Source organism: Hemiscyllium ocellatum, chromosome 15 (genome assembly GCF_020745735.1).
Source record: "Hemiscyllium ocellatum isolate sHemOce1 chromosome 15, sHemOce1.pat.X.cur, whole genome shotgun sequence".
Taxonomy (NCBI): domain Eukaryota; kingdom Metazoa; phylum Chordata; class Chondrichthyes; order Orectolobiformes; family Hemiscylliidae; genus Hemiscyllium; species Hemiscyllium ocellatum.
In genome coordinates, this window is record NC_083415.1 from 68,873,489 (window position 1) to 69,015,804 (window position 142,316).

The 142,316-nt window shown below is 43.5% G+C and overlaps 1 protein-coding gene across 1 annotated transcript; it reads right to left on the reverse strand.

Annotated features, from left to right (window-relative positions):
- Positions 1–11,878: 11,878 nt before the first annotated feature.
- Positions 11,879–111,944, reverse strand: LOC132823042 (short transient receptor potential channel 4-associated protein-like). Its single transcript, XM_060836603.1, has 19 exons — positions 111,798–111,944; positions 101,888–102,019; positions 95,462–95,578; positions 89,818–89,875; positions 82,675–82,730; positions 77,353–77,481; positions 75,958–76,159; positions 73,525–73,716; positions 70,310–70,452; positions 59,950–60,078; positions 58,190–58,248; positions 47,019–47,120; positions 45,601–45,684; positions 44,683–44,773; positions 41,922–42,062; positions 34,441–34,552; positions 33,624–33,736; positions 16,691–16,897; positions 11,879–13,536 (listed from the first exon to the last, which is right to left on the reverse strand). Exons 1-19 carry the CDS (start codon positions 111,921–111,923, stop codon positions 13,399–13,401), a joined length of 2,331 nt encoding a protein of 776 aa, XP_060692586.1. The 5' UTR covers positions 111,924–111,944; the 3' UTR covers positions 11,879–13,398.
- Positions 111,945–142,316: the final 30,372 nt, after the last annotated feature.

The window sequence follows — 142,316 nt, forward strand, 5'->3', positions numbered from 1 at the left end:
CCTCAGCTATATAGTGTTTTCTAAATCAGAGACCCTACCCTTGTAGGGCCGCCCACCCATCCACCTTATCTAACCTTAAACACCAGGGACACATTTAATAAGCTTTTTTAAAAAACTTTCTGATAAGGGGACTAGCAGGGATGGCAGTGCAGAGAGAGGAATGTTCCTCCTGCATGATGTTTGAGGTGAGGGACACTGTTAGTGTCCCATCCAAGTATATCTGCAGGAGGTGCACCCAACTCTTGCTCCTCTAAGACGGCATTAGGGAAGTGGAGTGGGAGCTGGATGAACTTCGGATCATTCAGGATGCAGAGTCTGTGATAGAAAGGAGTTAGAGGCAAGTAGTTATTCCTAGGCATGAAGAAAGCTGGGTAGCTGTTATGAGAAAAAAAACAAGTCAGTGCAGGGATCGCCTGTGGTCATTCCCCAGAAAAACAAGTATACCATTTTGGATACCGTTGAGGGATATGACTTAGCAGGGGCATGTATTGGGGTGCAGGTGTCTGGCACAGAGTCTATCCCTGTTGCACAGAAGGGAAGGGGGAAAAGGAGGAGAGTGTTAGTCATTGGGGACTCAATAGAGGGTCAGATAGAAGCTTGGGTGGGAACAAAAGAGACATTCGGTTGGTGTGCTGCCTCCCAGGTGCCAGTGTCGGTGATGTCTCTGATAGTATCTTCGGGGTCCTGAAGGGAGAGGGTGACCAGGCCCAAGTAGTAGTCCACTTCGGTACAATGGCATTGGTAGAAAGAAAGATAGGGATGTAAGGCAGGATTTCAGGGAGCTCGGGTGGAAGCTGAGAGTTTGAACAAACAGAGTTGTCATCTCTAGTTTGTTACCTGTGCCACCTGATAGTGAGGCAAGGAATAGGGAGAGATATCAGCTGAACACGTGGTTACAGGGATGGTGCAGGAGGGAGGATTTCAGGTGCTTGGATAATTGGGGCTCATTCTGGGGAAGGTGGGACTTGTACAAACAGGACAGTCTTCACTTGAACCAGAGGGGTACTAATATCCTGGGTGGGAAATTTGCTGGTGTTATTCGGGTGGGTAGAAACTAGCTTAGCTGGGAGATGGGAACCTGTGGTGTAGTTCCAGTGCACAGAAACTCAGGAATTCACGGTCACAAGAGTGCACTGACAGGCAACAAGCTGGTTTGAAGTGTGTCTACTTCAAAGTCAGAAGTATCTGAAATAAGGTGGGTGAGCTTGCAGCATGGTAAGTACCTGGGACTTCGATGTTGCGGCCATTTCGGAGACATGGATAGAGCAGGGTCAGGAATAGATGTTGCAGGTTCCAGGGTTTAGATTTTTCATTAAGATCAAGGAAGGCGGTAAAAGCGGGGGAGGTGTGACTTTGTTAGTCAAGAACAGTATAATGGGGGCTGAAAGAACTTTTGATGAGGACTCTTCTACTGAGGTGGATGGGCTGAGGTTAGAAACAGGAGAGCAGAGGTCATACCTCTGGAAGTTTTTTTTAAAAAATAGGCCTCTGCAGAGTTCCAGGGAGGTGGATGCGAGGATTGGCAAAATGAGCCTGGGTAGGATTGAAAGGAACAGGCTGGTCATTATGGGGGGACTTCAACTTCCCCAACACTGACTGGAAATGCTATAACTCTAGTACATTGGATGGATACGTTTTTGTCCAATTTGTGCAGGAAGGTTTCCTGACACAATATGTCGAAGGGCTGATGAGAGGAAGTCACACTGGATCTGGTACTTGGTTACAAACCAGGCCAATTGTTTGATTTAGTGGTAGGTGAGCACTTTGGATTGAGTGACCATAATTCAGTTACGTTTAGTTTAGCGATGGAAAGGGATAGGTACATGCCACAGGGCAGTTATAGATAGGGGAAGAGCAATTACAATATGATTAGGCAAGACTTAGGAAGGGGACAATCGAAATGTCGAGCTGGTTTAAGGAACAAATATTGCGTGCCCTTGATAGGTATGGTCCCATCAGGCAGGGAGAAAATGTTAAGGTAAAGGAACCATGATTTACTGAAGAAATTTTATCTCATTAAGCGGAAGAGGGAGGCTTATGAGACATTGAGATAAGATAGTTCAGATAAAGCAAGAGTGTGTTACAGATTAGCTAGGAAGGATTTGAAGAGAGAATTAAGAGGAGCAAGGAGGGGACGTGACTTGTCTTTAGCAGGTAGAATTAAGGAGAACCCTAAACCTTCCTATAGGTATGTGAGGAATAAAAGGATGACTAGGGTAGGGACAGAGCCAAAGACAGAAGTGGGAAATTGTATGTAGACCCTGTGGAGATCAGAGAGGTGCTAAATGAATATTTCTCATCTGCTTTCGCTCAGGAAAAGGAGAACATTATAGAGAAGACTGAGATACCTGCTGTTAGACTCAAAAGGATTGGAGGTTAGCAAGGTAGTGGTGTTATCAATTCTAGAAGGTGTGAAAGTAGATAAGTCCCCTGGGTGGATGGGATTTTTCACAGGATTCTCTGGAAAGCTAGACAGGAGATGGTGGGAGCCTTTGGCTTTGATCTTTGAGCTGGAAGGTTCATTTTCAGACGTTTCATCACCATACTAGGTAACATCTTCAGTGAGTCTCCGGACGAAGCACTGTTCATGTTTCCTGCTTTCTATTTAAGAGACACGCATGAGAATTCCTAGAAGCATGGCATTCCAACCAGAATTCTATCAACAAACATATTGACGTAGACCCCATTTACCACCCCTTGAGAAAAAGAACAGGAAATTACATCACCAAACCAATGAACCCCAAACAATAAAATAGAGTGTGGTGACGAAACATCTGAAAATAAACCTTCCCACTCAGCGAGCAAACCTACATCCAGAACCTCAACCAGAGCTACAAATCTTCTCAAAACGTGCGAAAGCAATTTCTGAGAGATAGCATTCATGCCTAGGAGTGAGAGTTAATCATCATGGGGAACTTATTGGACAGATTAGAACAGTTGCAGCTGTTCTAAGAGGTCATAAGAGGTCCAAGTAAATAGGAAATTCACTTAGATGCGCAGGAACGTACGAAGACTTGGCAAGAAGTCAGTTTTTTGACTAAAGGGGTGGCAGATTTAAAACAGATGAGGAGGAATTAATTACTCCAGAATGCCACTGACTCCAGGAATATACAAATTAGAGGAGACAGATTTTTAATTAGAAGCTGCTTAAAAGGGTTATGGGCTGCAAGCACAAAAGTAGAATTGCAGCCTAGAACAGATCACCATTAATGCTTTAAACAGCAGTGCGACTCAAGGGGCTGAATTGCCCATTCCTGCTGCTATTTTGTATGCAGTCCCACATATAATCACGATTTCAGCAAAGACCAGTAAAACAGATACCTTTGGTCAAATCCATAACACCTTGCTTACCTCAGTTGCAGGAGGATAAGAAAAAAGCATGAAAGATCTATAGTGTTTGAAGTTTCCAGGGGTTTAAGAAAAGATGTTTCTGCAGCCAGATTGGAATCCAGAGGTTTACCTCTTGGTACGAGGTTACTGTACGTGGCAGAAGAGCCTCAAATGGAGTATTTGTTGGTGAAATTGGAACTGCCTTCCATGAAAAGAAGATCAAAAGGAGATCTGACAAAAGGGCTTAAAAATAGTGAGCACTCTGTACAAAGCAGATAAGGAGAAATTGCTGGAGGGTTAGAAGGTGGAGACAAAAGTGCGTAGATCTGATGCAATTCACAACATCACATGAAATGGAGGCGGCCATTTGGTCCGTCAAGCCTGCTCCACCAGTCTAAGATCTGGCTGATCTGATTGTGCTCTTAACACCACTTTCTTGCCTGTCTAATCAACATCTGTAATCAAAAGTCTGTTCAACTCATCCTTGGGTATTTTTAGTGATGCAGTTCTACTATTGCCTGTGGTAAAGAGTAATGACCTTAGAGAAAAGAAATTCTTGAAGTCTTCATTTTAGCAGAGTTACTTTTAAACTGGTCCTTCTAGTTCTGGATTCCTTGAGAGCTCTCAGCAGCGATGCTGTCAAATGGGCTTAGAATCTTAAAGCTGATAATTGGCAAAAGCAGCAAGAGCAACAGGATTAAAAAAGCTTTTCTATTCTAAGAGTGATTAAGATCTGGCATGTTATCTAAGCCTCAGAGGATTTTGTCAATTTCTACAAGAAGTGCAGTTGATGCTGGATAATTAAGGAAAACAACTGAAACTGATACTTCTGTAACTGGGCCAATTAGGTCATTCAAAAGTCAGGCAAGAAGGTTATTGTGCTGCACGTTGGCATCCCTACTTCTGGATGGGGAGGCTTGGGTTCAAATCGCATCTGCTCCAAATATCTACAAAGCCAGCCATCTCAGTACAACTTAGCAAAGGCACAACGTTGAATGAGGTTAGCGAGTTGAGAAGATTTTAGCTCAGGTTGAAGTTCTGAGCTGGAAGGTTAGTTTTCAGACACCTCATCACCATACTAGTAACTCAGCCTCCGGATGAAGCACTGGTGGTATGGCTCACTTTCTATTTATGTTTCGGTTTCCTTGGGTTGGTGATGTCATGTCCTGTTTTTCTCAAGGGGTGGTAAATGGAATCCAAGTCAATGTGTTGGTTGAGTGTGTTCCGGCTGGAATGCCATGCTTCTAGGAATTCTTGTGCGTATCTGTTTGGCTTGTCCTAGGATAGTGTGTTGTCCCAGTCGAATTGATGTCCCTCATCTTTATGTTAGGATACTAGTGAGTGGGTCATGTCCCTTTATGGCTAGTTGGTGTTCGTGTATCCTGGTGGCTAGTTTTCTGCCTGTTTGTCCAATGTAGTGTTTGTTACAGTCCTTGCACGGTATTTTGTAAATGACATTAGTTTTGCTTGTCGTCTGTACAGGGTCGTTCAAGTTCATTAGCTGCTGTTTTAGTGCGTTGGTGGATTTTGTGAGCTACCATGATGCCAAGGGGTCCGAGTAGTCTGGCATTATTTCTGAGACGTCTTTGATATAGGGGAGTGTGGCTAGGGTTTCTGGACATGTTTCGTCTGCTTGCTTGGGTTTGTTGCTGAGAAAAATCAGTGGACTATGTTCATTGGGTTGAGTGTGTTGCTGGAAAAGCGCAGGTCCGCCACATCGGAGGAGCAGGAAAATCTACGTTTCAGGCCGGAGCCCTTCATCAGGAATGTTCATTGGGTACCTGATCTTTTTGAGTGCACTGTATAGGCGATTTTCCTCTGCTCTACGCAGTTCTTCTGTACTACAGTTTGGGATGACTCATTGAAATAGTGTTCTAATGCAGCTTAGTTTGTGGGTGTTGCGATGATTGCTTCTGTAGTTCAGTTTTTGGTCCATATGTGTATTGTTTTCCTGTAAGTGCTGGTTTGAAGTGCCCCATGAGCTGCTTGCTCTACTGTGATACCTGGAATGGCAGTTTGTCGTTGCTTTCCTCTTAAGTGAATTTTATGCTAGTAAGGGTATTATTAGTCTTGAAGGTTTCCTCTAATTTGTTTCGTTTAGTGATGACAAAGGTGTCATCCACGTAGCAGACCCAAAGTTTGGGTTTGATGGTTGGCAGAGCTGTTTGTTCGATTCTCTGCATTAATGCCTCTGCTAAAAACCCTGACATCGGAGATTCCATGGGTGTTCCGCTGGTTTGTCTGTAGGTTTTGTTGTTGAAGGTGAAGTGGGTGGTAAGGCATAGGTCCACTAACTTAACTATATTGCCTTTGCTGATGAAATTGGTGGTGTTTGGTGTATGTGTCTTTGGGTCTTCTAATAATGCAGTCAGTGCTTCCTTGGCCAGGCTTATGTTGCTGGATGTGAACAAGGCTGTTACATCAAAAGAAACCATTAGTTCATCCGCTTCTATCTTGGTGTCTTTGATGGTCTTCAGGAATTCTTGGGCAGAGTGATGGAATGGCGTGAGTCTTCGACTAAGTGTGTTGGGGTAGCTCCTTGGCCAATTTAAGTTAGCATTACAAAATACCTCGCAAGGACCGTAACAAACACTACACTGGACAAACAGGCAGAAAACTAGATACCAGGATACATGAACATCAACTGGCCACAAAAAGACATGATCCACTCTCACTAATATCCTTACATACAGATGAGGAAGGACACCATTCCAACTGGGATAACACAGCCATCCTAAAGGCAAGCCAACTACAGACATGCACCTAGAAGCATGGCATTCCATCCAGAACGCTCTCAACAAACACACAGACTTGGATCCCATTTACCACCCCCTGAGAAAAACAGGAAATGACATCACCAACCCAAGGCAACCTAAAATACAAAACGCAGGCCACACCACCAGTTCTACATTGGAGGCTCACTGATGATGTTGCCTAATATTGTGATGAAATGTCTTCCAGCTCAGTGAGCAAACCTATATCTATTGAATGAAATGCGAGGAGTTTGGTGATTTGGGGAGTTGGTGAAGGAAATGCTTCTTTGCTTTTGCTATCATTCAGAATTGTTTTTGACTAGCTGTCTGGTCAGTATTTGGGAACTGATTTAGGTCTATTGTATTCCCCATGTTTAGGGCAGTAGTAGGTACCAGTGGTAAGGCTATTAAAATGTTCAAAAAAGACAATATTGAATAAAATACATAGTTAACACAAATGCATTAAGGATTTCAGAACAGGTGATACTTCAAACTGTAGCGTATGGATTTCCCCAGTTGCCAATTTGATCCCACAGTAAATACATCCCTACTATGTGTTTGCAGCTTGAGAAACAGTAGTTAAGCTGGAGGCCAAGTTGCAGACATTGATACACCAGGTTGGGCTAAAGGTATCTGGGTACCTCATACCAGGAGACAGTCACCACCTTTGGCTGGTTGGTCTGGGTTAAATAAAGTCTGACTGCAAATGAGGCAGGTATGGAGGCCCAGAAGCGTGCAGGCAAGGTACACCATGGAAAATAACTTTGTGAAATGCCAAAGCAATTCAATCACTCAAGTCAGGAGCATGCTGGAATATTCGCCACTTACCTGGATGGATGCAACTCCAACAACACTCAAGGAGCTTGACACCATCCAGGACAAAGTAGTCCACTTCATTCATGCCACTTCCACAAACATCCACTCATGTGTAGTAGTGGTGTACCATCTACAAGATGTAATACAGAAATTCAAATATCCTTAGACAGCACCTACCACAGCCACAAACACTCCCATCTCGAAGGACCACGGCAGCAGATACATATAACCACCACGGCCCCCAGGTTCTCCTCCAAGTCACTCATTATTCTGATTTGGAAATATCTCACCGTTCCTTCATTATTGCTGGATCAAAGTCCTGGAATTCCCTCCCTAAGAGCATGTGGGTCTGCCTACAGCACATCGACTAGAAGGCAATTCACCACAACGTTCTCAGTGGCATCTAGAGACAGACATAAATGTTGGCCATCCAGCAGTGCCCCATCCCACAAGTGAATTTTAAAAAAAGGGCCTTTGCATTTGTTCTTTCAACTTGCTGGGATGAGTGATAGGGCTTCAGGGTAGATGAGAAGTGCTAATGACATGGTGGTGCAGAAAGCAGTTCATGGTGAGAGATCAGAAAAGAGTGCAGTGGTAGTATGGAACAATATAGTGAGGGAGGGAAATGGATACTGTTCTCAGCACAAAGGAAAAGTCGATCAGGCGGTGTATCTGCTTGGTGCCAGGGTTCAGGTAATCAGTTCAGGACTGGTGAGAATTCTGTAGTGGGAGAGGGAAGATCCATTTGGGAGAGACCTACTTAGACAGGCATGATAAGGAAAAAAGATTCAGTGTGAATGGTTATGATCAAGATTGAAAAAACAAAATAGTCTTAGCATAAAATAGCAGGGAACATTAAAAACTGACCGAAAAGTGCTAATCTTTTCTATGCACGTCTATAAGAAATGACAAATGTAGGTCCCTTTTGTCAGAAAGGGAGGAATATATAATAGGGCAAAGAAATGGCAGAGCCATTGAACACATACATTGGCTCTGCCATCACAAAAGGATGGATAAATAACCAAATGTTAGGGAACCAAGGATCTACTGAGTGTGGAATTAAAAGACATCAGCATCAGCAAACAAATCGTGCTTAGGAAATTAATGAGGTTAAAGGCAATCAAATCACCAGAGCTTGATAACCTACACATGGTGGCCCTGGAAATATTAAATGCATTGGCAGTCATCTTATTAAATTCTATAGATTCTGGAACAGTTCCTACAGATTGGTGGTTGGCAATTGAGAGAGGTCGTGTATTATTTAAATGGTATATTGGGAAATGTGAATATATTAAGGATCTGGGTGTCCTTGTACACCTATGAAAATAGACAGGAAGGTACTGCAAACAATTAGGAAGACAAATGGTATATTAGTCTTCATTGCAAGTGGGCTTGAGTTCAGAAGTAGGAACATCATGCTGCAGTTATACAGAGCTTTGGTGAGATGACACATGGAGTGCTGTATGCTGTTTTGGGGTCTCTACCTAAGGAAGGATATACTTGTCGTAGAGGGAGTGCAGCAAAGGTTCACGAGGCTGGTACCGGGGCTGGCAGGAGAGGTTAGTTCAACTGGGCCTGCATTCACTTGCATTTAAAAGGATGAGAGGGGATCAGACCGAAACAAAATGTTAACAGACTGGACATCGAGAGGATGTTCAGGACTGAGATGAGGAGACATTTCTTCACTGGAAGGGTCATGAACCCATGGAATTCCCTACTGCAGAACTGAGGAAGCCAAGACACTTAACCTATTTAAGAAAAAGGCATACATTTACAGATTTGAAATCATTGGGGAAAAGCAGGAATAATCGCATTGAGATGTGGGAATCAACCATGATCATACTGAATGGCATAACAAACTCAAAAGAGTCGAATGGACCACTGCTGTTTCTACTTTATGGTAAATTGAAAGCAGAATCTCCAAACACAAGGTATACAGGGTAATAACTTTTGGATTAAACCTGAGCCACGTGCAAAATAGCACAGATCCAATAAGATTAAAGAAATAACTGCATGGCTCAAAACTAGTTTAGGAAAAGTGAGCTCCAGTTTGTGAGCACTGCCCCAGTATTGGAGAAGTGGTATCTGTACTGTTGGGACAATCTACACTTGAAATGTGCTGGGACAAGTGTTCATGACAGCCACATAACTGGGCAAGGAGGGAGGGCTTTAAACTAAATAGATGGGGCGGGCAATCAAACTTCAAAAGAGGTGGCGACATGAAGAGTAGAGTCAAAACAAGAGTCAAGGGAAGGGACAGAGTACATATCTTAAAATAAATCAACAGATAATGGCTAAAGGTTACACAAATAATACAAATGGACAAAACTAAATATTTTGTATTTATAGCATACAGCAACTGGAACAAAATGAAATATCATAAGTAGAATTAAGATGGATCTGACACTTATTACAGAAACAAAAAAGAAATTGCTGGTGGAAAAGCTCAGCAGGTCTGACAGCATCTGTGGAGAGAAATCAGAGTTAACCTTTCGGGTTGAGTGACCCTTCCTCAGAACCAAGGAAGGGTTACTCGACCCTGGAACATTAACTCTGATTTATCTTCACAGATCTGCTGAGCTTTTCCAGCAATTTTTAATTTTGTCTGATTTAACAGCACCTGCAGTTCTTTTGGTTTTTACCTATTACAGAAACAAGGCTTCAAAATGAGAGATTGGCACTAGAATATTTAAGGGTAGAGAATATTTAGGAAACACAGGAAGCTACGAAAAGGTGGAGCACTGTTTATTAATGAAAATATAGTAAAGGAAGAAAAGTTTAGAAAACTAGAATATAGCAGCAGCTTGAGTCAAGATGAATGATGATAAAGACAAGTAGTCAATTGTACGAATGGTGTCTTGGCCTCCTAACAGTAACCACCAGTAGGATGAAGCCAAATAATTAATGGGAGCTTATCAGAAAGCTATAAAAAGTTAAACATGGGACACTTTAATCTACATTGTGTTCCTGCCTAACGTGTCTGGTGTCTGCTACACTGCTCTAGTGAGGAACAGCACAAGCTGGGGGAACTGCATCTAGTTTTCCACTTGGGAACCTTGCAGACCGAAGGGGTAACTTTTTCACGCAAGGGTGGTACATGTATGGAGTGAGCTGCCAGAGGAAGTGGAGGAGACTGGTACAATTACAACATTTAAGAGGCATTTGGATGAGTATATGAATAAGGAGAGTTTGGAGGGATATGGGCCAGGTGCTGGCAGGTGGGACTAGATTGGGTTAGGATATCTGGTCAACATGGGCGAGTTGGACTGAAGGGTCTGTTTCCATGCTGTACATCTCTAAGACTCAATACTGAGTTCAATAATTTGACAGCCTGATACACTTCCTTCCACGTCTTTTACCCATCTCCACACCCCAGCACAACCAATCTGTTTTCACCCACTCATATTCCCCATCACTTATGAAGATTTCCTTCCCTGACTTGCAACAAATAGTCCCGTCTACCTTTTCCCCCTCTCTCTGCCCTTCCCCCTCCACCTATCCAGTCAACCTACATTCCCACCGTCTCCACCATATAACACTGCCATCAATACTTTGAGAGGCTATTAGTTCTGAAGGAGGGTCACTAGACACGAAATGCTGACTCTGCTTTCTTTCCACAGATGCTGAGTTTCCAGCATCTATAGTTCTTAGTCTTATTTAAAATTAAGGGCACTTGAAATAGTAAATGCACAAAGGTTGTTTCCACTTGTGAGAGCGTGTAGGACAGGAGGGCACAATCTTGGAGTAAAAAGAGTTACTCATTTAAGATGAGTAGGAATTTTGTTTTTATCTCTGAGGTCAGTGAATCTGTGGAACCAGCATAGATCTCATTGAATGGCACGGCAGATTCAAAATGGGGCAAATAGCCTAACTCTGCTCCTATGTCTTATGGTCAAGGCACAGACAATTCTGGTCATTCAGGTGAGGCACTAGAAATGATCCGAAACTCTGCAACTAAGAATGCAACAGTGTCTTCTGAAAAAGGCAGAATGGTACATCATCAATGACTAGGCAGTTTGATTCCAGTTTCAATTTGCACCTTTCCCCATAAATTCATGGTTGTAACAGTAAGAGAACAAGGAGAACCCAAATATAAGAAGAAACAAACAGAGTACATTAAAGGAGAAAGTGAGGTCTGCAGATGCTCGAGATCAGAGCTGAAAATGTATTGCTGGAAAAGCGCAGCAGGTCAGGCAGCATCCAAAGAACAGGAGATTCGACTATTCGGGCATAAGCCCTTCTTAAAGGCCTGGCCACTTTCATTTCTTGGGGTAACTCTAAAAAGGACAAAATGTCCAAGAAATAGTCACCTCAGCCTGTGGTGTTTGTAAAATACATTCCAACTATATTATTGCCTTTTGCAATTTCCTGAATAAATGCTGACTATGACCCATGGAGGAATATTTGAATACCCTTAAAACCTTGCAAGAAATTGACAACCTCACTATTTCAAAACAAAATACTTAGTCAATCCTCAAATGTTCAGATAGAAAAGGAGGAGAAGATTGGGTTTCCACAAGTTTAAAACGTACAAAGAAAACTCAAGTGTAAGCAGCTCAACTGTATAATGCAAGAGCTGCTACAAGTCAAAGGTGAATTGTTCCCTGATGAACTGTATCCAAATTGACCAGATGTTTTAAGATAGAAAAGAATTATTTTGCAGTATTTTTTCCCTGGAAGATGACACTACCGACCTGGTTTTCTAATGTTCTTTTGAAAAGCAAATCTGCTGTCCTTAGCTGGTGTGGACGATGCATGACTCCAGACCCACATCAATGCAGCTCTCAACTATCCTTTGAAATAGCCACTTAGTACCAGGGCAAACAAGGATTGACAATAAATGTTGGCCTTGTCAATAACACCACATCCCACGAATGAATAAAAAAATGTGACTTCAGTCCCACATCACAATATGCTGGTAGTAAAATACTACATGGAGAATTAGACTTCATCCAATACACCAACATTGTGCACCCACCTCATGTGAATAATTGTTTTTATTTATCAACTTGAACTCCTCCATTACCATTGTTGGACCTGCCATCAACAGTACTTTGTCCTCATGTTCATACGTTACAACACTCACCCCAGATACAAGATATTTGAAGAGATGAAATCTGTACTGATTTCCACAGTGCACGTGGACACAGCATAAACATTTCACATCCTATACACTTGTCTGAAACAGTGACGCAGAATCTTGTGATTTGATGTCTCATGGATAGATTTTTTTTTGAAAACTTCCACCATTCTTCCACAAGAATTATAAACTGCACTAGCTCAGGCACATTAATCATTATTTTACACATATATACAGCCCACTCATCTAGAGAAGTTATTGTTTTTACACACTATATGCACAAATTAGCATTCAATTAAAAACCACTCTCCTAATGGCTCAAAGTTTAAAGCTGAGCCACACAGACCAGGAAGACACTTCCATCAGCAACTGATTAAACCATTGTGGCCAAACAGCATCACAGGTTAGAGGGAGAAAAAAAAAGAGTTTACACAATCCAATCAATGTTTACAGCTGCAAGTTCAGGAACAGAACTTGGCTCAACTTTGATGTGCCTCGCTCCAGTCCAACAAACTGCAGACAATTACTGTAAAAGTATTACTTTGTGCAAGATACTCAAGGGTGACCAGCACCTACAGAACTGCACCCAGTAAAGAGTCACTGTCTTCAGGAAAACAGGCAAAAGAGAAAACTAAAATAAACAGATGAAGAGACAGGCTAATAACCATGCACTACATCCCCTTACAGATTTGCTTTACAAAAAAAAGGTCATAGAAACACTTAATAGATTGTACAAGTCAAATTCTGGGAGTTATTAGTACACAGTATATATTATAAACTCAGTATTTAATAAGCTGTACATGTTCAATAAATTTTAGGCTTGATGCTTGAAAGCAGATTCCAGAAGAGAAACAGCTCATTGAAACCCTGATGCACAAATGAGTTTCACCAATGTACTTAAAATAAACAATGCTGTGAACGAAATATTACTTTTAAACTCTCAATATACTTTGCCACTGTGATTACACTGAAAGTTGCCGTTAGCCAATAGCTTCTTCCCATAACGAAGACTTTTAGATGGGAAGATGCAAAGTGACACATTTCAAAGTCAATATTTAAAATACCAAATTAGAACGGGATATTCAAAAAACGATTTTAAAAGTGCTCCACAGTATGTTTGGCCCAAAGCAGTGTTGGCTCTCAAGCAGCTTTTACTCTTGCACCCAATGATGGAATATCTTTCTTCCTCCCCAAGTCAGTAACATACAGGTTCCAACAACCCAAAAGGATGTTAATAAAGACAAAAGGCATCAATTCATGGTTATAATAAAAACAACTGCAAAAATCACTAGCCAGCTCTTCCACTTCCAAGTGCAGGTGTGGAAAAACATCAGACAATAAGGTCTGAATATCCATAGTCTTGGGCTCACTCTGCAGCTGTTTGTGAAGCATTAGTCCAGTTAGTCCACAAGCTGCATATCAATCTTCAGTGAAGTCTTTGTCAATGTTCATGTACACTTCATCAATGTAGCTAATGATTGCACAAGGAGATGTCTGGTCAGGACATAGGAGCAGCGATACCGTTTCTTTCCAGTAACTGAAGCTAATGCAAGAGCTCTGTGGGAGGAAGAGGATCAGGTTAAAATCTGAACTTATAACATAAGAATGTTAGCAGATGCTCTCCTGTCCAAGTCCTAAAATGAAGCAAGTGATGTTGAGATGGAGCTCCTGCATTCCAGGAGTCAAGAGTCCATACCCAACTGACCACTCAATGTATACACAGTATTTTTTATTGTAAGTTACTGTGGAGAAGAACAAGGAAGATATAGAATGTGGGGAAATACATGACATCTTGAAAAATATCCATATTACAGAGGTGGCGCTAGATGTCTTGAAACTCAGAAAAGTGCATAAATCCCCAGGACCTGATCAGGTGTATTCTAGAACTCTGTGGGAAGCTAGGGAAGTGAATGCTGGGCACTTTGCTGAGATATTTGTATCATTGATAGTCACAGGTGAGCTGAAAGACAACTGGTGGTTGGCTAATGTGGTGTCACTATTTAAGAAAGGTGGTAAAGAAAACCCAGGGAATTATAGACCGGTGAGCCTGACATCAGTGGTGCGCAAGTTGTTGGATGGAATCCTGAAGGACAGGATTTACATGTATTTAGAAAGGCAAGGACTACTTAGGGATAGTCAACGTGGCTTTGTGCACCATGTCTCACAGACATGACTGAGTTTTTTGAAGTAACAGAGGATTGATGAGGGCAGAGCGGTAGATGTGATCCATATAGACTTCAGTAAGGTGTATGACACGGTTCCTCATGGGAGGCTGGTAGACAAGGTTAGATCTCATGAATACAGGGAGAACTAGCCATTTGGATACAGAACTGGCTTGAAGGTAGAAGACAGAGGGTGGTGGTGGAGGGTTTCTTTTCAGACTGGAGGCCTGTGACCAGTGGAGTGCCATAAGAATTGGTGATGGGTCCACTGCTTTTCATCATTTATATAAATAATTTGGATATGAACACAGGAGGTATAGTTAGTAAATTTACAGATGATACCAAAATTGGAGGTGTAGTGGAAACAAAGAAGGTTTCCTCAGATTACAATAGGATCTTGATCAGATGGGCCAATGGGCTGAGGAGTGGCAGATGGAGTTTAATTTAGATAAATGCGAGGAGCTGCATTTTGGAAAAGTAAATCAGAGTAGGACTTTTCCACTTAACAGGAAGGCCCTGGGGAGTGTTGCTGAACAAAGAAACCTTGGAGTGCACGTTCATAGTTCCTTGAAAGTAGAGTCACAGGTAGATAGGATAGTGAAGACAGCGTTTGGTATGTTTGCCTTTCTTGTCAGAATATTGAGTACAGGAGTTGGGAGGTCATGTTGCACTATGCAGGACATTAGCTAGGCCACTTTCGGAATACTGCGTGCAATTCTAGTCTCCTTCCTAATGGAAGGATGTTGTGAAACTCAAAAGGGTTCAGAAAAAATTTACAAGGAGAGTACATTTGGAGGGCCGAAGGACCTGTTCCTGGGCTGTAAATTTTCTTTGTTCTCTTTGATGTTGCCAGGGTTGGAGGATGAGCTTTGGGAGAGGATTAATAGGTAGTGACGGTTTTCCCTGGAGTGTCGGAGGCTGAGGGGTGATCTTATAGAGGTTTATAAAATCACAAGGGGCATGGATAGGACAAATAGACACTGTCTTTTCCCTGGGGTGGAGTCATCCAGAACTAGAGGGCATAGGTTCAGGGTGAGGGGGGGATATTTAAAAAGGGACCCAAGAGGCAATCTTTTCACAGTGGGTGGTGCGTATATGGAATGAGCTGCTACAGGAAGTAGTGAATGGTGGTACAATTACACCATTTAAGGCGGCATCTGGATATGTATATGAATAGGAAGGGTTTAGAGGGATATGGACCAAGTGTGGACAAATGGGACCAGATTAGGTTACGGTATCTGGTCAGCATGGACAAGTTGGACTGAAGTGTCTGTTTCCATGCTGTACATCTCTCTGACATGGTAACTGAACAATTTTATGTAAAGCTTTCCAGAAAGATGGCTAGAAAATTAGTATAGCCGATGCACAAAAGGAACAAGATGTAGATAACACTAAATGAGAAATATATAGAAATCAGTGACTGTGAATCAGTATTTGAAGCAAAGACCATGTTAATATTCTGATTAGAGTGGTAATTGAAGAAAAATCACAATAAAAGGGAATCTGGGACAGAGAGGCATGGGTGAGTGAATTAGGAGACTACACATGATGGAACAACATCTCATTAGTTTAGGACAAACTGCCTGTTGACAGATTGTAATCGCTTGAAAACCTTACAAGTTCAGACAGTAAAAATAAAAACCAAGATATTATCCATGCAAGTCAAATCAAGTCTTGGCACAAGTACACAAGTGTTTTCGAGCCCCACTTCAAAGTTTCACAGAATTGGACAATGAGTTATGATTCTAGACACAATTCACCTGAGGTCAAGTTTAGCACAGTGAATGAACTTTAACCTTCAGTTTTCAGGGTTGATCATAAATGCACTATTAAATAAATCTTTCCATAATTTCTTAGACAAAAGTCAACATCCCCACTGCACAGCAACCATCTAGACATACAGCTCAAGATAAAGGATAGCCATCTGGTCAATCATCAGGATGCTAGCCTGATTACATATTTAAAGATGGTAAATTAACATTATAAAATTTAAATCCTACAGGCATGAATCCTAAGAAAGAACATATTCAACTTGTGTTTAAGGATTTGAAAACTTTAAGATTCATGTCTCAGCTTTACACACTCACATTGTTGTGGTTCTGTTCGCCGAGCTGGGAGTATGTGTTGCAAACATTTCGTCCCCTTCCTAGGTGACATCCTCAGTGCTTGGTGCCTCCTGTGAAGTGCTTCTGTGGTGTTTCCTCCTGCATTTATAGTGGCTTGTCTCTGCCGCATCCGGTTGTCAGTTCTTGCTGTCCGCTGCAGTGGCCGGTATATCGGGTCCAGGTCGATGTGTTTGTTGATATCAACAAACCGATATACCGGCCACTGCAGCAGACAGCAAGAACTGACAACCGGAAGCGGCAGAGACAAGCCACTATAAATGCAGGAGGAAACACCACAGAAGCACTTCACAGGAGGCACCAAGCACTGAGGATGTCACCTAGAAAGGGGGCGAAACGTTTGTAACACATGCTCCCACTCGGCGAACAGAACCACAACCACAAGCACCCGAGCTACAAATCTTCTCCCAAACTTTGAACACTCACATTCTCCAGGCATGTGCTGTCCTTATCTTTGTTGAGGTAATGCTCTTGCCAGAAGCGCAACAAGCTGTGGAAATTATTGAGGAGGAAGCCTGGATATTTCTCACAGTGTTCCTTTTCCCGTAAAGCATTCAGATAGAATGGCAGTTTGCCCTTGCGTCTCGCTAACATCAAGATCACCAGGCTCGTGTTCAGACAGCTAACATTTTCCTTGAATAGGAGAAATTAGTGATTAGCAGAAGAACCTCTTTTCACAACAATCCATTTGAGTAAGTACAAGACTCATGATGATACAGTACGAACAGTTTTGCTGATGCATCAGGAGTGATCAGCCCAACTAAAGAGAAACAGTTTTTCAATCTTTAAAAATTGGTTTTCAGAAGGTTTGAAAAATAATATTTTGCCTACATTGAAGGTATGTCATAGATAAGACCTCATGCTTCAATTTATTAACTTTGTTATTAAATTTCCACATTTCATTCAACAATGTGCAACTTTTACATGGACTTTTACAGCAGGGCTAACAGCATTAAAGAGTCTGGCAATTCACTAGTTGGGTCTGAATCCTCAGCAAATCTTTCTGGCAAAGTGTAAAATGAGTGATATGATTCTGAAGAAAATGTGTCACCTGACAAAGCAGAGTTATAATACACCAAGATTGTTTTGTTTCATCGTAGAATCGTACAGTTCTGAGGAGGCCCTTTAGTCCATCGACTCTGTACCATCAAAACTATGCTAAATCTACCCTGGTTCCACTAACACTAGGGCCATAATCTTGAATATTATGGCATTTCAAATGCTCATCCTTTTTGAAGGCTTGAGGTTTTCTGCTTCAACTAAACAGGTATTGCACCACTCTGGCTGAAACATTTCTTCCTCAAATCCCCTCTAAGCTTACCGCCTCCCATCTTAGAAGTACACCTCCTTGTTACTGATTCTTCAATAAAGGAAGGACAGCTACTTTCTATCCACGTTTCCCCCCACCCCCCTCGCTAAAATACATTTGTCAGGTAAAACCCACCCTTCTATTTTCCAAAGGAAACAACCTGAGCTCATCTAGTATCACTTCCTCACTAAAAAGTGTTCCATCACAGGAAACATCCTAGTGAATCTCTCCTACTATAACCACTTCCTTCCTACAGTGCAGTGACTGAAACTGCACAAAGTGCTTCAACTGTAGCCTAACCAAAGTTCTGCAATTTTGTAGAAGATTTGTAGTTCAGGTTGAGGTTCAGGTTTAAGTTTGCTCACTGAGCTGGTAGATTTGTTCTCAGACGTTTCAACATCATGCTAGGTAACATCAGTGAGCCTCTGATGAAGCACTGGTTCTGTCCCATTTGCTGTGGGTGTGTCTTGGGTGTCTTACTATTTATGGGTCTGTTGTGGTTGGTGATATCACTTCCAGTGCTTTTTCCGAGGGGTTGGTAAATGGGGTCCAAATTAATGTTTTTGTTAATGGAGTTTTTTAGAATGCCAAGCCTCTAGGAATTCCTGTGCACGATTAGACTATAAGACCTAGGAGTGGAAGTAAGGCCATTCGGCTCATCAGGTCCACTCCGCCATTCAATCATGGCTGATGGGCATTTCAACTCCACTTACCCGCATTCTCCACGTAGCCCTTAATTCCTTGTGACATCAAGAATCTATCAATCTCTGCCTTGAAGACATTTAGTGTCCTGGCCTCCACTGCACTCTGCAGCAATGAATTCCACAGGCCCACCCTCTCTGGCTGACGAAATGTCTCCACATTTCTGTTCTGAATCAAACCCCTCTAATTTTAAGGCTGTGTCCACGGGTCCTAGTCTCCTCGCCTAACGGAAAAAATTTCCTAACGTCCACCCTTTCCAAGCCATGCATTATCTTGCAAGTTGCTATTAAGTTTCCCCTTAATCTTCTAAACTCCAATGAATACAATCCCAGGATCCTCAGCCGTTCCTCGTATGTTAGACCAACCATGCCAGGGATCTTCTGTGTGAATCTCCGCTGGACACGGTCCAGTGCCAGTATGTCCTTCCTGTGGTGTGGGGACCAAAACTGGACACAGTACTCCAAATGGGGCCTAACCAGAGCTTTATAAAGTCTCAGTAGCACATCGCTGCTTTTATATTCCAACCCTCTTGAGATAAGTGACAACATTGCATTCGCTTTCTTAATCACAGACTCAACCTGCATGTTTACCTTTAGAGAATCTTCGACTAGCACTCCCAGATCCCTTTGTACTTTGGCTTTATGAATTTTCGCACTGTTTAGAAAGTAGTCTATGCTTTTATTCTTTTTTCCAAAGTGCAAGACCTCGCATTTGCTCACGTTGAATTCCATCATCCATTTCCTGGACCACTCTCCCAAACTGTCGAGACCCTTCTGCAGCCTCCCCATTTCCTCAGTACTACCTGCCTGTCCACCTAACTACGTATCATCGGCAAACTTCACTAGAATGCCCCAGTCCCTTCATCCAGATCATTAATATATAAGGTGAACAGCTGTGGCCCCAACACTGAACCCTGCAGGACACCGCTTGTCACCGGCTGCCATTCTGAAAAAGAACCTTTTATCCCAACACGCTGCCTTCTGTCAGACAGCCAATCCTCAATCCATCCCAGTAGCTCACCTCGAACACCATGGGCCTTCACCTTGCTCAGCAGCCTCCCGTGTGGCACCTTATCAAAGGCCTTTTAGAAGTCTAGATAGACCACAGCCACTGGGTTTCCCTGGTCTATCCTACTTGTCATCTCTTCAAAGAATTCTAACAGGTTTGTCAGGCACGACCTCCCCTTATTAAATCCATGTTGACTTGTTCTAATCAGACTCTGCTCTTCCAAGAATTTAGAAACCTCATCCTTAACGATGGATTCTAGAATTTTACCAACAACCGAGGTTAGGCTAATTGGCCTATAATTTTCCATCTTTTGTCTTGATCCTTTCTTGAACAATGGGGTTACAACAGCCATCTTCCAATCATCCGGGACTTTCCCCGACTCCAGTGACTCTTGAAAGATCTCAATCAATGCCTCCGCTATTTCCTTAGCCACCACCCTCAGAACTCTAGGATGTATCCCATCGGGGCCAGGAGATTTATCAATTTTAAGACCTTTTAGCTTTTCTAGCACTTTCTCTTTTGTAACAGCAACCATACTCAACTCAGCCCCCTGACTCCATTTAATTGTTGGGATATTACTCATGTCTTCCACTGTGAAGACTGACGCAAAGTACTTGTTAAGTTCTTCTGCTATTTCTTGATCTCCCATCACTAGGTTTCCAGCATCAGTTTGAAGTGGCCCAATGTCTACTTTTGCCTGTCGTTTGTTTCTTATGAATTGAAATAAACTTTTACTATCATTTCTAATATTACTGGCTAGCCTACCTTCATATTTGATCCTCTCCTTCCTCATTTCTCTGTTATCCTCGGTTTGTTTTTGTAGCCTTCCCAATCTTCTGATTTCCCACTGCTCTTGGCCACTTTATAGGATCTCTCTTTTTCTTTGATACGTTTCGTGACTTCCTTTGTCAGCCATGGCTGTCTAATCCCTCCCCAGATAATCTTTCTTTTCTTGGGGATGGACCTCTGTACAGCGTCCTCAATTATACCCACAAACTTCTGCCATTTTTGCTCTATCTTCCCCGCTAGGCTCTGCTTCCAGTCGATTTTTGTCAGTTCCCCTCTCATGCCCTCATAATTACCTTTATTTAACTGTAACACCATTACATCTGATTTAGCATTCACTCTCAAACTGCAGACTGAACTCTACGATATTATGATCGCTGCTTCCTAAGGGTTCCCTTACTTTAAGATCTTTTATAAAGTCTGGTTCATTACATGGCACTAAGTCCAAAATAGCCTGCTCCCTTGTGGGCTCCATGACAAGCTGTTCCAAAAAGCCATCCTGTAAGCATCCCATGAATTCCCTTTCTTTGGATCCACTGGCAACATTTACCCAGTCCATCTGCATATTGAAGTCTCCCATGATCACTGTGACCTTGCCTTTCTGACATGCCTTCTCTATTTTCCAGTACATGTTGCGCCCCTGGTCCTGACCACTGTTAGGAGGTCTGTACACAATTCCAATTATGGTTTTTTTGCCTTTGTGGTTCCTCAATTCCACCCACACAGACTCCACATCATCCGACGCTATGTCATTCAGTGCCATAGATTTAATTTTGTTCTTAACTAACAAGGCAACCCCACACCCTCTGCCCACTTCCCTGTCTTTTCGATATGTTGAAAATCCTTGGAGGTTTAACTGCCAGTCCTGACCCCCCCTGTAACCATGTCTCTGTGATGCCTACCACATCATAATCATTCGCTATGATCTGTGCCATTAGTTCATCTGCTTTGTTACGAATGCTACGAGCATTCAGGTAAAGTGTCTTAATGCTAACTTTATCATTAGAGATATTGGAAGTCATAAGATGTCCTAAGTTATCCTTCCTTTTTGCTGCATTCCCAGTCTCCCTCAAGTTTAGATCCGCTTGCACACTAGATTCCCTACAGTGTGGAAACAGGCCCTTCGGCCCAACAAGTCCACATTGACCCTCTGAACAGTAACCCACCCAGTCCCATTTCCCTCTGACTAATGCACCTAACACTACGGGCAATTTAGCATGTCCAATTCACCTGACCTGCACATCTTTGGACTGTGGGAGGAAACCCACGCAGACACGGGGAGAATGTGCAAACTCCACACAGACGGTCGCCAGAGACTGGAATTGAGCCTGGGACCCTGGTGCTGTGAGGCAGCAGTGCTAACCACTGCGCCAACATGCCCCATGTCACTGTTTAGCCTGTCCCAGGATGGCTGTATTGTCCCAGACAAACTGGTGTCCCTCTTCGTCTGTGTATGGATGCTAGTGATAGTTGGTCATGTGTTGTGATAGCTAGTTTCCTGCCTGTCTGTCCAGGGTAATGTTTATTGCAGTCCTTGCAAGATATTTTGTATCCGATGTTTGTTCTGCTGGTTGTTGGTACAGGGTCCTTTAAATTCATCAGGAGCTGTTTCAGTGTGGTGGAGATTTGTGGGTGACCATGATACGTAGGGGCTAGAGAAATCTGGTTGTCATCTGAGATATCTTTAACGTATGGCAGGGTGGCTCAAGTCTCTGGGCATGTTGTGTCTTCCTGTTTACGTCTGTTGTGACAGAATTAGCTGACTGCGATTGAGTACCCATTAATCCTGAATATGTTGTATAGCTGTTTTCCCTCGGCTTCTTGTAGTTCCTGGGTGCTGCAGAGAGTTGTGGCTCATTTAAATAATGTTCAGATGGAGCTGTTTGAGAGTGTTGGATTGATTGTTCCTGTAGTCGAGTATCTAGTCAGTGCATGTGGCTTTCCTGTAGACACTGGTCTGCAGCTCTCCGTTGGCTTTTCCTATATAATGTATTCTGGATCAACAGGTACCTGATAAGCTCAGTCTGTTAATTCTGTGCAGTTCATATAAAAATCATATACAATAAATAAAAACACCAGTATTGATCTTATATTTGAAATATTTGAGAGAAAAACAGGCTAAACACAAACTGAAGACATTTCCTTTTCATTTAAAGACTAGAAATATTCACCAATCAGCTGCTTTCCCTACAGTCCTATCACACTGTGGTTGAAGACACTCCACCGCTGACATCTCTGCAGGTAGGGCACTCGATCCATGCGTTTAATTCCCCCATGCCACCCAGCTCACCTCTTGCACTGGAACCTATTTCTCACAATAAACCTTAAAGCCCTTTAGCATGAAGTTCCAACTTTGAACCAAATTATCAGCTACAGGTACTGTGTTACACTTGAACACAGACCTTCTGGCCCAGGGGCAGGGACACTACTATTGTCACAAGAGCCTTCCACCCTTTCTCACATAACAATTCTCAGTTACGGTAATCAGCACCTGAGTTAGTCAAAGGATTCAAGTGCCACTATCATGTCATGCCTCTCAGACTAGTTTACCTTAAAGACTTCTGTCTGAATTTGACAATCTCTAAAACTAAGCTTGGAAAACCTAACATTTACTTGGCCTCTGATCAAGTTGACTATGCTGTTTAATCTACCAAACAATGCAGAAATCGCCAGGTATGTTCTATCCATTAAAGCAGGATAAATACAACCCAGCTAATTATTGCGGTTGCTGGAATCTGAAACCAAAAGAGAAAATGCTGCAAAATCTCAGCAGGTCTGGCAGCATCTGTAAGGAGAGAAAAGCGCAGACGGAGTCTAATTGACCCTTTTGTCAAAGCTTTGACAAAGGGTCAGTTAGACTCGAAACATCAGCTCTTTTCTCTCCTTACAGATGCTGCCAGACCTGCTGAGATTTTGCAGCTAATTATTGCACCATTTTATTCTCAATCACCAGTAAAGAAATGCAGGAGTCATTGACAGCACTACTGGTATGAAGCAGAGGTCAAAACCCACCTCTGATAACTAAAACTAGAGAGGCTCGCCTCACCTCAATCTGTTAAGTGTGAAAAGTGGTATAACCTACCTCTCGCATCCCAATTTGTTATAAAGGACTCGTTAAATGAAATCCCTTCACTCCGTGTAATCAACAAGTAACAATTTATCTAACTCCAGTGAACAAATTAATAGAACACTAACAAACTGAACAATTCCCCTCTAACCACCAACTATTCCCAAATAAACAAAATTCTAATGGCATACTGTTCCAATAACTAGAAGTCCCACTTACAAAATACAATTAAAAATTTAGAACTCAGTTCTATCGAAACTACAGCCAGGATATGTCTTCCAGAATACTCCGCACCCTCTCCGCTGATCATCTTTCAAGAACGCTTCCTCCTTCGATTTTGCGCTTTAGGAATATTAGCTAAGAATGCCACTGTACCTTTAGTCAGATGGTTACTCAGAGCTGAGTGCGCTAATCTCAGATGGCAGTTTGTTCTCTGCCAATTTTCAGATGCCCTTTTCTTTTATTCCCTTGATGTCTTGTTAAACTTCTTTACAAATCAGATTGATTTTCAGTTGTCAAAACCACCAGATTTAAGTTTAATTGGTCCTTAGTCTCCACCTACCTATTTTAAATTAATTGGCAAAATTTAAAAATGTATTGTCCTGGTAAAAATGCTGCTTTGCCTGCTAACAGTATAATCTTTGATACAAATGTTTCAATAGGAGCACCTGACAACTGCCATGCTGTTAACCCCAGACACTCTTACAACTCTAAGCATAGAAATAAAATCTAAAGGAACCACAAACTCTCCTCCTTCCCATCATTTTACAAACGTTGAATTTAAACATCCTGCCTTCTCATTCACAAATACTGTACCCAACATTGCAATACTACCAAGTGACATTCGCCTAAAGGAATAATGTGCTCACCAATGTGCAGTTTGGGCTCTAGCAAGGCTACTCAGTTCCTGACCTAATCATAGCTTTGGTCAAAATATGGACTAAAGAGAGCTGAACTCCAGAGGTGTGATGAAAATTATCGACCTTGATATCAAGGTAGCATTCAATTAAGTTTAGCATCAAGGAGCCCGAGCAAAACCACAGTCAATGGAAATCAGGATGAAAACACTCCACTGGTTGAATCTGTACCCAAAACAATGAAAGATTTTTGTAGTTGTTGGAGATCAGTTAACTCAGCACCAAAAGAACAAAGAGTTCCTTGGTATGTAGTGTTCTAGGCCTAATCATCTTCAGTTGCTTCATCTGACCTTCCCTCTGTCATAAGGCTGGAAGTGGAGATATTCACAGATTGCACAATGTTCAACACCACTTGTGACTCCTCAGATACTGAAGCAGTCCGTGCTCAAATGGAGCAAGACCTGGACAATATCCAGGTTTGCGCAGACAAGTGGCGAGTAACACTCGAGCCACCAAATACCAGGCAAAGATAATCTGACAGGACATTAAATAGTGTTACTGTTGTCCAATCATCCACTATCATTCTGAGTGTTACAATCAATCAGAAACTAAATTGGACAATCCATACAAATATGTGGCTAAAAACAGTAGGTCAGAGGATAGGAATTCCACAATAAGAAACTCACGTACTAACTTTCCAAAGACCGTCCACCATTTTCAAGTCGCAAGTCAGGACTGTGATAAAATACTTTCCACTTGCCTGGACAAACAGTTGCAACAATGCAATAAGCTTGACATCATCCAGGACAAAGCAGCCCATTGATCAACACCGTATTTAGCAACTTTAACATTCACTCCATTCAGTACTAATGCACAGTGACAATATGGTGTACCAACCAAAATACGAAGTCCGGTAACAATTGCTCCTTTAACAGTACCTTTGATTCCTGCGACAATAAGCCACCAAGGGCATCAGGTGCATGGGAACACCACCGCTGTAGGTTCTCTTCCAAGTTACTCAACATTGCAATCCAGAACTATAATTGGCATTCCTACATTGTTGTTGGGTCAAAATCCTCAAGCTCCCTTTCTAATGGCACAGTGGATGTACCAACATCCCAAAGACAGCAGTCTTTCAAAAAGACAGCCTGCTAGTATTTTCTCAAGGGATGGACAATAAATACTAGTCTAACCAGTGACCTCCCCCATCTCACCCCAACATTCTATGAATTAATTTTTAAAAAGTCCCCCAAACATTGACACCACAGCCCCAAATTAAACTTTACAAATGCCTAATAGAACATAGCACAGAACGGGCCCTTGGCCCACAATGTTGGGTAGAGGATTATTCCTAATCTAAAATAAAACTTAACCTACGAACCCCTCAACTCACTGCTGTCCATGTGCATGTCCAGCAGTTACTTAAATGTCCCTAATGACTCTGCTTCCATCACCACCGCTGGCAACAAATTCCATGCATTCACAACTCTGCGTAAAGAACCTACTTCTGACATCTCCTCTATACCGTCCCCCTAACACTTTAAAACTATGATCTCTCGTGCCAGTCAATCCTGCCCTGGGAAAAGTCTCTGGCTAATGACTCTATCCATGCCCCTCATTACCTTGTATGCCTCGATCAGGTCACCTCTCTTCCTCCTTCTCTCCGGAGAGAAAAGTCTGAGCTAAGTCAACCTCTTTGTAAGACGAGTCCTCCAGTCCAGTCAGCATCCTGGTAAACCTTCTTTGCACCTGTCCAAAGCCTCTGTATCTTTTCTATAATACGGCGACCAGAACTGGACATAATATCCCAAGTGTGGTCTCACCAGGGTCTTGGAGAGCTGCAGCAAAACCTTACAGTTCAAACTCGATCCCCCTGTTAATGAAAGCCATATGCTTTCTTAACTACCCTACACAAAGCATGGCAACTTTGAGGGATCTATGCACTTGCACACCAAGATCCCTCTATTCCTCCACACTGCAAGATTCTTGTCTTTAACCCTTTATTCAGCATTCAAGTCTGACCTTCTAAAATGCATCACTTCACATTTATCCAGGTCAAACTCCATCTGTCTGTTCTCAGCCCAGCTCTGCATCCTATGTTGCGCTGCAGCCTGCAACAGCTCTTGATATCACCTGTACCTCCATCCTTTGTGTCATCAGCAAATTTACTCACCCACCCCTCAACCTCCTCATCCAAGTCATTTATAAAAACTACAAAGAGCAGACACCCAAGAACAGAGCCCTGCGGGACACTGCTCACCACTGACCTCTATGAAGAATACTTTCTATCTAGAACCATCTTTGCCTGGTCAGCTGACCAATTCTGAATCCAGATAGTCGAATCTCCTTGTATGCCTCCTGACTTTATGAGCCGACCATGGGGAACCTTATCAAATGCCTCACTGAAGTCCACATACACCACATCCACTGCTCAAACTTTGCCAATCTGTCTTGTCACCTCCTCAAAAGAACTAAGATTTGTGAGGAATGACCTGCCCCTCACAAAGTCATGCTGACTGCCTTTAATCAAGCTATGCTTTTCCAAAAAGTCATAAATCCTATTCCTCAATTCTTTCCAAAACCTTGCTGACTACAGATGCAAGATTTACTGGTCTGTAATTGCCAGAGATTTCTCTATGTCCCTTCTTGAAAAGAAGGGCAACATTCTCCTCTATCTGTGGAGAGTGAGGAAGCAACGATTTTTGCCAGCGGCTTAACAACCTCCTTTCTTGCTTCCCAGAGCAATCTCTGATAAATCAGGTCTACCCCTGGGGACATATCAATTTTAATGTTTGCCGAAATTTCCAGCACATCAATTTCAATGTTGATCTGTTCAAACCTGTTTCCCAGTTCCTCTAAGTTCTCATTCCTTTCCTTACGTCCCTTTCCTTAGTGAAAACCGAAGCAATAACCTCATTTAGGGATTCCACTATTTGCTTAGGCTCCACGCACAAGTTCCCTACGCTATCCCCGACTGGTCCTACTTTCTCCCTCATCATTCTCTTATTTCTCACATGTCAGATTACAACAGGATCTTGACCAGATGGGCCAATAGGCTGAGGAGTGGTAGATGGAGTTTAATTCGGATAAATGAGAGGTGCTGCATTTTGGGAAAGCAAATCTTAGCAGGTTTTATACACTTAATGGTAAGGTCCATGGGAGTGTTGCTGAACAAAGAGACCTTGGAATGCAGGTTCATAGCTCCTTGAAAGTAGAGTCACAGGTAGACAGGACAGTGAAGGCGGCATTTGGTATGTTTTCCTTTATTGGTCAGAGTATTGAATACAGGAGTTGGGAGGTCATATTGTGGCTGTACAGGACATTGGTTAGACCACTGTTGGAATATTGCGCACAATTCTCGTCTCCTTCCTAACAGAAAAATGTTGTGAAACTTGAAAGGGTTCAAAAAAGATTTACAAGGTTGTTGCCAGAAATAGACAATAGGTGCAGGAGTAGGCCATTATGCCCTTCGAGCCTGCATCACCATTCATGATGATCATGGCTGATCATCCTTAATCAATATCCTGTTCCTGCTTTATCTCCGTAACCCTTGATTCCTATCCTTGAGAGCTCTATCCAACTCTTTAAGAAACAAATTCGGAAGTTGAAGGATTTGAGCTATAGGGAGAGGCTGAACAGGCTGAGGCTGTTCTCCCTGGAGTGTCGGAGGCTGAGGGGTGACCTTGTAGAGGTTTACAAAATTATGAGGGGCATGGATGGGGTAGATAGGCAAAGTCTTTTCCCTGGGATCAGGGAGTCCAGAACTAGAGGGCACAGGTTTAGCGTGAGAGGGGAAGATACAAAAGAGACCTACGGGGCAAATGTTTCACAGAGGGTGGTATGTGTATGGAATGAGCTGAGGAAGTTGTGGAGGCTTTTACAATTGCAACATTTAAGAGGCATTTGGATGGGTATATGAATAGGAAGGGTTTGGAAGGATATGGGCTGGGTGCTGGCAGGTGGGACTAGATTGGGTTGGGATATCTGGTCGGCATGGACGGGTTGGACCGAAGGGTCTGTTTCCATGCTGTACATCTTTATGACTATGAGTAAAATGCCTTCGGTTCTCCCTAATCTTTCCTACCAAGTCTTTCTTGTGACACCCCCCCCCCCCCCCCGCTCTCCTCAGTCTATTTCTGAGCTCCTTTCTAGTAAGCCTAACCATATCTCCCCTTTAATGTACAAAAGCTACAGATCATTTTTAACATTACACATCTGCAGGCACCTGAAGCTGCTCTGTTTCAGAGAAATAATGATAAGTCTCATTGTCCTCACCACTACAAAATGTGAGCCATTACATGTTAACCATGCTTTTAAGTGCAAGCAGCAGCGGAGGTAGGATGAACTCAGAAGACTGCAGATAAGGCAAGGCAGTTTTTATTAAAATTACTTACCTGTAGCGGGCAGCGGTGCTTTTCTCTTTCACAGAAGGAGCGGGAGCAGCGGAGGAAGTGACGGGGACCAGAGGGGCACCCGGGAAGGAAAGCAGTGAGTATTAATACTCACCCTTCGACGCCAATGGCCATTTTAAGTGCGAGCAGCAGCGGAGCAGGAGCAGCAGAGGAAGTGATGTGGACCAGAGGGGCAGCCGGGAAGGAAAGCAGTGACCATATATATCAGCAAGGCGGCTAAACCCGAGACTCTACAACTGTAGTGCCTCCCACCCGCCACTCTCCTCTAACCTAGATAATAAGTAGGAAGAGTGGGAGCGACGACCAGGGGACTGCCGTTAGTATATCTGGGCAGTCCCTTAAGCCGAGACACTACACGTGTTGTGTCTCCCACCACCACCCCCTCCCCCCTCCTCTAACCAAAAATAGGACTCCGGTTTGTTAAGGTAAGGATTTTCTATTTCTTTATCGGTGAATGGTTAAAATTTTACTTTTTCTGGTTTATCTACAAATTGGTTTTTTAGAAAAAGACTATAGCAGAGAGGTATCAAAAAGTATTTTAACTCCAACCTATACTATAGGCATAGGCGATGTGATGGTGATGTGCTGTAGTTGTATGATGTGGGAGCTGGCTGATCCCATTGTGAATGGCAGTGACCACATCTGCAGCAAGTGTTGGTTGCTGGAAGAACTCCGGATCAGAGTTGATGATCTGGAATCTGAGCTTCAAACACTGCGGCACATCCGGGAAGGGGAGAGTTACCTGGATGCTTTGTTTCAGGAGGCAGTCACACCTGGGAGATTAAGTAATTCACATTCAGTTAGTTGTCAGAGACATTAGTGTGTGACTAGGTGAGGCAGGCAGGGGGAACTTGAGTTCAGGAGTCTCAGCCCTTGACCTTGTCCAACAGGTATGAAATTCCTGCTCCCTATACAGGTGAGGAAAAGGGCTCTGGACAGGATGAGCCAGCTGACCATGGCACCATGGTGCAGAAGGCCATTCAAGAGGGGGGAGCAAAAAGGCAAGTTGTTGTTATAGGGGGATTCTATAATTAGGGGGACAGATAGTATCCTGCGCAAACCAGATCGGGACTCTCGCATGGTGTGTTGCCTGCCCGGTGCCAGGGTGCAGGACATCTCTGACTGGCTTGAAAGGATATTGGAGTGGGAGGGGGAAGGATCCAGTTGTTGTGGTCCACATTGGGACTAACAACATAGCCAAAACTAGGATGGAGGACCTGTTTAGGGATTATCAAGCACGAGGAAGGAAATTGAAGTACAGGTTTTCAAGGGTCATAATCTCCGGATTACTGCCCAAGCCACGTGCCAATTGGCATAGGGATAAGCAAATTAGGGAAGTAAACATGTGGGTGTAGGAAAGAGGGATTCCATTTCATGGGGCATTGGCATCAGTTTTGGAACCGGGGGGATCTGTACCGTTGGGACGGTCTCCACCTGAACTGATCTGGTACCAATGTTCTAGCGAAGAGGATAAATAGGGTGGTCAGTAGGACTTTAAACTTCTGAGTTGGTTGGTTGGTGGGGGGTGGGGGAGTGAAAGCGACAGGAGTATGGAGTTAAATGGAAAGATAAGCAGGAGGATAGCATGTTTGCAGGTGGATTCAACCTTGAGGCAGATTAGGAATGCAACAAAAAGGAAGGATAACTTAGGACATCTTATGACTTCCAATATCTCTAATGATAAGAATGTTAGCATTAAGGCACTTTACCTGAATGCTCATAACATTTGTAATATAGTAGATGAACTAACAGCACAGATCATCGTGAATGATTATGATGTGGTAGGCATCACAGAGACATGGTTGCAGGGGGTTCAGGACTGGCAGTTAAACATCCAAAGATTTACAACTTATCGAAAAGACAGGGAGATGGGCAGAGGGGGCGGGGTGGCCTTGTTAGTTAAGAACAAAATTAAATCTATGGCACTGAATGACATAGGGTCAGATGATGTAGAGTCTGTGTGGGTGGAATTGAGGAACCACAAAGGCAAAAAAACCATAATGGGAGTTATGTACAGACCTAACAGTGGTCAGGACCAGGGGCGCAACATGTACCGGGAAATAGAGAAGGCATGTCAGAAAGGCAAGGTCACGGTGATCATGGGAGACTTCAATATGCAGGTGGACTGGGTAAATAATGTTGCCAGTGGATCCAAAGAAAGGGAATTCTTGGAATGCTTACAGGTGGTCTTTTTGGAACAGCTCGTCATGGAGCCCACAAGGGAGCAGGCTATTTTGGACTTAGTGCCATGTAGTGAACCAGACTTTATAAAAGATCTTAAAGTAAGGGAACACTTAGGAAGCAGCAATCATAATATCGTAGAGTTCAGTCTGCAGTTTGAAAGAGAGAAGGCAAAATTGGATGTAATGGTGTTACAGTTAAACAAAGGTAATTACGAGGGCATGCGAGGGGAACTGACGAAAATCGACTGGAAGCAGAGCCGAGCAGGGAAGATAGTAGAGCTAAAATGGCAGGAGTTTGTGGGTATAATTGAGGACAGAGGTTCATCCCCAAGAAAAGAAAGATTATCCGGGGAGGGATTAGACAGCCATGGCTGACAAAGGAAGTCACGAAACGTATCAAAGAAAAAGAGAGATCCTATAAAGTGGCCAAGAGCAGTGGGAAATCAGAAGATTGGGAAGGCTACAAAAACAAACCGAGGATAACAGAGAAATGAGGAAGGAGAGGATCAAATATGAAGGTAGGCTAGCCAGTAATATTAGAAATGATAGTAAAAGTTTCTTTCAATACATAAGAAACAAATGACAGGCAAAAGTAGACATTGGGCCACTTCAAACCGATACTGGAAGGCTAGTGATGGGAGATAAGGAAATAGCAGGAGAACTTTAGTACTTTGTGTCAGTCTTCACAGTGGAAGACATGAGTAATATCCCAATTAAAGAGAGTCAGGGGGCTGAGTTGAGTATGGTTGCCATTACAAAAGAGATATTGCTGGAAAAGCTAAAAAGTCTTAAAATTGACAAATCTCCTGGCCCTAACGGGATACATCCTAGAGTTCTGAGGGTAGTGGCTGAGGAAATAGTGGAGGCGTTGGTTGAGATCTTTCAAAAGTCACTGGAGTCAGGGAAAGTCCAGGATGATTGGAAGATGGCTGTTGTAACCCCATTGTTCAAGAAAGGATCAAGACAAAAGATGGAAAATTATAGGCCAATTAGCCTAACCTCGGTTGTTGGTAAAATTCTAGAATCTATCGTTAAGGATGAGGTTTCTAAATTCTTGGAAGAGCAGGGTCGGATTAGAACAAGTCAACATGGATTTAGTAAGGGGAGGTTGTGCCTGACAAACCTGTTGGAATTCTTTGAAGAGGTGACAAGTAGACTAGACCAGGGAAACCCAGTGGATGTGGTCTATCGAGACTTCCAAAAAGCCTTTGCTAAGGTGCCACACGGGAGGCTGCTGAGTAAGGTGAGGGCCCATGGCGTTCGAGGTGAGCTACTGGGATGGATTGAGGATTGGCTGTTTGACAGAAGGCAGAGAGTTGGGATAAGAGGTTCTTTTTCAGAATGGCAGCCAGTGACAAGCGGTGTCCCACAGGGTTCAGTGTTGGGGCCGCAGCTGTTCATGTTATATATTAATGATCTGGATGAAGGCACTGGGGGCATTCTAGCGAAGTTTGCCGATGATACGAAGGAAAGGCAGGTAGTACTGAGGAAGTGGGGAGGATGCAGAAGGATCTAGACAGTTTGGGAGAGTGGTCCAGGAAATGGCTGATAAAGTTTAATGTGAGCAAATGCAAGGTCTTGCACTTTGGAAAAAAGAATAAAAGCATAGACTCCTTTCTAAACAGTGAGAAAATTCATAAAGCCAAAGTACAAAGGGATCTGGGAGTGCTAGTCGAAGATTCTCTAAAGGTAAACATGCAGGTTGAGTCTGTGATTAAGAAAGCAAATGCAATGTTGTAATTTACCTCAAGGGGGTTGGAATATAAAAGCAGCGATGTGCTACTGAGACTTTATAAAGCTCTGGTTAGGCCCCATTTGGAGTACTGTGTCCAGTTTTGGTCCCCACACCTCAGGATGGACATACTGGCACTGGACCGTGTCCAGCGGAGATTCACACGGATGATCCCTGGAATGGGAGGTCTAACATACGAGGAACGGCTGAGGATCCTGGGAATTTAAAGGCTAAGGGAAGATCTAATAGAAACTTACAAGATAATACATGGCTTGGAAACGGTGGACGCTAAGAAATTGTTTCCGTTAAGCGAGGAGACCAGGACCCGTGGGCACAGCCTTAGAATTAGAGGGAGTCAATTCAGAACAGAAATGCAGAGACATTTCTTCAGCCAGATAGTGGTGGGCCTGTGGAATTCATTGCTGCGGAGTGCAGTGGAGGCTGGGACGCTAAATGTCTTCAAGGCAGAGACTGATAAATTCTTGATGTCACAAGGAATTAAGGGCTACGGGGAGAATGTGGGTAAGTGGAGTTGAAATGCCCATCAACTATGATTAAATGGCGCAGTGGACTCGATGGGCCGAATGGCCTTACTTCCACTCCTAGGTCTTATGGTCTAACCACTATTGTGTAGTTTAGAGAATCCAATGAACTCACCTGTAACATCACAAATGAGACCAGTTTGTATTCAAAGACTGGGATATAACAGACATTTTTGCCCCTGCCCTCACCATTAAGAATGTTCTTTCTTGAGGCAAGGGTATTTTCCCTTCCTAACAATTTTGTCAAATAATTTTCATTGTGGATTGGTTGCTCTGTGACTCAGTCCTAAACCATGATTTTAAATGCAGTTACAGGCTTGCTGTATCTCTCAAGGCAATTGCTCCAGCACTGGTACGTATGCATATGGCACCTATCAAACTTAGATTTAAAATAATTCATCACTTTGAAGTTGGCCCCTATGAGAAATCTTCAACGCAACAGAAAAACTTAGACTGCATTCAGAATGTAACTTTAAAAAGAAAGGAACATTACATCATTTAAAATGGAATGCAGTCACATGCCCTCAACATTCAGGAAGCACAACTTGTGGATTTCTGAACTGACAGCAGGTAACTAGAGAGGGGGTTATCTTGGAAGATGGGTTAAATCGGAGGTTAGACTCAATATTATACCTTGGTTTACTTCAAAAGGCAAGTACAATCATTTGTAAACAACTTGGTTTCAACATGTGGGAAAATTAGTTGAAGCAAAAGTGAACTTAGACAAAAAGTAAACAATTTCCTAAAATAATTAAGCTTACCTGGGTGAGCGTCTGTACTTGAATAATATTAATTAGCCGGAAAAGAAATGAGAGTCTGTTTTCCACACGTGAGATGTAGGATAGCAGGCAGCACTGGGAAATGACTTCTGCAACTAAGTAGAAAACAGTGTACAGAATGATCAAAGGATAACCACATTCCCTCATCTATCCCACAAAATCAAGAGAAATTGCAAACCAGTCAATGTCACAAACATTAGTTCATACTAATCCAGTAAAAGTAATTTTTTGAGTAACATACATGATTGTAATCCCACCAGATCTCAATGAAAACAGCTAAACTGCTAGACACGACACCAAAGTTCACAGAAATCAAAGCCACTCAAAGGTTTAGTAATCACGCAAGATCCACCTTTTTGTCACTTGCATTAAAGTCAAGAATTTTAGGTTTTTACATAATAAGATTTTTCCAGTTTTGAGGTAGCCAGTTCATGGACCCCACCAGGAAAATCTTAAGGATCAGTATAGGAGCAGATGAAGTGGTAAAAGCTGTTTTGGGCTCTATTATCCAACAGTCATGAATTGTGTGCAGTGTCACAAATGAGGGGTTGCTGCTGGATTCCCATTCACAAATTTGATTTGGCTCTTTGAAGATTCAAGGGCACTTATCACTCAAAAAGTTTTCTGCACGCTACATCTGAGATTGTGATAAAATGAACAAACTCCATGCCTGCAGATTTGTCATTGATAAATTTATGCTGTCATGTTAATTTGGTTTGTTCCCTCAAAATAATCTCCTCCAATGCATATATACTTCCACTTCTCCATTGCTTACGAAAGGACCTTATTTGCGTTATACCTTTTACAGCATCTGTTTGACTCTCAAATCGGTCCAAGGACAACACAATACAGCGAACCAGCATGTTAGAATCCACTAAAGAACTGTTGATCTGATTCAAAAATATCTGAAACTGAATAAAAAAGACAGAATTGTGAATTGCTGTACTTTGTGGCAAGAGTCAGAGTCATAGAAGTGTACAGCACGGAAACAGACCTTCAGTCCAACTTATCCATGCCGACCAGATATCCTAATCCAATCTAGTCCCACCTGCCAGCACCCGGCCTCATATCCTTCCAAACCCTTCTTATTCATATACCCATCCAAATGCCTCTTAAATGTTGCAATTGTACCAGCCTCCACCACATCCTCTGGCAGCTCATTCCGTGTATGCACCATCCTCTGCATGAAAAGTGGCTCCTTAGGTCTCTTATATCTTTCCCCTCTCACCCTAAACCTGTGGCCTCTAGTTCTGGATTTCCCAACCACAGGGAAAAAACTTTGCCCACTTACCCTATCCATGCCCCTCAATTTTATAAGTTTTGAAATGGACCATCCGGAAATAGATTAACAGTCATACAGGTGGTAAAACACAGGCCTCTGCTTTACTATGGATATTCAATCCCTCAACACCTCCATCAGCCACCTGGATGACTCAAACATCTGTTTCTTCCTAAACAAGAGGTCCAAACAATCACTAGTAACCACCATAATCTCCACTTGGAAGAAAGTGAGGACTGCAGATGCTGGAGATCAGAGTTGAGTGTGTGGTGCTGGAAAGGCACAGCTGGTCAGGCAGCATCCAAGGAGCAGGAGAGTCAATGTTTCAGGCATAAGCCCTTCATCAGGAATGAGGCTTGCAGGCCAAGGGGGCGGAGAGCGAAATGGGATTGGGAGGGGGGGCTGCATAGTCACTGTGAATGCAATAGGTAGACGGAGGATGGGTCCACTCCAAGCTCACCGACTCCCACAGCTATCTGGACAACACCTCCTCCCACTCTGCCTCCTGTAAAATGCTATCCTTACTCCCAAATCCTCTGCTGTATCTGCTCCTAGGAGGACCAATTCCACAATAGAATATCCCAGATGGCCTCCTCCTTCAAAGACTGCAATTTCCCCTCTCACATGGTTGATGATGCCCTCCAGTGCATCTCCTCCACTTTCTGTACCTTTGCTCTTGAACACCACCCCTCCAACCACAAGGGCAGAAACCCCACTGGTCCTCACCTTCCACCCTACCAACCTCCGGATACACTGCACTATCCTCTGCCATTTCCGCCACCTACAAACATACCCTACCAGACATATATATTTCTCTCACCACTCCATCTGCGTTTCGAAGAGACCATTCCTTTTGTGACTCCCTTGTTAGGTCCACGTGCCCCACCAAACCACCCTCCCACCCCAACACTTACCCCTACCATCGCAGGAAGTGGAAAACCTGTGCTCACACCTCCTCCCTCACTTCCATTCAAGGCCCCAAAGAATCCTTCCACATCCAACAGCAATTTACCAGTACTTCCACACATATCATCTACTTTATCTGTTGCACCTGATGTGGTCTCCTGTACATTGGGGAGACAGGACACCAACTTGCAGATCATTTCAGAGAACATCTCTGGGACACCCACACCAATCAACCCCACCGCCCTGTAGCAGAACGCTAACTCCCCCTCTCTCTCCGCCAAAGACATGCAGGTCCTGGGCCGCCTCCATCGCTAAACCCTAGCCACCCAACGCCTGGAGGAAGAATGCCTCATCTTCCATCTTGGGTCACTGTGGATTTCACCAGTTTCCCCATTTCCCCTCCCCAACCTTATCCCAGTCTCAACCTCCCAATTCAGCAATGCCCTCTTGAGTAGTCCTACCTGGCCAGCTTCCTTCCCACCTATCTACGCCACCCATTTCTCCAACCTATCCCTTTCACCCCCATCTTCATCTACCTACCTCATTCCCAGCTACCTTTTCCACAGCTCCACCCCCTCCCATTTATCTTAGTCCCCTTGAATAAAGAAACAAATTTACAGCCCAGGATTAGGCCCTACGGCCCTCCAAGCCTGTGCTGAGCCAAATCCACTGTCTAAAGCTATTGCCAAATTCCTAAGGATCTTTATCCCTTTGATCCCCACCTACTCAAGCATCTGTCCAGGTGCACCTTAAATGAATCTACCAGGCCTGCCTCTACTACCTCTACTGGCAACACGCACCAGGCACCTACCACCCTTTGTGTAAACTACTTGCCACTTGTATCCCCTTTAAACTTTTCTCCTCTCACCTTGAACACATGACCTCATTATTGAATCCCTCACCCTGGGAAAAAGCTTATCTCTATCCATGATTTGGAGATGCCGGTGTTGGATTGGGGTGTACAAAGTTAAAAATTACAACACCAGGTTATAGTCCAACAGGTTTAATTGGAAGCACACTAGCTTTCGGAGCATCACTCCTTCATCAGGTGATAGTGGAGGGCTCGATAATAACAATTTATAACAAACATTTATAGTGTGATGTAACTGAAATAATACATTGAAAAACTGATTGTCTGTTAAGCCTTTCATGTTTTTAGAATACCATGACAGTTTCACTTCTTTCATCTGTAAATCACAAACCTTTTTTATATAAATAGTTGCATTCTCAGGTTAGTTGTTGATAATGGTGATAGCCCCCTGTGTTCTCTGTCTATACCATGATGATTAGATTGATTCTAATCTAAAAAGTGAGATAACGGAGTTTTACATGAATTCATGCAGTTTTTGAGCAAAGTACAATGTAACCCTGCAAGCACAAACTCACCCCACAAAATGTGTGCACGCATGTGGGTCTTTGTCTGTCTCTGTCTGGGTCGGGGGTTGAGATTGAGAAAGTGCGTGCGGTGAGTGCAGAGTGTCTTAAGTCTGTGAGGGGGTGCAGGTGAGTGTGTGTCTCTGTCAGGGTGTGTGGGGGTGTCTGTGTATATGTGTGCCTGTGTGTGTGTATACAGGAGTGCCTGCGTGTGCGTGAGTGAGAGTGTGTGTGTGTGTGTGTGTGTGTGTGTGTGTGTGTGTGTGTGTGTGTGTGTGTGTGTGTGTGTGTGTGTAGGGGTATCTGTGTGTGTGTGTATAGTGCAGTGGTGGTCACCTGTAACGTGACATGAACCCAAGGTCCCGGTTGAGGCCCTCCCTATGGGTACCGAACTTAGCTATCAGCCTCTGCTTGGCCACCTTTCGCTGCTGCCTGTCCCGAAGTCCGCCTTGGAGGATGGTCACCTGAAGATCTGAGGTCGAATGTCTTGGACCACTGAAGTGTTCCCCAACTGGGGAGGGAATACTCCAGTTCGGTAGCCATAGGGAGGGCCTCAACTGGGACCTCGGGTTCATGTCACATTACAAGTTGCTACCAGTGCACTATACACACACACTCCTGTACACACATATACACTGACATCCCCACACACCCCCACATGCACACATGCATCCCCTCACAGACTTAAGACACTCTGCACTCACCACACACACACACTCACCACACACACTTTCTCACAGTCTCAACCCCCAACCCAGACAGAGAGACACACGCAGACAGACAAAGACCCACATGCGCGCACACATTGTGTGGGGTGAGTTTGTGCTTGCAGGGTTACATTGTACTTTGCTGAATTCATGTAAAGCTCCATTATCTCACTCTTTAGATTAGAATCAATCTAAACATCATGGCATAGACAGAGAACACAGGGGGCTAACACCTTCAACATATTGTCTAGCTATCACCATTGTTAACAGCTAACCTGAGAATGTAACTTTTAAAATAAAAAAGGTTTTGTGACTTACACATGAAAGAAGCGAAACTGTCATGGTATTCTAAAAGATGAAAGGCTTAACAGGCAATCAATTTTTCAATGTATTATTTCAGTTATATCACACTGTAAATGTTTGCTATAAATTCTGTGTGTTAGGATTGTGCCCTCCACTATCACCTGATGAAGGAGTGATGCTCCAAAAGCTAGTGTGCTTCCAATTAAACCTGTTGGACTATAACCTGGTTTTGTGATTTTTATCTCTATCCACCCTTCATGATTTTGTAGACCTCAATCAGGTTCCCCCCTCAATCTCTTTTTTTTCTAATGAAAATAATCTTAACCTACTCAACCTCTCTTCATAGCTAGCACCTTCCATACCAGGCACCTTCCATACCAGGCAACATCCTCAAATCTTCTCTGCTCTCTCTCCAAAGCATCCACATCCTTTTGTTAGTGTGGCAACAAGAACTGTACATCTTGACCCACACACCTAATTCCTGGTGAAGGGCTTCTGCCTAAAACGTCAACTCTACTGCTCCTTGGATGTTGCCTGACCGGCTGTGCTTTTCTAGCACCACACTCTGACATCATCTCCACGGGGCTGAGCTTGTTGCCCCAATGAACAATTTCTCTTTCAACTTATCCTGTTTTCTCCAAACAAATGGTGTGGTCATACAGACCTCCATGGGACCTAGCTATATTTATCTGTCTTTTTGACAACTTTATCGAACATTACTTGTTCCACTCTTATAGAACCACAGAAAATTAAAGACACAAAAAAAGACTTTTAGCTCATCGCATGTATGCAGCCAAAATAAAGCTTGTAATTTGAGGTGGCATAGTGGCTCATTGGTTAGCACTGCTGTCTCACAGCACCTGGGACCTGGGTTCAATTCTGCCTGCATGTGTGTGTGTGTGTGTGTGTGTGTGTGTTTCCTCAGTCCAAAGATGTGCAGTGCAGGTGGATTGGCCATGCCAAATTGCCCATAGTGTTCAGGGCTGCGTTGGTTAGCCATGGGAAATGCAGGGATGAGATAGGGATGTGAGTATGGATGGGATACTCTTTGGAGAGTTAGTGTTAATGTGTTGGACCGAATGTCCTGTTTCCACACTGCAGGGATTCTATATATAGATATCCATTCTAATCTCACCTCCCAGTACCCAGTCCAGGGCCTTGCAGGTTACTGCACTTCAGTTGCAGATTCAGGTTATTTTTATATGAGAAGAGGGTTTCAGCCTCCACTACCAAACTAGGCAGAAAATTCTAGATAGGAAAATTCTTTCCTGAAGAAGGGCTTATGCCCGAAACGTCGAATCTCTTGTTCCTTGGTTGCTGTCTGACCTGCTGCGCTTTTCCAGCAACACATTTTCAGAAAATTCTAGATACCAATGCAGTGAAAAAGTATTGCCTCAATCCTTTACTACCACATTAAAAACTGAACTCTGGCACATTACTTCTCATTTGGAAAGACCCTGATTCCCTATCTCCTCTATTTAAGAGATAGAAGCAGAAAAACAGGACGCATAGTCTACTCGGCCCTTCAAGCCTACTTTGCCCTTAAACACGATCTGGTTTACCATCCAATTCGGTACCCTCTTCCTCATCGTTCTTGAAGCTAAAGGGATCAAAGCCTATATCTAACTCCTCTTTGAAACTTCAATATTATGACCCAAGCTGCTTTCATTGATAGAGAATTCCACAGGCTCACCACACACTTCGGGTGAAGTAATTTCTTCTCATCTCAGTTCTACATGGCCGACCCTGTGACAATTGGTTTTGGACACCCCATAGAGAATATCTTGCCTGCATTTACCCTAGGAGAAAGCAAGGATGCAGATGCTGGAGATCAGAGTTGAAGAGTGTGATGCTGGAAAAGGACAGCCGGTCAGGCAGCATCTGTGGAGCAGGACAGTCAATGTTTCAGGCATAAGCCCTTCATCAGGAATGAGGCTTGTGGGTCAAGGGGGCTGAAAGAAAAATGGGCAGGGCGAGGGGGGGGGGGGGGGGGGTAGCTGGGAATGCAATAGGTAAATGAGGTGGGGATTGATGGTGATGGGTTGAAGTGGAACGGATAGACAGGAAGAAAGACAGATAGATTGGACAGCTCAAGCGGGCAGTGCAGTTTGGAGGGTTGGATCTGGGATAAGGTGGGGGAAGGGGAGGTCAGGAAACTGGTGAAATCAACACCGATCTCATGTGGTTGCAAGGTCCCAAAGCGGAAGATGAGGCATTCTTCCTCCAGGCGGCTAGAACTCTGTGGAGGCGGTGACCCAGGACTTGCATGTTCTTGGCAGAGGAATGGAGAGTAAGGCACCATGTTTTACAGGGGTGTGGGTGGGAGGTGTAATCCAGGTAGTTGTGGGAGTCGGTGGATTTGAAGTAGACATCAATGTTGAGTCGGTCAATTATAGACAAATTTTGCCCTGGTCGGCGAGGCCCCCATGCCATGAACAAATACAACAAATACTGTACAGGTATCACTGATCTTGTTGGAAGAATTAAATCAATTTGGCAACCAATTCCTAACCTTCTCTCATCTTTATCTAGTCTACCTTCCTTCCCTTCTGTGACTTCTCCAGCTCTAGTCATGACTCCCTCAATTATCCCCATTGCACTTCCTCACACCCTGCTTAATTAAGGACTTAACTCCATCTGCAGTTTCTATCTCTCCATTAGATCAGTTCTGATAACACCCTCTTCAAAAATGGTATCTGATATTTCTTACTTTTCCCTCAACTGAGAATCCCATCCACCACAAACCTCTGCTCTCATCTCTTCCCTTCCCTTCTGGAACAATGACAGGGTTCCTATTGGCCTGCATATTGATCATCCTTCGCCAGTTTCACTAAACATCTCTTTCACTCAACATTGCTGCAATAGCAATTTCCTAAGCAGACGCAGGTGTCACACGCCATTTCACCTATAAGCTCAAACCCCTTTTAAGTGATGCAGCATTTTAATTTACTTCTTTTAAAGTTGTCAACTGTATTCACTGCTCTCAATACGGTCTCCTTTTCATCAATGAGACTAAATGCAGACTAGATGACTGCTCTGTGGAACACCTTCACTCAGTCTGCAAGAGTGATCCTGACCTTGGGGTCACTTGCCAGTTCATTCACAGTCTTCGTCTTCTGCTCACACCTCTACCCTTCAGTCTGATATATTGTTCCAGTGAAGCCCAATGCAGACTGGAAGGACAGCATCTCATTTCCCTTTTAGACACTTAAAAAGCCTTCTGGATTCAGACTTCAGACCATGACCTCTGCCTTTCACTTTGTTTTCCCCACCTTCAGACTTTCATCTAGTCACTTTTGCACCCAAACCCCTCCCCCCCCCCGCCTTATTGCTGATTCTGGGGTTCTTTCTTGCACCCATCAAAAAAGCTGAAATCAGTTGTGTTGGGCCTTCAAATGTCAAAAGCAATTAAACAACCCAAAAAAGGCAAGTTATCTTCTGTTCTTTGTGGTTTGTGCCTAGTGATACCTGGGAGACTGACAGCACTGGCTTATTTGAACACATTCCCTGAATCCAGCAGAATTAGGACAAATGGTACGCACCACCTTCAGCTGGGGTTTCATTTATCATTCCAGCTTCATGAACATTTTTACTGATGGGTGATATACAAGCACTTTCCAAAATCCTTAAAGTAAATACTTGCTAGACTAGTAAATTAGACAGATGTTCATTTACAGATTAAGCTGTGCAGCTCACTGTACCACAACTCACCTTCTCTTCTGTGTTTACATATTTATTAAACCTCTTGAAGGCATCAATGTTGAATTTCATCAGCTCACCCAAAAGATCAAAATAACTTTGCAATACATCCCTGGATTTACACTCACTGTCGATAATGCAGAAAAGAATGTGCTGTAAAAGCAAACATACAAGATTTTAACTTCTTTGCAAGGCACTGACCTTCAGTGGCCTTAATGACAATTACACTTTCGTTCTGAAGCTGAGTTCTGAACTTTTACCTCGAACATTCAAGCATATTACCCAAAGTTTTATTTTGCTTTCCAAGGAATTTGTTTTTAAATTTCAATAAAAACTAACGGATATTGGATTCTCTGGTTAGAAATCACCCTTTCATCTTTGGAATAGTTCTGATCAGTTCAAGTTGATAGAATGGTTTCCTCCCAGTTTATTCATTGTTTGGGCATACCGTGTGGGAACCATGGATAATAGTTTTAATTCTGCTCCACTCAAAATGCATTGCACAACTCAGCAGCTCACTACTGAGGCTACAGGGATGGGTAGCAAGAGCAGAATACTATCTCCTGGCCTGACAAACTTGAATGCAAGGGAATAAAGCACCAAGCTAGAAGCTTCACTGTATACTTAAGTTTGCAATTCTCAATCCAAGAGTGGCCAACACTGGTATAACTTGTCAAATAACCAAACTATTCTTTTCCACACCACATTAAGTACATCAAGTAAATTTAACTAGAAGTGAGGACTGCAGATGCTGGAGATCAGCGCTGAAAAATGTGTTGCTGGAAAAGCGCAGCAGGTCAGGCAGCATCCAAGGAGCAGGAGAATCAACTTTTCGGGCATAAGCCCTTCGTCAGGAATGAGGAAGGTGTGCCAAGCAGGCTAAGATAAAAGGTAGGGAGGAGGGATTTGGGGGAGGAGCGTTGGGAATGCAATAGATGGAAGGAGGTTAAGGTGAGGGAGATAGGCTGGAGAGGGGGTGGGGGCGGAGAGGTCGGGAAGATGATTGCAGGTCAAGAAGGCGGTGCTGAGTCTGAAGGTTGGACTGAGATAAGGTGGGGGGGTGGGGGGTGGGGAAATGAGGAAGCTGGAGAAATGAATGCAGATTTCTCCAGCTTCCTCATTTCCCCTCCCCCCACCTTATCTCATTCCCAACCCTCTAACTCAGCACTGCCTTCTTGACCTGCAATCTTCTTCCCAACCTCTCCGAACCCACCTCCTCTCCGACCTATCACCCTCACCTTAACCTCCTTTCACCTATCGCATTCCCAACGCCCCTCCACCCTACCTTTTATCTTAGCCTGCTTGGCACACCTTCCTCATTCCTGATGTAGGGCTTACGGTCGAAACGTCGATTCTCCTGCTTCTTGGATGCTGCCTGACCTGCTGCGCTTTTCCAGCAACACATTTTTCAGTTCATCAAGTAAACTGAAGCGAACATAAGTGTTGACAATTTAAAAGAATTTGAAATGATATTCATCCTCTGATTCGCTTCAGGTTTTTCTCTGGCTTATAAGCAGCAGACTTTTTCACATCTAGCAGAGCTGTTTGACCACCATTTGGCCACACTTCTATAGGACAGGAGTGAGGACTTCATTCTCTTTTGCCAGATGGTGTACAGGGACACATCAACCAATGAGAGGAGGATGTTAGGAAATTACAGGGTGACCTGGGCAGGTTAGGTGAGTGGTCAGATGCATGGCAGATGCAGTTTAATGTGGATAAATGTATGGTTATTCACTTTGGTGGCAAGAACAGGAAGGCAGATTACTACCTCAATGGAATCAATTTAGGTAAAGGGGCAGTATAAAGAGATGTGGGTGTTCTTGTACACCAGTCAATGAAGGCAAGCATACAGGTACAGCAGGTAGTGAACAAGGCTAATAGCATGCTGGCCTTCATAACAAAAGGAATTGAGTATAGAGCGAAGAGGTTCTTCTGCAGCCGTACAGGGCCCTGGTGAGACCACACCTGGAATATTGTGTGCAGTTCTGGTCTCCAAATTTGAGGAAAGACATTCTGGCTATTGAGGGAGTGCAGCGTAGGTTCACGAGATCAATTCCTTGAATGGCGGGACTACCTTACGCTGAAAGACTGGAGCGACTGGGTTTGTATACCCTTGAGTTTAGAAGACTGAGGGGGGATCTGATTGAGACATAAGATTATTAAAGGATTGGACACTCTGGAGGCAGGAAACATGTTTCCACTGATGGGTGAGTCCCGAACCAGAGGACACAGCTTAAAAGTACGGGGTAGACCATTTAGGACAGAGATGAAGAGAAACTTCTTCACCCAGAGATTGGTGGCTGTGTGGAATGCTCTCCCCAGACGGCAATGGAGGCCCAGACTCTGGATTCATTTAAGAAAGAGTTGGATAGAGCTCTCAAGGATAGTGGAATCAAGGGTTATGGAACAGGATACTGATTAAGGATGATCAGCCATGATCATATAGAATGGTGGCGCAGGCTCGAAGGGCGGAATTGCCTACTCCTGCCCCTAATGTCTATTGTCAATGGCCACACCAATCCCTCTGCCCTGCCGAATACCACCCCCACGACATGACAACAAAGCCCTCCTACCCCATGCACATCCAGTGACACCACACCCTACTCAGCAACAAAAATAAAAACAAACTCCATTCCGCACATGAGCAAAAGCAGCAAAGTTAAACACATTTGAATGGTTAATTTGGTCTAATTGTGCAAACTGAAATATGCAAGAAATTCTTCTCACCATCCAGCAGCTTGACCATTTTGCATCTTAAAGTTTGACTTACCTCCAGCAGGCCGCGTTTCAAAAGAAACATCTGGTCAGCATAAGAAGTCACTCCTCGTAGAAAACTCTCAACTGCTCTTGCCTGCCAGAACCTGCCGGGAATGAGTAACAAGTAAAGCAATTCAACTGGTTTAATTCCTTAGCAATTGTCTACTTGACTATTCTGAAAGTGGATCACCTACTGAGTCTAGTTACACAGGCAACACACATTCTGCTAAGCACTGGCCATCAATCAAGCGTGCACTTTACCATCAGTTCAATTTACTAGAGTAAAACCTTGCAATTATAATACATTGTTGCCTCAGCCATAATAAAATAACTCCAGAAATGGAGAATTGAGGTCGTCATGTTCACAGTCTGAGGTGATAGAGGTCATAAACTCTTAACCTTTACCAAGCTTCAGGACCTGTTTTCAATAAACATTCTACATAGATACAACAGGAATTAAACATTCAATACAAATCCACCCTAAACTACATGCTTGGCATGAATGGGAATTGGCATCAGAGATTGATACTTATTACTTATAGCAGTTAGGTCCATTTTCAGCCACTTATTTTCCATCAGTCTGCAGTCCTATAGCCAATGGTTATGTTCAGATGTAAACCACCTGCTTTTAAATAATTACTAATTTAACGTCATCCTGGAGAAACAGAAAAGTTCAAAATTGAAGAGCTCTAGTTCTGGACATCCATCCAAGGGTGATAAAAATAATGGAACCCCCTTGACCATTATTAATTAGAGAGTCCCTTAAAAATAATTTCAAAATCAAACAAGACCAGAGATGTAATTGTAGACCCATCAGTCCAGTATCTGTTGCTGGTAACACGAGAGAAGAGATTCCAAGAGATGTTCTTTATGAACACATGGAAAGGGAAGGAGTCATAATAAATTCACCATCAGTTTCTGCGAAAGCTACCTGAAAGAGGATTCTGCAGGTTCTTTCTTCATCACTTGTAATAACCTTGTCAGAAGTCCTTTCTTCCCATCACAAATCAGAGTTCTGTGAAAACAAATGTGATTCAAAACTTTTGGCTCACTTATAATTTCAGTTTAAAAATCAGAGCACACTGCTTCACACAGTTAGTATTACAGTAGCTTTAAAAGGATGAGTTTCCCACTTCCAAGTTGGCCATAATCTTCACGTATACAAGTAACATTCAATTTATCTGCTGGATGTTGTCTGGGTTGTGCAGCTATGATAATGAGTAAATTGGGCAGTCATCCTGGGAAAACAGTTTTGATACTTTGCTGATTTAATTTATTCATTCACTGGACATGGCCTACTATTTATTGCCTCCAGATGATCAAATAGTTAACCCAGATCAGTTAACTTCAGAAACGGGCTTTCTGCTATTACGTCAAAATGCTGTAAATATTTTCATTAAACCAACTCATTGCGACAATCTGGAGCAGGTGGGTCTTTAACATGGGCATTCTTCCTCAAAAAGGTGGGATCAATACAATAAAAGAGCCCTTCAAAGTTAAAAATGCGAAGTTACCATTCCTGCATCCAGAGTTCAGTTTCCATCTGCATCTTACATTTTTTAAAAAAATTACTTCACAGAATGTCAGAAAACAACAAGTTTATTAAGAATTAGACCACTCCAAGTTGAGAGAAACCAGGCTGAAAACCAGGGGAATGCAGACTTTTTTCATAGCTAACTCAATAACTGATCATGTCATTCAATGGCAAATATATACAAGTGACCAAGACCAAATTCTCAATTGCTTCCACACCATCTTGATACATTTCCTCCATTTCCATCAACTCCCCAATACCAGCCAAAACTGTTCTCTCCAATGACATGTAGTCCAAGTAGCCTATGGTCATAAATAAAGTCCAGTCTGGTTTGTCTGCAGGAGGTACCATTTTTACCAGACACAGAAGTAATGACTACCTTAAAAATCTTCATTCGCATGGCTTGTTGCAACCATCCTTTGCCAAACCATGAAAATCCATATCGGGGAGACAGAATACTTTAAGCAGATGCCAAAATGAACTAACCATACTAACATCACAGCTACCAGAACAAGGCCAGTATTTTGACAAGTGGCTCACCACCTTCTCCAGATCATCGCCACTGCTTTCACAAGATTCAACTGAGGAGTTTAAAAATTCCTGCCACTTGCCTAGACAATGCTGTCACTGTACTCAGTAACCTGGATACTCACCCGAATAGGGTGGCTTGCTTAATTGTAAGTCAAACTGTATCTTAATTTAAAATGAGAGCATATTTCTTGACAGAATCCAGATTAGGACAGAATCAATGGATGCATTTTTCTACTTTAAGCATTGTAAAGGCCCATCTTCACAAGCATAACAAGTCAACTTACCTGTCAGTGTTAACAACTGCTTCTACCTCAGGAATGTTAGCTTTGAGTGAGATTGCACCAAGTTCATTCAACTCCTGGCTGTTCAATAATAGATACCTATTCCTGAAAACCCAAAACAACAGTGGTCACACGAAATGAGAAAACGTCAGGAGTCAATTCCACTTTTAAGTTTTACTGTGTAATTTGTTGGAGGACTTGAAAGGTGTCAGGGGTTGGACACTGCTCTAAAGGCTATTAAGTCAGAAACATGCACTCATCCAAGGGACTGGTGCTTTTACATCACAACCAAACTCAAATTTTACAGTGAAAGTAATATTCAGACAGGAGAAGTCAAAAGCATTCAGCACAAGGTCAGCACAAGGCCAGCACAGAGCAGAGGGAGTTGATAAGTTGGTAACTTCAGAGGTGTTAACGGGAAAGTCGATTTCATATTTTCATGGTGTGTAAGTGTTAAAATATAACTAAAACAGAAGCGGGGATAAACATATGACAACCTCCGGAGCACCATTAGTATTTGAAGAATATACAATAATTTGAACCGGTTTGTAAACATTATTTTCTACCTACCTATACACTGATAAAGCCCTGGTTATGAAAAGCCTGTAGCTTTACAAGCAATGAATTTTCACACCAAGCTACTGGGATTTCCTGAAACAAGTCTGTTAGTAAAGAAATTACTGGTTCTTAGGGATGATAAACTAACATTTTGAGATGTAGATTCCTGTAGGTTTTCTTAGAACAAAGAACATTACAGTGCAGAACTGGCCCTTTGGCCCTCGAATTTGCACCAACCTGTGGAACCAATCTGAAGCCCATCTATCTTGCACTATTCCATTTTCATCCATATGTTTATGCAATGACCAGTTAAATGCCCTTAAAGTTGATGACTCCAGGCAGTACGCTCCACGCCCGAGTAAAGAAACTACTTTTGATATTTGTCCTCTATTACCCCTCAATTTAAAGCTATGTCCCCTCATACTAGCCATCACCAAAGGTAAAAGGTTCTCACTGTCCACCCTATTTAACTCTTCAATTATCTTATATGTCTCTATTAAGTCACCTCTCAACCTTCTTCTAACGAAAACAGCCTCAAGCCCCTCAGCTTTTCCTCAAAAACTTCCCTCCATATCAGGCAACATCCTAGTAAATCTCCTTTGAACTTTTTCCAAAGCTTCCACATCCTCCCTATAATTCAGTGACCAGAACGGTACGCAATACTCCAAATGTGCTGCACTAGAGTTTTGTACAGATGCAGCATGACCTCATGGCTCTGAAACTCAATCCCTCTACCAATAACAGCTAAAACACCACATGCCTTCTTAACAACCATATTAACTTGGGTGGCAACTTTCAGGATCTATGTACATGGACATCGAGAGCTCTCTGCTCATCCACACTACCAAGAATCTTACCAGTAGCCCAATACTCTGCATTCCTGCTGCTTTTTCCAAAGTGAATAACCTTACTCTTTTCCGCATTAAGCTCCATTTGACACCTCTCAGCTCTGCAGCTTATCTATGTCCCTCTGTAACTTGCAACATCTTTCGGCACTGTCCATAATTCCACTGACGTTAGTGTCTTCCGCAAATTTACTAACCCATTCTTCCAAGCCCTCATCCAGGTCATTTAAAAAAAATTACCAACAGCAGTGGCCCCAAAGCAGATCCTTGCAGTATGCCATGAGTAACTGAACTCCAGGATGAGCATTTCCCAACTACCCTCTGTCTTCTTACACCTAGCCAATTTCTGATCCAAACCACTAAATCACCCTCAACCCCCAACTCCATATTTTGTGCAACAGACTACTGTGGGGAACCTTATCAAATGCCTTACTGAAATCCATATACACCACATCAACTGCTTTCCCCTCTTCCACCTGTTTTGTCACCTTCTCAAAGAACTCTATAAGGTTTGTGAGGTGTGACCTACCCTTCACAGAACCATGTTGACTGTCCCTAATCCAATTATTTCCATCTCTTATAACCTTTCCCAACATTTCACCTACAAACGAAGTAAGGCTCACTGGTCTATAATTACTAGGGTTGTCTCTACTCCCCTTCTTGAACAAAGGGACAACATTTGCTAGCCTCCATAGACAATGACAATAAAGATCAAAGCCAAAGGCTCTGCAACCTCCTCGCAGGCTTCCCAGAGAATCCCAGGATAAATCCCATCCGGCCCTGGGGACTTATCTATTTCAAACTTTCCAGAATTGCTAACACCTCCTCATGAGCCTCAATCCCATCTAGTCTAGTAACCTGTATTGTGGTATTCTCTTCGATAACATTGTCTTTTTTTAGGTGTGAATACTGACAAAAAATATTTAGTTTGCGCTTTTCCTAGCTCCTCGGGCTCCACACAAAACTTCCCACTACTGCCCTGGATTGGCCCTAATCTTTCTCTAGTCATTCTCTTTTATTCCTGATATTCCTATAGAAAGCTTTCAGGTTTTTCCTGATCCTATCTTCCAATGACTTCTCATGTACCCTCCTGGCTCTCCTTAGATCTCTCTTTAGGTCTTTCCTGACTAACTTCTAATTCTCAAGTGTCCTAACTGAGCCTTCATGATTAGATTAGATCACTTACAGTAGTGGAAACAGGCCCTTCGGCCCAACAAGTCCACATGTCTCGTCCTAACAAGCTTTCTTCTGCTTAAGAAGAGATACAACTTCTTTCATAAACCACAGTCCCGCACTCGACCACTACCTCCCTGCCTGACATATAAATACGTGTAACAAGGACACGCAGTAGCTGTTCTTTGAATAAGTTCCACATTTCAATTGTGCCAACCTCCTGCAGTTTCCTTCCCTATCCTTTCTCAATCCACTTGGCTGGTTTCAAAAGTGGGGCCAAATTTCCCCACCTTCCATAGCGGTATTAGATTTTCAAAGCTACCAGAGATTCAAATGGTGATAAAGAAGAAAGTGTGCTGCCTGAACAGCTGTGCTTTTCCAGCACCACTAATCCAGAATCTGGTTTCCAGCATCTGCAGTCATTGTTTTTACCTGCTTATGACCAATGCCAGGTAGAAAATACAACCAATAACCAGGCTGGACATACGCGGCTTTGAAAAGAGATATAAAGAGGGAGTATGATAAAGACTGAGAGCCAACATAAAACTAAAAAGGAGATTCACACATGGAAGCAGGGGTATAGCCTCATTGTTTAGTTAGTGCTTTGCATCTGTCCTTGCCAGGGAAGATGCTGCACAGACCATGGAGCAAGTTAATTTGAGTCACTGGGAGAATTTTCAATGATAACGAGGCATTGGATAGGATGTCTGCTCCTAAAATCGATAAAGCACTGGGACTGGAGGAGGTGCAGTCTCATAGACAGAGACATTGCTGTCATTCAGTAGTAAGAACTTGAATACTGCAGAAAAGACATTTTCTCAAATTTTTTCATCTTGCACTTATCAGGATAATTCAGAAGAATACCAATTCAAGGAGAAAACCAACATTTGTACTGTATGAAAGGAGTGCTGATTGGTTGTTAAGTGGATTCTGATAGAGGCTTTGTCATGAAGAATGCACCAATTAATGATTATTGGCAGTTAACAGCTAGACTTTGTTTACATTTGAAACTAGGCAGCTTGACTGATTTCTCAAGACAATGCTCTGACCAATGAACGGCTGTTTTAAAATGCTTTATCTTTCCAGGAATAGTCAGCACTTTTCAAGACTATCTTACAGGCAAATGTGTTGCTGGTCAAAGCACAGCAGGTTAGGCAGCATCTCAGGAATAGAGAATTCGACGTTTCGAGCATAAGCCCTTCATCAGGAATAAGAGAGAGAGAGCCAAGCAGGCTGAGATAAAAGGTAGGGAGGAGGGACTAGGGGGAGGGGCGATGGAGGTGGGATAGGTGGAAGGAGGTCAAGGTGAGGGTGATAGGCCGGAGTGGGGTGGGGGCGGAGAGGTCAGGAAGAGGATTGCAGGTTAGGAGGGCGGTGCTGAGTTGAGGGAACCGACTGAGACAAGGTGGGGGGAGGGGAAATGAGGAAGCTGGAGAAATCTGAATTCATACCTTGTGGTTGGAGGGTTCCCAGGCGGAAGATGAGGCGCTCCTCCTCCAGCCGTCGTGTAGTTGTGTTCTGCCGGTGGAGGAGTCCAAGGACTTGCATGTCCTCGGTGGAGTGGGAGGGGGAGTTAAAGTGTTGAGCCACGGGGTGATTGGGTTGGTTGGTTCGGGCGGCCCAGAGGTGTTCTCTGAAGCGTTCCGCAAGTAAGCGGCCTGTCTCACCAATATAGAGGCCACATCGGGTGCAGCGGATGCAATAGATGATGTGTGTGGAGGTACAGGTGAACTTGTGGCGGATATGGAAGGATCCCTTGGGGCCTTGGAGGGAAGTGAGTGTGGAGGTGTGGGTGCAAGTTTTACATTTCCTGCGGTTGCAGGGGAAGGTGCCGGGGGTGGAGGTTGGGTTGGTGGGGGGTGTGGATCTGACAAGGGAGTCACGAAGGGAGTGGTCCTTGCGGAACGCTGATAGGGGAGGGGAGGGAAATATATCCTTGGTGGTGGGGTCCGTTTGGAGGTGGCGGAAATGACGGCGGATGATACATTGTATGTGCAGGTTGGTGGGGTGGTAGGTGAGAACCAGTGGGGTTCTGTCTTGGTGGCGGTTGGAGTAGCGGGGCTCAAGGGCGGAGGAGCGGGAAGTGGAGGAGATGCGGTGGAGGGCATCGTCGATCACGTCTGGGGGGAATCTGCGGTCCTTGAAGAAGGAGGCCATCTGGGCTGTGCGGTGTTGGAATTGGTCCTCCTGGGAGCAGATGCGGCGGAGACGAAGGAATTGGGAATATGGGTGGCGTTTTTACAGGGGGCAGGGTGGGAGGAGGTGTAGTCCAGGTAGCTGTGGGAGTCAGTCGGTTTATAATAGATGTCTGTGTTGAGTCGGTCGCCCGAGATAGAAATGGAAAGGTCTAGGAAGGGGAGGGAGGAGTCTGAGACAGTCCAGGTGAATTTCAGGTCGGGATGGAAGGTGTTAGTAAAGTTGATGAACTGTTCAACCTCCTCGTGGGAGCACGAGGCAGCGCCGATACAGTCATCGATGTAGCGGAGGAAAAGGTGGGGGGTGGTGCCAGTGTAGTTGCGGAAGATGGACTGTTCCACATATCCTACGAAGAGGCAGGCATAGCTGGGGCCCATGCGGGTGCCCATGGCAACTCCTTTAGTTTGGAGGAAGTGGGAGGATTGAAAAGAGAAGTTATTCAGGGTGAGGACCAGTTCAGTCAGTCGAAGGAGGGTGTCAGTGGAAGGGTACTGGTTGGTGCGGCGGGAAAGGAAGAAGCGGAGGGCTTTGAGTCCTTCGTGATGGGGGATGGAGGTGTACAGGGACTGGATGTCCATAGTGAAAATAAGGCGTTGGGGACCGGGGAAGCGAAAATCCTGGAGGAGGTGGAGGGCGTGGGTGGTGTCCCGAACGTAGGTGGGGAGTTCTTGGACTAAAGGGGACAGGACCGTGTCGAGGTATTGGGAGATGAGTTCGGTGGGGCAGGAGCAGGCTGAGACAATGGGTCGGCCGGGGCAGGCAGGTTTGTGGATTTTGGGCAGGAGGTAGAAACGGGCGGTGCGGGGTTGTGGGACTATGAGGTTGGAGGCGGTGGATGGGAGATCCCCTGAGGTGATGAGGTCCTGGATGGTCTGGGAGATGATGGTTTGGTGGTGGGAGGTGGGGTCGTGGTCAAGGGGGCGATAAGAGGAGGCGTCCGCGAGCTGGCGTTTGGCTTCAGCGGTGTACAGGACAGTGCGCCAAACTACCACCGCGCCTCCCTTGTCTGCGGGTTTGATGGTGAGGTTGGGATTGGAGCGGAGGGAGTGGAGGGCTGCACGTTCTGAGGGTGAGAGGTTGGAGTGGGTGAGAGGGGTGGACAGGTTGAGTCGGTTGATGTCACGGCGGCAGTTGGCTATAAAGAGGTCGAGGGCGGGTAGGAGGCCAGCACGGGGTGTCCAGGTGGATGGGGTGTGTTGGAGGCGGGAGAAGGGGTCGTCAGAGGGTGGACGGGAGTCTTGGTTGTGAAAGTAGGCACGGAGGCGAAGGCGGCGGAAGAATTGTTCAATATCTCGCCGCGTGTTGAACTCATTAATCCGAGGGCGTAGGGGAATGAAGGTGAGGCCCCTGCTGAGGACTGATCTTTCATCCTCAGAGAGGGGGAGATCTGGAGGGATGGTGAAAATCCGGCAAGGCTGGGAGCTAGGACCTGGTGTGGGACTGGAGCTGGAGCTGGAGCTGGAGGCGGGGTTAGGGGCGGGGACAGAGATCGAAGTAGGGGCGGAGTTAGACGTGGTGACGTTGCTCGACGTGGGGGCGGGGTCATGCGTCGTGACGGAAATAAGCGTGGGGGCGGGGTTACGTGAAGCGACGGGAGACGGCGTGGGGGCGGGGTTATGGGCGGGGTTATGCGTAGTGACGAAAGACGGCGTGGGGGCGGGGAAACCTGAGGATTTGTGCTCCTGCAGGTTAGTGATGTCAGTGGGGGCGGAACTGGCTGCGCCGACGGCAACTGGAGGGGCGGAAATGGTTGCGGCGACGGAGGAGTGGTGGTCATTCCCGGTGGCCGCGTGGGTCGCGGGTCCGTCGGCGATCGTGGAAGCGGTTGTGTGTGGTGGTCACCGGGGCAGTTGTTGGGGCGGCGATCGCGGGGGCTCCGAGGTCGGTGGGGGCGGAAGTGACGTCACGGTCGGCGGCGGCCTTTGGTGCCGCGGGCGCTGTGGAGGCCACATGTGTAATGGCGTCCGACAGGCCTGTGGAAGATTCTGGAATAGTTGAGGGGCCACGAGTGTGGGGGTAAGTACATGAAAGTTTTTGGTACTTACTGTCTTTAATCTCTGATAGGGCTAGGAAGAACCCCACTGGTTCTCACCTACCACCCCACCAACCTGCACATACAACGTATCATCCGCCATCATTTCCGCCACCTCCAAACGGACCCCACCACCAAGGATATATTTCCCTCCCCTCCCCTATCAGCGTTCCGCAAGGACCACTCCCTTCGTGACTCCCTTGTCAGATCCACACCCCCCACCAACCCAACCTCCACCCCCGGCACCTTCCCCTGCAACCGCAGGAAATGTAAAACTTGCACCCACACCTCCACACTCACTTCCCTCCAAGGCCCCAAGGGATCCTTCCATATCCGCCACAAGTTCACCTGTACCTCCACACACATCATCTATTGCATCCGCTGCACCCGATGTGGCCTCCTCTATATTGGTGAGACAGGCCGCTTACTTGCGGAACGCTTCAGAGAACACCTCTGGGCCGCCCGAACCAACCAACCCAATCACCCCGTGGCTCAACACTTTAACTCCCTCTCCCACTCCACCGAGGACATGCAAGTCCTTGGACTCCTCCACCGGCAGAACACAACTACACGACGGCTGGAGGAGGAGCGCCTCATCTTCCGCCTGGGAACCCTCCAACCACAAGGTATGAATTCAGATTTCTCCAGCTTCCTCATGTCCCCTCCCCCCACCTTGTCTCAGTCGGTTCCCTCAACTCAGCACCGCCCTCCTAACCTGCAATCCTCTTCCTGACCTCTCCGCCCCCACCCCACTCCGGCCTATCACCCTCACCTTGACCTCCTTCCACCTATCCCACCTCCATCGCCCCTCCCCCTAGTCCCTCCTCCCTACCTTTTATCTCAGCCTGCTTGGCTCTCTCTCTCTTATTCCTGATGAAGGGCTTATGCTCGAAACGTCGAATTCTCTATTCCTGAGATGCTGCCTAACCTGCTGTGCTTTGACCAGCAACACATTTGCAGCTGTGATCTCCAGCATCTGCAGACCTCATTTTTTACTCGAATATCTTACAGGCACTCAATTTTGCATCACATGCAGCAAAAAAATAATGTGATCAGGCTATCCACCATCATGCAGGATAGCTTTGACACATCAGGTTGCACAATGATAAAATGTCTTGGGCCCTATAAGGCCAATTTTATACAACATGGAACTGTCAGAACCCCAACGTGTTTTGCGACCAATGAAGATAGGTTTGCTGTAGTCAACCATAGAGAACCTTGAAAAAGAAATTGGGAACAAAGTGATTCTGCATTATAATTATATAATGATCAGATCACTTCTCAGTCACCCTTAGCCCTGCAATGTTTTCCCAACGGCAAGGCCACTGCCAAATCAGCACTCCCCACTCATGCAGCACATATGGTAGTTTTTCCTTTGAGTTGGTATTCTATAAATCAAGTGCAGAATGAACAAGGAGGGAAATGAGAATGGAAATTGCAGGGTCTAACAAAATTTCAGTCCTCCCTAGATTGGGGTGGTGCCAGAAGATGGGAGAATTGCAACAAATTACAGCTTTGTTCAAAAAGAAAAAATCAGTCAGGCCAATTGGTTTTACATTGGTGATGGGGAAACATATAGAAACTACAAGTTGGGACAAATTAATATTTGCATCCAAACAGGTGGATGAGGATTAAGCGGTCAACGTGGTGTATACGGTTAATTAAAGAAAGTCAGCATGTATTTTGCAAGGTAAAACTTTGCACAATTTTTTAAAGAGTTAAAGCAATGCTGTTGATATACATGAACGTCCAAAAGGCATATGCATGTTACTGTACAACAGACTGGGAGTTAAGGTTGATGATACAAAAGCAACAGCATGAAACATAGATACAGAGTTGGCTGATTGACAGGACACAGTGGTTAATACATGCTGCTCTGACTGAGGAAGGTTTGTAGTGGAGTTGGGCGTGGTTATTATTGGCATCCTTGCTTTTCCTGACATACATGAATGATCTAGACCTAGGTATCTAGGATATAACTCCAGAATATGCAATTATTATTAAACTGAGGAGGACAGAACTTCAAAGAAGACAAGGTGGTGGAAATGGCAGATGAGTGACAGATATAGTTCAATATGCAGAAATGAGGGGATTAATTTTGAAGGACACAGACAATATAAAGACTATACAGCTCCAGAGGGTGCACAAAGGGGCCTGGATGTATATATGCATAAGTCATTAAAGGTGTTCAAGCAAATTGAGAGAACAGTTAATAAATCAGAGTATCCCAGACTATGAACAGGAGCATACAGTATAAGAGTTTGGAGTTTATGCTGCTATGTTATATATAATACAAGTTTGACATCAGCTCAGGTATTCTGTACAGTTCTGGGTTCACACTTTAGGAAGGATGTGAACAAATTGGAAAGATGTATACAAGAATGTCTCTTCATGTCTGGAACCAAAGATAAAGTGGAGAAATTATGACTGTTTTCCTTGGGGGAAAATAAGGGGCAGAGATTAGATCAGAGAGGCATTCAAAAATTAGGAGGGTTCTGGACAAAGATAGGAAAGACTGTTCCCACTTATAGTAGGATCAATAACAAGGAGGTGGAGATTGAAAATAATTGGTAAACGAACCAAAACGTATTATCTTAAACACTTCGGCAATTTTTGTTTGGAATACAGTACCACAGAGCATGGTTGATGCACGTTTAATTGATGTATTCAAAAGAGAGTTGGCATGTTACTTGCTAGGTTACAAGATGGCAGGTCTAATTAAAATGCTTTGGAGAGCAGGTGCAGAAATGATAAACTGAATGGCCACCTACTGTGCTGTAATAATCAGAGTCCCACAGCACGCCAAAAAAAAGAGGCCCTTTGACCCATTGAGTCTATCCAGTCAAAAATAGCCACTAACTATTCTAATCCCATTTTCCAGCACTTGGCCCATTGCCTTGTATGCTTTGGCTCACAAGCGCACATCCAAATACTTAAATGATGGGGATTTCAGTCTGTATCAAACTTATAATCAGCGAGTTCCAGACTTCCACCAACTGCTAGGTGAGAAAAACTTTCCTCATACTCCATCTAAACTTGCTGCTCCTTATCTTAAATCTCTGTCCCCGGATCATTGATCCCTTCAAAGGAAAGATCCCTTCCCGTCTACCCTATCTATACCCTTCAATTTAATACAGGCAGTCTCTGGAATGGATACCATTCAAGTTTATTGGTGTGCAAGTCGAAACATAATGCAGGACAATATAAATTAGACATTTGTATGTACAAGAAGTTTGTATGGCAGATCTTTAAAATGACATTCTTAATGGGATTGAATTTGTCAGTTGGGGCCCTCCGTTCACCCCAATCATATCACTCCTCAGCTTCCTCTGCTCCAAGGAAAACAACCTCAGATCTATTTAATCTCTCTTCATAGAAGTCTCCAGCCCACGAAATATTGAAGTAAACGTTATCTGTACCCTCTCCAGACCAATCATATCCCCCCTCTTTTAAATGTCTATTCCATAACAATACTTTAGCTGTAGCCTAATCTACTTTGTATCCTTTCACGTGTTCCCTAGTGTTATTTGTCTTGCCAAAGTGAATCACCTCCCACTTACTCAGACTGAATTCCATTTGCCACTGATTAACCCATCTGACCAGCTTGTCCATTTCCTCCCATAATCTAAGGTTATCCTCCTCACTATTTACCATCTCACCAATTTTTGTATCAACCATTAACTTACTGATCAACCTTCCTACATTTGAATCTAGATTACTTATACACACCACAAACAAACCGCATGAGCCCCAATACTGATTCCTGAAAAACCCTAACAGATCACAAAAACACCTCTCAACCATAAACCCTCTGCTTTCTGCCACTCAGCCAGTTCTGGATCCAATGTGCCAAAATTTCCTTGCATCCAATCTGTTCTTAACTGAGCTTTACCAGATTCCCATGCTGGACCTTGTCAAAAGCCTTTCCCTCATCTACACACATGGTCACCTCTATAAAAAAAATTCAAAGAACTTGGTCAGATATCACCACCCTTTGCTCCTTTTCGCTTTTTACATTCTACCTATCTGGCTTCATTTGAGGAGCCTAAGATATCATCCCTCAACTGCTGTAATTGATTTCCCAATCAATATTGCAACAACCTTGCCTCCTTCCCTGTCAAACCTGAAGGCACATATTCCTGGAAGATTGAGCTACCAATTGGCCCCCTCTCAACCATGACCGAGTGACAGCAATGACATTATACCTGCATGGTTCTTGTGTCCTCAACTCATCTGTCTCAATTGTCAGACTGCCTGCATTTAAATCAATACCATCCAACTCAGATTTAATTTTCAAAGTTTAGACACAACAAGATTTAACACAATTACACACAAAGCAATACTGGAAATGGGTGTTTCTAAATACTCACTCATGGTGATCACTGAAACTCTGAAGCAATCTCAGGAATTGGATTTTCAGAGAAATCTCCTGTAGTGGAACAGCAAAAGTTTAGGTAGATGACTATGGAAACAAAAACTTTCAAGAATAGATGATTCAGCAATTCACATTTGGGTCAAAGTGTATCCAGGTCTTAAAGAAAACATAAAAAGGTGTGACTGGGTGTACAGCAGTCATTGAATAACTAATACTCTAGTGACAGAGGTTACTTAGTGAAACACCTTTGCTTTGCCATAATGAAAAATATTTGTGGAAAACAAATTTACAAAAAAAAAGTCTTCAAATTAGTTGCAAACATTCTGCCCTAAAGTACCAATAAGAACAGTTTGTTTAAAATATAAGATGTAAGCACAGTTTACTTAATATTGAAGTGACTAGCCGCCGTCTTGAATTTTTTGCAGCCCATTGAAGGCAAGTATACACACTGTGCAAATACAAAAACTTCAAATATTAGAAAAATTGCATTTACAAAAAAAACTTTGCTGTGATCAAATATATCTGGCCATAGCTCCAAACCAACTTTTTTCACAACAGATTCCAACTTCATGCTTTGAAGCTAATGAGAAACAGTGAGCAAACTTCTAGAACACACCTGCAGAAAATAAACTACACAGAAGCAAAACATCACAAATTTTGGAAATGTGAAATAAAAGCTGGAAATACTCAGGCAGCATCTGTGAAGAGCAAAACAGATAATGACTCAGATCTGAGAGTTCTAAGCAGATAGTCAGAACTGGGCTAAAGCAGTTTCTGCTAAGACATCAACTTAAAAATGTTACTGTGCATATCTTACCACAAACGTCACATCTGCAGAACATTTGCATTATTAATTTCACATACGTGAATAATTTTCTTTCAAGATAATAATTGAAAGAAATCTGGGCCCAGAGCAAAAGACCTTGTTTTGCAACTTCTTTTTAAATGGGAGATTATGGCAGAATTAAAAGCCCAATGATGATATTCTAAGTCAGAGGTTCAAATCCCACCATGTCAGATGGTGGAATTTGAAATAAATATAAATTTCTATTGAAAAGATTATTGATGACCATGATACCATTCTCAATTTTTGTAAAATCCCTTCTGGTTCACTAACATCCTTTGAGGAAGGAAATCTCTTGTCATACCTTTGCTGGCCTATTTGTCACTCCAGATCCACAACAAAAATGGTTGACTCTTCACTGCCCTATAAAATGGTCTAACAAGGAATTCAGTTGTATCAAACTTCCACAGCATCTCAAACAAAGGAATAAAGCACAATAGGTCATCTGGCATCAACCTAAGCACCAGAGATAACAATCACAGAGCCCTGTCATCCCTGCAAAGTGCTCTTACTAACATTTGGGTTGTGAGTGCCAAAATGGAGAACAGTCTCACAGCCTAGTCAAGCAACACTCAGTCATACTCATGGAATCATATCTTGTAGACAATTCCCAGACAACACCACCACAATCCCCGAGTCTGGCAAGCAGAACTGGACATACAAGTGCCAGCGATCTTTACCAATCCACCATGACAGCACATCCATAGATTGAACCTGGTGAACCCATTGATCAGTGATCATTGGGGCAAGTGATTAAGCACTCAACAATCCAACACATCTAATACTTTTCAGTAATATCATGAGCGCATTGAAAATTTGCATATTAAAAGTATTAGTGGCAGTGAGAATAGCAGTTTATGAGTGACAAATCACTCCTGCATTGTCACTTTTGTTACTAGTTTCATACTTACTGGACTGCAGTCACAGATTTGATTCTGACCATGCAATACATGATTAGTGGAATGTTTCCTCCATATCAGTTTGTCAAATAGGTTATTAAGTCCAGGAATAAGTCTAAATTCTGCTAACATCTTGTGAACCTGAAACAGAAAGGAAATTATTCAACTACTGGTCTTGGTCACACAACGACATGCTGTTAACTGAGCCAGAGATAGTGCAAGAGTCTTGTGATCAGTTACCACTCACTTATCCTTACTACACAAAAACCAAATGCATACAACAAAAATATGGTTCTGAACTTTATAATTTCCCATTGTACTGAAAAGTAGCATTTAGATTGAGGCAACTTAAGGGGACTTGCTCAACCAACTTTAGAGTCATAGACATAATGGGTTGTCATATGTTCTTAAAGTTGGGGCTTCTGATTTAGCATTATTTCATGTTTTATAGTCAGAGATATACAGCACGGAAACAGACCCTTCGATCCAATTCGTCCATACCGACTAGATTTCCCACCCCAAACTCGTCCCACCTGCCAACACCCAGCCCATATCTCTCTAAACCTTTCCTATTCATATACCCATCCAAAATGCTTTTTAAATGTTGCAATCATACTAGCCTCCACCACTTCTTCTGGCAGCTCATTCCATACACGTACCACCCTCTTTGAGCGAAAAAGTTGCCCCTTAGCTCCCTTTTATATCTTTCCCCTCTCACCCTAAACCTATACCTTCTAGTTCTGGACTCCCCGATCCCAAGGATGAAACTTTGTCTATTTATCCTATCCATGCCCCTCAATTTTAAGTTCACCCCTCAGCTTCCCACGCTCAAGGGAAAACAGCCCTAGCCTATTCAACCTCTCCCAATATCTCAAATCCTCCAACCCTGGCAACATCCTTGTAAATCTTTTCTGAACCCTTTCAAGTCTCTGGCACATGAACGTCCAAAAGGCATATGCATGTTACTGTACAACAGACTGGGAGTTAAGGTTGATGATACAAAAGCGGCACGGTGGCACAGTGGTTAGCACTGCTGCCTCACAGCGCCTGTAGATCCGGGTTCAATTCCCGACTCAGGCGACTGACTGTGTGGAGTTTGCACGTTCTCCCCGTGTCTGCGTGGGTTTCCTCCGGGTGCTCCGGTTTCCTCCCACAGTCACAAAGATGTGCGGGTCAGGTGAATTGGCCATGCTAAATTGCCCGTAGCGTTAGGTAAGGGGTGGGTTGCGCTTCGGCGGGTCGGTGTGGACTTGTTGGGCCGAAGGGCCTGTTTCCACACTGTAAGTAATCTAATCTAATCTGTGGCTCAGAAGGGAAGGGAGGAACAATAAAAAAGCACTAGTGGTAGATATTTAATTGGGGACTCAATAGTTAGATAGATTGACAGGAGATTTTGTGGTTAGGAACAGGACTCCCAGAAGGTATGTTGCCGATTGGATTTACACAATTCTGAAAGGGGGGGATGAGCAGCCAGTAATCGTGGTACATATTGGCACCAATTATATGGCCTGGAAGGAATTGAGGATCTGAAAATTGAGCTAGATTAGAAGCTACAGAGCAGCACGAGTAGTGATCTCAGGTTTGCTACCCGTGAACGAGATAGTGAGGTGAGGACTGGTCAGCGAGTGCAGCTTAACACGTGGCTGTAAGGATGGTGCAGGAGGGAGGGCTTCAGATATTTAGACCATTGGGATGCCTTCTGGGGAAGGTGGGACCTGTACAAGAAGGACAGGTTGCACTTGAACTGGAGGACACACATGCCCTGGGTGGGAGATTTGCTCATGTGGTCCAGGAGGGTTTAATTTAGTTTGGCAGGCAGGGGTGGGACCAGAGCTACATATCGAAGGGTTAGTTGCATATGGGGCTGTGATAGGATGTAGTGAATCTGTCAGGAAGGTTTTTCATGTTATGAAACAAAGGAATCTGTTAAAATGTGCCTGCTTTAACGCAAAGAGTGGTAGATATAAGAGTGATGAACTTAGAGCATGGATCAGTACTTGGGACTATGATGTTGTGGTCGTAACGGAGACGCGGGTTTCACAGGGGCAGGAATGGTTGCTAGATGTTCCAGGGTTTAGAACATTTAAAAAGATCAGGTAGGGTGGAAAGAAGAGGGGACGTAGCATTGCTAATTCGAGAGTGCATCACAGCTATAGAAACAAAGGTTGTCAAGGAAGGTTTGTCTACTGAGTCAGTATGGGTGGAAGCTAGGAACAGCAAAAGAGGGTTTTCTATAGACCCCCTAATAGCAGTAAGGAGATTGAAGTCATAGGGTGGCAGATTTTGGAAAAAGTGCAGATGAAGCAGGGTTGTTCTTAGGTAACTTTAACTTTCCCAATATTGACTGGAACCTCCTTAGTGCAGATGGTTAGGATGGAGCCTTGTCAGGTGTGGTCTGGAGGGTTTCCTTACACAGTATGTAAACAGGCCGACGAGGGGAGAGGCCATTTTGGATTTGTTACTTGGCAATGAGCCATGACAGATGACAGATGTCAGATCTCGTGGTGGGAGAATATTTTGGTGACAGGGACCATAACTGTCTCATTTACCATAGCCATGGAGAGGGAAAGGAGCAGTTACCATGGGAAGATATTTAATTGGGGAAAAGGAAATTATGACGCTATCAGACAAGTAGTACAGATTGGGAGCAAGGGCACAACAAATATGTGCAGACTGTATAAGGAGCAGTTGTTGCATGTGATGCATAAGTTTGTTCTTCTGAGACAGGCAAGAAGGGGTAAGATTAAGGAGCTTTGGATGACGAGAACAGAGTAACTGTGTCAAAAGGAAGGCGGCAGCATGCGTAAGATGGAGGAAGCAAGAGTCTAGCTCAGCTTTAGAGGATTACAGGCTTACTAGAAAGGAGCTCAGGAATGGACTGAAGAGAGCCAGGAGGGGGCACGAGAAAAGCTTGGTAGGAAGGATTAGGGAGAACCCAAAGGCATTTCACTCATACGTGAGGAATAAGAGAATGATCAGGGAGAAAGTAGGGCCAGTCAGGGATAGCGTAGGGAACTTGTGCGTGGAGTCTGAGCAGACAGGGGAAGCCCTAAATGAAATTTTTGCTTCAGTTTTCACTAGACAGGGGAACCTTGTTGTGAATGAGAACTTTGAGGAGCTGGGAAATAGGCTTGAACAGATTAAGACTGATCAAGTTAATGTGCTGGAAACTTTGGCAAACATGAAGATTGATCAGTCCCAGGGCCAGACCAGATTTATCATAGGCTGCTCTGGGAAACGAGAAAAGAGTTGCTAAGCCCCGAAGATCTTTGCTTCCTCACTCTCCATGAGAGTCATCCCGGAGAATTGGAGGGAGGAGAATGTTGTTATTCTTTTCAAGAAGGGTAAAAGGGAAATCCCTGGCAATTACAGACCAGTCAGTCTTACACCTGCGGTAAGGAAGGTTTTGGAAAGATTTCTGAGGCATAGGATTTGACTATTTGGCAAAGGCAGTCAGCATGACTTGGCGAGGGGCATGTCATGCTTCACAAATCTTATTGAGTTCTTTGAGGAGGTGACAAGACAGGTCGATGAAGGTCGAGCAGTGGATGTGGTGTATATGGACTTCAGCAAGGTATTTGATAAGGTTCCCCATGGTAGGCTCATTGATAAAGTCAGGAAGTATGGGATACAGGGAGATTTGGCTATCTGGATTCAGAATTGGCTGGCTGACAAAAGACAAAGATGGAAAGTATTCTGCCTGAAGGTCAGTGGTGAGTGGTGTCCGCAAGGCTCTGTTCTTGGGTGTCTGCTGTTTGTAGTTTTTAATAAATGACTTGGATGAGGTGGTTAAGGGGTGGGTTAGTAAATTTGCCAATGACACAAAGGATGGAGATATAGTTGATATCGAGGGCTGTTGCAGGCTGCAGCACAACATCGACAGGATGCAGAGCTGGGCTGAGAAATGGCAGATGGGGTTCAATCTGGATACATGCGAAGTGATGCATTTTGGAAGGTCGAACTCGAATGCTGAATATAGGATTAAAGACAGGATTCTTGGCAGTGTGGAGGAACAGAGGGATCTTGGTATTCAACTGCATAGATCCCTCAAAGTTGCCACAAAAGTGGATAAGGTTGTTAAGAAAGCATATGGTGTTTTGGCTTTCGTTAATAGGGTGATCGAGTTTAAGAGCTGTGAGGTTTTGCTGCAGCTCTATAAAATCCTGGTTAGACCACACTTGGAATATTGTGTCCAGTTCTGGTTGCCGTACTATACAAAAGATACAGAGACTTTGGACAGGCCCGTCTTCTGAACAGAGGTTGACTGAACTCAGACTTTTTTCTCTGGTGAGGTGGTGGTGGTGGTGGTGGTGGAGGGAGGAGGAGGAGGGAGGAGGAGGAGGAAGACTGGTGACCTGATCAAGGTATACAAAGGTAACGAGAGGCATGGATATGGTCAATACCCAGAGAATTTTCCCCAGGGCAGGACTGACTGGCACTAGGGCTCATAGTTTTAAGGTGTTAGGAGGAAGGTATAGAGGAGACGTCAGAGGTAGGCTCTTTACGCAGAGAGCTGTGAATGCATTGAATGAGCTCCCAGTGGCGGTGATGGAAGCAGAATCATTAGGGGCATTAGAGACGACTGCTGGACATGCACATGGATCGCAGGAATTGAGAGGTCCATGGTTAGGTTATTTTATTTTAGATTAAGAATAATCCTCGGCATAACATTGTGGGCCAAATGGCCTGTTCTGTGCTGTACTTGTCTATACTCTATGTTCTATTATAATCTGGTTAGAGATGGTTAACATTTTGTTTGAAGTTGACAAAGTTTGAAATTCCAGTTCCTAAATAAAGAATGGACAAAGGCTGATAGAAGCAAGAGAAAGGGAGCAACGTTGAAAATAATTAGAATGCTAGCTGTGAAACTGACAAGAGTTACATCATGATTAGCTGAAAATCTAGTTTAAATCTAGCAAATGTTGGGCACTGAAATAGTCTTTTTTGAAAGGAAAGCTCGAGAAGATTCGGATAAAGAATCCAAATAGCTGTTTCGTTAAGTTCCAAAAGCTGAACTCTGCCACTTGGCAAAAAGTTTATTTCTTTCAATACTAGCCATTGCCTGTCTACAATCTTAGCTTTTCAGGTATTTTCACAGTCCACAGTTGATTTACCCTCCAACCTTCAGTAGAAATACAATATTAAGCAAAGCAATTTAGTATTGTGACCATTGACTTTACTGAGTTAACCTGGATGAGTATGACAGCACCCTCAGGCTAGCAGCAAGCTTAACAGACTGGGTCCCAGCCAGCTACTGGCACTGAAAACTACTTCAATGATAGAGCATGCAAGACCAATTGGAACTTCTGGCTGCTGACAATGAGCAAATGCTAAAACTTGTTCATTTAGATGGGTCACTCAGATTTCCTGTTCCATGACCAAAAATGCAGTAGATTCTCTCAACATGCAAAAAGCTTCAATATTGATATTACAATTATTTGCAAAATACAATAACCTTACAAAATCTCCAAATCTAGTACTAGATTTCAATATACCTTCAACACAGGAAGCCTGTAGTTTAATAATTGCTGGTGTACCACCACCATACAAAACACTGTCTGTAATGTTGCTACAGTGGTATCAGATGGAATGCAGCATTATTACAGGCTACAATCATAAAATATATTAAAACAACAGCACCTGCTGAAAGAATGTGGGACTCAGCAGCTAGGTTTGTGCGAGCTTGTTCCTCATAAGATAGAGAAACAGAATTAGGTCATCTGGCCCATCGAATCTGCTCCTAACAGCCAAGTGAACATTCATATTAACCAAAGAGAATACTGAACTAGGAGCCTTAAGTCCCTTTGTGCATCAGATTTCCAAAGAAGTTCATGTTTAAAGTGGACTATGCCTCTATTCTTCCCACCAGAGTACATAACTTCTCACTCTGCCATGTCTTTGCCCACTCTCCTTGCCTGTCCAAACCCTTTTGCAGCATTCCTGCTTCCTCAACACTACCTGTCCCTCAACCTTCATGTCATCTGCAAACTTCACAATCCCTGTGTTCCTTTATCCATATCTTTAATGCATAAGATGAGAAGTTGTACTCCCAGCCTGGATTCCAATGGAAGTTGACAAATCACAAGCTTCCATTCTGAAAATGATCCCTTTATCCATTTTCTGCTTTCTGCCAGTCAGCAAATCCTCTACCCATGACACCAACACCATTGGCTCTTACTTCTGATGAGTTGCCTGTCTGGCATTTTATTAGAGGCCTTCTGAAATCCATCAGATCACATCCACTGACTCTTTTGTCGAACTTGCTCATCTCCTCAAAGAATGAGGGCATCACTGATTCAGTGGTTAGCAGTGCTGCCTCAGTGCCAGGGACCTGGGTTCGAATTCAACTTTGGCTAACTGTCTGTGTAGAGTTTGCACACATTTCCTCTGATGGCCCAAAGATGTGCAGGTTAGACATATCAACCATGGAAAATTGCACCATAGTGCTCAGGGAATGTGCAGACTACATGGGTTAGCCATGATAAATATGGTGTTACAGGGATAGAGTTGAGTCTGGTTCTGAATGGGATGTTCTTCTGGGGATCAGTGCAGACTCAACAGGCTGAATGACCTCCTTCTGCACTGTAGGATTTCAATGAAACAATCATAACAGATCTGTCAGGCATGACCTCCACTCGACACTATATTGATTCAGCCCAACTTTACTGCAGACTTTCACATATTCTAAATCTCGTCCTTAACAATGGAGTCAAAATCTTAGCAATAACAGAGATTAAGAAGTTAACTGGCCTACAGTTTTGTCTTCTGTCTCCCTTCCCCTTAAGCATCGGCATAACATTAGCCATTTTCCAGTCGTCTGGCACCCTCCCTGACTCCAGTGATTCTTCAAATATCACCAATGCCTCTACAGCCTCCTCAGCGGTCTCCTTTAGAACACTGTGGTGTATCCAACTGGCTCAGCCAATTTATCAACCTCCAGACCTTTCAGCTTTCTCAGAACCTGCTTCTTAGTGATGGCCACTACACTACAGGATGGTTTTGAAGGTAATAATCCACTCGCTGAGTAAGAAGCCAGGAAATTCAGACCCCAACCATGATTTCCATCCTTCCCATGTGACGGTCTTCCTTAAAATCTCCAAAAGCACCATAGCTCCAGGCCTCAGGCTGAGTTAAACTGCAAACATTGTGCTGCTTACAGCTGTGCTGAGGCAGGATATTCCCAGAAATACATCCAGGTAAGTTACTTGGGTGGAACGGAGAAATAAGAAAGGGATGATAACTTATTGGGATTGTATTATAGACCTCCTAATAGTCAGAGGGAAATTGAGAAACAAACTTGTAAGGAGATCTCAGCTATCTGTAATAGGTTGGTTATGGTAGGAAATTTTAAACTTTCCAAACATAGACTGGGACTGTAATAGTGTTAAGGATTTAGATGGAGAGGAATTTGTTAAGTGCGCACAAGACAATTTTCAGATTCAGTATGTGGATGAACCGACTAGAGAAGGTGCAAAACTTGAAATACTCTTGGGAAATAAGGCAGGGCAAGTGACTGAGGTGTCAGTGCGGGGGGAATTTGGGCCAGCGACCATAATTCTATTAGATTTAAAATAGTGATGGAAAAGTATAGATCAGATCTAAAAATTGAACTTCTAAATTGGAGAAAGGCCAATTTTGACGGAATTAGACAAGAACTTCCAAAAGCTGATTGGGGGCAGATGTTTGCAGGTAGAGAGACCATAGAAAATGGGAAGCCTTCAGAAATGAGATAACGAGAATCCAGAAAAAAGTACATTCCAGTCAGGGTGAAAGGAAAAGCCGGTAGGTATAGGGAATGCTGGATGACTAAAGACTTTGAGGGTTTGGTTAAGAAAAAGGAGGAAACATATGTAGGGTATAGACAGGATAGATCGAGTGAATCCTGAAAAGAGTGCAAAGGAAATAGGAGTATACTTAAGAGGGAAATCAGGAGGGCAAAAAGGGGACATGAGATAGCTTTGGCAAACAGAATTAAGGGGAATCAAAGGGTTTTAGAAATACATTAAGTACAAAAGGGTAACTATGGAGAGAATAGGGCCCCTATTTTGCATCAGTATTTACTGTGGAACAGAATATGGAAGATATAGATTGTAGGGAAATAGATGGTGACATCTTGCAAAATGTCCAGAGTACAGAGGAGGAAGCACTGGATGCCTTGAAACGGGTAAAGGTGGATAAACTCCCAGGTGTACCCGAGAACTCTGTGGGAAGCTAGAGAAGTGATTCTTGGGCCTCTTGCTGAGATATTTGTATCACTGATAGTCACAGGTGAGGTCCGGAAGACTGGAGGCTGGCAAACATGGTGCCACTGTTTAAGAAGGGTGGTAAGGACAAGCCAGGGAACTATAGACCAGTGAGCCTGACCATGGTGGTGGGCAAGTTGTTGGAGGGAATCCTGAGGGACAGGATGTACATGTATTTGGAAAGACAAGGACTAACTAGGGATAGTCAACATGGCTTTGTGCGTGAGAAATCATGTCTTTCAAACTTGATTGAGTTTTTTGAAGTAACAAAGAGGATTCATGAGGGCAGAGCGGTGGATATGATCTATATGGACTTCAGTAAGGCGTTCAACAAGGTTCCCCATGGGAGACTGCTTAGCAAGATTAGATCATGAAATACAGGGAGAACTAGCCATTTGGATACAGAACTGGCTCAACGATAGAAGACAGTGGTGGTGGAGGGTTGTTTTTCAGACTGGAGGCATGTGATCAGTGGAGTGCCACAAGGATCGGTGCTGGGTCCTCTACTTTTGTCATTTACATCAATGATTTGGATGCGAGCATAAGAGGTATAGTTAATAAGCTTGCAGATGACACCAAAATTGGAGGTGTAGTGGACAGCGAAGAGAGTTACCTCAGATTACAACAAGATCTGAACTAGATGGGCCAATGCGCTGAGCAGTGGCAGATGGAGTTTAATTCAGATAAATGTGAGGTGCTGCATTTTGGGAAAGCAAATCTTAGCAGGACTTATACACTTAATGGTAAGGTCCATGGGAGTGTTGCTGAACAAAGAGACATTGGAGTGCAGGTTCATAGCTCCTTGAAAGTGGAGTCACAGATAGATAGGATAGCGAAGGCGGCGTTTGGTATGCTTTCCTTTATTGGTCAGAGTATTGAGTACAGGAGTTGGGAGGTCATGTTGCAGCTGTACAGGACATTGGTTAGGCCACTGTTGGAATATTGCATGCAACTCTGGTCTCCTTCCTATCGGAAAGATGTTGTGAAACTTGAAAGGGTTCAGAAAAGAATTATAAGGATGTTGCCAGGGTTGGAAGATTTAGGCTATAGGGAGAGGCTGAACAGGCTGGGGCTGTTTTCCCTACAGCATTGGAGGTGGAGGGGTGACCTTATAGAAGTTTACAAAATTATGAGGGGCATGGTTAGGGTAAATAGACAGTCTTTTCCCTGGGTTGGGGAGTCCAGAACTAGAGGGCATAGGTTTAGGGCGAGAGGGGAAAGATATAAAAGAGACCTAAGGGGCAACTTTTTCACACAAGGGATGGTACATGTATGGAATGAGCTGCCAGAGGAAGTGGAGGCTGGTACAATTGCAACATTTAAGAGGCATTTGGATGGGTATATGAATAGGAAGAGTTTGGAGGGATATGGGCCGGGTGCTAGCAGGTGGGACTAGATTGGGTTGGGATGTCTGGTCGGCATGGACGTGTCGGACCGAAGGGTCTGTTTCCAAGCTGTACATCTCTAAGCTTAGTATTTTCCGATCTCAGACAGGTTTAGTCAACTAAAGGTACAGAACTGCCCATGATTGGAGAAGCAACATCTTTCAAAATATTCCAATATACTTGTCTGTACTTTGAACCAGCTCAGATCACTTACTGGAAAAGCTGGTTTGAGGTAATGCTATTGAAGGAGCCCTGGTGAGTTGGTGCAGTGAATCACTGAACCAGTGAGTAAAGGAACTGAATGTTGAAGGCAGTGGATGGGGTTCTGGTCAAGCAGACTTCTTGGCCATAGCTGATGTCAAACGTCTTCAATGCCACTGCAGCTGCATGTATTCATACAATTGAACAGTACTCAATCACACTCCTGCTTACGCCTTATACGTTATGGACATGCACTGGAGAGACAGGTGGCAAGTTATTTGCTGTAGAATTCACAGCCTCCAACTTATTTTTATGACCATAACATTTAAATCTATTGTCCAGTACAATTTCTTATCAAGAGTAACTCCCCAAATGTTGATCATAGAGAATTAAGTGATGGCAATCCCTCTGAACATGGAGAAATATTTAGATTCTTCAATGGGGATGGACATTGCCTAGCATTGTGGAGTGTGCAGTGCTCTCAAAAGGAAAAAAAAACTTAAACACAGAAGCTTGAGGAAATTTGTGCCAGAGGTTACCAACCTGATTTCGCTGCCTTCCCATTAGTAGTACACACAACACATACAGGACTTCCACTTTGTACATTATCTCATGCATGATCTTCATGGACTGTGGGAGCCGACTCCTCAACTGGCTGGCGGCCAGTACACTCTCATCTGCAGACTCTAAACATAGAAAATGTAGTTTAAATTAAGCCTCAATTTTCCTTTCAGTTCCTCCAAAATCCAAGTACATTGCTTTCTCAACACTCCTCCTTACATCCCTAAACACGTCCAAACACTTGCATACCACCTGTATAATAGGACATAATTTTATCCTCAATGCACTAGTATTTTTCCAAAAACACAATGCGCTATAACTTGACCATTACGAGAGGGAACTTGCCTTCTCATGTATTCTTTGACCTTAATGCTGCTGTTATAGACTTTTATTCTTCATCTTGATTTTCCAAGATGCCCAGTTTAAAAAACACTGCAATTTAGTTTGATTAATTAATGCAGACAATGAATGGACACACCTCAGGATACATAGAATCTTACAACACACTAAGACACAATTCTGACCAGAGCCGGTGCCCTTTTTAGTTCCATACCAATTCAGTCCCTGTGAGCAGCTGATGTACCTACACCACATGAAACGATTTAAGTTGGTGATTCACTGCTCTGTTCTTAATACAGTTAGGTATGAAGTATAAATACTGGCTTTGACAATAATACTAACACCCAATGAAAATGTTTCTTCCCCATAATTCAATCCATTTGACCTCCAATTGCCTGAAATTTGCTACTGAATCTGATTCAATTATCTTTTATAGCAGTGCATATTTGACCTTAACCACCCTCTGGATGAAAAAAATTTCTCATTTCCCCTTTAGCTCTTGTGCCAATATTTAAAATTTCTATCCTCTTGTTACTGTCACACGAGCCAGTAGAAAGCTTCTCCCTTCTCAAAGGTCAATTTTGAAATACTTGTTTTAGGATGTAGGTTTGCCTGCTGAGCTGGAAGGTTTGTTTTCAGACATTTCAGGTAACATCTTCAGTGAGCCTCCAGATGAAACACTGGTGTAGCCCACTTTCTACATATGTGTTTGGGTTTCCTTGGGTTGGTGATGTCATTGCCTGTGATGTCATTTCCTGCACATTTGGATCCAACTGGAATTCTAACAAACATTGACTTGGATCTCATTTACCACCCTTCGAGAAAAAGAACAGGAAATGACATACTCTCTCCTAGGCTAATATATTCTTGAGTTGTGTTCACAATACTCTAAATGGACCTAATCAAGGTTTTGTTTGGCTGCAGCATAACTTCAACATCCTTAAACTCAAATCTTCAAGATATAAAGGCTAGTATTTCATTAGCTTTCCTTCCTACTTTTTACACCTGATTGCGGCATTTCAAAAACCCACATACCTGAAGCACCTTCAAAATCCCTTTGGATGTGCACTGCATTAAACTTCATACCATCTAGAAAGTACCCTGATCTATCCTTCCTCTGTCCAAATTGGATAACCTCACACCTGGTTACACTGAACTCCACCTGCCAGTTATGTCCATTCACTCAGTCTATCAATACCCCTCTAATGTTATGCTATAATTGATACTCTCGATAATGCTGCCTATCATTTGGATTTATGACTTTCTATGCCATTATCCCAGTCCTTAATAAAAGAGGATAATTGAGATCCTAGCAAATCCTTTTGGGACACCAATTGAATGCCTACCCAATATCCCTTCTTTGTCATCTGTTATTTAACCAACTTCCTAGCCATGACCTTTGCAGCAGCTTAATACCTCAGTTAAAACAGAGAAAACGTGCACAGAACCACCATTCAGTCCTTTAATCCTGTTCGGTCATTCATTATGATCATGGCCAATTATCGAATTCAGTATCCTATTTCCACTTTCGCCCCATACCCTTCGATCCTTTTAGCTCCAAGAATATCATCTAATACATTCCTAAAAATACTCAATGTTTTAGCCTCTTTTGCTTTTTGTGGGAGAAATTCCATAGGCCACATACACTGAAGAAATTTCTTAGTCCTAATTGGCCTAGCTCTCATCCTTAGACTGAACTCCTTGCTCTGGACCCTCCGGTCATTGCGAACATCCTTCCTGCATTTACCATCTGCTTCTGCTAAATATTTATAGAACATAGAACATAGAAAGATACAGCGCAGTACAGGCCCTTCGGCCCTCGATGTTGCGCCGACCGAATCCTACCTAACCTACACTAGCCCAATAACTTCCAAATGCCTATCCAATGCCCGCTTAAATGACCATAAAGAAGGAGAGTTCACCACTGCTACTGGCAGGGCATTCCATGAACTCACAACCCGCTGTGTAAAGAATCTACCCCTAACATCTGTCCTATACCTACCACTCCTTAATTTAAAGCTGTGTCCCCTAGTAACACCTGACTCCATTAGCGGTAAAAGGTTCTCAGTGTCGACCCTATCTAAACCCCTAATCATCTTATACACCTCTATCAAATCTCCCCTAAACCTTCTCTTCTCCAATGAGAACAGCCCCAAGTGCCTCAGCCTTTCCTCATACGATTTTCCTACCATTCCAGGCAACATCCTGGTAAACCTCCTCTGCACTCGTTCCAATGCCTCCACATCCTTCCTATAGTATGGCGACCAAAACTGCACACAATACTCCAGATGAGGCCGCACCAGAGTCTTATACAGTTGCAACATGAATTTTTTATAGATTTTTTTTATATAAGATCGCCCTCACCCTCCTAAACACCAGTGAATATTGCTCTGACCAAACTAGTCTCTCTTCATATACGCAAGTCCTGCCAACCAAGTAATGAACCGGGTAAATGTTCACAGCCCACCCTCTATAGTCAGAAGATCATTCCTCTGATAAGGAGGTCAAATCTGCACAATACTCCATTGGCGTGGTCTCACCAATGCCCTGCACAACTGCAGCAAGATATTTCTGTTCCTGTACCCTAATCCTCTCACTATAAGTGAAACACCATTTCCATGCATATTGACTTTCATCATGTCTTCTGCCTCCAGGTTCAATTCACCTAATCCTTGTTTTACTATTTATTTGCCTTTCAAAACTTTGGAATGCCATCTTTAGTGGCTCACAGTCTCTTTTCATGCACCCTCCTGGTCTCTCATATTTGAGCCAAAAGCCATTGCATTGCTGGTCCCTTCACTCGTCAGTATCAGATGTATTAGAAATTGGGTGCAATCGCGACGAGCTGTGCAAATTACCTGTGCTACTGCTTTGGTCAGGTTCCTCAGTGGCCATGTGCATTAATGCATCAAGTACCAACGCATTGTCCAGCCACGCATACCATTCCTCTAGCTCCTGTAAGAAGTTTGAAGTACCAGTCGTCTCAGAGACCTTCCGTGTTGCCAATTTACACAATCGCTCAATGAATCCAGGAATATTCAACAAGGTAACTAGGTTGGGATGAAAAGAGGTCATATTTTATTGCACGAGTTACAATTCCCTTAGGTGCAGAGTGTACTTCAAACATACTTTATTCTTGTATGAATAAGAAAAAATAAACTGACAATTGCACAGGTTCCAGTTCTGATAATTATAAGTTCACTCTTTCAAAATGACACCATCACATAAGCTAGGCAAAGACTACCTCCAACAAGAGAAAATCTCAACATTCAAAAAGGCACAACCATCACTGAATGCCCCACTACCAATATCCTGGAGTTATTATTGTTCAGAAACTTAACTGGACCAATCATATAAATACTGTATTTAAAAGAATAGATGAAAGAATCGGAATTCTGAGACATGTCTCACCATTGTCATAAAGGCTGTCTACTATCAACAAAGCAAAGTTCAGGAGTAAGATGAAAGATTTTCTTGTTACATTAATATTGCAAGATAAAGTAGCCCTCATGATCTGCCCTCCATCCATCAACTGCAACATGCACTCCCTCCACCACTGATGTTCAGTAGCGGCAGTGTACACCACCTACAAGATGCACTACATCATTTCACCAAGGCTCCCTAAACAGCACCTTCCAGACCATCAACTTATGCTACCTGGAAAAACAAAGGCCTGAGGTACTTGGGAACAGTTTCAAGTTGCAAGTTTCCCTCCAAATCACACCATCCTGACTTGGAACTCCATCACTGTTCCTTCAGCATCACAGGGTCAAAATTCTGGAACACTGTCCATAACACTGTAGGTGCCCTATATCACAACAGCTGGTTCAAGAGATGGTGACTCACTAACAAGTTCTCAAGGGGTGAGCAGATGCTGAATGTGCCATGAATCCTCACATTCAAAGAATGAAAAGCATTAGTGGAAAACACAAACTGATTCCACAACAAAGTTAAGTAAGCCAAACTCCTTCAGAGGTCTTCCATTTTGCTTCATTTCAGTTTGAGCAGTGAAGAGTGGGGCATTTTTGTTTTTTTTCTTCTTTGATTTTACATTGATATAGGCATTACTGGCTCAGCCAGCATTTATTTGTCAACTCCTATTTGCCCAGAGGACAGTTAAGCGTCAACTTGGACTCTCATTGTCACAAGAAATACAAACAGGTGGTTTGGCCCCTCAAGCTTGCCCCTTCATTCAACAGCATCATGGCAGATCCAACATTCTTCTTGTCCACTTTCCTGCCTTTCCTTGTAGCCCTAGTTTTCCCTACTGTTCAAGAATCTATTAGGAGAAAGTGAGAACCGCAGATGTTGGAAATCAATGTAGAGTGTAAGGTGCTAGAAAAACACAGGCAGCATCAGAGCAGGAGAATCGACATTTCAAGTATAAGCCCTTGATGAAGGGCTTATACTCGAAACGTCGATTCTCCCGCTCCTCAGATGTTCAAGAATCAATGTCAGGCTTCACTATACACAAGGACTCTGTACCCACAACACTGAAATTGACACATCCCTTTATTGAGACTATACCCTCTGATCCTACTCTTTCAAGGAGGTAGAAAACATACTCGCATTTACCCTGTTAAGCCCCTTATAAACCCTATGTTTTAACAAAATAACTTCCTGTTCTAAATTCTAATGAGTATAGTACCAACCTGTTAAGCCTTTGTTTGTGTTAGACAATCCCTCCTTTACCAGCTATCATCCTAGTGAACTTTCTCTGATCTGCCTCCAATGAAATAAATCTTTCCTTCAATAAGGGCCCAAAACTGTTCAACACTCCAGATGTAGCTTCACCAGCACCTTTTACAGCTACACTAAGACTTCCCTACTCTTGTACTCCAACCCTTTGAATTAAGGGCTAACATTCCATTGCTTTCCTGATTACTTGTAGGGCAGACCAGGCAAGGATGGCAGATTTCCTCTTTAAAGCAGATAGGTTTCTAAAATAAGTGATAATGATTACATGGTTGCTATTATGTTAGTTATTTTACTCCAGATGTTTATAGAATTCAAAATTTCACCATCTGACATGATGGGATTCAAACCCACGTCCCCAGAACATCAGCCTGGGTTGCTAGATTACGAGTCCAGTGACATTTTCACCTCATCACTGTCTCCAACATTTGGGAAGCAGTTAAAAATGAGAAAGACAGATAAAGAGCAAAAACATATTAATCATTAACTAGGCCAAATAGGACCAAAGGTTATGCAATTTTTTGACGCATTGCATCATTCAAGAGATACTATGCACATGAGAGTGGAGGGTAGCACCAGAAAGCCTGTTTCCTTACCTTGGTTGATTTCAGCTCGTGACGGGCCTGCAGATTTCTTCTGCTGTGCATTTTTGGCAAGTAGTGTATGCTTGTCATCATTTCCTGTGTCCAGCTCAGAGATAGTGACTGACAGAATTCGGCAGAAATTCGCAAGTTGCTGTTGATCAAAACTGGCCACTAGGTTTGCAAGATTTGGGATATCTTCCAGTTGTATCATCTCCTTGAAGGAACAAGGTGATGCCAAAGTTAACAGCTAGTACTCCTGTACCCAAAATGTTAGGTTATAAGACACAAAGATTCCCTGAAGGGGAAAAAAAGAACTCTGCAATTTATTTTACATGTCCAATCACAACAACATTAAATTAAACATATCAGCTAAAAATAAAGCATTTGCATCAGACTATCTTTCATAATTGGAAAAGTGAAAGGAAAGTGAACAAAAGGAAACCAAAGAGGATGCAAGACCATGAGGAAACAGCAGGAACAAAAACAAATTGCTGTAGAAACTCAGCAGGTCTGGCAGCATTTGAGAGAGAAACAGTTAACATTGAGTCCAGTGCCTCACCAAAATCCTGTTGATACTGGACTCAAAACATTAACTCTGCTTTCTCCCCACAGATGCTGCCAGACCTGCTGACATTCTCTAGCAATTTTTTTTAATCCTAATCTCCAACACTCTCTGTTCTTTGTTTTACTGAACAAAGTGGAGGGCCTGGGAAAGGTTTTGCAAAGCTTGTGAAAATATCTAGCACAGGCTTAATGTGCTTAGTAGCCTCTTTCTAAACTGCAAGGTGATAAATTGGCCTCAATATATTTTCTTAATTTATCACCTTGCAGTTTAGAAAGAGGCTACTAAGCACATTCAGCCTGTGCTAGATATTTTCACAAATGAATGATGGACTCTCTTTTTTCTGCAATCTGTCTCCCCAGAATTCCTAATGTAGACAGGTTCAAAAGTATCAGACTGTTCTCAGTTTATCACGGAATTGGCCACAGAAAAGGAAAAGTGCCACAATGCTACATTAGGCTTACTGACAAGAAATGCTGAAAGGATAGGTGAGCTCAACTTTCCAACTTACAGAGCTTGTACCCTGCATTGGGTGCCATTCATTAAGTCTTTAAGTAGAAAATATCCAAATTCCATCAGAAGCATCAGGAAAAAACTTGGAAGCAAGTCAGAAGGGTAGATATTGCATAGGGTGACTAAAACTTTGATGAAAAAGAGTGGTCTAAAAATAGAATCTTAAAAAGAGACGGATAGAAATGTTTTAGGAGTAAATTCTACAGTATGGTGTGATAGAGAAATGAAAATGTTAGAATGGAGGAAGGAAGAGCAGCATAGTGACAAGAGGGAAGATTATGGAAGTACTATCGCGCTCTTCAAATACAAGCCTCTGAGCAGGACAAACTGACCTTTTTCACTCCCAGGATATCTTCTATAAGTGTAGCAGTTTGCAAAAAGGTCTTTTTATTTGTCATAAGTGTGAAGAGGAACAGCACAAAGTCATTCCGTTCTGAGAGGCGCTTTGTTACTCCATCCGTCTGAAAATAAAAAAGGTTGCTACATCATCCCTTGCCATCAAATACCTTCCCAAATCACGCACTCCTCAGTCCAAAATGATACACGGTAGTTGACCTTAAAGCCTGAGGTTGTTTTTTTGACTACCTGCACATCACACCATACCATTTGATAAAACCTGTTTTTCAATCTTTGTGAACTCAACTACCTTCCTCTACTCTCAAAATCAAATGACAGCTCATGGAGAATCTGCCACTGGCTCCACAATAGCTTTAAATTGTGATTCTGTATTTGATGTGTTATGAGACAGACTTGATTAGGGTGTTGAAAGCGAGGAATCCCTAAGGAACAACAATCACAAAATACTGGAAATTCACCCTGAAGTTTGAGGGGTAGAAGCTTGAATCAGTCAGGGGGGCACAGGTGAGTGTAATGCTAGGGAAGCTGAAAGTTCTGAAGGTGGATACATCACCCAGACGAAATGGATTGCGCTCCAGGTTTCTGAAGATGGCTGAGGAGATTGTAGAGGCATTGATGATCTTTCAATGATCAATGGAGTCAGTGAAGGTCCCAGATGATTGGAAAATGGCTAATGGCTAAAACCCCCATTTTAAAAAGGGAGAGAGTGTGGGTTGTAGTAGTGGGTGAATTCAAATTTCACCAATATTCACAAACTCCCTTAGTGTGAGGGGCAGAATGAGGAGAGATTCTTGAAACATTGATCACCTGGCTGGGCTAATTCCTCAAAGTTTCAATGGAGGAGCATTTTGGGAACGGTGATCATAAACCATTAGCTTAAGATAGTTATGGATAAGGATAAGACTAGTTCTCAGGTAAAAGCTAATCACAATAGTACTGGGCAGGAATTGGACAAATTGGACTGGGGGGGGGGTCAACTGCTTGAAGGTCAACCCAGGTCGGACATGTTGGGATTCTTAAAGACAAAACAGCTGATTGGAATTCAGGACCAGATGCTCTTATGAGCATGAAAGAGAAGAATGCAAAGATTGTGGAACACTGGATAACGAGAGATATTGTAAATTTAGTTAAAAAGAAAAAGTGTATACAAGGCTTAGTTCACAAATCAAACATGGCTCTTAAGGAGTCTAAAGAAAGCAAAAAAGAAATTAAAAAGAGGAGGGCTTGAACAGGCCATGAAATGTCCTTGGCAAGTACGATTAAGGACAATCCAAAAGGTATTTTATATATATATTACAAGCATGAGGGTAACCAGGGAAAGGTGAGACCCATTTAAGGAGCCAGAAGAAATGGGAGAGACCCTTAAATGAGGCTTCATTCAATATTCACCAAGGAAAAAGACATGAGCTTGTGGTATGTTCAGAGGCGTTTGCTGATATTCTGGGCATGTTAATATTAAGGTGGTGACGGAGTTGGCGTCTTGAAAGACAAGCCCCCAAGGCCCCGAGCAATATATCTTAGGATACTGAAGGAGGCAAGGGATAGGCCTTGACAGAGATCTTCGTAACCTCTTTTGCCACAGATGAGGTCCCAGAAGTCTAGAGACTAGACAAGGTTGCTCCTTTGTTCAAGGAGGGTAACAGGGATAATCAGGATGGTGCGCCTTACATCAGTGACAGGAAAATTATTAGGCATAGGTTTAAAGTGAGAAGTTTAAAGAAAATCCATGAGGAAAGCGGTTTTTCAAAAAAAAAGGGCAGTAGGTGCCAGACACGCACTGCAAGTAGAGACGATTGAAGCAGATACGATAGTAATGTTTAAGTGGACTTATGATGGAGGAGTCAGAGTTGGACTGGGGTGAACAAAGTTAAAAATCACAACACCAGGTTATAAATTCAACAGCTTTATATGGGAGCATTAGCTTTCGGAGCACTGCTCCTTCTTCGGGTGGTTGTAGCGTAGGACCATAACAATTTATAGCTATAAATGCTGTGTCTTATGATCCTATTCCACAACCACCTGAAGGAGCAGTGCTCCGAAAGCTACTGCTTCCAAATAAACCTGTTGGATTATAACCTAGCATTGAGAGATTTTAAGTGGATCTAGACAGAGACATGAACAGGCAGAGATTACAGGGATGCAGACCACATGAAGGCAGATGGGATTAGCTTAGAATGGCATCATGGTAGGCAAGGACATGGTGAGTCGAAGGGCCTGTTCCTGTGCTGTGCTGCTGTATATTCCATGAGAGAGGAGATAGGAAAATATAAGCCAGTCAGCCTGATCTCAGTCATTGCGAAGATTCGAGAGTCTATTAAGGCAGAGATTAGGGAGTACTTGGAAGAGCTCAGTAAATTGAGCTGAGTCAGCACAGCTTTGTCAAGGGGAGGTTATGTCTGACAATTCTCAAGAGTTTTTCAAGTGGTAATGAGTAAGTATGGCAAAAAAAGCAGAGCCAGTAGACATGATCTATTTGGATTTCCAGAAGGCCTTTGACAAGATGCTGCACAGCAGACTGCTCAATAAGAGCCCATGGTTTTATAGGCAAGTTGTGGAGCACAGACAGAAGATTAGCTGACTGACAGAAAGCAGGTAATGGGGTTAAAAAAAGGGGTCTTTTTTCAGGATGGCAGCCAGTGACTAGTGGCAGTCCACCGGGGTCAGTCTTGGGACCACAGCTATTCACGTTATACATTAACAATCTGAATGAACAGGAGACATTATAAACTGAGCAAAGATCATGGAGGGTCAGGTAGCGTTCAGGAGGCAGTGTGGCTACAGAAGGAATTGGAAAGGGTAAGAAAGTGGGATAGTAGCAGCAGATGGAACAGAATGAGAGAAACTGAGAGGTTATGCACTTTGGTCAGAAGAGAGTCACAGACTATAACATTAGCAAATTTGCTGATGATACAAAGCTGGGTGGCAGGGTGAAATGTGATGAGGATGTTAGGAGATGACAGGGTGACCTGGACAAGTTAGGTGAGTGGGCAGATGCATGGCAGATGCAGTTTAATGTGGATAAATGTATGGTTATTCACTTTGATGGCAAGAACAGGAAGGCAGATTACTACCTCAATGGAATTAATTTAGGTAAAGGGGCAGTACAGAGAGATCTGGGTGTTCTTGTACACCAGTCAATGAAGGCAAGCATGCAGGTACAGCAGGTAGTGAAGGCGGCTAATAGCATGCTGGCCTTCATATGAGGAATTGGCATAGAAGCAAAGGGGTGCTTCTACAGCTGTACAGAGGCATGGTGAGACCACACCTGGAGTACTGGGTTCAGTTCTGCTCTCCAAATTTGAGGAAAGACATTCTGGCTATTGAGGGAGTGCAGCGTAGGTTCACGAGGTCAATTCCTGGAATGGAGGGATTACCTTACACTGAAAGACTGAAGCGACTGGGCTTGTATACCCTTGAGTTTAGAAGACTGAGGGGGGATCGGATTGAGACATATAAGATTATGAAAGGATTGGACACTCTGGAAGCAGGAAACATGTTTCCGCTGATGGGTGAGTGCCGAACCAGAGGACACAGCTTAAAAATACGGGGTAGACCATTTAGGACAGAGATGAGGAGAAACCTCTTCACCCAGAGAGTGGTGGCTGTGTGGAATGCTCTGCCGCAGAGGGCAGTGGAGGCCCAGTCTCTGGATTCATTTAAGAAAGAGTTGGATAGAGCTCTCAAAGATAGTGGAATCAAAGGTTATGGAGATAAGGCAGGAAGCGGATACTGATTAGGAATGATCAGCCATGATCACATTGAATGGCAGTGCAGGCTCGAAGGGCTGAATGGCCTACTCCTGCACCTTTTGTCTATTGTCTACTATATTCTAAATGGGGAAAGACTTCAGAAATGTCCTAGATTACCATTCTCCTAATGTTAGCATGCAGGTTCAATTGGCAGTTAGAAAGGCAAATGCAATGTTAGCATTCATTTCAGGAGGGGTAGAATACAAGAGCAGAGATATACTACTAAGGTAGTATAAGGTTCTGGTCAGACTGCAATTGGAATATTGAGAGCACTTTTCGAAGGAAGGATGCGATGTTGGCAGGGTCCCAGAGCAGATTACAAGAATGATCCCCTTGAATGAAGGGCTTGTCATGAGTTGTCATTGAGGACGCTGGGTCTCTACTCAATGGCTTTTAGAAGGATGAGGGGGATCTCAAAGAAGCTTACAGAATACTGAGAGGCCTGGATGGAGTGGAAGTGAAAAAGATATTTCCATTAGTAGGAGAGATGAGGACCCAAGGGCACAGCGTGAAAGTGAAGGAACCACACTTGAGAACTGAGATGTGGAGGAATTTCTTTAGCAAGATGTGGTGAATCGGTAGAACATTGTCACAGAAGGCTGCGGAAACCAAGTCATTAAGTGCATTTAAGACAGAGGTAGATTAGTATTTGGTCAATAAGGGGATCAAGGGAGAATGGATTGAGAAACAGATCAGCCATTATCAAATGGTGGAGCAGACTTGATGCGTCAAATGTCCTAATTCTGCTTCTGGATCTTATGGTTTTATATCGCCTGTTGATAGCTGTTATTAGATCTTAGGTGTCTGTACCACATCTTCAAAAGTACCCCAAACAAAAACAAACTGCTGGCAAAACTCAGGTCTGGCAGCATCTGTGGGAAGAAAGCAGAGTTAATACTGAGTCCAATGACTCTTCATTAGAGCACCAATGTGGTACTTCATCAAAACTACCACACTGGCTATGTAACAGTTTGGGGAACACATTATGAAAGGGATGATATAATTAGTTAATAAATAGTGTTAAGTAATTGCTAAATGATCCAGATGTGACATGAAGAAAAGTTTTCATGCAATGGTTGGCTAGGAACTGGAGCTCATAATTGAGTGGTAGCATTCAAAATAGAATGCAATAAATACTGGAAGGTGTAAGTAGTGCATCTCTATTTCTGTGTACTTTTGATGGTGGATTAATGCGACTGATTCAACACCAATAACTGAAAGAAACTGTCATTGGTGGGTTCAGCTAACAGTTGGCTGGATGGCTGTTTTGCAATGCAGAATGAGACCATTGTGGTAACTGGCTGACTTTATCACAAAGGACCCTCCTTCTCAACAGTTCCCCTCATCTGAGACTTAATAGCTCCCAGGTTAAACTACTCTCTCTCTAATGACCGCACAGCCCTATGGTCCAATAGGGCTATGGTAACTTTACCTTAACGTCAGACTGCGGCACTAAACAATTTATGTGTCAATTCTGTGATGTCAAAGAACCCAGAATGACTGAATTCAGAGAAGAATATTCCAAAATCTGACCAAATTCTCACTTACACAAATACACGTGTTGTATAATATGCTTAGGCAATCCTTTATCAAGTCTTCATTCACTGCAAGACAAAAATTACACCAGTACATTTAGCAAACCCAATTTCTGTTTAACTTTTAACATTTGACAATTTTAAAATGCTTTAGTTTACAAAATCAAAAAGTTGGAAAACATTTAACTTTTTTGTTACTGAAGGCTGTGCCTTTTTAAACAGCTCGAACCAGTCATTCAATTGCAACACATTATAGCTACTCCATTAAAATAGTAATAAAAGGAGGGAAGGGAAAGCAACAATCCTTAACCCAATTCCGCATTCACAAAGAAATAAAAGTCAAAATATTATAAATTTTAAAAACCTAGAACTAAAGATCAGACTTCATGCCTGCGTTGTCATTTAATTAGATGAGTAATGAGTGCTAATGAGTACCTCAACACTATTTACCTGGCTATCCTCTAAATTCCTAACAACCATACCCAACACCCCTCAACATTTACAATTGCCCCCATCAGCCACAATTGTAAGGGGAAGGATTTGCAAAAATAAAAAGTTTCTTAATGTCAGTACCGAACAGTGCAGCTCTAATGTTATGCTCTTGTGCTCCACTAAGGAAAGTTTTTCCTTTATCAACTTGCATCCCTTTACTGCTTTAAACACTGATTGAGAAACTCATCAGCCTGCTCTGCCAGCGAGATCATGACTGAGCTGATGACCTTCAACTCCATTTCTTGCCATTTGAAGACCAGGTTTTTCCCTTCTGCTTCAGAGACTGATACAAAAGAAAAGTGCCAAATAACATTTATATGATGTAAATGTTAGGCAATGACTGCATCCAACAAATGAGACTCCAACCATTGGCGCTTCACATTGAACTCCATTACCATCATCAAATCCTCCACCGTCAACAAGGGGTGATCAAAAAACTAACTAAAAAAAGCAACTCACTACCTGACTGAAGCCTGCTGAACAAGGACAGAGCACAAGCCACGGATGTAATGGAATACTCTTCACTTGCCTGGATGAGTGCAGATCTTATAGTACAAGACATTCAAAAGCATCCATGACAACGCAGCCCATTTGTTGGGACCCCATTTAATACCTTCAATATGTGCACTGTGTCAGCATCTACAGAATGCATTGCAACAATTCCCCAATGCTCCTCTGATATCACCTTTGAAACCTAAAAAGGACAACAGCAGCTAATACATGGGAATATCACCACTTGCAAGTTCATCTCCTACCTCACACAACCTTGACTTTGAAATATATCATTCGTTCATTGTGTTGCTGGTCAAAATTCTAATAGGGGTGGACCTACATCATGATTACAAAAGTAGTTCAAGGGCAACAATCCAAAGTTCTAAGGGAGACAGCTGAAGAGATATTGGACGAGTTAGTGGTGATCTTTCAGGAATAACTAGAATCAGGGAGGGTCCCAGAGGACTGGAAATTTGCTAACATGATACTCCCTTTTAAAACAGGAGTCCATTGTAAAGGATGAGATTTCGGAATACTTGGAAGTGTATGATAAAATAGGGTAACGTCAGCAAGGGGAGATCATGCCTGACAAAGCTGCTAGAATTCATTGTAGTAGTAACATGTAGGTTAGACCAAGGGGAGCTAGTGGATGTTATCTACCTAAACTTCAAGAAGGTCTTTAACAAGGTGTCGCACAGGAGATTACTGAGTAAGATAAGGGCCCATGGTGCTCAGAGAGTGGGAATAAAATGGTCCTTCTCAGGATGGCAGCCGACTGTCTTCATTGGGTACCCATTCTTTTTGAATGCACAGTATAGGTGATTTTTCTCTGCTCTGTGTACTTTCTCTGATTATCAGGGTTCTGAGCAGAGGCAGTAGTGCAGAGACTTGAACAAACAGCTCTGCCAACTATCCAACCCAAACTTTGGGTCTGCTACGTGGATGACACCTTTGTCATCACTAAACGAAACAAGTCAGAGGAAACCTTCCAGACCATCAATAATACCCTTAACTGGCATAAAATTCACTAAAGGAAGAGGAAAACAACAACAAACTGCCATTCCTAGATATCACAGTAGAGCGAACAGCCAATGGGGAACTTCAAACCAGCGTCTACAGGAAAACACTACATACGGACCAAATATTGGACTACAGAAGCAATCGTCCCAACACCCATGAACAAAGCTGCATCAGAACATTATTTCAATGAGCCAACACTGTAGTATAAAGGAACGACGCAGAGCAGAGAAAAATCATCTATACTGTGTATTCAAAAAGAATGGGTACCCAATGAACACGGTCATAGAACACAGAACACTACAACACAGTACAGGCCCTTTGGCCCTCGATGTTGCACCGACCTGTCATACCAATCTGAAGCCCATCTAACCTACACTATTCTATGTACATCCATGTGCTTGTCCAATGACGACTTAAATGCACTTGAAGTTGGCGAATCCACTACCGTTGCAGGCAAAGCATTCCATACCCTTACTACTACTACTGAGTAAAGAAACTACCTCTGACATCGGTCCTACCCCTCGATTTAAAGCTATGCCCCTTTGTGCTCGCTGTCACCATTCTTGGAAAAAGGCTCTCCTTGTCCATCCTATCTAACCCTCTGATTACCTTATATGTCTCTATTAAGTCACCTCTCAACCTTCTTCTCTCTAACGATAACAGCCTCAAGTCCCTCAGCCTTTCCTCGTAAGATCTTCCCTCCATACCAGTAAATCTCCTCTGCACTCTTTCCAAAGCTTCCACATCCTTCTTATGCGGTGACCAGAAATGTACACAATACTCCAAGTGTGGCCGTACCAGAGCTTTGTACAGCTGCAGCATAACCTCCTGGTTCCGGAACTCGATCCCTCTATTAATAAAGGCTAAAACGCTGTATGCCTTCTTAACAACCCTGTCAACCTGGGTGGCAACTGTCAAGGATCTGTGTACCTGGACACCAAGATCTCTCTGCTCATCTACACTACCAAGAATCTTACCGTTAGCCCAGTACTTTGCATTCCAGTTACTCCGACCAAAGTGAATCACCTCTCACTTGTCCGCATTAAACTCCATTTGCCACTTCTCAGCCCAGCTCTGCAGCTTATCTGTGTCCCTCTGTAACCGACAACATCTTTTGCCACTATCCACAACTTCACTGACCTTAGTGTCATCTGAAAATTTACTAACCCACCCTTCTACGCCCTTATCCAGGTAGTTTATAAAAATGATGAACACCACTGGTAACTGGACTCCAGGATGAACATTTCCCATCAAGCACCACCCTCTGTCTTCTTTCAGCAAGCCAATTACTGATTCAAACTGCTATATCTCCCACAATCCCATTCCTCCACATTTTGTAAAGTAGCCTATTGTGGGGAACCTTATCAAACGTCTTGCTGGAATCCATATACACCACATCAACTGGTTTACTCTCATCTATGTGTTTGGTCACCTTGTCAAAGAACTCAAAGGTTTGAGAGGCACAAACTACCCTTCACAAAACCATGCTGACTATCTCTAATCAAATTATTCTTTTCTACATGATTATAAATCCTATCTCTTATAACCTTTTCCAACAACTGAAGGAAGGTTCACTGGTCTATAATTACCTGGGGTGTCTCTACTCCCCTTCTTGAACAGGGGAACCAGTCTTCTGGCACTATTCCTGTAGACAATGACGATTTAAAGATCAATGCCAAAGGCTCGGCAATCTCCTCCCTGGCTTCCCAGAGGATCCTAGATAAATCCCATTTGGCCCAGGGGACTTATCTATTTTCACACACTGCAGGATTTTTAATACCTCTTCCTTGCGAACCTCAATCACACCTAGTCTAGTAGCTTGTATCTCAGTATTCTCCTCGACAACATTGTCGTTTTTTAGAGTGAATACTGTTGAAAAATATTCATTTAGTGCTTCCCCATGTCCTCTGACTCCACACACAACTTCCCACTACTATCCTTGATTGGCCCTAATCTTACACTCGTCATCCTTTTATTCCTTAAATACCAACAGAAAGCCTTAGGGTTTACCCTGATCCTATCTGCCAACAACTTCTCATGTCTCCTCCTAGCTCTTCTGAGCTCTCTCTTTAGGTCTTTCCTGGCTACCTTGTAACCCTCAAGCACCCTATCTGAGCCTTCATATCTCATCCTAACATAAGCCTTCTTCTTCCTCTTGACCAGATTCCACTTCCTTCGTAAACCACGGGTCCCGCGCTCCACAGCTTCCTCCCTACCTGACAGGTGCATACTTATCTTGGGCACACAGTAGCTTTTCCTTGAATAAGCTCCACACTTCTAATGTGCCCATCCCCTGCAGTTTCCTTCCCCATCCTATGCTTCCTAAATCTTGCCTAATTGCATCGTAATTGCCTTTCCCCAGCTGTAACTCTTGCCCAGTGGTGTACACCTATCCCTTTCTATCACTATAGTAAACATAACAGAATTGTGATCGCTATCAAAGTGTTCACCTACTTCCAAGTCTAACACTTGGCCGGGCTCATTATCCTGTACCAAATCTAATGTGGCTTCGCCCCTTATTGGTCTGTCTACATATTGTGTTAGGAAGCCCTCCTGCACACACTGGATAAAAACTGACTCATCTATAGTGTTCCCTTTCAATATTTGGAAAGGTGAAGTCCCCCACGAGAACTACCTTGTGTCTCTCACTCCTATCGAGAATCATCTTTGCTATCCTTTCCTCTACATCTCCGGAACTATTCGGAGGCCTATAGAAACTTTCAACAGGGTGACTTCTCCTTTCCTCTTTCTAACTTCAGCCCATACTACCTCAGTTGACGAGTCTGCAACTGTAATACTGTCCTTGATCAACAATGCCATACCTCCTCCTCTTTCACCATCTTCTCTGTTCTTACTGAGCAACAAACCCAAACAAGACGACAAAACACCTCCAGAAACCCTAGCCACTCTCCCCTACATCAAAGACATCTCGGAAATGACTGCCAGAGTACTCGGCATCAGGTAGCCCACAAACCCACCAACACACTAAAACACCAGTTAATGAACTTGAAAGACCCTATACAGCCAACAAGCAAAACTAATGTCATTTATAAATACCATGCAAGGACTGCAACAAACACTACATTGGACAAACAGGCAGAAAACTAGCCACCAGGATACATGAACACCAACTAGCTTCTCTCACTAGTATCCTCACATACGGATGAGGAAGGACACCACTTCGACTGGGACAACACATCCATCCTAGGACAAGCCAAACAAAGAAACGCACAAGAATTCCTAGAAGCATGGCATTCCAACTGGAACTCTCAACAATACACGTTGAGTTAGACTCCATCTACCACCTTCTAAGAAAAGGAACAGGAAGTGACTTCACCACAGAAAATGCCATCACCAACCCAAAGAAACCCAAACGTATAAATAGAAAGCAGGAATTTTCAGCATTGTTTCACCTGAGGCGCACTGAAGATGTTACTAGTAGGGTAACAAGATGTCTGGAAATTAACTTTGCAGCTCAGCAAACAAATCTACATCCAGCAAGCAAGAGTCGTAGGGGCAAGTATTCAACATTTAAGCAGCATCTGGATGAGCATTTAAAATGCCAAGGCACAGCAGGCTATGGACTAGATAAATGGGATTAGTGCAACTTGTTGGCCAAAAGGCCTGTTTCTATGCGGTATGACTTGTGTACTAACATCAGAATCCTACTAAGTTGGCACTAGGCTGAGCTCTTCACATAAATAAGAGAATATTAGTAACTAGAATGCAAAGTATCTGATCTTTACACCTGACCAAAACCTCTAAAGAATCTAAAAGGACAATACAGAGTAAATGCCGGAAAGATGTTCCCTGAAATCCTGAAGCAGGGGTTACAATTTAAGGATAAGAGCTTGGCCATTTTGGAGAATTAGGAGAAACTTCTCCCAGAGAATGGTGAGCATATGGATTTCTCTGCCGCAGGAAGTGGTTGAAGTCAAAACATTGACTGGTTTCAAGGAATTATATATGGTTCTTAGGACTAAAGGGATCAAGAGGCATGGGGCAGTAAACAGTACTGAATTAGATGATCTTTCATAATAATATTGAATGGTAGAATGGGCTTGAAGGATCAGAAGGCCCACTTCTGCTCCTACTTTATATGCAAGTCACACCTTGCACAAAGTAGGTCAGTCATCTCAGCGCCAAGAATCTCTGCACGAATCCCTTATGGCAGTATCCTTGCCCCAACATCTTCAGCTGCTTCAAAGACCTTTCATGATGAGAAGGACAAAAATACGGAGGTTCAGTGATGACTGCACAATGTTCAGGCATTTGCGATTCCTCAGTGTAAAGCAATCCATGCCCAAATGCAGCAAGACCTGGACATTATCCCAACTTAGATGAAAGCAGCAAGGAATATTCATGCCACACAAATACCAGACAAAGATCAAGGGAGAATCAAACCATCTCCACTTGACATTCAATTGCAACACCATCACTGAATCTCTCACTACCACCTTATCATTGACAAGAAACTAACTGGATGAGTTCTACAAGTACTGTGGCTACAAAAGCAGGTCACAGGTTCGGAACCTTGCCGTGACTAACTTGTCTCCTGACTCCCCGAAGCCTGCCCACCATCTACAAGGCACAACTCAGGCGCGTGATGGAACACTCACCAGGATGGGTGCAGCTCCAACAATACTCAAACAGCTGGATACCAACCACAAAGTACTCCTCTTGCTTGGAACTACAAGCATAATTCTTAATCCACCACTATTCAATAGCAGCAATCTAGCTGCATAACAGACTTTCATCAAGGATCTTAAGACAGCACCTTCCAAACCCACGACCCGCTACATTCTAGAAGGAAAATTGCAGTGAATATATGGGAACACCACCTCCAAATTCCACCATTAAGCCACTGAGCATCCAGACTTGGAAATTATATATGACTCATTCAGTGTTGCTGAATCAAAACTCTTGAACTTCTTCCCTATTATATTTTGAGAGTATCTACACCAAATGGGCTGCAGAGGCAGATCACCACCTTCTCAAGGACAACTAGGGATGGACTAGAAATTCTGGTCCAGCCAGCAGCACCCACATCCTGAGTTAGGGAGTCATCAACAACAGCTGCTTATTCAAATAGTTTTCAAAGTTCAGGTGTGAAGCACATGTTACACATGAAATGTCTTAATATTGTACTCACTTTTCTGCTTCTTTTTCTGTGGTGCAAGTGTTGGCCGCATAAGGATTTCAACTAAAAGCTGTAAAGCAGTTTAAAAAAAAGGACATATCAAAATGTAGATACTTAAAAATTACTCACTGGTTAAGAAGGAAACACATACTTAGCAAATATAGGCTAAGGCAGACTTGGTTATATTCATTACTTGTGCAGAATCTTGTGTTGCTTAGCTAAAACCGCGATATAAAAGCCAACTCAGAAGCTGCTGCATTCAATTAGCGCCCACGCCTCCAACTGTTGGCAACAATGCACACCCATAGAGAAAGCTAGACACCTGAATTTCACCCCCACCCAAGCCCCTGGCATGAAGTAAGCCCTAGTCAATACAGCAGAAGTTAAAATCACCTGCCTCGACAACCCTTTGAGGAGGGAAATGTTTTGTCGCTGGAGATCTATGAACAATGGTGCTCCACAGGGATCAGCACTGGGTGTCCTGTTGTTTAAGCACAGCAGGTCAGGCAGCATCTTAGGAGCAGGAAAATCAAAGTTTCGGGCAGGAGCCCTTCATTGGGAATGACAGTCTCAATGACCTCCAGCATCTGCAATCCTCACTTTCGTCCTGTTGTTTATAATATATAAATTACTTGGAGGAGACTTAGATGGCCTGATTAATAAGGTGTTGGACAATTCAAAGATTGGGGGGAGCTGAAGTGAGAAAGATTTCCAGAGGATACAGCAGTATATAGTTTGGCTGGAGACTTGGGCGGAGAAATGGCAGATGGAGTTTAATCCAGACATATGCCAGGTGAAGCATTTTGGAAGATTGGAAGCAGGAGGGAAGCATGGTGAATGACAGAATCCTTAGTAACAACCACAGACACAGGAATCTAGACATACAGGTCTAAGTTCCCTGGAAATGGCCACAAATAGATATGGTGGTGCACTGTAGGACGTAGTTCATCAGTCAGGGTATAGAGTACAAGTAGCGATAAATCACGTTGCAGTTGTGGACAATTTCAGTTCGGCTATATTTGGAATATTACTCAGCTATACAGATCCTTCAATCCAACTCGTCTGTGCCAACCAGATATCCTAAGTTAATCTACTCCCATTTGGCAGACATCCCTTCAGCCCTCCTATTCATATACCCATCCAGATGCCTTTTAAATGTTGTAATTGTGCCAGCCACCACCAGTTCCTCTGGCTCATTCCACACATGGACCATCCTCTGTGTGAAAAAGTTGCTCCTGAGGTCCCTTTTAAATCTTTCCTCTCTCACCTTGAACCTATGCCTTCTAGTTTTGGACTGCTATCCCAGGGAAAAGACCTTGTATATTCACCCTATCCATGCACCTCATGGATTCCATAAACTATATAAGGGCACTCTTTGGCCTGCAATATTCCAGAGAAAATAGCCCTAACCTATTTAGTCTCTCCCTATAGCTCAAAGCCTCCAAACCTGGTAACATCTTTGTAAATCTTTTCTGAACCCTTTCAAGTTTCAGAATATTCCTCCTACAGCAGAGGAACCAGAATTGTACTCAGTGTTCCAAAGTGGCCTAACCAATGTTCTGTACAGCCTCAACATGACCTAATCCTATACTCAATGCACTGACCAATAAAGACGGGCATACCAAATTGCCTTCTTCACTATCCTGTCTTCCTGAAACTCCACTTTCAAAGAACTATGAACCTGCACTCCAAGGTCTCTGTTCAGCAACACTCCCCAAGACCTTACCATTAAGTGTACAAGTCCTACCCCTGATTTGCTTTTCCAAAATGCAGCAACTCACATTTATCTAAATTAAACTCCATGTGCCACTCCTCAGCCCATCTGATCAATGTCTTGTTGTACTGGGGTGACCTTCTTGGCTGTCCACTACAGCACCAATTTTAATGTCACCCATAAATTTACTAACCATACCTCCTATGTTTACATCCAAATCATTTATATACATGACAAAAAACACTGATCCTGTGATGCACTGCTGGTCACAGGCCTCCAGTCATGAAAATCTGTCTCCCTCCACCACCCTCAGTATTCTACCTTAAAGCCAGTTCTGTATCCAAATGGCTAATTCTCCTGTTATACCATGTGATCTAACCTAGTCTACCTATATGGAACGCTGAACACCTTACTGAAATCCATATATATCGCATCCATCACTATGACTTCACCAATCCTCTTCATTCATTCTTCAAAAAAATCAAATGATGAGACAATTTCCCCCACACAAAGCCATGTTGTCTATCCCTAATCAGTCTTTGCCTTTCCAAAAGAGTGTAGATTCTGTCCATCATGATCCCTTCCAACGAACTGCCCACCACTGATGTCAGGCTCAATCTATACTTCCTTGGGTGTGAACAGTTCTGGTCGCCACAGGATAAGAAGAATGTGGAGGCTTTGAATAGGCTACAGAAATGGGATCAGAATGTTTCTCAAGATGTTTCCTGGTTTGGAGGGTATTAGCTATGAGTAAAGATTGAATAAACATGGTTTGCTTTCACTTGAACATCAAAGGCTAAGGGGGAAAACTTGATAGAAGTTTATAAAATTTGAAGAGGCATGGATAGAAGGGATAGTCTACCTTTTTCCCAGGGTAGAAATGTTAATTACTGGGACATAAATGTTTAAGGTAAAAGGGGCAAAGCTTAAAAGGAGATCTGAGAGGCAAGCTTTCTTTTAAATGGAAGGTGGTAAAGTTCTGCAATGCACTGCCAGTAGTAGTAGTGGAGGCAGATACAATAGCAACAAAACGCATTTTAACAGAAAAAAATGCATAGGCAGGGAATACAGGGATACAGAACCCATAGAGGCAAAAGGTTTTTTTTAAAAAGTTTAGAAAGGCATATATTGGTACAGCCGTGGTGGACTAAAGGCCCTTTTCTTATGTTGTACTCTTCTTTGTTGACCTGTCCTACCCCAAATCCCTCGATTAGTTTAGATATTTTTGAATAAAATAGTTTTGATTTTTGTTAACTGATTCAGCACCAATTAGCATTAGTAGAAGTGAGTTCCAAAGCTCCAAGCTTTTTGAGAACATTCCAAATTTCAATGAACTTGTCTCTAAAAAAAACAAAATTAGAGACAAGTTCTGATTCTAAACTTCCTAATTTGTAGAAACAGGTTTTCACCATCCAACAGGTATGCTCACCTCCAGATTTTGAAAATATCACTGGAAAGGAATTTTAAGAAAGGAGACATCCAAGGTGCACACATTTGCTTTGTTTGGACCATTGTGCAACTAAAGTTCAACTTGCTAAGATAGCTTTCACATAAAATGAAAACTTTGGATAAATGCAAGTGCAGAAGCAGATGATAGTGGTAGGGTCAGCATAGATTCACTAGCTAATTAGTACAATAGCTTCTCCACTTTGACCGTTTATGATTCGGTTTTCAGGAAGGGAAATTCTTATTCTTAGTAAAAATGGAAAAACTGTAGATGCTGTAAATCAGAAACAAAAACCTCCCCCCACCTCAGTATCCAAGGATTCAAACACACCTAGTAAAAGCAGCATCTCACATAACCTAGCCTCCTCTACATTGGGGAAACAAAATGTAGACTGGCTGACCACTTTGCAGAACACCCATGTTCTGTCTGCAAAAAAAAGAGCTTTCAATTGCCTCCCTCTTCAACACACCTTGTTCCCTGACCAACATCTCTTTCTCAGGCTTGCTGCAGTACTCCAGCGAAGTCCAGCACACCTGGAAGAACTGCACCTCATTTTCCGCTCAGGGACCTCGCGGTCTTTCGGACTCGATATCAAGCTCAACTTTAGGCCTTGAGATCTCCCACGTCCTTAACCCAACCTGACACACCAGGCCTTGTATCACAGTCTACTGTTACACACAACCCATTGTTAGTCACTAACAGTCGGCATTAACAGCCATTCACCTTCAAGCGAGATAATTATCTATTCCTATGTTCAACTGTTCTCTCTTTGAGCTCTATTCTCCACAATTGCTTACTCCTTACCCCCTCCCCCAATCCTATCCTCTGTACATAAACCGATATTTTCCTAACAACCATCAGTTCGGAGAACAGGTCACTGGGTCCAAAACATTAAATCTCCTTACTCTCCACAGACTTGCTGAGCTTTTTCAGCAATTCCTGCTTTTATTTCAAATTCCTATTCTTGGCCAGCAGTCCACTGTTCATTATTCAGTAAAAACTTTATTTCCAGCTGACAGTATATAGGAAATAAACGTTTATAATTTTACACTGTGCCACCCAGTAAAGGTTTCACAGTATCATCTGTCTATCACATCTGCACTCACCTTTCAAATGATCATGACTTTGCCCTTCGCCCCATATTCCTGCACATTTGAATAGAAACAAATGAGCCAATTCACTCTCTAATACCTAATCTGAACCTGGCTTCACCACACTTCCAGGCAGTGCATTTTAGTGCTCCACTATGTGCATTATTCCTCACTTCGAATATACTTATTCTCCAAATCTTTAAATCTGCGTTCTCTGTCTAACTTTGAGGAGGAACAGGTTCCTGCGCACCCCCGCCCCCATTGTAGACTGTCCAGATCCCTCATGATTTTTGAGAACTTCAATAAATCATCTTTATCTCATTCTGAGGAAAACAATCCTAACTATCATTGGACAAAATGGATCATAACATCGGGTTGATAACTGCCCCCTGCATGATGGCTGCAGTCATTGTGACATCTTGATCTGGTACCAGGGAGGTACCTACTATGCTGGGATCACTTACAGCTGTAGAAAAGCTGGTCTGTTCCCCTAAATGAACCTTCTACATTACTACTCTTCCAATCACTTTCCTTCCCTTTAATATGACTGAGCCACGTTCAGTGCCATAAGCTTGGCTCTTCCTGCAGTCTTGAGGAGCCACTATTACCCTCTGAAGTATCCAGAATGGAAAACCAATTAGTGAGCAAGAACGTACTGGGGACTTCCTGTCAAGTTTGCTTGGTGTGGAGGTGCTGGTGTAGTACGGAGGTGGACAAAGTCAAAAGTCAAACACTAGGTCTATTCGAAATCGCAAGCTTTCTGAGTGCAGCCCCTTCATCAGGTGAAGTGACCTGATGAAGGGGCGGTGCTCTGAAAGTTTGCAATTTCAAATTAACTATAACCTGTTGTGAGACTTCTGACTTCGTTCTCTTGGGACTGTCTAGCTGTCACCCATTCCTCAGATGCCTGCATACTCCTGACTTGCAATATGACCACCTTGACAATTACACTATCCACTTGGTCCTCTGTTTTGTGGGTGCAGCACAGCAGCTCCAAACATCGTGCAAGTTCCAAAGAAAACTGAGCTCAAGTTTCGGCAGAGAATGAAATTTGTGTACGAAATGTCCATGACTCATGCCATAGGATGGGGATTCTGCAGTTAATACCTTTGGCTTAGTTTTGGACAATTTGGTACAAATGCCAGTTTAGAAATTATTTACTCTTACTCACCAATCAGCTCTCTCTGTGCCTATAAATAGGACTAAGAACCAATTCTTTAAAAAAAAGGGAAAAAAATTCCCAGCACACTGTTCAAATTACATTTAGGCTCATGAGACATTCTTTTAGTCTGATTGGTTTCATCTACCCCCTCGTTCCCCCCCTCTCAAAGGATTCCAGAAAGTATTTTTTCCACATTCAAAATAACCTCTCACACAACTTCAAGTATTTAATGTAATACTTACATCTACTCCACCAAACAGATCAAATACATGTGTATTGGGAAATTTGGACTCCTGGGCACCTTTCCCATCCTCAGTCACAAATGCCATTGCTTCCATTGAAAGAAGTGGAGCAATCTCCTATACACAAGAGGAATGAAAAAAGAACTAATCAAAACTCAACACACCAAATCTCAAGCAGCACAATCCCTTAATTTCAATCTGGTTGAGTAGTCATCAGCTCTCTGCTTAGTTTGGAGGCTAATGTTTTTCTTTCAAATTGTGATTGATCCATGAACACTTCTGCTTTAATTGAGTCCCAAACCTTTGTTTTTCTAATTTGAACAATAATCTATATGTGCAGGGTGTGAAATAAATCATATTCAATCTGCTTCAGTGCTGGATCCAAGCATTTTTGTGCATAAATCACAAAAACCTAGTATGCAAATAGAGTAGTCACTTGGAGGGAAAATAGAATTTTAGCATTTATTGCTAAAGGAATGGAGCATAAAAGTAGGGAAATGCTGTAGCTGTGCAAGGTATTGGTGAAACCGTATCTGCGGCTCTGTCTACAGTCTTGTGCCCTGATGGTATGAGACACGCATTGGTTAAGATAAGCTGGCCAAGGAACATGGAGGTAAAGGGATAAACGATCAGTGAAGACAGAGCCCAGATGCAGAGAAAGACAGTTACGCAGACAAGAAAAGCTGCTAATTTGCCCTAAAAACAACCCATGTGATGACTGAGCCTGGTATGTAGGAGATGGAAAAAAGGTGTTCAGGCCCTAAAATTATTGACCTCCATACAGAGGAACCTCGATGATCCGAATATCGGATTATCCGGCAAGAGCGCAAGGTCCCAATCCTTGGATAAACTATGTTACCTGGCATTTGATTATCCAGAATTCGATTAAACAAACAAAATACTCCCCCCATCTGAGTCATAGAACAATACAGCACAAAACAGGCCCTTCAGCCCTAGATGTTGCATCGACCTATGAACTAATCTAAGCTCATCACCCTACATTATCCCATCATTCATGTGCTTATCCAAGGATTGTTTAAATCTCCATAATGTGGCTGAGTTAACTACATTAGCAGGCAGAGCATTCCACGCCCTTACCAATGAGTGAAAAAAAGGGAAAAAAGTGAGGACTGCAGATGCTGGAGATCAGAGCTGAAAAATGTGTTGCTGGAAAAGCGCAGCAGGTCAGGCAGCATCCAAGGAGCAGGAGAATCGACGTTTCAGGTATAAGCCCTTCTTCAGGAATCCTGAAGAAGAGCTCATGCCCGAAGCGTCGATTCGCCTGCTCCTTGGATGCTGCCTGACCTGCTGCACTTTTCCAGCAACACATTTTTCAGCACTGAGTAAAAAAACCTGCCTCTGACATCTGCCTTAAATCTATCATCCCTCAATTTGTAGTTATGCCCCCTCGTACAAGCTGACGTCATCATCCTAAGAAAATGAAAGACTCTTACTGTCCACCCTATCTAATCTTCTGATCATCTTGTATGTCTCTATCAAATCCCCTCTTAGACCCAAGTCTCGCAGCCTTCCGCATAAGAGCTTCCCTCCAGACCAGGCAACATCCTGGTAAATTCCTCTGCACCTTTTCCAAAGCTTCCACATCCTTCCAGCAATGGGGCGACCAGAACTGTACACAATATTCCAAGTGCGGCCACACTGGCTTTTGTATAGTTACAGCATGACATTACAGCTCCAGACCTCAATCCCTCTACCGATAAAACTTAACACACTATATGTCTTCAAAGTTTTGAGAAGATTTGCAGCTCGGGTGCTCTTTGTTGTGGTTCTGTTCGCCGAGCGGGGAGTTTTTGTTGCAAACGTTTCGTCCCCTTTCTAGGTGACATCCTTAGTGCTTGGGAGCCTCCTGTGAAGCGCTTCTGTGCTGATTCCTCCGGCATTTATAGTGGTTTGTCTCTGCTGCTTCCGGTTGTCAGTTGCTGTCCGCTGCAGTGGCCGGTATATTGGGTCTAGGTCGATGTGTTTGTTGATAGAATTTGTGGATGAGTGCCATGCCTCTAGGAATTCCCTGGCTGTTCTCTGTTTGGCTTGCCCTATAATAGTGGTGTTGTCCCAATCGAATTCATGTTGTTTGTCATCTGAGTGTGTGGCTACTAAGGATAGCTGGTCGTGTCGTTTCGTGGCTAGTTTGTGTTCATGGATGCGGGTTGTTAGTCAAGGACTGCATAAAACACTACATAGGATAAGCAGGAAGACAGAATTTGAAGTGGTGGTGTTCCCATCTATCTGCTGCCCTTTTCCTTCTAGATGGAAGTGTTCGTGGGTTTACTATCTAAAGATCTTTGGTGAATTTCTGCAGTGCATCTTGCAGATGGGACACTGCTACTACAGAGCATTGGTTGTGGAGGGAGTGGATGCTTGTGGATGTGGTGCCAATCAAGCAGACTGGATGGTGTCAAGCTTAAGTGCTGCACTCACCCAGGCAACTGGGGAGTATTCCATCACAGTTCTCACTTGTGCCTTGGAAATGATGGACAGGCTTTGGGGAATCAGGAGGGGACTGACTTGTCACAGCATTCTTCGCCTCTGATTTGCTATTGCAGCCACCGTGTTTGCGTGGTGAAGCCAGTTGAGTTTCTGATCACTAACTCCCAGGAATTTGGAATGGGGGATTCAGTAATGGTAACACTATCGAATGTCATGGGGCAATGATTAGATTGTGTATTATTGATGGTCTAGTGTGGCATTTGTGCAGCACAAGCTTGGGTATTGCGCAGATCTTGTTGCATTTGGACATGGTCTGCTTCAGTATTGAGGAGTCACGCATGATGCTGAATGTTGCGCAATCATTGGCGACCATCTCCACTTCAGACCCTACGAGGAGGAACGGTCATCGATGAAGCAGGTAAAGACGGCTGGACCTAGGACACTACCCTGAAGAATTCCTGCAGAGATGTCCTGAAGCCAAGATGACTGACCTCCCAAAACCACGACCGTCTTCCTATCTGTCACGTATGACTGACCATCAGAAAGTTTGCCCTCTGATAGTTACTGATTTCAGTTTTGCCAGGGCTCCTTAATACCACATTCTATCAAATGCAGCCTTGATGTCAAGAGCTATCACTCTCACCTCACCCTTCAGAATTTAGCTCTTCCATCCATGTTTGAACCAAGGCTGTAATGAAGTCAGGAGCTGAGTGGCCCTTGTGGAACCCAAACTGAGCAGGTAGCACACTGTTGATGACATATTCCATCACTTTACTGATGATCGATAGTAGACTGATGGGACTAACTGGATGGGTTGGAACTGTCCTATTTATGTATAGAACATACTTGGGCAATTTTCCAAATTGTTCATAGATGCCAATGTTGTAACTGTACTACAACAGCTTGGCTGGGGGAGTGGCAAGTTCGAGAGCACAAGTCATCAGCACTATTCCCAGAATGTTGTCAGGGTCCATAGCCTTTGCAGTATCCAGTGCCTCAAACTGTTTCTTGATATCACGTGCAGTGAACTCAATTGGCTGAAAACTGATATCTGTGATACTGGGGACCACTGGAGGCCAAGATGGATTTCCACTTGGCACTTCTGGCTCAAGATTGCTGCAAAAGCTTCAGCCTTAACTTTTGTACTAATGTGCTCAGCACATCATTGAGGGTGAGGATATTTGTGGAGTTGTTTTAATCATCCACTACAATTCACAACTGGATGTAGCAAGACTGCAGAGCTTAGATCTGATCCATTGGTTGTGGGATCACTTAGCTTTGTCTATCACTTGCTGCTTATGCTGTTTGGCATACAAGTAGACCTGTTTGATGGCTTCATCAGGTTGACACATCTTCAGGTATGCCTGGTGCTACTCCTGGCATGCCACTGTGGACTCTGCATTGAACCAAGGTTGATCCCCTGGATTGATCATAATGGTTGAGTGGGGGCTATGCAAGTCCATGAGGCCACAGATTGTGGAGTACAATTCTGTTGCTGTTGATGACGCACAGTGCCTCATTGATGCCCTGTTGAGTTACTAGATCAAATTGAAATCTGAAATCACCATTTAGCACGGTGGTAGTTCCACACAACATCATGGATGTTATTCTCAATGTGACTGCGCAGTGGTCATTCTTACCGATACTGTCGTGGACAGATGCATTTGCAGCCAGCAGATTGGCAAGGAGGTGGTCAAGTACGGGTCGTTCTGTTATAACCCGCGTTTCGTTAACACTAATTCGCTAAAGCGTGATTACTGAATCGGGGACACTGTTTCCAAAGTGTGAACTTTTGAAACATGCGTTAGCTGATTACATTATAAAAGTGCTTAAAATGTTGGCAAAGTGCAACTTTTCTATAATGTGGGTGTGGACAAGAACGCAACCATCATGTTATAGAAGAACTACCTGTATGTTTTTCCCTCTTGTTAGTTTCCTCACCATCTGCTGCAGACCTAGTCTAGCAACTATGTCATTTAGGACCTGACCAGCCTGATCAGAAGCACTGCTGTCAAGCCTCTCGGTGGTGGATATTGAAATTCCCCATCCAGTGTATATTTTGTGCCTTTCCACCCTCAGTGCTTCCTCCAGATTTTGTTCAACATGGAGGAGCACTGATTCATCAACTGAGGGAGGACGGTACATAGTAATCAGTAGGAGATTTTCTTGCTCAAATTTAACCTGAAGCCACAAGGCATCATGGGGTCTGTAGTCAATGTTGAAGACTCCAAAAGCAACTCCCTCCCAACTATAAACCACTGTGCACCACCTCTGCTGGGTCTGTCTTGCCGGTGAGACAGGAGATATTCAGGGATGGTGGCAGTGGGACATTGTCTGCAAGACATGATTCTGTGAATATCATTATGTCACACTGTTGCTTGACTACTCTGAGACAGCTCTCCCAATTTTGGCACTAGCCCCAGGTGTTATTGAGGAGGATTATGCAGGGTCTTTTCCAGCATCTAGGTTGACACCAGGTGATCCAACATGTTTCATTTCTTTCAGACTTTGTAGCGATTGGCTGAATGCCTTGCTTGGCCACTTCAGAGGGCAATTGAGAGCCAACCACAATGCTGTGGGTCTGGAGTCACATGTAGGTCAGACCAGGTGAGGGTGGCAGATTTCCTTCCCTGATGGCCATTACTGAACCAGATGGGTTTTTCTGACAATTGACAACGATTTCACCGCCATCATGAGAGTCTCAATTCCAGATTTTTTAAAAACTGAATTCAATTTCCACTATCTGTGGTGGCAAGATTCAAACCAGGGTCACGAGAACATTATCTGAGTCTGGATGAATACTGATAATCCCATTAGGCCATCGCCTTCCCACAATGTTGAGGGAGGGAAGAGATAGGGTGAAGAAGGGGGAAATGGGTCAAATACGGCTGATGGGCTGCTTCAGCATAAGCAGTGATAGCAGATAGAATGAGTTTAGGCTGATTGAGAGTGGACATCAAATCAGTACCTTGGTACACGTCAGGATTCCTTATAACAAGAATCTATGATGTTCATGAAAGATACAATTATCAATACAGCAAACCTTGTTTTAACATGCTACCTTTTCTTTTTAAGGCTTAGAAGACATGGCAACAAAAATAAAAAGAGCGAGAGAGCTGGGAGTGGGGCAGGACAAGATGTACTGGCTGCTAAGGCAGGTTACATCCCTTTCTTGCTACTATGCAAATTGCCTGCTTTAAAACTGCAAACAGTCAGCATTTCAATTCACAATTTAGAGGTTATGCAAGTATGAAATATTTTGAAAGTATCACTTGCAGGCGTTTCATCAGTGCCCATAGGTCTTTTTATCCATTACTGGAGTAACAGAAGTGGTGTAGAATTTATTTTTATTCATTAAGGGGATGTGTGCAAAGTTGACTCGGCTCGCATTTATTGTCCATCTTTGCTGTCCTTGAGGAAATGGTTAGCTTGCTCTCAGAACTGCTGCAGTCCATTTGGTATAGGTGCATCCATGAGGCTGATGAGGAGGGAGTTTCAGAAACAGTGAAGGAACACTAACATATTTCCAAGTCTGGATGGCAAATGGCTTGGAGGCGAATTTTCAGGTGCTTCTGCTCGTACTCCTAGATGGAAGAGGTCATGTTTGGAAGGTGCTGTTTAAGGAGCCGAGGTGAATTTTGGCGATGCATCTTTAAGATGGCACAAACTGCTGCTACGTGCATTGGTGGCAGACAAACTAAATGCATGTGGACGTGGATTACATTCTAGACTGATGCACAGCACAAGGCGAGGTAAATGGCTATTCGATAAAGGATTGAAGCAATGATGAAGATTGCTTACTACAGTACAAAAAACAGATTGCAGCTATTGACAGAATTCAGCAGAGCAACTACTCAAGGGGAATAAGGGACTGGATTGAGAGCAGTGACTGGACAAGGTCTCAAAGAGATCAAGTGATGACATGATTGCTGATTTTAGCTTTATTCCAGTGAAATGGCCATAATCTTTAGTACTGACCTTTAAAATTCCATGGCAGAGTAACAACCCTTCATTGTTAGGTTGGCTGTTTGTATATAGTTTTTGCACCAGATGTGGGATCCCATTCCACTTCGCAGTTTTGTCCCTTTCTCTCAGCAAAGAATCTGGAATCTACAAACAATTAAACAATGATTACAAAAACTTAAATACCATATTTGACACATTTTGGTTGAAAGTTTCTCATCCTATATTATCTTCAGCAAGTGGAATCATCACCCGTGATCTGCAACATCCAGCCTTTTTGCAGAATTATCTTACTCAATGTATCCACTGCAAAGTGGGAATCAGTAAGAGTTTTGCATTAGCGAAGCTTACATTTTAAAAGGGAATACAGTAGTTCTTTATTACGCAATTGCATTGTGCAACCCCACGTTATAGAAAAATTACCCTTTAGACACAGCATTAAAGTGTTGGCCCTATAATCACGTAACAGCCAACACATTTTAAAAGTTTGTGGTTTAGAAACTGAATCCCTAATTCATCAACCCCATCACAGTAAATTCATGTTGATGAAACGTGCATCACAACAGAATGACCTGTACTTTTCATCATGAAAGGAAGGAGGTGGGTTGCCATATATAACATCTCCTCTGACAGCTTATGGCACTGCTTTCATTTCAAATATGCTCCTTCTTGCCTCTCCTCCCTTTTTCATATCTGCCTCAAGGATGTTGTTCACAAGTAATTTTATAATTGCATCAATTAGTTTATTCTGGGTGATTTTCTCAATAGCTCAGCCTTGACCGAAACCTGGCTAAGAGCTGACAACCTCTCCCCCCAATTGAAGATTCCTAATGTTGATATACCTGTCATCATTTGCTCTGCCAAATCACCAGAACAGAATTGCAATTCTTGTGAACGTGGACCATTAGGCAGTGGCATGATAATATCACTTGAGCAGAATCTTCCAGAGACCTAAGCTAATAATCTGATGGATGGGTTCAAAGCCCAACTATGGCTGATGGTGAAATTTGATTTCAATTAATAAAGATGGAATTAAAATGCAGATCTAAGTACTCTCAATCAATAAGATGTGTTAATATACAGCTCCATGACAGCTAGGTCTTGAATTTTTTTCAGCCCTGAGCTGGGGACACTGTTTGTGAGCAACAAAAGCCTATTATTGACAAAGTGAAAGCATAATGATGAACCTGAAATCATTGCCACCCTTTGGAAAACCTATCTGGTTTGCTCATGCACTGCAAAAGGAGGAATCTGCCATCCTCATCTGGTCAAACCTACCCATGACTCCACACATGTAGCAATGTCATCACTCAATATCTTCTGTAATGGCCTAGCAAACTGCTCACTTGTACCTAACTGTTACCAAGTCTGGTAAAAGGAACGAAATGGGCTTGACCACCAGACACCAATTCCAGTACCTTAGTCAACAACTTAAGCAGCACCATGGTCATACCGACTGTTTAGCCTCACTGGCACTGGGAATCACTCACAGCTACTTGAATTATCACAAAAGTTAATATTTTCAAAAAGTATGCAAAATCCACCAATTTAGACCTAGGTGGACAGAAGGCACAGACCAGGTTTCTGTACTTAAAAATCACTATTACAAATTAATAGTAAATAGATTCTAACCAACTGCAGAAAAAACATTACAGAATGTCAACATAAAACTGAGTTAAAAAACAAGCCTGCTTGTACAATACTTCCAAGCACACAGACAAAAATCATAGAAAAAGCATGGGTGTTATGGCAGAGGGCAAGGCTGGAAAAACGGTGCTATGGTCCTGCTCACAGGGTTTACTGAAATGATCAGGTCAAAAGCTTTTCAATCTCTTTTCCCAGGTATTTAACCGGTGAGATTTTTGAGAAGATTTGTACCTCAGGTTGAGGTTCAGGTTGTAAGTTTGCTCGCTGAGCTAGGAGGTTTGTTCTCAGATGTTTCGTCACCACGCTAGGTTACATCATCAGTGAGCCTCCAGTGAAGCGCTGGTTTCTGTCCCACTTTCTATTTGCGTGCCTTGGTCTGATAAGGTGGGCGACATCATTTCTGGTTCTTTTTCTCAGAGGTTGGTAAATGGGATCCAAATCGATATGTTTACTAATGGAGTTCCGGTTTTCCAAAATCTATCCACTTTCAGGTCATTCAGTTTTTCTGGCAGCTTCACTTTGGTGATGGCCACCATACTCAGCTCTGTCCCCATCACTCGAAGTTTTGGGATATTAATCATGTCTTCCACCGTGAAAACTTACGAAGTAATTATTCCGTTCCTCAGCCATTTCCTTGTCCCCCATCACGACCTCTTTAGCAACATTTTCCAGCAGCCCAATGTCCACTTTTGCCCTTTACATATCTAAAGAAACTCTTACAATCTTCCTTTATATTACTAGCTAGCTTATCCTATCATTTAATCTTTTTATTGTTGCCCTCTGTTGGTCTTTGTTAGCTTCCCAATCCTCATTCCCCACTGCCCTTTGCCACATTATCAGCTTTCTCTTTTGGTTTTATGCTAGCTCTGACTTCTGTATGATTTGCAAGTGCCAGTATTGGACTGGGGTGAACAAAGTTTTAAAAAAATCACAACACCAAGTTATAGTCCAACAGGTTTATGTGGCACTAGCATTTGAAGCACTGCTTCTTCATCAGGTGGTTGCCTCCAAGTAAACCTATTGGACTATAACCTGGTGTTGTGATTTTTAACTCCGACTTCCCGAGACAGCTATGGTTGCCTCATTCTCCTGTACCATGCTTCTTTTTCCTCAGGAAAAATCTTTACGGTGTCTCCTGAATTACTCCCAGAAACTCCTGCCATTGCTGTCCCACTGTCTTGCCATTGCACGTGGGGACACCACCCACCATGTACACGACAGATACTCATGAGACTCGGGCAACATTGTCTATCTGATATGCTGCAGGCAAGGATGTCCTGAGGCCTGGTACATTGGCGAGACCAAAAAGACCCTACAACAGATGAATGGACACCATGCAACAATCACCAGACAGAGATGCTCCCTCCTAGTTAGGGAACACTTCAGCAGCCAAGGGACATTTGGCCTCTGATCATGGGGTGACTGTCTTCCAAGGTGGATTTCAAGATACACAATAATGAAGAGTGGCTGGACAGAGGCTTAGCCATCTTCAATACCCACGAGGATGGTCTCAAACAGGACCTTGGGTTCATGTCACACTACAGGTGACCCCACGACACTACAAACACACATACATAAAAGTGCATACTCTTGCAGACTCTCTCCCACACATACACCTCCCCCACTCTGACACATGCGCACAGCCTCTCACAGGCATGTACTTCATCACACATGTACACACTCTCCCACACACACCGTTAAGTCTATGAGATGAATTTGCATTTCAAGAATTGGATTTGCAGATACACTATTTTGTTCAAAAAGCACAATCTGGAGGCAGTCAATATTTTATCATCCATGTGGCATTCCATATATTTCTACTTTGGAAACAGAACCAGTCTGACTCAAGATTGGAATAGCTACAGACTCTAACTTCACACCTTTAATACATTGTCTGAGCTGAGATGTCACTTTTATTATAAACATTGAGTTATCTTGGGAATGTGACTTGAAAGTAGTCCTGGGATTTACATTTTAATGAATCAAAACCTGCAATCCATTCTATAAGATGAAAGACTTAACAGCAATCTAGGTTTGTTCAATACAGAGGAGCCTTGATTACCCAGCAAATTCGGATAATCCAAACAAGATCGCATGATCTCGATGCTTAGCTAAACAATGTTATTCGGCATTCAATTAACCAAATGAAATATTTCCCGATTGGACAATTGAGGTTCTTCTGTGTATTGCATCAGCATATGACACAATGATCTTTTGCTATAAATTGTGTCCTATGATACTACTCCACTAGCTACCTGATGAAAGAGCAGCACTCTGAAAGCTAGTACTTCCAAATAAACCCGTTGGATTATAACCTGGTGCTGTGAAGTTTTTAAAAATTTCCTGCTAGGTTCCTCTCCCAGTTGATTCTACCCAGCTCCTCAGTTGCCTTTATTCAGCTGTAATACAATTACCTCTGATCGGTCTCCCTCTCAAATTGCAGAGAAAATTCAACCAATCCATGATCACTGTCTCCTCAGGGTTCCTTTACCTTAAGTTCCCTTGTCAGGTCTGTCTCATTGCACAACACTAAATCAAGTATTGAATGTTCCCCAGTGAGCTCCACCACAAGCTGCTCCAAAAAGCTATTTCCTGGACATCCCACAAATTCCTTTCCTTGCAATCCACTACCAACCTGATTTTCCCAGTCCACTTGCATATTGAAATCCTCCATGATCACTATAACTTTGATTTTCCTATACATCTCTTCTATCTCCTGGTGTGTCTTGCACTGTTTGCAGGCTTTTTACTTTTGCGATTCCTCAATTCTACCCACATAGATTCTACATCATTTGACCCTACTTTGTTTCTCATTAGTAAATGAAAATAAGTCAATGAAAAGGCAGCCCCACTCCCTCTGCCAACCTGCCTATCTTTTCGATAGGATGCATATCCTTGAGTATTTAGCTCCCAAACCTGATCCCCTAGCAGCCACTTCTCCGTGATGCCCATCATGTCATACCTGCCAATTTCTACCTGCAACACAAACTCATTTACATTATTCCTTTGGAATCCAACATCTGCACTTTTTTTTGTTTATAACAAACTCAATTCCAGCAATTATACAGTGGGCTGTTAGCTGCCCAGGCAGAAGATGAGGTGTTGTTGCTCCAATTTGTAGTTTGGCTCATTGTGGCAATGGAAGCGGCCAAGGTTGGTCATGTTAGAAAGGGAGTGAGAAGGGGAACTAAAATGGACAGTGACTGAGAAGTCCGGTCAGCCCCTGCAGGCCCGGCTGGGATGCACAGTAAACCGTCCCCAAAGTTTAAGTTTGGTCTCTCCAACATAGAGAAGACCACATTGGGAGCACCTGATGCAGTAAACTAGGTTGAAAGAGAGGCTGATGAACCTCCACAGATGCTGCCAGACTCACTGAGCTATTCCAGCAATTCCTGCGTTTCTGTTTTGCAGCATCTGTAGTTATTTTGATTTTTATCTACTTTTAAGCCTGTCAGATCACTCAAAACCTGTCTATACTAATTTTTTATCCCAACCATTCCTCTCATGAGTGAACATTGAGACAAAGCAAATTTTAAAACTATTTAAAAGCCTACTTATGTTCTCTGGCCCCACTCTTTCCCTAGTTTTCCTTTTACCATTACCCTTGTAAAATAAATCAAGTATCTCTTTTCTTTTACCTGCCATTGTTCTTTCACAGACCCCTAGCATGGAAACCAACCATTTAGCCCACTAAATCCACAATAACCCACCAAAGGGTTCCTGCAGAAAGATTATACCCAAAACATCAACTTCTCCACTTCCTGATGCTGCCTGGCTTGCTGTGTTCTTCCAACCTCCTGCTTGCCTGGAAATGAAGGATGCAGCTTATGTTGAAAGGTTAAGCAGGTTGGGTCTACCTCAAAAAAGGTTAAATCATAAGATAAATGTCCATGACGACGGATATAGAGAATTGGCTCATGGGCAGGAAGCTGTGGATAGGGATTAGGAATTCTTTTTTAGGTTGACAATGCCATTGCCACAGTGTTCATCACAGGGATCGCAACTGTTTACAATATATAGAACATTGAACAATACAGCGCAGAACAGGGCCTTCGGCCCTCGATGTTGCACCGACATGTGAACTATTCTCAGCTCGCCCCCCCTACACTATCCCATCATCGTCCATGTGCTTATCCAAGGATTGTTTTATTCTCCCTAATGTGGCTGAGTTAACTACATTGGCAGACAGAGCATTCCACACCCTTACCACTCTGAGAAAAGAACCTGCCTCTGACATCTGCCTTAAATCTATCACCCCTCAATTTGTAGTTATGCCCCCTCGTACAAGCTAATATCATCCTAGGAAAAAAAAAGTTTCACTGTCCACCCTATCTAATCCTCTAATCATCTTGTATGTCTCTATCAAATCCCCTCTTAGCGTTCTCCTTTCCAATGAGAACAGACCCAAGTCTCTCAGCCTTTCCTCATAAGACCTTCCCTCCAGACCAGGCAACATCCTGGTAAATCTCCTCTGCATCTTTTCCAATGCTTACACATCCTACCTGAAATATGGCGATCAGAACATAGAACATAGAAAGATACAGCACAGTACAGGCCCTTTGGCCCTCAATGTTGCACCGACTGAAGCCCACCTAACCTACACTAGCCCAATAACCTCCATATGCTTATCCAATGCCCATTTAAATGCCCAGAAAAGGGGAGTGTCCACCACTGCTACTGGCAGGGCATTCCATGAACTCACGACTCGCTGAGTAAAGAACCTACCCCTAACATCTGTCCTATACCTACCACCCCTTAATTTAAAGCTATGCCCCCTCATAATAGCTGTCTCCATATGTGGAAAAAGGTTCTCATGATCAACCCTATCTAAATCCCCAATCATCTCGTACACCTCTATCAAGTCACCCCTAAACCTTCTTTTCTCCAATGAAGACAGCTCCAAGTGCCTCAGCCTTTCCTCATACGATCTTCCTACCATACCAGGCAACATCCTGGTAAACCTCCTCTGTACCCATTCCAGTGCCTCCACATCCTTCCTATAGTATGGCGACCAAAACTGCACACAATACTCCAGATGTGGCTGCACCAGAGTCTTATACAACTGCAACATGACCTCAGGACTCCGGAACTCAATTCCTCTACCAATAAAAGCCAGTACGCCATATGCCTTCTTCACAGCACTATTTACCTGGGTGGCAACTTTCAGAGATCTGTGTACATGGACACCAAGAGCCCTCTGCTCATCCACACTACCAAGTATCCGACCATTAGCCCAGTACCCCATCTTCTTGTTACTCTTACCAAAGTGAATCACTTCACACTTACCTACATTGAACTCCATTTGCCATCTTTCTGCCCAGCTCTGCCGTTTATCTATATCCCGCTGTAACCTGTCACATCCTTCCTCACTGGCAACAACTCCACCAACTTTCGTATCATCCGCAAACTTGCTCACCCAACCTTCTAGCCCCATCTCCAGGTCATTTATAAAAATGACAAACAGCAATGGTCCCAAAACAGATCCTTGTGGAACACCGCTAGTAACTGCACTCAAAATCGAACCTTTACCATCAACTACTAAGTTCTTGTGTACTACAAGAACTGTACACAATATTCCAAGTGTGGCCGCACTAGCGTTCTGTATAATTGCAGTATGATATTGCGACTCCAGAACTTAATCCCACCACGAATGAAACCTAACACACTGTATGCCTTTTTAACAGCACTATCAACCAGGGTGGCAACTTTCAGGGATCTATATTCATGGACTCCAAAGATCCTTCTGCACATCCACACTACCAAGAATCTTTCCATTGACCCAGTACTCTGCCTTCCTGTTATTCTCCCCAAAGTGCATCACCTCACATTTAGCTGCATTGAATTCCATTTTGCCACCTCTCAGCCCAATTCTGCAGTTTATCCAAGTCCCCCTGCAACCTGTAATATTCTTCCAAACTGTCCACTACTTCACCGAATTTAGTGTCATCTGCAAACTTACTAAGCTATCCACCTGTGCCTGTATCTAAGTCATTTATAAAAATGACAAACAGCAGATCCTTGTGGCATATCACTAGTAACCGGACTCCAGGCTGAATAATTTTCAACAACCACCACTCGCTGCATTCTTTTAGAAAGCCAGTTTCTAATCCAAACTGCTAAAGCACCTTCAATTCCATGCCTCTGCATTTTCTCAAGTCCATGTACCTCACATCAACTGCCCTACCCTCATCCACATGCTTGGTCACCTTCCATGCTTGGAGTCCACCAACCCAAGGAATCCCAAACATATAAATAGAAAGCAGCAAGAAAGTCCTGGCTTTTCCCATAAGCCTGTAGATCACACCATTCACTTAAAGAAAACTAATGCCCTCTCGAATACCACAACTGAATCTTCAACCACATTTTCAGGCAGTGCATTCCATACTTTAACTACTTGCTGTGAGAAAAAAACATTCTCACATAACCCTTGCTTCAGTAGCACAACATTTTCGAGATCTGGACTACAAGAGTAGGTAAGTCTTACAGCAATTGTACAAGGTGCTTGTGAGACCACATCTGGAGTACTGTGCGCGCTTTGGTCCCCTTACCTCAGGGGAAATATCACTTTGTTGGAAATAGTTCTGAGACGGTTCATAAGGATGACTCCTGGTATGGAGTGATTGTCTTAAGAGCAAAGGCTAAACAGGTTGGAAATCACGAGTTCAGAAGAATGAGAGGTGATCGCATTGAAACATGTAGGATTCTTAAGAGATTTAACTGGGTAAATACAGAGAGGATGTTTCCCTTCATTTGACAGCCTAAGACCAGTGGGAATATTCTCCAAATAAAGAGGCACTAAGAATAAGAGGAGAAATTTCTTCAGAGGGTTAAGAATCTTTGGAACTCCCTGCCACAGAGAGATGCAGGGGTAGAGTCCTTGTGAGACAGATAAATTCTTGATCGGTAGGGAGAAATCAAAGGTAACACTGTTGGGATTCTACGACCTAGCTGTTGATCGAAGAGTTCCAAACATCTACCATCCTTTGGTTAGAAGTGCTTCCTAACATCTCTCATGAAGAATCTGGACTACTTCTCAATCTATGCCCCCTAGTTCTAGAATCCCCAACTAGTGGAAATAGTTTAGAGTCATCAATCCTGTTTTTGTTTCCTGTTCGTAGTTTACAATGAGCAGATTGAAAAGATTTCCCATTTACCTCAGACAAAATGCAGCACAGACAATTCAATGAATCAGAGAATTGATCACGAGCAGAGCCACTCTCCTTCTGGCCCTGCACTCTAATTAGAGGCAAGCATGGCATACTACCAAACTGAAAAACATGAAGAGCCCTTCATTCCTGAAGGGCTCATGCCAAAAACATTGATTTTGCTGCTCCTCAGATGCTGTCTGACCTGTTGTGCTTTTCCAGCACCACATTCTCAATATAAGTAAACAGTCATCTGGTCATTCATTATCTTCAGACAATTATGTTTGCATCAATTGCTTTTTAAAAGATCCTACACAATCACTGCAAGCACTGAATAGTAAAATGATTTGCAAAAGGAATTGGATTAAAAGCTTGAATTGGCAAATAGTACAGGGATTTGAAAAGAATAGCACAGAAAAACATCAGATGAATGGTGGGAATTGAGGAGGTGGTGTCACAAAAGTAATGTCAGTAAATTTGCAATCTAGATTTCAAGCTAATGCACAACGATGGATGGCTTCAAATCTCACTACAGCAGCAGAATCAGAAGCTCATCTCAGTAAAAGTAGACATAAAACTGCTCATTGTCAGACAACCCCACCTGGTTCCCTAATCTCCTTTCAAGATATAAATTTGGTCTGTACCAGTACATAAACACCCAGCCCATCATTTATATGACTCATAACAGCCCTCACCGTCCAAAAAGCTAAAATGGAATGAAGGATGTATATTACAGTCACATCCCATGAAAGAATAAAATGGTTGGCCAAGTGAACTTGCGAAAATCCAGTTAAATTATAAAAGCTAGTTTAAAAATCTTGAAGTATAACAATGCAGTGAGTATATTCTCGATCAATAACCCAGGGTCGTGCGAGAATATTCCAGTGAACTGCAGCCGAAAGTCCATCATGGCAAACACTCCACTCCTTAAAGCCCCAGAGTTAACCGCCGGCTCTGTACCCTCCCCGCACTCAGGGATGCACTTCCCAGCTTCCAGGCATCCTCCGGGATAAGGCGCGACCTCCCTTCCCCGGAACCAGGCCTGGCCGGGCCGCTGCTGATGGAGGCCCGAGCCCCAGGCAGCCTTTCCCAGGAGGTTGAGCCGGGGTCACTCACTCCCTCCCCGCGCCTACCTGCGACACCCTGGTTGGCCCATGCCCGGTATAGCGGCCGTGCTGAAGGCGGGGGACAATGTTCTGGGCTCGGACAGAGCGAGATACAATACTCGGGACCTCAGGGGGCCCAGCTGCAGCCGCCATTTCCCTCACAACCGACCAGGACCGCCCCGCCCCGCCCTATCCGGCATTCTCATTGGCCCAGGCTCAGCCCGAGTCCGCCGTTCCCATTGGTCCATGAGCGGACAGGTACCGTCACTTCCGCTTCAAGTGAGGGCTCCATGGAAGTGTCCCTTCTCCTGATCTCAATCCAGATACAAACTGATCCCAATCCTGATCCCAATCCTGATCCTGATCCCAATCCTGATCCTAATCCTGATCCTGATCCTGATCCCAATCCTGATCCTAATCCCGATCCTGATCCTAATCCCAATCCAATCCTGATCCTAATCCCAATCCAATCCTGATCCTAATCCCAATCCTGATCCCAATCCTGATCCTAATCCCGATCCAATCCTGATCCCGATCCTGATCCTAATCCCGATCCTGATCCAATCCTGATCCTAATCCCAATCCAATCCTGATCCCAATCCTGATCCTAATCCCAATCCAATCCTGATCCCAATCCTGACTCACATCCACAACACCATAAAATGCAGCAGTAGAATTAGGCCATTTGGCCCATCGAGTCTAGCCTGCTATTCCATTATGGCTGGTACATTTCTCAACCTGATTTTCCTGCCTTTTCCCTGTAACCCTTGATTCTCTTACTAATCAAGAACCTCTCTAACTCTGGAAAAGCACAGCAGGAGAATCAACGTTTCAGACATTAGCCCTTTATTAGGATTCTCCTCCTCAGATGCTGCCTGACCTGCTGTGATTTTCCAGCACCACACCCTTGACTCTGAGCTCCAGTATCTGCAGTCCTGACTTTCACCTATCGTTGTCTTAAATGTGAGGTGCTACATTTTGGAAAGGCAAATAAGGGCAGGACTTATACTAATGGTAGGGTCCTAGGGAGTGTTGCTGAACAAAGACACCTTGGAGTGCAGGTTCATAGCTCCTTGAATGTGGAGTCGCAGGTAGATAGGATAGTGAAGAAGGCGTGTGGTATGCTTTCCTTTATTAGTCAGAGTATTGAGTATAGGAGTCGGGAGGTCATGTTGCGGCTGTACAGGGTGTTAATTAGGCCACTTTTGGGATATTGTGTGCAATTCCGGTCTCCCTGCTTTCAGAAGGATGTTGTGAAACTTGAAAGGGTTGAGAAAAGATTCACAAGGATGTTGCCATCGTTGGAGGGTTTGAGCTATAGGGAGAGGCTGAATAGGCTGAGGCTGTTTTCCCTGAGGTGTCAGAGGCTGAGGGGTGACCTTAAAGAGATTTATAAAATCGTGAGGGGCATGGATAGGGTAAGTATCCAAGATCTTTTCCCTGCATTGGGGGAGTCCAGAACTAAAGGGCATAAGTATAGCGTGAGAGGGGAAAGATTCAAAAGGGACCTAACGGTCAACATTTTCATCCAAAGGGTGGTACATGTATGGAATGACCTGCCAGAAGAAGTGATGGAGGCTGGTACAATCACAACATTTAAAAGACATCTGGATGGGTACATGATTTGTAAGCGTTTGGAGGGATATGGGCCAAGTGCTGACAAATGAGATTAGATTAATTTGGGATATTTAGTCAGCATGGACGAACTGGACTGAAGGGTCTGTTTCCATGCAGTATATCTCAATGACTCTCTGACTTTAAAGACACTCGATGACGTCCACTGCTGAAATGAGTTCCATAGATACAATACACCACCCTCCGGCTAAAGATATTCCTCATCTCAGTTCTAAAGAATCATCACTTTACTTGAGGTTGTGCCCTCAGGTCTTAGTCTCTCCTACTAGCGAAAGCATCTTCTCCATGTCCACTTTACCCAGGCCTCTTAAACCGGCAGACAAGGGAGGCGCGGTAGTAGTTTGGCGCACCGACCTTTACACCGCTGAGGCCAAACGCCAGCTCGCGGACGCCTCCTCCTATTGCCCTCTTGACCATGACCCCACCTCCCACCACCAAACCATCATCTCCCAGACCATCCATAATCTCATCACCTCAGGGGATCTCCCATCCACCGCTTCCAACCTCATAGTCCCACAACCCCGCACCGCCCGTTTCTACCTCCTGCCCAAAATCCACAAACCTGACTGCCCCGGCCGACCCATTGTCTCAGCCTGCTCCTGCCCCACCAAACTTATCTCCGCGTACCTCGACACGGTTCTGTCCCCTTTAGTCCAAGAACTCCCCAGCTACGTTCGGGACACCACCCACTCCCTCCACCTCCTCCATGATTTTCGCTTCCCCGGTCCCCAACGCCTTATCTTCACGATGGACATCCAGTCCCTGTACACCTCCATCCCCCATCACGAAGGACTCAAAGCCCTCCGCTTCTTCCTTTCCCGCTGCACCAACCAGTACCCTTCCACTGACACCCTCCTTCGACTGACTGAACTGGTCCTCACCCTGAATAACTTCTCTTTCCAATCCTCCCACTTCCTCCAAACTAAAGGAGTTGCCATGGGCACCCGCATGGGCCCCAGCTATGCCTGTCTCTTCGTAGGATATGTGGAACAATCCATCATCCGCAACTACACTGGCACCACCCCCCACCTTTTCCTCCGCTACATCGATGACTGTATCGGCGCTGCCTCGTGCTCCCACGAGGAGGTTGAACAGTTCATCAACTTTACCAACACCTTCCATCCCGCCTCAAATTCACCTGGACTATCTCAGACTCCTCCCTCCCCTTCCTAGACCTTTCCATTTCTATCTCGGGCAACCGACTCAACACAGACATCTAGAAACCGACTGACTCCCGCAGCTACCTGGACTACACCTCCTCCCACCCTACCCCCTGTAAAAACGCCATCCCATATTCCCAATTCCTTCATCTCCGCTGCATCTGCTCCCAGGAGGACCAGTTCCAATACCGTACAGCCCAGATGGCCTCCTTCTTCAAGGACCGCAGATTCCCCCCAGACGTGATCGACGATGCCCTCCACCGCATCTCCTCCACTTCCCGCTCCTCCGCCCTTGAGCCCCGCTCCTCCAACTGCCACCAAGACAGAACCCCACTGGTTCTCACCTACCACCCCACCAAACTCCGTATACAGCGTATCATCCGCCGTCATTTCCGCCACCTCCAAACGGACCCCACCACCAGGGATATATTTCCCTCCCCTCCCCTATCAGCGTTCCTCAAAGACCACTCCTTTCGCGACTCCCTCGTCAGGTCCACCCCCCCCACCAACCCAACCTCCACTCCCGGCACCTTCCCCTGCAACCACAGGAAATGCAAAACTTGCGCCCACACCTCCACACTCACTTCTCTCCAAGGCCCCAAGGGATCCTTCCATATCCGCCACAAATTCATCTGCACCTCCACACACATCATCTATTGCATCCGCTGCACCCGATGCGGCCTCCTCTATATTGGGGAGATGGGCCGCTTACTTGCGGAACGCTTCAGGGAGCACCTCTGGGCTGCCCGGACCAACCAACCCAACCACCCCGTGTCTCAACACTTTAACTCTCCCTCCCACTCCACCGAGGACATGCAGGTCCTTGGACTCCTCCATCGCCAGAACATTACAACACGACGGTTGGAGGAGGAGCGCCTCATCTTCCGCCTGGGAACCCTCCAACCACAAGGGATGAACTCAGATTTCTCCAGTTTCCTCATTTCCCCTCCCCCCACCTTGTCTCAGTCGATTCCCTTCAACTCAGCACCGCCCTCCTAACCTGCAATCCTCTTCCTGACCTCTCCGCCCCACCCCACTCCGGCCTATCACCGTCACCTTGACCTCCTTCCACCTATCACATCTCCATTGCCCCTCCCCCTAGTCCCTCCTCCCTACCTTTTATCTTAGCCTGCCTGGCACACTCTCCTTATTACTGAGGAAGGGCTCTGGCCCGAAACGTCGAATTTTCTGTTCCTTGGATGCTGCCTAACCTGCTGTGCTTTAACCAGCAACACATTTTCAGTTCTTAGTATCTGTAAATTCCAATGAGACTCCCCCTCATCCTTTCAAGCTTCATTAAATACAGAGCCTGAGTCCTCAACCATTCCTTATTTGACAAGGCCTTCATCCCCAGAATCATTCTTGTAAAATCTCTCTGGAGCCCCTCCAAGGCCAGCACATCTTTCCTGAGATATGGAACCCAAAAATGCTCAGAGTATGCCAAATACAGTCTGACTAGAGCTTTATACAGCCTCAGCAGTACATCTCTGCTCTTGTATTCTAGCCATGTTGAACACTAACATAGCATTTGCCTTCCCAATAGCCAACCGAACCTGCATGATAATCTTAAGAGGATCCAGAACTTGGACTCCAAAATCCCTCTGCACTTCAGATTTCTAGAGCCTTTCCCCATTTAGAAAATAGTCTATGTGTCTTCTTCCTATCAAAGTGCACAACCCTTATTGATTTTTTTAGTTATCTTTGTTGGTTTTTAAAGGGTTCGTAATCTTCTGGCTTATTACTAATTTTTACTACATTGTATGTTGATGCTAAACCTGCTTCTAAACAAGGTCCATTTCCTAATCATGAATCTGGTCTCAATTCACTTTAATCCCACAGCACATGTTACTTTTTGAAAGAACTCCAATACTTTGGTTGGACATCATTTCACACAACCATGTTGAATACCTGCCTCCTTTGAACTTTTCTAAGTGCCCTGCTACAGTGTCTTTCATAATAGTTTCCAACATTTCCCAGCACTAGATATGAAGCTAACAGGCCTACAGTTTCCTGCTTTCTATCTCTCTCCCTTTTTGAATAAATCTTACCCCGATTTAGCGAATTTTGGAAACTTAAAACCATGCACTGGCTCGCTATATTTTTTTAAGAAAGATTTTTATTCTTTACTAAATTATAAAATTACAAAAAAAATCTGAGAGTATGCCAACAATAACAATAGACTAACTACTCCTGTACAAAGCAAAAAAAACTACTCATAATATAATTCAATAAATAATTAGACAAAATAAATTAAATTAAACCACTCAGCGCAACCCCACCAAAGCACGCCATCATTGAGATCATCAGTTAGCATATCCATGTTTATTCAGGATTCTTCCTCTCAGGGCACCCGGCCCATCAGACCCAGGTCTCGTGGCTATATAAAGGCCCTAATTAATATAGCCGACAAGTCTGCTTCTATATTGTTCAGAAAAGGCCACCATGTCTTATAAAAAAATTATTTTTTCTGGTGCATCGTACTTGTAAGGAAGTCTAGGGAGACATGTTCCGTAACTAACCTATGCCATCCCGATAGGCCTGGAGCACTTTCTGAGATCCAACTCATCAGAATGTTCTTTCTTGCGCAATATGTAAGAGTATTAAACAGCTTCTTCCCATGGTCATCTAAAGAAGGCAGATTTGGCAGGCCCAAGAGAAGAGATACTGGATCTACCTTGACTTCAATCCCCAGGATCCCCTCCAAAATACTTACTATAGTGCCCCAGTACTTGCAAAGCTTATGCCATGACCACGTACAATGAGTAAGAGTTCCAATACCTTTTTTACACATGGGGCACGTTGGAGGTGCTCCCTTTTTAAACTTTGCAAGCTGCCTGGGGCCAAATAGACCCTGTGAAGAACCTTCAGCTGCATAGCCTGTGTTCTATTACTAATCAAAATCTTTCTCATATTCTCCTAAATGTTCTCCTATATCTCTGAAGACATCTGCATTCCCAATTCTTGCACCCAGACCCTGCAGAGCCGTTCAATACCTTGTGAGGCACCACCTCCCAGTAAATGGTAGAGGATGCTAATCAAGAGAGTACCTGTCGAGTGAAGCACTCTCCTCTTCATATCAGACCTATAAGGATCAATCAACAGTGTGGTCTTTTTCTGGATAAAGTGCCTGATCTGAAAGTAATGAAAGAGGTCCCTTTTGTGAAATTCATATTTACAGCCCAACTGATCAAAAGACATCATGACCTCCCCCCCTCAAATAAATCTCTCAGACAGAAGACTCTCCTGGAAGTCCATAACCTAAACCTGAATCCATTGATCCTGGCCGAAATCCAGGTATTCCTACTATGGGGGTGAAAAAGGAGGTTTTATATAAACTGCCCTCACTTTGTCGCATTGTCCTCCATGCTTTAACTATGTTAATGACAATACTCCGTGACAGTCCTCATCTTATCCATAAATAACAAATTAATAAGGGGACATTTTGCCGTGGAGTCCTCAATATTCAGCTATATTGATCTCGGATCCAGCAAGCCCAGTCATTCACAAAACATAATAGGAAGCTCATTTGATATCTCTTAACATCTGGCAAGTATACTCCTCAAACCCCTCCACCATTCCCTGGGGAAGCTGCAAGTTAGCAAGTTTAATGAGTGGCCACCTGTGATGCCAGATCCTCACCCTTAACAATTTCTCCTTCGAATCCTCCCATTTCCTCCAGACCAAAGGGGTAGCCATGGGCCCCAGCTATGCCTGTCTCTTTGTTGGCTATGTAGAACAGTCCATCTTCTGTAGTTACGCCCGCACCACTCCCCACCTCTTCCTACTGGCATCTTATAGTGTACTGAATATTCAAATCCCTCAGCCTCTCTTTACTTCATCAAAGGTCTTCCTCTTACCTGATCACTGCTGCAGAAAATTCCTGAAAGAAACATAATCTCCAATCTCTTGTAAATCAGGGCCTGTGGATCCTTCCCCAGGGTTCAGGAAGCTTCCAATACCTTTTGCTTGTCTCTATAGGACTGGAATCACACTAGGACTGGGCTAGGGTGCTGGTCAGATGGTGAATTTGTTCAATCCGCACCTGGCTCGCTTCAGCTCCCCATCCCAAGAACTGTGGCAGCCATTGCTCAAAAAAGCTGACTGGCTGATCCCCTTCTTCTCACTCCAATAGCCCAATAACATGGAAAACCTTCCTCCAACCTTGATTTTCGAGGTCAACGACCTGCTCCACTATGCCAGTATCTGCTTCTCCAGGACCTGGATCCGTCCCGCCGAGGATTCAGCTGCGGTCTCCGATGCAGTGGTCTGCTGCTCAACCTCCTCCACATACTGCCCAAGATGCTGCATCTCCTGCTCATGGTTTTGCAGCATGACCGAGATTGGTTCCAGCCTGGCCAGGTCTCTTCCATCTTCTGGATCAGTGGTGCTGGAAGAGCACAGCAGTTCAGGCAGCATCCAACGAGCAGCGAAATCGACGTTTTGGGCAAAAGCCCTTCATCAGGAAGAGGTCTCTTCCATCGCTGACTCAATCTTTTCTCGGAGTTTGACAAACTCCAAAGCCGGTAAGTCCAAAGGAGCTCCCATGGAAGTCAATGTTGCGCCGTGGGTTTGTCTGTTCCTGTGGGGGAGTACCTTGCTTGTTGCGAATCACGCAGTCCTTTACTTTTAGTCATCTTCTCTAATCGCTAAGAAGAATATATAAGGATTCTAGGAACTTAAAACTACCAATTGTTAACAAAACAGCTAGTAAGGGGAGGGTAAAACCACCACTTTGCCTGAGTTGTGGTGCAGATCTCAGCAAGACAGATCTGTTAGATCGCTGCCATCTTGAATCCCCTTGAATCGCTACTTTTTAAGACTCTAAAGTGAAGTTCATCAGGGCATTGGGACTTGTGAGCCTACAACTTCAACAATTTGTCCCATACCACTTCTCTAGTGATAATAATCTTCCTAAGTCGGTCTGTCCCTTCCATTTTCTGATTTACAGTTATTTTTGGGATGTTACATGTATAGTTTTTGTTGAAAACTGATGTAAGAATACCTCTTCAATTCATCTGCTAATTCTTCATTTTCCATTTGTAAAGACTGACTTTTTACTTTTTGGTTTTTTTGGGTACTGAAGTGGGAAATTTACTGTTTTATCAAGCCAAGAAGTATTGAGGGATTATTGCACTTTCTGAAAACAAATAAACTTCAAAAGGATAAAGACAAGTTGATGGAACGGTCAAACATTAACAGGCAAAATGTGCTGAGAAGTGCAAAGTGATCTATTTTGTTTGGAAGACCCTGGAAAACATTAGAAAATGATACAATTCTAAAGGGGTACCTATGTCGTTCAAATATCCAGACTTGGGCTGACAAGTGGCAAAATCATTCACTCCACACAAATGCAATGATCACCTCTAATAGGAAACAATCTAACCATCACCCCTTGACATTCAAAGGTATTACCATCCTGGGAGTTACTATTGACCAGAAACTCAACTGGAATCACCATATAAACACAATGGCTACAAGAGAAGGTCAGAGGCTAGGAATACTGCAGTGAGTAAATCATGTCCTGTTTCGCCAAAGCTTGTCCATCATCTAAGGCATTCAAAGTTTGTGAGAAGATTTGTAGGTCGGGTGCTCGTTGTTGTGGTTCTGTTCGCCGAGCTGGGAGTTTTTGTTGCAAATGTTTCTACAAGGCATAATTCAGGACTGTAATGAATACTCCCCACTTACCTGTATGGGTGTAGCTCCAACAACACTCAAGAAGCTTATACATCCAGAACAAAGCAGCTAGTTTGATTGGCACCATGTCCACAAGCATTCACTCCCTCCACCACTGACACTCATTAGCAGCATCTCGTACTATCTATAAGATGCACTGCAGAAATTCACCGAAGATTGTCAGAGAACACCTTCCAAACCCATGACCCCTTACATCTTCAAGGTAAAGGGAAGCTGTTCCTTCAGTGACACTGGGTCAAAATCTTGGAATTCCCCGAAAGAGTATCATGGGTCAACCCAAGCACATAGAGACATGCAGATGTACAGCATGGAAACAGATCCTTCAATCCTACTCGTCCATGCCGACCAGATATCCTAACTTAATCTAGTCCCATTTGCCAGCATTTGGCCCATATCCCTCTAAACCCTTCCTATTCATATACTCACCCAGATTCCTTTTAAATCTTGTAATTGTACCAGCCTCTACCACTTTCTCTGGCAGGCAAAAGTGAGAACTGCACTCTTGATTTCTGATGAAGGGGTTTTGCCCGAAACATTGATTTTCCTGCTCCTCAGATGCTGTCAGACCCGCTGCTCTTTTCCAGCAGACTTTCTCTGGCAGCTCATTCCATACAGGCACCACCCTCAGTGTGAAATGTTCCCTTCTCATCCCAAACCTATGCCCTCTAGTTCTGGACTCCCCGAAACCCAGGGAAAAGACCTTGTCTATTTAACCTATCCATGACTCTCATGATTTTATAAATCTCACTTTAGTCACGCCTCACTTCCAATGCTACAGGGAAAACAAACCCAGCCTATCCAGCCTCTCCCTGTAACTCAAATCCTCCAACCCTGACAACATCCTTGTCAATCGTTCCTGAACCCTTTCAAGTTTCACAACATCTTTCTGACAGGAAGGAGACCAGAATTGCACACAATATTCCAAAAGTAGCCTAACCAATGTCCTAAACAGCCGCAGCATGACCTCCCAACTCCTGTACTCAAAACTCTGACCAATAAAAGAAAGCATATTAATGCCTTCTTCACTATCCTATCTCCTGAGACTCCACTTTCAAGGAACTATGAACCTGCACTCCAAGGTTTCTTTGTTCAGCGACATTCCTCAGGACCTTCCCATTAGGTATATCTAACCAGTCCTAATTTGCCTTTCCAAAATGCAGCACCTTGCATTTATCTAAGTTTGCCAATCCTCAGCCCATTGGCCCATCTGATCAAGATCCTGTTGTATTCTGAAGTAACCTTCTTCGTTGTCCACTACACCTCCAATTTTGGTGTCATCTACAAACTTCTAACTATCCCTCCTATGTCCAAACCATTTATATAAATGACGAAAAGCAGTGGACCCAGGACTGATCCTTATGGCACACCACTGGTCACAGGCCTCCAGCCTGAAAGGCAACCATCCATCACCACCTTCTGTTTTCTACCTTCAAACTAGTTCTGTATTTAAATAGCTAGTTCTCCCTATTTTCCATGAGATCTAACCTTCCTAGCCAGTCTACCATAAGGAACCTTGTTGAACACCTTACTGAAGTCCACATAAATCATATCCAACGCCTTGCCATCATCAATCCTCTTTGTTACTTCTTCAAAAAACTCAAATTACATTTGTGATAGATGATTTCCCACGCACAAATCCATGTTGACTATTCCTAATCAGTCCTTGCCTTTCCAAAAATGTATAAACATGAACTGTAGCAGTTCAAGTGGCAGCTTATCATCTTCTTCTCAAGGGTGACCAGGCATGGGCAATAAATGCTGACGCCAGTGATGCCCCTGTCCCACGAATGGATTAAAAATAACAAAGGACACTGGGCTTAATAATGCATAAATCGTTGAAAATATCTTGCAGGTTGAGACAGTAGGTAAAGGCCTGCAGCAAGGCAGTTGTAATGAATTTGTATGAAACACTTGTCCAACTAGATGATTCATCTATTATCCAAAAATAAAGAAAATTGCTGGAGAAACTTGGCAGGTCTGGCAGCATCTATGAGAGAAAACAAAGTTACTGTTTTGAGTCCAGTGACCCTTCTTCAGGTAACTACTGATGGTAGCCAAGAAAAAAACTGTATTTGTCAAGGTGACAGAGGGTGGAAGGGAGCAGTGAGCCAAGAGGTGGAGATGGAGATCAGAGAGAGACCGACAGGGAAAGGTTAAACAGACAGAGGGATTATTAATAGTAAAGAGAGAAAAAGAAAAGCTAGCTTGGTGATAGTAGGGACAGTGTGGGTGAAAATGGGTCAGTTGTACTGAAAGCAATCCATGTCATGATCGGATCTGCAGTTTGGGGGTGGGTAAAAGATATGGAAGGAGATCGGCTCTTAAATGATTGAACTTAGTATTGATTCCTGAAAGCTGCAAAGTGCCCATGTGGAAAATGAGATGCCGTTCCTCCAGCCTGAGCTGAGCATCACTAGAGTTCTGTAGCGGCCAGATAAAGAAATGTTGGCCTGGGAACACAATGCTGTGTTGAAGTGGCAGTCAACTGGAAACTGGAAACATTTTTATCAACAGGATGTAAGATAGATTGAAAGCATTGGGACTGTTTTCCTTGGAGAGAAAAATGCTGTCAGAACATTTGGTAAGGGCTTTCAAAATCATGAGTGGGTTTGATAATGTAGAGAGGGAGGAACTTCCTGCTCAGAAAAAATAATAAGTGGCCATTGAAATAACTCCACAGAGACTGGAATCCCAACTAGGAGAAAGTGACTGCAGATGCTAGAGATCAGAGCTGAAAAATGTGTTGCTGGAAAAGCGCAGCAGGTCAGGCAGTATCCAAGGACCAGGAGAATCGATGTTTCGGGCATGAGTCCTTCTTCAGGATTCCTAAAGAAGGGCTTATGCCTGAAACATCGATTCTCCTGCTCCTTGGATGCTGCCTGACCTGCTGCGCTTTTCCAGCAACACATTTTTCAGCTGGAATCCCAATACCAAGTCATCTTTTATTTATACACAAAGAGTCCTTGACACTGATCCAGCTCCCTCGGATGCAGCTCTCAGAGTGAACAGAACCCGTGACATTACTGTTAATCCTTTTCTTTATTTCTTTTTCTTTCCTCACACTACAGCCTAATGGTACACCCATGTCGTGTGTTTGCAGGTGTTGGACATAGTCAAGGGCAACAAGTGTGTAAACCTTTATTTTATATTCCACCACCAGGAAGAAAGGAAACACCGGAGTGATCAGTGACAAGCAGTGCCCTACTCAACAAAGGGCAAGGCTGTGTGATCAAAAGGTGAAAGGTAGGGCAGGGATTAAATCAAAATAAAGTTGGAGGGTGACATAAAACACTCTACTCCCAACAGTGCCCGCTTCTCCATGAAACTCTTGAGGATGTTGGTGGATACCGTGTGCTACTTCTCCAGGGACACCCGGGCTCTGACATAACTGTGGAAGAAGGGCAACATCCCAATTTTTTTTTGGTTTCTTTTCTCTTACTTTTAGTCTACCTGTAACAAGGGGGAGAGACAAAAAAAACTCTCCTCCTCAGTACAAAACTCAACAGCAGTAATAAACGCACTGACTGTGTGGTCCAGAAAGTTCAGAGGTCAGTCCCCCTCCTTAACACAAAAAGGGAGAGTCCTCCACACAAACACTCCAGTTCTTTTTTTTCTCCTGTTTATTTTTTTCTCTTTTTATTTTATTTTTACTTTCCTCCACACTACCACCTAACAGTGGTAGTGCTTACTTTTCTCCAGCACCCATGGCATGCAGGTGTCGGACACAGTGAAAAACAACAAGTTTTTATTTATATTCCACCACCAGGAAGAAAGGAAACACCCAAGTGACCAGTGACAAGCAGCACCCTTCTCATCAAGGAGCAATGCTGTGCGATCAAACAGTGAAGGGGAGGGCAGGGATTAAGTCAAAATAGAATTGGAGGGGGAAATAATCCACTCCACTCCCTGCGGTGCCCATCTCACTCTGAAAACCTCGAAGGTGTTGGTAGACACCTCGTACTCCTCCAGGGACACCCGGGCTCTGACATAACTGCGGAGGAGGGGCAACACTCCTGGTCTTTTTTTTAACTTTTCTTTTTCTCTTTATTTTCTTGTCTTTTTTCCCCAGTGCTATTGCCTAGCAGCAGTAATAGTTATTTTTCCATAGCATCCATGTTGTGTGTGTGTGCAGGTGTTGGACACAATGAGAAATAAAAAGTGTATAAATCTTTATTTATATCCCATCACTAGGAAGAAAGAAACAGCTGAGTGGCCAGTGACAAGCAGTGTTCTTCTCAAAGGGCAATGCTGCGTGATCAACAGTGAGGGGAGACCAGGGTTTAAGTCAATATAGAGTTGGAGGAGGAAATAATACACTCCACTCCCTACGGTGCCCACCTTTCCTGAAAATCTCAAGGGTGTTGGAGGACACCACATGCTCCTTCTCCAGGAACACCTGGGCTCTGACATAACCATGGAAGAGGGGCAACACGCCTGTTTTGTTTTTTGTTTTTTTTTTCCCACACTACCACCTAAATGCAGTATCTTCTGTTTATTGTTTTTTGTTTGTTTTGTTTTACCCCCACACTACCGCCTAACTGCGGTAGTCCTTATTTTTTCTCCAGCACCCATGGTGTGTGTGTGCAGGTGTGAGACACAGTGAAAGACACAAGGTGCATGAATCTTTATTCGGTTTCCACCACCAGGAAGAAAGGAAACACCCGAGTGGCCAGTGACAAGCAGTGCCCTTCACATCAAAGGGCAATGCTGTGTAATCAAACTGTGAAGGGGAGGGCAGGGACTAAATCAAAATAGAGTTGGAGGGGGAAATAATACACTCGACTCCCTGCGATGCCCACCTCTCCCTGAACAACTCCAGGGTGGTGGTGGCCACCACGTGCTCCTTCTCCAGAGACACCCGGGCTCTAACGTAACCGCGGAAGAGGGGCGACACTCCTGTTCTTATCTGTCACTCAGGGGTCCCTGATTGGACTAGGTTAGCAGCCCCAATCAGGGAACTCATATTCTATGAGGTCCATTTGGCTGATTTTGGCACAATCATTATATCCCTCCCGCTCTGGGTCCAAGGATGTTGCCAGTTGTTTTTTTGTTGTTGTTCCTCCCAGGGAGTTTCAGCCAGGTGTCAGCTTTCTCTGATTCTGTCCCTGATACGGGTGGTGTGTAACGCACAGTCGCTCGCCTTTTGTACCTGGAGCATCTCAGAAGAAATTCATTTTCTTCTTCAGGTGGCAAAGGTATTGAAGTGGAAATATCCACCACATTCATCTCAGATTCTGAGGTATCTTCAACGCTTGATAGACGGGGAAAATCTACAGGTTCCATGACAGACATAAAGGCTGTCGATGAGCTAGGAACATTTTGCTCCAGCACCTTTTTGAGTTTGCAGCATTCATATGGTTCACAAGCATTCACCCAAACTTTATATGTCACTTGACCTGCCTTCACGCTAATTATACATTTTATCCATGCAGGGCCACTCCCATGGTTCCTACACTAAACTTCATCCCCTGAAGTAAACTGTCTCTCTCGCTTATCCATGTCCAGCATTGACTTTCCTGATGCCATTTCACCCTCCCCCAACAGGTCCAGGAAGTTCTGATTTAACCTCGTGCGGAGTCTTCTCTCCGTTAGCAACACTGTCGGAGCTGCCCCTATAGTTGCATAAAGTATGGTCTTATAATCAAACTGGGGAAGTTTGGTATCTAGTGAAGCTGTAGGCTGTTACCTTAAGTCTGCCTTCAAAGTTTGGACTGCTCTTTCTGCCAGACCATTGGATGATGGATGGTATGAAGCTGTCCTTATACATTCAATACCATTCAACTCAAATTACTCAAATTATCTGCTGGTAAACAATGACCCATTACCTGTGACCAACGCTTATGGGAGTCTGTGTTTTGCAAAAGATGTGCGCAGTTTTTCTACCATCATCCCCGTGTTTGACGAATGAACTCTATGCATGTCTGAAAACTTGAGTGGGTGTCCACAATGACTAAGAGCAGAGAGCCCATAGTTGATGTGTAACTGAGTCCAGGGTTTAACCAGCCAACCCGAATTGCCAAGTAAAACCAATAACATCTCAGAATTAGCGGAGGCTTAGGGTCATCATTTTTCTTAACTAAATCTGTCAACACTTGAAAGGTTTTAGTATCTGGTGTCTCAGGGAATGTTAGGCTCCTAATGATTTAAAAAGCTGCAGGTCCACAAATTGTCAGAGAATGACTCATTGCTTTTCATCTACCCCAACGTTATTTGCTTGGAAAAATAGTGCATTCTTTCCATATACTGGGACCAGTCTTCATGGGCAGGATCGAACAAGTCAAGCTTCCCAAATAACAGCATGATCCTAGAAATGCTTACCACAACTAAAGATGACTGTCGCGAGCAAACTTCTTCAGGACTGTGCATCACACTCTCATTGCTACTGAAATAACTCCACAGAGGTCAGTATCCCATCACTAAGTCACAATTTATTTACATGTGGAGAATCCTTGACACTGATCCAACTCCGTCAGAGCCACCCCTCGGAATAAATAGAATGCCTGACACTCCTGTTCTTTTTTTTTCTTTTCTCAGACACTCCTGTTCTTATCTGTCTGCCAGGGCTCCCTGATTGGACCAGATTAACAGCCCATTCAGGGAACTCATATTCTGTGAAGTCCACCTAGCTGACCTCATTACAATCACTCCAGGCATAAATTTAAAATTACACAAGAAACTAGGGAGAAGTGAGAAAAGATTTTTCTAACATTGCGGGTTGTTTTGGGTTTGGAATGCACTGCTTGGAGATATGGTGGAAGTAGGTTCAATAAGAACATAAGAACTAGGAGCAGAACCTTCGAGCCTGCTCCACCATTCAATAAGATCATGGCTGATTTTTTCATGGATTCATATCCATTTACCCATGCTCTCAACGTATCCCTTAATTCCTCTATTGTTCAAAAATATCTATATTAGTTTCAAAAATGTTTACTGAATTAGCGTCAATTACTTCACTGGGCAAGGAATTCCATAGATTTACATACCTCTGGGTGAAGAAGTTCCTCCTCAATTCAGTCCCAAATCTACTCCCTCCAATCTTGAGGCTATGCCCTCTTGTCCTACTTTCACCTTCCAGTGGAAACATCCTCGCTATTTCTAACTTATCTATTCCCTTCGTAATTTTATATGTTTCTATAAGATCTCCCTTCATTCTTCTAAATTACAATGAATATAGTCCCAATCTAGTCAATCTCTCCTCATAAACCAACATCCTTAACTCTGGAATCAACCTAGTGCACCTCCTCTAGTGCCAGTACATCCTTTCTCAAGCCCATTCTGGCACCATATTGGATAATGTTCTCACCACAGGGAAGTCGATTGTCAACTTATCAGACCACACCCTTCAACTGGAAGAGATTGAAGTTCTTAGCAGGGATCTCAATTTCTGCAACATGATCCTTGCAGTAGACACAGAGGAATTCATCAGATGAATGAGACTCTGGGAATTCTTTCAAGATGCCAGCAGTGATCCCAATGAGCTCATTGACAAACCTGAACAGTCATCACAGGGATCTGTAGAGGAGTGACCAAAGAAGGAGTCAACTTGGATCCCACCAGAGGGTCACTGCCCTGAGCTTGTCATGTGTACTCAAACTGTTAAGAAATATATAAATGCTAGATTCATCAGCTGCACCCACAAGGTAGAGCAGAACATCATTTGATCACAATGCAACGGTGTCCATGCTCTCATTGTTATCAAACCAGCAGATAAAGGAGGAGCCATTGTTACTCAGAATAGAACTGATTACCGCAAAGAAGTGTGCCGACAACTGAACAACCAGGAACACTGCAGGCAACTACCGGCTGATCTGACCAAACAGCACATCTGTGAACTAAACACATTGACCAGGACCTTAGACCCAATTCTTCAGAGTTCCCTACGCACACTCATCCCACGTACTTTTTGCGTAGGCGACTTCTACTGCCTTTCAAAGATACACACCAGGGTGTCCCATTGTATTAGGCAATGGAATTCTGTGTGAGAACCTGCCTGGCTATGTCGAAGGCATCTTGAAACCCATTGCATAGAGGACCCCAGTTTCTGTCGTGACACAACAGATTTCTTACAGAAACATAGTACCCACAGACCAGTCGAACCGGGAACATTCCTTGTCACAATGGACGTTTCAGCACTCTACACCAATATCTCCCACAATGATGGCATTGTGGCAACAGCCTCAATACTCTAGACCAACAACTGCCAATCTCCGAGCACCATCTTACCACTCATCAGCATTATCCTCGATCACAATGTCTTCACCTTTGACAACCAGTTCTTCATCCAGATGTATGGAACAGCCATGGGGACCAAATTTGCTCCGCAATATGCCAACATTTTCATGATCAGGTTCAAACAAGACTTCTTCTCTACACAGGACCTCCAATCAATACTATACACCAGGTATATTGACGACATTTTCTTCCTCTGGACCCATGGAGAGGAGTCACTGAAAAAACTACACTGTGAGATCAACAAGTTCCATCCCACCATCAAACTCACCATAGACTACTCTCTATTATCTGTCTCATTCCTGAACACATGTATCTCTATCAAGGATGGGCACCTCAGTTCCATACTCTACCGCAAACCCACGGATGCAACCTCACGATGCTACACTTCTCCAGCTTCCACCCGCAACACATTAAAACAGCCATCCCCTATGGACAAGCCCAACGCATACACAGGATCTGTTCAGATGAGGAGGAACGTGATGGGCACTTGGAAGTACTCAGGGATGCCTTCATAAGAATGGGGTACGATGCTCAACTCATTGACCGCCAGTTCTGACATGCCACAGCGAAGGACTGTAGTGACATCCTCAGGAGACAGACATGAGCTGCAACCGACAGGGTACCCTTCGTTGTCCAATACTTCCCAGGAGCCGACAAACTACACCATGTTCTTCGCAGCCTGTAATACGTTATCAATGAGGATGAGCACCTCACCAAGACCTTCCCCACACCTCCACTTCTCACCTTTAAACAGCCACCAAACTTCAAACAGATCATTGTTTGTAGCAAACTACCCAGCTTTCAGGACAATATCATACAACCCTGTCATGGTAGGCACTGCAAGATGTGTCAGAATGTCAACACGGATACCACCATCTCGCATGGGGACACCTCCCACCATGTACGCGGTAGGTATTCATGTGATTCAGCCAACGTTGTCTATCTCATACACTGCAGGCAAGGATGTCCTGAGGCATGGTACATTGATGAGACCAAACAGAAGCTATGGCAACAGATGAATGGACACTGCAGAACAATCAACAGACAGGAGTGGTCCCTCCCAATCAGAGCATACTTCATCAGTCTGGGACATTCCACTTCGGACCTTCGGATGACCGTCCTCCAAGGCGGACTTCGGGACAGGCAACAACAAAAAGTGACTGAGCAGAGGCTGATAGCCAAGATCGGTACCTATGGGAATGGCCTCAACTTTGGGTTCATGTCATACTACAGGTGATCCCATTGCACTATTTTTTAAATATATATATATATATATATACACACACACTCACTCAGACCCTCTCTCATACACTCACACATACACTCCCACACACACCCTCTCACAGACTTAAACCCCTTTACACTCACACTCACACACATACAAACACCCTCTCACAGACACTCATAACCCCTCCCCACCATGCCCCCCTCCCCCCGCCATACACACACCCACTTGCATACATACACATAAGTTTGTGGGGTGAATTTGTAATTGCAGAATCACATTTTACTTTGCTCAAAAACTGCATGAATCCATGTAATATTTCGTAAATCCGTTGTTTAGATTAGAATCAGTCTGACCATTGGGGCACAGACAGCCTCACAGGGAGTTAACACCTTTAATACCTTATCTGGGCCGACATGACACCAATTGTTAAAATGCCCATGAGAATGTAACTTTTAAAAAATGTTTTGGGATTTACATATGAAAGAACTGAAACCAACATGGTCATTCTAAAAAATGAGAGAGTTAACAGACTCAGACCCCTTGGCATCATGGTAGCCCACAAACCCACCAACACACTAAAACAGCAGCTAATGAACTTGAAAGACCCTATACAGACAACAAGCAAAACTAATGTCATACTGTGCAAGGACTGTAACAAACATTACATTGGACAAACAGGCAGAAAACTAGCCACCAGGATACATGAACACCAACTAGCCACAAAAAGAAATGACCCTCTCTCACTAATATCCTCACATATGGATGAGGAAGGATATCACTTTGACTGGGACAATACATCCATCCTAGGACAAGCCAAACAAAGACACGCATGATAATTCCTAGGAGCATGGCATTCCAAGCGGAACTCTATCAACAAACACATTGAGTTAGACCCCCATCTACCACCCCTGAGAAACAGAACAGAAAGTGACTTCACCACAGGAAATAACATCACCACAGGAAATGACATCACCAACCCAAGAAACCCAGATATATAAATAGAAAGCAGGAATTTTCAGCATTGCTTCGCATGAGGTCCACTGAAGATGTTATCTAGTAAGGTAACAAAATGTCTGGAAATGAACCTTTCAGCTCAGCAAGCAAACCTACATCCAAAACCCCAACCTGAGCTACAAATCTTCTCAAAACTCACTCATCTTAGTATCATCTGCAAACTTTGACACACTACATGATGTCCCCAACTTCAAATCATCTATACAAATTGTGAATTGCTGTGGTCCCAACACTGAATCCTGAGGCACACCACTAGTTACAGATTGGGCAGCATCCAAGGAGCATGAGAATCGATGTTTCGGGCATGAGCCCTTCTTTCAGGCTCGTGCCCGAAACGTCGATTCTCCTACTCTTTGTATGCTGCCTGACCTGCTGCGCTTTTCCAGCAACACATTTTCAGCTCTGATCTCCAGCATCTGCAGTCCGCACTTTTTCTACTAGTTACAGATTGCCAGCCAGAACAGTACTCATTTATCCCCATTCTTGTTTCCTGTTAGTCAACCAATCCTGTATCCATGCTTATACTTTACCATAATGCCATGCATCTTAATCTTATGTTCAGCCTCTTGTGCAGCACTTTGTAAAAGGCCTTTTGGAAATCTAGGTACACCACATCCACTGGGTCCCTGTAGTCCACTTTGCTCATAATGTCTTCACAGAATTCCAAAAGATTTTTTAAGCATGACCTTGATATTCGACTCAAATATCTTCCCCACTACAGAGGAAGAGGGCACTGTTGGTATGATCAGCAAGTTTGCAGATGACACGAAGATTGGTGGAGTAGCAGAAAGCAGAGGGTACTATCAAAGAATACAGGAGAATATAGATAGACTAGAGAGTTGGGTGGAGAAGTGGCAGATGGAGTTCAATTCAGGCAAATGTGAGGTGATGCATTTTGGAAAGTCTAATTCTACAGCGAATTATACGGTAAACGGAAGAGGCTTCGGAAACGTTTATGAGTAGAGCGATCTGGGAGTGCAGGTCCATTGTACTCTGAAGGTTGCTGCACAGGTGGATAGAGTGGTCAAGAAGGCATATAGTATGCCTGCCTTCATTGGACCGGGATTTTGAGTATAAGAGCTGGCAAGTCATGTTAAAATTCTACATGACATTGGTTCAGCTGCTTTTAGAATACTGGTCGCCACATTACCAAGATGATGTGGATGCTTTGGAGAGGGTGCAGAGAAGGTTTACGAGAATCTTACCTCTTATGGAAGGTGCTAGCTGAGAAGAGAGGTTGAGTAGGTTAGGATTGTTTTTATTAGAAGAAAGGAGATTGAGGGGGGACCTGACTGAGGTCTATAAAATCATGAAGAGTATAGACAGGGTAGATAGAGATAAGCTTTTTCCCAGGGTGAAGGATTCAATAACAACAGGTCGTGCTTTCAAGGTGAGAGGTGAAAAGTTTAAGGGGGATACACGTGGCAAGTACTTTACAAGATGGTGGTAGGAGCCTGGAACACGTTGCCAGCAGAGGTAATAGAGGCAGGCATGGTAGATTCGTTTAAGATGCGTCTGGACAGATGCATGATGGAGAGCAGAGGGAAACAGATGCTTAGGAATTGGGCGACAGGTTTAGACAGTAGATTTGGTTCAGCTCAGGCTTGGAGGGACAAGGGGCCTGTTGCTGGGTTGTAAATTTTCTTTAGGTAAAAACAAGAACTGCAAATGTTGGAAACCAGAGTCTAGATTAGAGTGGTGCCGGAAAAGCACAGCAGGTCAGGCAGCATCCGAAGAGTAGGAAAATCAGGAAATTTCCTGATGAAGGGTTTTTGCCCAAAACATCGATTTTCCTGCCCCTCGGGTGCTGCCGGTCCTGCTGTGCTTTTCCGGCACCACTCTAATCTAGACTCTGTAAATTTTCCTTGTTCTCTTTGTTCTTTGTTCTAGGTTACACTAACTGGTCTACCTTGCTCGTAATGTCTTCATAGAATTCCAAAAGATTCCTTCATAGCAAGAGGACTTGAGTACAGGAGCTTGGATATAATGCTACAGTTATACAGGACAATGATGAAACCACATCTGGAAAATTGTGTGAAGTTTTGATCTCCTTATCTAAGGAAGGATGTTCTTGCTGTAGAAGAAGTGCAGCAAAGGTTTCCAACTTGTTTCCTGGGATGGCAGGACTGATGTATAAAGAGAGATGAGTTAGTTAGGTTTACATTCACTGGAATTTTGAAGAATTCTAATCCCATAGAAATCTATCAAATTGTAAAGAGCCAGACAGGTTAGTTGTAGGAAGGAACAAATTATGACAGAAGCTGGAATCTGGACTGAAAACAACAAAAGCTGGACATCACAGCGGGCCAGACAGCATCCATGGAGAGAAAGGAAGCTAACATTTCGAATCTAGATGACTCTTCAGAGCTGAAGTGGTGTGGAGGGGACAGCATTTATGCTATAGTCTGAGGATGGAGGGTGGAGTGCAGGGTAGTGGGTGTAAGGTGCTGGTGGACAGAAGATGTTGATGGTTCTTGTAAGGTATAGGGTTAAAATTATGCAGAATAAGGGAACAGGTGTTGCTTCTGCAAAAGTTTACATTATAAAATTAGACCGCGCGTACCAATACTAAACAGTGAGAAGCAAAAACAGGTAGAATTATCTATGACTAATAGGGCAGAGCAACTGTGTAGCAGGATGTACCAGTAACAGGAGAATAGTGCGTCAGTCTCAGGAGGGATGTGGCCAATGGATGGAATTTAGTTTGGGAGGATGATCGCACGAAGACAGCAAACTATGCCAGGATAGTCACATATAAGAAGTGAAATAAATAAGAGTAAGGGGCGACAGGCTTAGAGTAATGGGAGAAGGCGGAGAGAAGCTAGACAAAGGTGGAGTGAAGCTAGAGCTTGTGATAGGCTACGCGCTACAGCAAAAGTAACCAATGGGGTGAAAGGGGAGAACCGAGAGACGCAGCTGAACAGCATAAATCAGAATGTATCCCTCAGATCAGGGTGCTTACTCGTTCGGCACCTGTTCTTGCAAGTACGTATCAATAAAATTCGCTGCTTCAGAATTTGACTCTGACTGAAATTTATTAATATGTGAGTTTTGTTTCTCACAATTTGGGGGCTCGTGTCATCCATCATCACCAGCAGGGTGGGCATTGTCGACGTCAGGGAAAAGGCGTCCCTTTCCTTTTAGAACGGTCCCGTGTTCCTCGGCGATGGGTTCCTCCTTCTGGTTGACTGATTGAGATCCAATGAGAGTCTATCGAACCAGGCAAAAGTAAGTAGGCACAGGGAGCCAGGCAACTCCGTGCATGGACCAAGGTAGGGAAATTGACTTTTAAGTACTGACATGGTGGCTGGGATTGAGTTCTAGTAGTTAATAAGTGTCTAATGAAATAACTCAATATGGGCTGTGCCGAGGGTAAAGTATAAGCCTCTGGAAAAAAAAATGGAAATGGAGGCAGGGTCCCTGACAACATACCTCCAGAAAGTCCGTTGGGCATGATGTTGTGGCATTGGAAAAATAATACTTGCACAAGGGGAAAAGATAGCAAAAAGATGATTAAATATTGTTGCTTTCTATGGATTAAGGAATCCATTCTTTGTCCCGCCATCTTCAGGCCAAAGGATGGGTTGGATGAAGACTGTGTTTGTGAATATTTGAATTTATATGTCAACAGAAAACAGCCTTTCAGTCAGGAGGGATCGGATTATGCTTAGTGTTGGAAGGGCTAGTAGCTGAAGGGCTGCTGAGGGTGCAGTTCGTAAGTAAATCATGGCCAGACATCAAAAACAAAATTCTGAAAATAGATGGGTGGAGTGAGAAATCACTTGATGAATTGTTAAGAGATGCACAGAAAGTGTTTGTAAAGAGAGAGAAAGCAAAAACTGAAGGCAAAAATGATGGTAGCCATGGTTGATGAAGTCAAGAAAAGAATCGAATCAGTGACGAGCAACCGGAGTGGAGGTGGCAGCACGTAGAACATAGAGGAAGGGGTAGAGGACGAGGATGACCTTTCGTAGGGTCCAGTCAACAGGGACAAGGACAGACGTGGAGACCCCAACAAGCAGGGTGTCACATCCAGAAAAAAAATCAAAAGATAGAGGGATGGAGCGAGAAGCCTCTTGATTTGTTGTTGTGGGAAGCTCAAAAGGCGTCTGTGAGATACGGGGTGTGTGTGTGTGTGTGTGTGTGTGTGCACGAGCATGAGAGAAAAGAGCCGTCCAGCTAATAGAAAGTTTAACCCTTTGTGATTCAGCTTGAATGCACATTTGTTTATTGGTGATTGAATGTTTGTGCTTTGTTCCCTGGACCTTGAGATCCGGGACTGTTTTGAATCTGATTTCTATTATGGAAATTTAACATGATTTATTTTAAGGTTAGGAATTTTACAGTGAATATGATAAAAATGTTAACTCCTGTTCAAAGTTTGTGAGAATTTCTGAACTGACAGCCAGACTGCTGCGACCACCAGGACTCATAACAGCACACAAACCAACAGCCACTCTCAGACAACAACTCATCAGGACAAAGGACCCAATTCCCAGCATGAGCAAAACCAACGTGGTTTACAAAATCCCATGCAAGGACTGCACAAAACACTACATAGGACAAACAAGAAGACAGCTAACAACCCACATCCATGAACACCAACTGGCCACAAAACGACACGACCAGCTATCTCTAGTAGCCATACACTCAGATGACAAACAACATGAATTCGATTGGGACAACACCACCATTATAGGACAGGCCAAACAGAGAACAGCCAGGGAATTCCTAGAAGCATGGCACTCATCCACGAATTCGATCAACAGACACATTGACATAAACCCTATATACCAGCCACTGCAGCAGACAGCTACTGACAACCGGAAGTGGCAGATTCAAACCAGTATAAATGCCGGAGGAATCAGCACAGAAGCGCTTCACAGGAGGCTCCCAAGCACTGAAGATGTCACCTAGAAAGGGGACAAAACGTTTGCAAGAAAAACTCCCAGCTCAGCGAACAGAACCACAACAGTTAACTCCTGTTCTTTTTACAGGTCATGACTGCCTTACTATCAGTTTCTAACTAATCTCTTTTAGCCTTACATAAAAGCGATTTCAAATCAGCTTAATACGGAGAAAAACAACATGATAATCTTTTTTTTGTGTTTCAGACTCATTTGTTTTCACTTAATTTTAAGCCGTAGCTTTATTCAGAAAGTTCCCTCCCTCAATGACAGTTGAAGTTTCAGTTCAATATTAGATTGTAATAAATCAATCCTATGGTGAATATCTGAGACCTTGGATTCGGCCACTATTCATACATTGTAAGTTTTTTTTAACTTGAATAGACAAATCCTTTTAAGACAGCTTTGGTTATTACATGGCCAATAGCATTGTAATTGAGCAATCACTGGTCAGGACTACTTAAGAAAACTAATTTTGGATTTAAATTAAGGGACTAAAACCGGGTAATAATAATAGATTTCAAAGTTTGAAACTGTATGCATTTTACATTTTAAATATTAAAAACTGAATAAATGAATTTATAATATATAAATATACATTTACAAGTAAGATTCCAAAATGTATAGTTAGGAACAGGCTTTAAAGTTAGACAAGCATAAATTGATAAATTGGTATTTGAAGCTATCGGGAGTAAGAAAGATTGCAATATTTCTTTATAAAAAAATAAAGGTTTAAACAAAACATTGGGTGATGAAGAATGGTCATTAGGTGGCCCTAAAGCTGTTCAATTGGTTAAATCAGCTCAGCAATTGATCTGGCAACGTAACATGGGAGCGGGAACGAAAGAGTTAATTGGACTATGGTGACAGTTTTGTGATGAGAGGCACGAAGAATCAGTTTTGTGCTCATGACAAGATACTGCCACCAAATTGGGGATTGAATTAACTGCAAATGGTGCTATGGAATCTGTTGAGGTTTTTAAAAATGAATGTGTTCGAGCAAAACAATTACAGAAACAGAATGAGAAATCACAAGTGACTGGTAAACAAACAGAACTACGCAATTACAGTTTTTAATATGTTTTAGCCACTTGTTGCTTTTGTACCCTGAATTACAGATAATGATTATTTTATTTATATAATATATATTATTAATAATTAATATTTATAATATATCAATTGTATTAGCCTGAAAAAATATTAATTGACAGGATTCCTTCACACTCTCTCAGTGACCTGTCATATTGATTCATAGCTAATTTAAAACATGACAGCATTAAATCATATTACTGGTCAGAGTGTAGGCAGTGGCAGCAACAGCCTTATTGGTAGAGGAGAGTCGAAAACTTACTTTTGGGTGAGCCTTAATAGTCAGCACCCCACATCAGATATGGACCACATTAAATCAGAAAGCAGCGCGGTGGCTTACGGACTCTTGAATTCTAAAATATGAAGCAATTCTAATAGAGAGGGATGACCGTACATTGATCACAGACATTTGTCTGAATCCAGCTACCTTTCTCTGGAAAAGGGAGGATGAAGCTCCCTCAGACCCAGAACATGACTGCCTCGACATTATAGAATATCAGACTAAAGTAAGAATGGACCTTAGAGATATCCCTCTACATGCAGGGGCCAGGCTGTTCATTGGTGGGTCCTCCAGAGTGATTGAAGGTAAAAGACACAATGGATATGCAGTAGTGGATAGAATAGAGGGGAGCGTTATTGAGGCTAGTTGACTACCCAATGATTGGTCGGCGCAGACTTGTGAACTTTATGCACTCGGAAGGGCCCTTAAGATCTCGGAAGGCAATGAAGGAACTGTACACACAGATTTTAAGTATGCCTTCGGGGTGGCACACACATTTGGGAAGATGTGGCAGGCGAGGGGACTGATAAACAGTAGGGGTAAAGAACTGGCTCATGAGGAATTGGTAAAGCAAGTATTGGAATCCCTTTCATTGCTAAAGGAAATAGCGATAGTCCACATAAATGGACATCAGCAGGGAAATGATCCTAAAGCAAAGGGAAATAGATTGGCGGATGATGTCGCTAAGGATGCAGCTGTGAACCCTCAACCCGCTACAATATAGATTTTGGTACCAGTGGTGCAGGAACCTGGGGGGAGAACGATATTTAGCGCTAAGGAGGAGAGAGAGTTAGAAGAAATAGGAGCTATACAGACAGTAGTGGGGCGCTGGATGCTACTCGATGGCCGGAGATGTTAAATAAGATGATGATGCGAGAAATTATGGCTGTCTTACACCAGGGGAGTCACTGGGGCGTGCAAACAATGTGTGATTTGGTCTTAAGGAAATAAGGATACAAAGGAATCTATACGATATCCAAACAAATATATGAGGGATGTATAACATGCAAGAAAATCAACAGGAAGGTATTGAGGAAACAAGTCCCAGGAGGGAGAGAACCTGGGCTCCGACCATTTCAGAGCATTCAAGTAGATTACACCGAATTACCCCGAGTGGGAAGACTGAGGTGTATGCTGGTAATGGTTGATCACCGATCTGGATGGGTGGAGGCATACCCTTTAGCCACTGCCACTGCAAGGGGGTGTCCAAGATAATACTTGAACACATAATCCCCAGAGATGGGATAGTGGAATGTATGGATTCGGATCAGGGAACTAATTTTAGTTCCACGGTATTCCAGGGAGTGATGAAGGGTTAGGTATCTCCTGGGAGTTCCACACTCCTTGGCACTCACCTTCATCAGGAAAGGGTTGAGAGTGAACCAGACACTCAAGAAGCAGTTATCAAAATTAGTAGTAGAAACCAGACTCCCTTGGACTAAGTGTTTACCTATAGCGCTTTTGAGAGTGTGGATAGCCCCAAGGAAAGATATGGGGCTGTCCCCTTATGGGATATTGTTTGGCCTGCCCTATCTGGGAATGAAAGGGGAACTGCCAACCCTGGAGACTAAAGATCTGTTCTTAAAAAAGTATATACTGGGCTTCTCCTCGTCTTTGTCTTTTCTTAGCAGACACGGATTATTGGCACAGACACTGTCCCCTGAATTCGGCGTTCATCCCATCCGGCTGGGAGATTGGGTCCTAATTAAGTCATGGACAGAAACTAAATTGCAACCGGATTGGGAGGGACCGTACCAGGCTCTTTTGCCTACTGGAATGGCGATACGAACGGCGGAGAAAGGCTGGACTCACTACACCAGGATTAAAAGACCGATAGAATCCCCGGTTAAGAAAGAAGTCTGGACAGCCGAATCGACGGGAGAACCACTGAAACTCAGACTCAAAAGACTTTAAGTAACTGATTTTTATGCGGATGCGGGATAGTTTCTTTTTGATATCTATATATTGTATTGCATGTTAAATCTCTCAGTCCTTCAATACTATTATAGGATGCAGGGGACGCTTAGGGTTACCATATTAGCTTTCTTAGTGTTGGGATTTTGTCAAACGATGCTGTCATCTCCATATTTGTTATTAATGGTCCCTGAGTCTGAATATCTGCAAGTAATAGAAGTTGATGCTTGCAGTCTAGTAGAATGCACAGATGTAAAGTGTCAGAGGGAGTATATTTCCTCCGAAATCCTTCTTAAGACTCTACCGGATACAAGGTATGGTTTGCAAAAACTGCCACTGGCATCACTATCTATAGAGCCCCCTTTTGCCCAGCCTTAGGCTGTCCTGACAAAAACTGCCACCCAATATATCTCACCATCAAAAATACCTCCTCTGAAGACTCCTTTCCCCGTAAAAACGGGTTTCGCCTCCTTAGTATGGATTTAAAGATAGTAATGGCTGCCACTGGGAAGTGTTTTTCGGGCTGCTGTTTCCGAAGAGCCGTAGGCAACAGAAAACGAGCCAAACAACTTGATAATAAGATATATCATTTTGCCCCTCCCAATGACCCAAAGATGGTAAAAATTATAGAAGGTGAAGGACTTGAAGCAGACCATTGAATAGAAACTGGATACGGGGACACAAATGCCTGGGTTGAATGGGTAAAGTACACTTTTAAAACTCTGAATGAAAGCAATTGCTATGCATGTGCCTCTGGTAGACCGGTTGTTCACATAGTCCCCTTTCTGCTCGAGTGGAACCAAAACAGGAAGGGCATGGAATGTATGATAGCCCTGTATCAGGATAAGACTGCATAGAATGATAGTAATTGTATATCCCTATCTCTAATGTTCCCTCCCTTGGAGAAGACAGATTTGAAAGCTTCCCCCCACCCCCGTTTTTGTCAATGGTTGGGAATGACACCAAAATGGACAAAGGAGGGAACTACTTGGCACTCCAGGTTCCCAGGGCAGATCTCTGGTGGTACTATGGAGGCAGAATATTGCGACCTACCCTACCTCCTGACTGGAGACGGATATGTGCAATTGTGCAATTGGCAATCCCATTCACCTTGGCATTTCAGAAGGAGAAGGTGGTAGTAACAAAGAATGAGAGGAGTAAAAGGTCATTATTAGATACTTCCTATGATGATAGGATTTATCTTGACTCTATAGGAGTTTCTAGAGGGGTCCCCGATGAGTTCAAGGCTCGCAACCAGATTGCAGCAAGTTTTGAATTGGCTCTATTTTGGTGGGTAATGGTCAACAAGAATGTGGATTGGATAAACTATATTTTTTTACAACCAGCAAAGATTCATCAATTACGTTAGAGATGCAGTCAAGGGTATGTCCGAGCAACTTGATGCAATCAGCAGAATGGCCTGGGAAAACAGACTGGCCTTAGATATGATCCTAGCTGAAAAATGGGGTGTATGTGTGATGTGAGGAGGCAGCTGTTGTACTTTTATTCCAAATAATACAGCACCTGCTTGGTCAATTGCGAGGATTGAGCATCTTGGCAGAAGAATTGGCTTAGAATTCAGGAGAGAACACATCACTCACGAGATGGCTGGAATCATGCTTTGGAAAATGGAAGGGAGTGGTAAGTCTCCATTCTCACCTCCCTGATAGTGGTAACAGGGGTACTGACAGCAATTGGCTGTTGTATCATACCTTGTGTACGAGGGTTAACCCATCAGCTAATTGAGACGGCCTTGGCAAAAAAAAATCCTCTAAAAGGTAATCAGGCAGAGGAACTCAACCTCTTGAACAATGAGGGGATGGGTGACCTTAAGGAATTAGCCACTATAAATGAAGTCTCAGGGATGATGCTAGTGAACTGGAAGACAAAGTATGAGACAAATGCAGAAGATAACACTTAGTAGCCAAGAAGAAAAAGGGAGGATTGTAAGGTATAGGGTTAAAATTGTGCAGAATAAGGGAACAGGTTTTGCTTCTGCAAAAGTTTACATTATAAAATTAGGCTGTGCGTGCCAATCCTAAATAGTGAAAAGCGAAAACAGGTAGAATTATCTATGACTAATAGGGCAGAGTGACCGTGTAGTGGGATGTACCAGTAACAGGAGAATAGTGTGCCAGTCTCAGGAGGGATGTGGTCAACGGATGGAATTTAGTTTGGCAGGATGATCGCACGAAGACAGCAAACGATGCCAGGATAGTCACATATAAGGAATGAGATAAATAAGAGTAAGGGGCGACAGGCTTAGAGTAGTAAACAGAGGCGGAGAGAAGCTAGACAAAGGTGGAGTGAAGCTAGAGCTTGTGATAGGCTACGCACTACAGCAAAAGTAACCAATGGGGTGAAAGGGGAGGACCGAGAGACGCAGCTGAACAGCATAAATCAGACTGTAACCCTCAGATTGGGGTGCTTACTCGTTAGGCACCTGTTCTTGCAAGTACGTATCAATAAAATTCGCTGCTTCAGAATTTGACTCTGACTGAAATTTATTAATTTGTGAGTTTTGTGTCTCACAGTTCAGATTAAGTGATTGGAATGTGAGAATGGCAGAACAATTGTGTGTCTCCAGCAAGACTTGAAAGGACAGTAAATGGGCTGGGGGAGGGGAGGATGATAACAAGCTAAAAGGGAAGAAATTGGAGTTGATTCATAATTTAAAGGTGTTGAACTCAATATTAAGTCCAGAAGGCTTGTCTGAAGATGGGATGTTGCTCCTCTAGTTTGCGTTGTGATTCACTGGAACACGGCTGCATGCCAAGGACAGGCATATGGGCATGCAAGCAGGATGGTGTCTTAAAATGACTAGCTACAGCATAGTCAAGAGGCCACATTGGGTGCAGAGAATACAATGCAGGTAGGATGTCACTGAAAATGGGACAGTCCAGGGATCATAGTTTAAAGATAGGGGGTAAAGCATTTAGGATTGAAATGGGGAGAATTTTTTTCATGTAGAGAGTGGTGAACCTGTGGAAACCACGGCCACAAAAAGTGGTTGAGGTTAAAACATTGTATTTTCAAGAAGCCCCTGTATTTAAAATATTCAAGGATTGGGGATAGGGTTAGGATAGTGAGCCAGATGATCAGCCACGATCATATTGAATGATGGAGCAGGCTTAAGGGGTCACATGGATCCCTCCTATTCCTTTCTCCTATGTTTCAATCAAAGTCCAGTGCCCTGAAACATTCATGATTTGGAGATGTTGGTCTGGGGTGTACAAAGTTAAAAATCACACAACACCAGGTTATAGTCCAACAGGTTTAATTGGAAGCACACTAGCTTTCGGAGCGACGCTCCTTCATCAGGCCCTCCACTACCACCTGATGAAGGAGCAGCGCTCTGAAAGCTAGTGCTTCCAATTAAACCTGTTGGACTAT

Bases quoted from the DNA above. Each gene is read 5' to 3' on its own strand.
- LOC132823042 (XM_060836603.1), bottom strand. From the start codon at position 111,923: ATGGCGGCTGCAGCTGGGCCCCCTGAGGTCCCGAGTATTGTATCTCGC. The intron at 77,482-82,674 runs GTAAGTGAGAAT...TTTTATTTTCAG, and splicing joins TATACAACACGTGTATTTGT to ACGGATGGAGTAACAAAGCG. The intron at 60,079-70,309 runs GTTGGTAACCTC...TTTCTGTTTCAG, and splicing joins TGGGAAGGCAGCGAAATCAG to GTTCACAAGATGTTAGCAGA.